The sequence below is a fragment of the Coregonus clupeaformis genome, chromosome 9 (genome assembly GCF_020615455.1).
Source record: "Coregonus clupeaformis isolate EN_2021a chromosome 9, ASM2061545v1, whole genome shotgun sequence".
In the NCBI taxonomy this organism is placed as follows: Eukaryota; Metazoa; Chordata; class Actinopteri; order Salmoniformes; family Salmonidae; genus Coregonus; species Coregonus clupeaformis.
In genome coordinates, this window is record NC_059200.1 from 52,357,304 (window position 1) to 52,501,482 (window position 144,179).

A 144,179-nucleotide genomic window follows, 5' to 3' on the forward strand; every position below is an offset into this window, starting at 1 on the left:
ACAGCCGGTTGTGATACAGCCTGGAATCGAACCAGGGGGTCTGTAGTGACGCCTCGAGCACTGAGATGCAGTGCCTTAGACCGCTGCGCCACTCTTACACCACTCTTACACTTACGATGTGTGTTAAGGTGACCTGTGTTACAAATAGGCTACTACTGTACATCCATAAGGTAGAATTGAACATGCTTTTCATCCAATCTGAGGCTATTCTGACATGTTGTCTGACATATTAGACCTAGTGTGTAGATGATGTCAAATTTCATGCAAATTGGTTCAGTGGTTGATTCCATAGCCATTGATACAGGTGCTTCTTCACACAGGCAAGTAGATGTGAATCTACAGTACTGATGCTGGAGTGCCTTATCAGTGTACAGCTGCTGGAACATCCAGGAGGGTCAATATCTCCTATGGTTTTACTTGAAACTATATTTCGCTCTCAGACATTGTGATCAAGCTTTGTTGGAAACCATTTCATCCATTTCATCCTGTAGCGCTGCAATGCAGTGCAGATGATGTGTATGTTTTCTGTGTACAGAGATACAGTAGGCTCACTGAATTAAATGTTAATCTGAATTAATTTTTTTACAGTGTGGGGTAGATCTACTAAACCATTCTAGTACCGTAGGCATGTGCAGATACTGTACGAATTGTACTGCCACTGTATGTAGGCCTATGGATCATTGACATGCAGGAAACTGCAATATATATAAAGTAACAGTAGATGCTGCATTTGATCAGGTTAGATACTGGTTAAATGGTGATGATTCACTAATGAAACAACTAAGCTCAGCTGGTAGAGCACGGCGCTTGTAACGCCAGGGTAGTGGGTTCGATCCCCGGGACCACCCATACACAAAAAAAAATGTATGCACGCATGACTGTAAGTCGCTTTGGATAAAAGCGTCTGCTAAATGGCATATTATTATTATTTAATGAAGCAACATCATCAGACCGTCTCTAAATAGAGAACAAGCTAATGATAATAATACAATCTAAATCAGCAGAAAATTGAATTCAAATATTTAACGAGCACCAAGATCAGATTGAACTAGTGATTTAGCCCTGTGACACTACAAGACTTCCCCAGAAAGTTTTAATGAGGGAACAATATAATGTAATGAGCCATTAACTCACAATTATGGGCTTCTCAACTAACTGCCAGCTCTTTTTTTAGCATGTTTCTCCCCTCCTGATTCCAGTGCAGTGATTAATGGTGTGTTATACCGTGTGATGCCCCCAGTTCACAACACAAAGAACAAAAGGTCCTGGACCAGGGATCATCAACAAGATTCAGCTTGAGCGGATAATTTGTAGACTGCAAATTCACCGCAAGAAGCCCAAACAAGCCCCCTTTTGCCCTCAGAACATGGACTCTTCAAGGTGTCGAAAGTGTTCCACAGGGATGCTAGCCCATGTTGACTCCAACGCTTCCCACTGTTGTTTCAAGTTGGCTGGGTGTCCTTTGGGTGGTGGACCATTCTTGATACACACAGGAAACTGTTGAGCGTGAAAAACCCAGCAGCGTTGCAGTTCGTGACACAAACCAGTGTGCCTGGCACCTACTACCACCATACCCCGTTCAAAGGCACTTAAATATTTTGCCTTGCCAATTCACCCTCTGAATGGCACACATACACAATCCATATCTCAATTGTCTCAAGGCTTAAAAATCCTTCTTTAACCTGTCTCCCCCCCTTCATCTACACTGATTGAAAGAGATTTAACAAGTGACATCAATAAGGGATAATAGCTTTCACCTGGATTCACCTGGTCATTGTCAGGGAAAATGTTTTGTATACTCTCTATTATAGTCCCGTGTAGCTCAGTTGGTAGAGCATGGCGTTTGCAACGCCAGGGTTGTGGGTTTCCCCCGGGGGACCAGTATGAAAAAAAAAATATGTATGCACTCACTAACTCTGTAAGTCGCTCTGGATAAGAGCGTCTGCTAAATGACTAAAAATGTTTTTTTTTAAATAATAATGTGTGGGAATACTCTCTCTATTATGTGTGGGAATACTTTGGAACAGATTTTCTAAATTAAAATCACTTGAATTTGCTGGTGTTTTTACAGTCCATTATGTCCAACAATAAAAATTAATAATCAGTAGCCAGTTGGGGAACCCTGTCCTAGACATTTGATGCATATGGAAATGTTGTTTCTTTAGTTGGAAGAGTAAAAACTCTTTCACACACAGAGAAGATCCGAAAAAAAGGAAAAGAGGGAAACAGAGAGATAAAATCTAAAACACCGCCATTTCAGGCCCAGTTGGTTTCAGACCTAAAATTGCATCATGTCTCAGAACCTTTTGTCTTTCTTTTAAAAACCATAAAAATGCCTCAGGATGTTTCCTGTGTTTGGTATCGAGTGAAAATGGGCTGGGGTTTCTCCGACAGCGCCTTGCCTGGAAAGGTCAGCTCTGTGGGGGAAATGAAAGTGAGAACAAATGTGGCATTTATTATGATCAATACCCCACTCTGGGCCAACAGGAAGAGTCTCACAGCACAGCAGGCCATGTGAAAAGAAGACCATTGAGACACTGTGTATATGTACTCACCACCAAACACACATTCATGTACTGGTACTCACCTGTGGGGAAATCAGAGGAGGGTAAATAGTAGAAAAGGTGAAGAAAAAGTTTTACTCCAATGTAGTAATGAGGTAGGATCCACTTGATACCTCCAATTTCAGATACTTCATCAGGCCTTTTGTGAAGATTCTAAAAGGCAATCTTAAAACAATTACCCTTCTTCAGTTCACTAATTTAATGACGCTATAAACTATAGAGATACACACAAGGGGAGAGTCTCTTTCTCTCTCTCCATCTCCCCAGACTATTTTCACTCTTAGGCTCATCATCCTATTCTCCCCAGACCAAGCAAAGCGCTGAGTAAAGGGAAAGAGAATCCAAACAATCCCTGGCATGTGGTTACAAAAGTTTTTAATTTATTGAGAGCACTGTTACTAAACAAAGTTTTATTTCCCCTCCTATTGAAATCCAAGTCACATCTTGGATTAGTATTTTTCTAAAAGCTATCTCTTGAGACAGATGTGAACACAAAGACATAAGGTAGCTTTTCTCTTGCATTTTTTGAAGGAAATTAAACAAAGTAGTGGCAGACCCAAAATAGTATTTTAAAAGACAATATAAATTGAATCTCACTATAAATGCACAACATGAATTGGAGTGAAAATAGATCAAACAAAACTGGCTGAACCAATAGTCAACTGAATGGAACACCATTTCAACATCATCAGGGTGTCTGAACATATAGTTCATATCATACAAATGTGGATATTATTTGTTTTTTAAAACAAATTGATTAAGGTACAAAAACCTTTTAAGTTGTGTGACACTCCCTTTTATTGTGCTATGCCAAAGATGATGACAAATAGGGAGAAAATGTATAGAATACAATTACTCTCTTGAGTCATACAGCAACATATTGGGTGATGGATAGTAACAGATACAATGGATGGCTGCTCAATGGACTATGAGATGCTTTCCCTTACAGTAGAATACCATGTTACAGTACATACAGTATAAGATACAGTGTGTATTTTGAGTCCATTTTAAGTGTTCTTGTGCTTAGGAATAAGGGAATCTTTAGAACAAATCCATTCAAACTCACCTTGGATGTACTGTGGATCCAAAAAGTTGCAGCTGTGTAAAATTGTTTTTTATCATATGCCTTATTTCAAAATCACCATCCACAAATCCATTTAGTAGGTTTAAAAGACTGAAATATCAGTGGATTTGTAGAGTTAAATCAAATGGCTCACCCTAATTTGTGGGCTAATTCTGCCATCCTCTCATTTCCAACTCTAAAGCCACTATATTAATCATCTCATTAATGTCAAAGATGTTAAACCACTAGATGTTGTACTGCCATCTACTTACCAGCTAATTGGTAGTGGAACATTTCCATCTCTTTATCAATGGCTTATACTTCAACCCTGACGTATTAATGGCAACATGCATCATGAAATAGAACAGATTATAATTGCTACCTGCTATCTGTACTCTATTTAATCCTTTCACCTTAGTTTGAAATCTAGTTGGAGTCTTGTCATACGTCACTGTACTTAAAGGACATCACTGTGGTATCAAATGACAGGTCAATAGATTGCCTACAAACAGGTGGTTTAAGACACGTATGAACAACATAGAGAAAATGGTTGGGAAATATGTCATGGCTGCACAAAAACTTCTCTCTAAATAGTCATTTCAAAATGTTACATATTTTTTTTCTCCATGTCAGATGATGAGCAAATTAGAGAGGAAATCTGTAAGTAGGAGGCATTCTATTTCAATGGAGTGACATTAACAGAATGACAAAATAAATCATCCAGTCCTGTAATGTGTCCTTCCAGTGCAAACATACAAAACTTTTATTCAGCATACTGTATGCATCTATAGATAGTGTACTAAGTGGGTGTGAGTCTAATGTTTGGAATTGGAAATGCTTGTGTCTCAAGGAACAAAACCACTGTTCATTATAAGGCAGACGACATAGCTGTTCATGACTGTTATTGACATATCAAAGCAGACAGGACAAACTGAATTGGCATAGTGCAATAAGTGTCACTATTCTTGGGTTGGGGAAGAGCTTCTCTTTTTAGATACACCAAAAATTATGCCTCCGATCAACGTCCAAGACAGCCTCTTTATTGCAGCAGAAGAGATCCAAATAAATCTCTTTCGACAAGTGATTCTGTTTGTTCTTTCTACGTTCAGGAGTCCAGCATGAGCAGTCAGTGAATCCTTTTGGCAGTAGTTCAGTGGCGGGTGAGCGAAATGCCGCAGTGCAACACTTTTCCCCCCTTCTCTTCCTCTCTTTTCCTTTCCTCATTTTTGTGGGGTCTGGGGAAGGGCTGCCCGATCACATGCCTGTGGTGCTCAGGCCCATGCCTGCGGCCTGGCTCATGCAGGGGAGAGTCTGTGCAGCTTTGGGGAAGTCATGGGCGACCACCCGTCCGTTCTCTCCCCCACTCCCTGTCCTGGTCATCCTGCTCAGGGTGGAGCTCAGCATGGCCGCATCAATGATTTGCTGCATGGGAGAGTTTCATTACACTACTGTGTTACATAACAACAACACAGAGAAACACATGATAGTTACGCATGAACTCTGCTGATCTCTACTAAGGTAATCTATTGAAATATTGAACTCTACTGAGTTAATCTACTGAAGCCAACTGGGTTAATTTTACTTGACTGAGTTCAATTTAGGATGGACATATCCCTCGGTAATGCGTTAAAAAAAACGAATTACTTGAAACAGCCACTAAGTCATCATTATTGGTTCAGTGACTTTGTATAAAGCAGGGATTTGCAAACAGACAATCCTGACTTCTGTACTATGAGTCACTCAGTTGCTTTATTCCATCATAAACTCTTGTGAAAGATCAGAGAATGAACTCATTCTCTCTGCTTATTTCTCTCTGTTTATTTCACACAGTGGAGAGCCATGTCCAATAATTGTACCATACAAAATATGAGGCCGAACCCATAACAATAACGCAAGCAGAACCGTGCGGCACTAGCTCCCAGCCTACTCTCTTCTGCATTAGTTTAACATAATGAAACCCTGTAGGCTTGAAACTGGAGCTAATGATCTGGATGTGGGCTTGTACATCCTCGGTGTATAAATGATTTAAATCCAGCACACTTCAATGGATTCCGAGGATTATGCTCTTCGGCTGATGCAGACTAATTGGTATATTCGCAGCAGCGATTTGTGGCTGTGATACTTTAAACACAGCAGTTATGTGATTCTGCTGTCTACTCAACATGACAAGTAAACATTTTCAACAGAATGGCTGTTTATGCTGGAGAGTTGAACATGTACTGTAAAGCAGGCATGTATCATATACACATTAAAATATAATAATGTCATTAAATCACTTTTGTTGCTCATATGCAAAGAAAGTCCCTGGTTTCATGTCTTCTTAACTGATGTAATAAACAACACATCTGTTGTAATTACTTAATCTTACTGTCTGCTGCATTTGGATGTTCGTTTTTTTATTTTATAAATACATTCAAAACCAAAACGTGCACCCCTTGGAGTCCAGAGGACCGCGTTTGGGAAACGCTGCACTAATTGTAAGTAGCTCTGGATAAGAGGCTCTGCTAAATGACTACAATGTAAAAATTTGAATAAATACAAATATTAATCATTAAGTCCATGAGGTTAATGAGAAGTTGCTCATCAAAGTTATATACAAGTCTGAACTAATTCTCTGATAAGATGAAAAGACAGCCACATCTTAGATCTAAATAGGAGCTTCTACTGTAGCATGATCAAATGCATCTGCCAGTTAATATGTGATTATTTTCAAGGGTCATCAGAGATGGCGATTACAAACATAACACAAACGTCTCTATTTCCAGAAGATACAGTACAACACAGGAGAGAATAAGTATTGTACAACTAAGAAGTGGTGTGACATATTCTCCACCTACACACAAACTCTTCAGCACAATTACTCAAATCATAGTCATCTAGTAGCTGTAGCACTGCATGGAACCCTTCATTAAAACAGCTCTATGCCTGACAAAGTGCTTTATTCTTCATTCCTGTAGTTCAGGGAGATGTACAGTATCTCTGTATGAGTCATAGTGGCGGCATGAGTAGATAATAATCGGTGCCAAGTTAGAGTCATGGATATTGGCTCTTATTACATTACAGAGCCTTCGTCATTGCATAAAGGTTATGGCAAGCGCTGCCTGTAGTCCTGCACTTAGCTTACCTTCATCCTCCTGGACTCAATCCTGGACTTGTAACAGAACTCGACCAAGGCCACGAGCATAGCCAGCCCCAGCCCTCCAATTAAGATGTAGAACACCCCAGCCACATTGCTGAGGCTCAGAGCACTGGTCTTGTCCTACAGGCACAGAGACACAGGGTGAGATGCACCAAATCATGCCCAAGAAAAACACCACAGCACACCATAGTACACTAATATAAAGGTAGGATAACCATATAACTGTTCTCTAAGGCTACTACACTGTAATGGTGACCTTATAAGGCATATACCCTTAAGTGTGCCTTCATTAATCAACAGGTTATTGTTTATCACCTATAAAGGTGCTGGCATGTCTTTCTAATTTAACTGACTACTATCAACAACAAACTTGATACAGTATATTTCTAAGACTGACAGAAACATGCAGAGTCATGCACATCTAACAAGCTTGGGGTGAACATGTCCTCAGAAAGTAGAGGATTAATGTGCATTTATGGTATACTGTATCTTTTATATGACATAATGTCCAGTCAATCAAAATCACATTTGCATTAAAAACCATGAATTCCATTCTATATCTCCTCGCTTATTTATTTATCCTTTACTTAACCAGGAAGTTCCAGAATGATATGTAGCTGGTGTTGTGTATTCTAAATAATTCCAAGACTTGTTCTAATAGAGTGGAACCATGCAAGAGGAAAAAAGGTCAACTTTGTTTTAGGTTTACTTCATAGGTAGGGGTATCTCTATAAAATATCATTACATTTTCAAATAAATGCACTAAATAAGGGAGGGCAATTGGTTCGACAAGCCATGGTAGTCATGACATCACAAGAGGGTTTGTGCACATCCGTGACATGCATTGTCTGGATTTGGTGGCCGACAGGCCGTGTCTTGGATCTCATCCAATAGCATGCACACTGTCTAAATAAAAGACAGAGACGAGGAAAACAGCACTAGAGGGGCCGATTCTGGGAGAGAAGATCCAGATATGGAGGAGGTCTTGTATCAAGGGCTTTCTCTCCGCACCGTCATTTACACTTGTGTCTCTTTATTTTATTTTGAAAGTTAAGATCACAAATCAATCAAAATTCTATTCATTCAGCAAACTGTGAATACTTTGTCTGTTGATGACTCAAGAATATCCCAGACATTGGAAAATATGGTATTGGCGCTGACAGCAATTTTATGGTTTTTAGCTTTGTTTTACTATACTATTCAACATATACTATTCAACGTCAGAGAATCCAACCCTAGGTATACATTTTGGTTTGATGAAACAAGCATTTACCAAGATCTAATTACAGGCCGTTGACTTATCCATAGGATGCGAGGACACAGCAATTAACACTAATCACTAAGGTGTCTGAGTTCCAGAGCTGACATGAATCGCTGTTATAAGGACACCAGTTTGGGTAAATGGCAGATTGGAGACAAAGAGAAAAGGTGCTGAGTGCTAGGGAACGACCTTACAGAAGTGCTAATGCTCAATCTTGGTGTTAAGTATAGGACCAACACATGGACTGACCTTTCTTCCGGAGTCCTTGCTTCCACACTCTCCCTTATCGTACCACCATTTGTTCTTTAGTTTGTCTAAGACGGCTTGCTCATTGAGTTTCAACACCGCTAGGTTTACGGGGATTCTTCAACCAGGGAAATAACATAAATAACATTACCCATGTTATCTTATGTTATTCAGCACATAGTAAACATACACCCATGATTATGTATAGATATCTAGATAGATAAACAAAAAAACACAATCACAACTTGAAACTGTCACTGCCAAAGTGATATGCATTAATACTCCATCTAGCTTTGTGTCCTTTCTCCCTACTGCAAGATGTGTATTACTATATCACTTTGGGTAACCGGCAAAATGTAAACACTCAGATATGCAAACCTGTCAATTATTGTTGCTCTATAAAGGCAGTACTTGAGAAAACATACATAAAACTGTGTAATTTCGGGGAATTGCTAATACAACTACTTTGAAAGTAAACTGCAAGTTTTTTAAGAATTTATAATACAATATAGTTCTACGGTTACACAAACTAACGTCACCAAGGACGAAGGGGGATTTGTGGTATTGCAGCCAGTGTGTTTTTGAAGGTACGTTGCCGGTTACCCCCATCGTCGTGGTTACCCGCTAGGTTTCTCATACTGGGGCTGACCTTGGAATCACCTCCCCCGCTGCCGCATTCGCCCTTGTCGTACCACCATTTGTTTTTCAATTTGTCCAACAGGCCCTGCTCGTTCAGTTTTAACACTGCCAAGTTTACTGGGTTTCTTGAAATGATAATAGAATAATACTGGTCAGCATTTATGGAGATGTGATACGTGGTGTGTGGCAGAGGTAGTTCAGAAATAAAGTCTAAAGAGTAAAAAGTAGGTATTGTCATCAGAACAATGAAAAATGTATTTAAAAAAATAAGTAACTAATAATGTGGCTGACACTGTACAATTAAGACAAACATTTGTTTCTAGTATGTAAAAATAATGTAATATGGCTAAACCATGACAGATTTTACCAAGCAAGACAAGGGTTATAGGTAGGAGAACTATAAATGTCAGTAATGTCTTAGATTTTGGTGTGTGATCATATCGTTCTATGAACATTTCCTGAAATAAGTAGTTCCCTGGATAAGGAAAAGGCATAAATAGCCAACTTGTTGATTCACTTTGTAATATTCAGTTTTCGTCAGTCATCATCATTCATTGTGTTATTGTTGTGATCAAGGAACACCATCCAAAGCATTACCGATATTGTCCATTGTGGTCCATTCCCTTGCCTTCACCCTTTGCTATTGCTGGTCCACTGTGGACAACCCTCTCATTACTAACATGGCAGAAGGTGCTGCTGAAAAGAAGACTAATGGACATATAGCAGCATGAACCTCAACAAGCTAGAGTCTTTCTCAGTAAAACCCCTGAATTCTTTCTTATCCAGAGAGAATTGGAAAGAAAGAGTCTGCCTTATGGATGAGTAAAAGAAATCCACATCCTGTATTAGGATTAGTAGCATTTATCTTTGAGAGCGTCAGTTTTCTTGTGATGCAACTGACAAAATAAAGTGATGTGAGTGATGATGATGTGGGGAAAAACAGGAAGGAAGAACATTACATTTTCAACAGGTAAGGCAAGATAAGGCAAGGGTGGGATGGAATGGTGGGCCACATCAGAAGCATAGCAATGAATGACTCTTGGTCCATTTGTGTTTCATGGATATTATGGAGAACTGATTACAGTTTACAACTTTATGATGGTGGATAATGGTGTTGTCTGAATCTGACAGAGCAACATTGATCGTATTTAGAACTGATGGTTAAGAGATTTTCCAAATGATCAAAACCAAAGCTCATATAGAATAGTATGCATCTGATGTGGCAAAGTTCTTACAGTTCATACAGTAGTTATTTCAACAGCATTTTCTACTTCCAACATACACAAACTATCATTAAAGTGCAAATATAGTACACTGCGGCATGGTGATTATTGATTGGTTAAAGCTAGTTTTAGATGGTTCGTTTTCAAGAGCAACATTTTTACAACTTTAAGAATGTAGAATAGGAAAATATAAATCCTATATACGTAAATCCAAATAAAGATCAATTGACATAATTGGCTCGGAACTTGATAGCGAATTTGAATTCACAGCCACAGTGTGATACAAAACAGTTAATCTCAGAGCATGTATGAGGCAATCCCGCCCAGCCTGTACCAGCCATCACATCAGTGAGTGTAAGTATGAAAGCCTTTGTGAAACACCACTCTCTTCGGTCACCTTGATAAAGATATTACATGTGTATCAAACATATGTGATGCAGGTAATGTGGAATTGGTAGACTATAAACTAGGTAAACGACATGAGTGATCGATCAAAAAGGCTGCTAGGTGTGGATGCCAAAGCCTATGTGCTTTGTGAATGGGCCTGTTAATATGAGGAAAATAAAATCTGATTGAACACAGATGCATGAAAAGTGGTGAAACTCATGAGTTCCTAAATTTGAACAGCAAAATCTTGCAAAACATAAATAAAACTGGGTTACAGTGCCTTTGCCCTGAAATAACTAGGCAAATACTGGGTCATAATTGGTTTTTGGTACTAAAATAAAATGGTAATTCAATCATGAGAGATGGTACAAGGAAAGGTAACAACTAAAATGTAGGATTCTATTTCTAGGGCTCTTTCTTGCGAAAATGCCGATTTGATATTTACTACCAAAGTGCACATCTCTTGTAGTGTCTCCATTGTCTACTGTTTTTCCAAATGAAGCAGTGAAACAGCACCACAGAGCGCAAAGATAAAAAGCTGCAGGTAATAACATCAGGGCTTAATTTAAAGTTCATTTTAATTAGCTTTCATGTACTATCTGTCAAGACTGAATTTATATTTTCATAACCGTTATCGTCCCCCGTTTGCTTAGTTATTTAATGGAGAAAGACATTGCAAAATGATATTGTATGAATAAGTAAGGGACTGAACAGTCATGCTTCCAACATACAGTTGAAGTCGGAAGTTTACATACACTTAGGTCGGAATCATTAAAACTCGTTTTTTCAACCACTCCACAAATTTCTTGTTAACAAACTATAGTTTTGGCAAGTCGGTTAGGACATCTACTTTGTGCATGACACAAGTAATTTTTCCAACAATTGTTTAGAGACAGATTATTTCACTTATAATTCACTGTATCACAATTCCAGTGGGTCAGAAGTTTACATACACTAAGTTGACTGTGCCTTTAAACAGCTTGGAAAATTCAAGAAAATGAAGTCATGGCTTTAGAAGCTTCTGATAGGCTAATTGACAACATTTGAGTCAATTTGAGGTGTACATGTGGATGTATTTCAAGGCCTACCTTCACACTCAGTGCCTCTTTGCTTGACATCATGGAAAAATCAAAATAAATCAGCCAAGACCTCAGAAAAAAATTGTAGGTCTCCACAAGTCTGGTTCATCCTTGGGAGCAATTTCCAAATGCCTGAAGATACCACATTCATCTGTACAAACAATAGTACGCAAGTATAAACACCATGGGACCCCGCAGCTGTCATACCTCTCAGGAAAGAGACGCGTTCTGTCTCCTAGAGATGAACGTACTTTGGTGCGAAAAGTGCAAATCAATCCCAGAACAACAGCAAAGGACCTTGTGAAGATGCTGAAGGAAACAGGTACAAAACTATCTATATCCACAGTAAAACGAGTCCTATATCGACATAACCTGAAAGGCCGCTCAGCAAGGAAGAAGTCACTGCTCCAAAACCGCCATAAAAAAGCCAGACTACGGTTTGCAACTGCACATGGGGACAAAGATCGTACTTTTTGGAGAAATGTCTTCTGGTCTGATGAAACTAAAATAGAACTGTTTGGCCATAATGACCATCGTTATGTTTGGAGGAAAAAGGAGGAAACTTGCAAGCCGAAGAACACCATCCCAAACGTGAAGCACAGGGGTGGCAGCATCATGCTGTGGGGGTGCTTTGCTGCAGGAGGGACTGGTGCACTTCACAAAATAGATGGCATCATGAGGAAGGAAAATGATGTGGATATATTGAAGCAACATCTCAAGACATCAGTCAGGAAGTTAAAGCTTGGTAGCAAATGGGTCTTCCAAATGGACAATGACCCCAAGCATACTTCCAAAGTTGTGGCAAAATGGCTTAAGGACAACAAAGTCAAGGTATTGGAGTGGCCATCACAAAGCCATGACCTCAATCCTATAGAACATTTGTGGGCAGAACTGAAAAAGCGTGTGCGAGCAAGGAGGCCTGCAAACCTGACTCAGTTACACCAGCTCTGTCAGGAGGAATGGGCCAAAATTCACCCAACTTATTATGGGAAGCTTGTGGAAGACTACCTGAAACGTTTGACACAAGTTAACCAATTTAAAGGCAATGCTACCAAATACTAATTGAGTGTATGTAAACGTATGACCCACTGGGAATGTGATGAAATAAATAAAAGCTGAAATAAATCATTCTCTCTACTATTATTCTGACATTTCACATTCTTAAAATAAAGTGGTGATCCTAACTGACCTAAGACAGGGAATTTTTACTAGGAATAAATGTCAGTAATTGTGAAAAACTGAGTTTAAATGTATTTGGCTAAGGTGTATGTAAAGTTCTGACTTCAACTGTAAGTACGTGTTGATGATACTTTATTAACTGAGTTGAGACAGAAGGGACACAAGCATTCTAGACTTCTGGTGAGAGTGGTTACAAACCATAAGTACAGTATAGTTATGTATGGCTGAATGAGATCTCACTATAACATTACAATATGTAACTATTACGCATTATTACTGAAACAGACAAAATGTGCATAATTTGCCCATAGATTGAGACATTAATATAACATTTAACTAAATGTATTAAAGCAAATATCTCTTCAGTCATTATTATCTACTTTATAATTACATCTGAAAAATAATTGATCATTTATGTAAGCTCACTCACCTCATTGTGTCTTTGGCATTCACATGTAAAACACAACATGTGGTAGATCGTCATGGTGATGTGACCAGCCTGTAATTACCTTAGTGCTGATCCCTTGGGAGTGGCGATGCCGTATCCTTTAGAGTCCAGGTTTCCGCCCACCTTCATAGTGTCACATGGTTTCCTCTGCTCGATGTACTCGTTCATGGTGGACTCCAGCAGGTAGGCATACCTCCCTTTGGACTTCCTGACCCGTACCACGCCCTCGTCTGTGGTCTTCACAAACACTGACGGGTCGGCAGACTTCATGTAGGACCACATCTTCTCAAACACGGCAATCTTCGATCTCTGAGGTGCAAAAACAATAATGACTTGAGTGAACTATATAGGCTACAGATGTGCTCTTTGAGAATGTAGCCATCTCATCAGAAACTATAGAGCCACTTCATGACTGTATGCTTTTTCAGAGTGATAACATCTAGAGCAGCAGCTCACCCTGAAGAACTCTTTGGTGGAGCCTCCGTCTAAGGTACCATAGGCGATCTCCGTCTGCTTGGCCAGGTCCTCAGCACTCTCTATAGGCGACACCATCCTCTCTACTGTGAGGAAGGCAGCCAGGTTAGCCGTGTAGGAGGAGATGATGATGAGGGTGAAGAACCACCACACGCCCCCCACAATGCGACCAGAGAGGGACCTAGAGAGAAGAGAGAGAGGAGTCTCCAATTATCCAAACATTGCCAGTCTACGATAGACTCAAACGAAAGGGAAAGTGTTGCATGAGGGGAGTGACAAATCCATGTTTCAAGAGTAACACTAATCGTTTCTTGGCACACAATGACACTGCATTGCATTCTGTTGACACTACAGATAACCACTCAATCACTTGGATTATCACAGTTTCTCACAATGCCACGGGTACAGTGAGATGTGTAACATACACAATATGAGAAAAAGATAAGCAATTAAAATATTCATTATCAATCATAGCGATAATTGTACCTTCAAAAGACCTGGCGACTCATTTATCAACTGTGCGTACATTTCTCACTAAATTCTAGGCTTTGCGTGCACAACAAATTATTGGGGTTTATCAAACTGTCACATGCAAAATATATGGATGTTTTCATTGATAAATCAGAGCCATACTACATTTGTGCACTCTTGAACGAGCGCTACAACCCCATCTGGAAAATGCCCTCCATTCACCTTTTATGGTAACAAAAACCCTCATTTGCTGTATGTTTTGGAAATGTTGGAACTGGGCCATGTCAGTTTCTAAAAGAAAGTGCAATGGCTAATCTTTTGCAATGACTTTTCAGACTGAAAAGTGCCAAACACTGGCCGCGCATTCTGCAAGATCGATTGTAAAGCTAACTGCCTTTTATGCTCGCTTCGAGGTAAGCAACACTGAAGCATGCATGAGAGCACCAGCTGTTCCGGACGACTCTCTAATCACGCTCACAGTAGCCGATGTGACCAAGACCTTTAAACAGGTCAACATTCAGGCTGCGGGGCCAGACGGATTACTTGGATGTGTACTCAGAGCATGCGCAGACACAACTGGCAAGTGTCTTCACTGACATTTTCAACCTCTCCCTGACCGAGTCTGTAATACCTACATGTTTCAAGCAGACCACCATAGACCCTGTGCCCTAGAAAGCGAAGGTAACCTGCCTAAATGACTACCGCCCTGTAGCACTCACGTCGGTAGCCATGAAGTGCTTTGAAAGATTGGTCATGGCTCACATCAACACCATCATCACGGAAACCCTAGACCCACTCCAATTTGCATACCGCCCCAACAGATCCACAGATGACGCAATCTCAATCGCACTCCACACTGCCCTTTCCCACCTGGACAACAGGAACACCTATGTGATAATGCTGTTCATTGACTACAGGTCAGCGTTCAACACCATAGTGCCCACAAAGCTCATCACTAAGCTAAGGACCCTGGGACTAAACACCTCCCTTTACAACTGGATCCTGGACTTCCTGACGGGTCCCCAGATCCTCAAAAAGTTATACAGCTGCACCATCGTGACCGGTTGCATCACCGCCTGGTATGGCAACTGCTCGGCATCCGACCGTAAGGCGCTACAGAGGGTAGTGCATATAGCCCAGTATATCACTGGGGCCAAGCTTCCTGCCATCTAGGACCTATATACTAGCCGGTGTCAGAGGAAGGCCCAAAGACTGTCACAAACTCCAGTCACCCAAGTCATAGACTGTTAGCTCACCTACCGCACGGCAAGCGGTACCGGAGCGCCAAGTCTAGGTCCAAAAGGCTCCTTAACAGCTTCTACCCCCAAGCCATAAGACTGATGAACAATTAATCAAATGGCCACCCGGACTATTGACCCCCCCCACTGCTGCTACTCACTGTTTATTATCTATGCATAGTCACTTTACCCCTACCTACATGTACAAATTACCTCGACTAACCTGTACCCCCGCACATTGACTCAGTACCGGTACCCCCGGTATATATCCTCGTTATTGTTATTTTATTGTGTTACTTTTATTTTATTTTTTACTTTACTTTATTTAGTAAATATTTTCTTAACTCTATTTCTTGAACTGCATTGTTGGTTAAGGGCTTGTAAGTAAGCATTTCACGGTAAGTGCCTCTTGTATTCGGCGCATGTGACAAATACAATTTGATTTGATTTGATATTCAAACAATTTCAAAGTAAATGCTGCCTACAGCCCACACTTCTATGCAAAGGACGAACTGTTGCTCAATATTTTGTTTATCAACACATGATTGTGTTTCTATCTCCTGCCTTGGTATAGGCTCTGAGATTAAATAGGCTATGATGTTGCGCTCCTATCGCACAGCAATACTGTAGCCTACCCATACTGTCAAATATTTTAAATAGGCTACTGATCTATTTACCTTTGAGCATGGTTGGCTATCAAATGAGCAATGGATAAATGGTAGCCTAATAGTTGTTGTGTAGCGGGAATAAACCAGCCCTGTCAGAAAAGGAGAGACATGCCCTGTAATATGATTATGATTTAGGCCTGAATAATAAAAGTAAAATAAATATATTAGGTGACATGCTGCTATTTGATCTCCTTACCAATGGCAAATGCATCTGTTTTATCATTAGGCCTACATTTTAATGTTTTTATTAGCCTACCGTTATTATAATTACTGTGCATCAAACAATGCTATTTCCCTTAAAATAACTATATTTGCTTGCAATACAGTTGATCAACCACTAGAAGTTGTGCATACTTTCCCATCAAGTTCAAAAGGGATCAATACCAACCTTTGCGGGAAAACTGGCACACGCAAGGTTTAGTCTTTTTTGTGCGCACAAACCTTTGATAAATGATTCTAGGCCTGAATCTGTGAGCGTTCTACGTTCTGCTACAAAAGTCTTCTAAACCACAGCAGGGACAGAGATAGCTGCTGCAGCATGTCTGCTCCAATGATCACAGCGTCGCTGTGAAACAGTGATCACATTTATGAAAACAGAAACACGTATTGTTGGATTGTCCTTTGTAGGCTGCACCCATCCAATTAGTATGCATTCTATGAAACAATCTTCTCAATTTCAGGCAGATCAGGTGTAAATAAACATGAAAGTTGTGTGGGCTGAGGGGAAGATGGGGAAAGCTGATAGATCTGTAGCAAATAGCGTTCAGCATTAAAGGAGCACTGAGTGTAAATGCAGGTTTCTCGAAGATGACACTCCTCTCTTGGAAGCAGCAAAGCAGCTAACTAAAGCAGAGTAATTGTGTGAAAATAAAAATAACAAGGTGTTGTTCTCTGTTGTTTTATGCAAAGCAGAGGATTAGCTGGCTCCAGTATTTGGATTCACCCTGCATATTTGGGGAGAAGAACATCATCACCCACAGACCTGTTTCCAAATCCAGAAATCATGGCAACCGTTACTCTGGAAGATTCGCTGAACAAAAGCTCATTTTATTGCCCTGAATCCCTGCTGCACAATGCAGCTCACACACTAAAAGAGAATTTAAAGACAGCGACAACAGAGGGAGCCGAGGAATAGGGGTGTGTGTGGGGTGGGGGGGGGGCATGTGAGAATGCCACTGATAATACCAGCAAAGGAAAGCAAAAACAACTACATTTCCAGAAGAAAATGTGTGTGTTTGCTAGCTTGTCTTAAAGTATTAGTGGTTGTGAAATAAGTTATAGTAGTGGAAGTGACTGCAGTAGTAATGGTAGTGACTGGTTATAGTTGAAAAAGTAGGTAGATGTGAGAATTGATAGATTGATTAATTGATTGAATGATTCATAGGATATGATAGCCTGAACATGTGAAAGTTGGTTTGATGTCTCTCGCTTAAACTGTTCAAGAGATGGTGGGTTATTTTATGCTAATGTTTGCAAATAGAAATAGTTAACGTTGTTTAAATGTTTGTAGATGAAATGGTTAAAGAGCAGTAGCATTTAACATGTCTACCACTGTGTTTTTATGGTTGGCATTGAACCCATTAAGTTATATGCTAATTTATGCTAATTAAAACAGTTTATAGTTTATAAAGATTTTAAGTTAGGATTGTTCTTAACGTTTTAAAGTTGGTCTTGTAATTGGCCAAGGAGCAGGACCATTTTGAATAGCTACCACTGTATTCCTATGGTTTTCATTCTAACCCATGTTATTTTATGCAAATCAAATGTGTTATTGTTATAGTTGAAAAAGTGTTAATAGTATAAAAATCTGAATGCAAGCAATATACGTAAGTTGGGTCAGTCTGAATATCTCAACGTTGGTTTGGTGTTGATAGCTTAAACGGTGAAAGAGGAGATAGGTCTAGAATTTTTATTTATTTTTACCATTCAAGTCTGTCGCCCTTTTTTGCCATTGCAATCCATTGGGAGCTAATTTAAATATTGTTGTAGTATATAGCGTATACGGTTACAGAGTTATGAGTTTTGCTCTAATATGAAAATGTATGCAAATGTTAATTTATTAATGGATGGAGAAATTAAATAATCTATTAATCTATTCAGTGTTTCCTTCATCCTGAAGTTGGTTTAGAGTTTCTATCTTTAATGGTTAGAAAGCAGTGGCACTGTGAAAATCTACCTCTTATTGTCACCATTGACTCTAATGTAAATATTGCAAGTTTTAAATACTTATAGTAAAAAGTATCAAAAGTATCAAAAAGCCTTTGATATGAAATCTAAGTAGAGTCGTTCTGAACATCTTAAAGTTGGTTTGGTGTTGATAGCTTAAATGGTGAAAGAGGAGATGCGTATCCATTTTTAAATGTTTTACAATTCAAGTCTATGGCTATTGACTTGCATTGAGTTTTATGCAAATATGGTTGTAGTACAAAAAGCATAAATAGTTTCAAAAATATTTTCTTAAGCAACCTGAAGACGGCCTGTCAGCACATTCTAACGTTGATTTGGTGTTAATAGCTTAAGCGGTTTAAGCTCTAGATAGAGCGGAATAAAAATAATAATAATAATAATAATAATAATAATGTATGTAAGTAGGTAGGTAAGAAATCAAGAGTGTTCTTGCCTTCAGCAGGCACACTATGAAGCCATTTCTTCTGTTTCAACTTAAATTCATGACAGCTAACAGGCACAAGAACTGGACACAGGGGAACGCTCCAGGTCCAGCCACTACAACAAGGTGGGAAAAACAGCTTGGTCGTCCAGTTACACTTCCAGCATGTTAGCAGCAGGGAACACTTCTAAAATTGACATTAGTTTATTACAATTTTCATGAAAATGCAACTAACTGGTCAGGAGGGTTGATATTAATGTGGATAGCTACTGTATAACACTACCATCAATTCAATATAAGAGGTAATGAGGTACAATAACGATACACAAATCGCCAATGGCAACAGTAAAATGAAAATGAGATATCATTTCCCAAGTGTATGCTACAGCAAACACATGCACACAGGCACCGACACACACACAGGCACCGACATCTGAGGGAGGGAGGCAGTGTTATGTCAGTAGGTCTTTCAGCCAAGTCTGGGCGGGTAACAAGTCTCCAGAGACAATGCTTAACTTCACAACTTGCATTCTGTCGGTCTGTATTGTCTGAACATGACAGTGCAATGATTGCAGCACACAGCTCAGATGTGACGGTCATCTCTGTTTTTGACAGAACCGTTGTTCTGTTAAACTGTTGAGCATGTCATAACACTCAGGGTGACTGGGCCACCTCACCTCTGCACTGGGAAAGGGCTGTGAGGCACGCAGGGTTGAGTTTGTGAGTGTATGTGTGTGTGTGTGTGTGTCTGGACGTGCATACCTATGTGCGTGTTTGTGTGGGTACTCTGTAGCTCAGCTGGTAGAGCACGGCGCTTGTAACGCCAAGGTAGTGGGTTCGATCCCCGGGACCACCCATACACAAAAAAATGTATGCACGCATGACTGTAAGTCACTTTGGATAAAAGCGTCTGCTAAATGGCATATTATTATAAACAGAGTGTACTGTATGTACTGTAAAAGGAGGAGTATGTGTGAGTGTGTAAACCTTTGTAGCTATGGGATGGCAGGGTGTTGGAGTGTGTGTAACAGCAGAGCTGAAAAGACAGGCTGTGCCTGGGGGAGGAAGAGGAGCGTCGGGGCATCTGGTCACACTGATCACATCTGCCTTGGGCCTGGAGGTCTGACCCATTCAAGATCATGTCTCACTGCAGACACACAGACAGGAGGACAGGGGGACTAGCCAAGGATTACACAGTGATCCTTCCCCACTAATGGAGGAAGGGAGGGACCATTCTCCTCTGTGAATGTCATACAAAAATTTTTTGTAAAACGTTAAAAAAGTTATCCTTTTTAGATAAAGCTTTACTAAATATATTCACGTCACCAAATAATTGATTAAAACACACTGTTTTGCAATGAAGGTATACAGTAGCCTCAACAGCACTCTGTAGGGTAGCAACATGGTGTAGCTGGAGGACACCTACAGTGAGGGAAAAAGGTATTTGATCCCCTGCTGATTTTGTACGTTTGCCCACTGACAAAGACATGATCAGTCTATAATTTTAATGGTAGGTTTATTTGAACAGTAAGAGACAGAATAACAACAAAATAATCCAGAAAAACGCATGTCAAAAATTTTATAAATTGATTTGCATTTTAATGAGGGAAATAAGTATTTGACCCCTCTGCAAAACATGACTTAGTAACGTAACGTAACGTTACTGCATGATTGTAGCAGGTTTACTAACGCTTTAGTTCTATTAGCTATGTTATCTATGGCGTTACTTTAGCTAATATGGTGACAACGATGTAGCGGTCATGATATGGTTTGGCTTGGAAAGGTTTTGTCCCCTGGTCACATACAGCATTGAAGTCCACAAGCGAAGGGAAAAGGTGAGAGGAGGAGAGCACGTAGATGCGAAAAGGAATACAACGTGGCTGCTATGAAAGTGAACTGTGTTTACATGTGATCAGGGGTGTATAGATTCTGCCGATTCTGTTGAAAAATGTTTCTTAAACGGAAGCAAACGAAACGGGGATAAACATACCTGAATTTGTCTAATAGAAACTATTGTTTGCAACTGTTAGACTAATAATTACACTCTAGATCAGCTAGATGCAGGCAAGAGTGTGCAAGGCGGTATTGAATGTGTTACTGTCTGTCCATGTGTCACTGTCTTGTCACCTCAAATGTTTCTCTCGACCTGTGTGCACCTACGTTGTAAACTTTCATTCATAGGCTAGGTTGTAGCAACCTCATGATGTGTATAGGAACAATTTTAGTATCATGTAGTAGCCTAAACCTATCAATGTTACATTGAACTGGGTGAATGGAATATGAATGACAGTCATCCAATATGCTGTAATAGAAATAAAGTCATGCTTGTGAAATAAAAAAAGTATCCTCTCTCATCTTAAATGGCACCAACCGCCACTGGTGTGCACACACGTACATACTCTATGTATGCGCACACATTTTCTTTAATTAACTTGATATCACCCTGGCTACTGGCAAAATATGTGCTGTCAGAAGAAGCCAGATTACATTTAATTATATTAAAACCCATCTTAACCCTTTCACAACTCACCTATCTACAGAAGCCTCTGTATGACATAGGTAAGTATGCAATATTTGTCCAGTAAATGACTTTAACATGCTGTGAAACGTTACAGTAATGTTAGAGGTGCATCACACATTCTTCCAGCAATAGAAGTGGAGCGTATGAGGCTGAGAGTGAGAGGGGCGAGGCCTGGCGAAGGTGTTCCTAATCAACACTGCCACTTCTTCACTGCCTCACGCAATCCCTCAGTAAAACTCTCTTAAATATTAGATTGCCTCTGTGAATGGGAGAGAATCCCATCGGCTTTACACAGGGGAGAACAAAAAGGTTAGTGTTCTCTCTAAATCTATCTGTCATGTATACGCTGAGTATACTAAACATAAGGAACACCTTTCTAATATTGAGTTGCACCTCCCCCTTTTGCCATCAGAATAGCCTCAATTCATCGGTGTATGGACTCTACAAGGTGTTGAAAGCGTTCCACAGGGATGCTGGCCCATATTGACTCGAATGCTTCCCACAATTGTGTCAAGTTGGCTGGATGTCCTTTGGGTGGTGGACCATTCTTGATACCAAAGGGAAACTGTTGAGCATTAAAATCCCAGCAGCGTTGTAGTTCTTGATACAAACCGGTGCGCCTGGCACCTACTACCATACCCTGTTCAAAGGCACTTAAATATGTTGTCTTGCCAATTCACCCTCTGAATGGCACACATACACAATCCATGTATCAATTGTCTCAAGGCGTGAAAATCCTTCTTTAACCTGTCTCCTCCCCTTCATCTACACTGATTGAAGTGGATTTAACAAGTGACATCAACAAGGAATCATAGTTTTCACCTGAATTCACCTGTTCAGTCTGTCATGGAAAAAGCAGGTGTTGTTAATGTTTTATATACTCAGTGTACATGCTGAATGAATGAATTAATTAATGATGAATAGATGGATGGATTAATGCAGCTGTATGTCTGTGAAGCTAATCAGTAATCATGTAATCTGTAATCAACATGTATTAAGACGACACACACAGACATTAACCTCAGAAGTTAAACTAGGCGTTGAGCGGCTCCTGTGAGTTGCAATGTGACGAGCCCTTTCTGAGTGGCAGTGGTGACATTTACAGAGAACAAATACATTTTACCATGAATAAATAGCTGGGGTCTGCCCACAAAGCTGCTACTTCCGTCTCCCATTGCTCATGTAAAGATGTTGTTCTTCAAAGTCATGTTTCGATCTGGCTGTTTGGAGATTATCATCATTATACACAACATGGCAGGTCTGCTAGTTACCGCATTCTCTGCCAAATAACATCCTGCCAAACGCAGCTGGCCAACCAGTCTTTAAACTGCTCCCTCAGAGCTGTTGTCTATATATAACATTTGAGTTGTTGCACTGCAGGTCTTCTCACTGAACTCCCCAGTATGGGTAGCTAGTTGACCTTTCTATTTATACTGACCTTCAGGTGACCTTTCATAATCCCCCACATCTCTGCTCCAAATTAGACCCATCCAGAGATACAGAACCATCACTGTAGTGTACATACTCGCTCAGCCTCACATTGCACACCGTGAAATGTATGCAATAATGAAGAACCTACATGTGTATACAAAACATTAAGAACACCTGCTTTTTCCATGACAGACTGACCAGGTGAATCCAGGTGAAAGCTATGATCCCTTATTGATGTCACTTGTTAAATCCACTTCAATCAGTGTAAATGAAGGGGAGGAGACAGGTTAAAGAAGGATTTTGAAGCCTTGAGACAATTGATACATGGATTGTGTATGTGTGCCATTCAGAGGGTGAATGTGCAAGACAAAATATTTAAGTGCCTTTGAACAGGGTATGGTAGTAGGTGTCAGGCACACAGGTTTGTATCAAGAACTGCAACGCTGCTGGAATTTTCACGCTCAAAAGTTTCCCATGTGTATCAACAACGGTCCACCACCCAAATGACATCCAGCCAACTTGACACAACTGTGTAGTCAACATGGGCCAACATCCCTTTGGAATGCTTTCGACACCTTGTAGAGTCCATGCCCTGACGAATTGAGGCTGTTCTGAGGGCAAAAGGGGGAGGGGGGGTGCAACTCAATATTAGGGAAGTGTTCCTTATGTTTGGTATCCTCAGTGTAGATTCTTGTCATAAACAATCTCAGTATGACAAAGAGCGGAGCACAAGAGTCTTCAAACTAATTGGAGAGGTGTTCTTATATAAGTAGTACCTCCAGTGTGCTACGTTACTGATTAAGATACCCCCTACGTGTGAGAGACATGAACGTAGCTCATCTGTGTTCTGGCCCCATGAGTAAAGAACTCCTCATCCCACTGAGTTCTTTCATCACTGTCTGACCCACTGAGGTAGCAAGGAGGTGAATCCCCACTGGGTCAGGCAGGCCTCCTCTCCTCTGACAGCCTAGGAGATGAAGGCAAATCACCCAAGCAAGTCAACTGAGGAGAGGGGACACTTAAATGTTGGGCAAAATAGCAGATAAGAGAAGATCAACACATTTGTAAAGATTTGATTTAGACCAATCACCCATCTGCAGTACACCACCTGGTTGGAGAGTATAAAAGGACAGAGGAAAATAAACATGTACAGTACAAACTAAGACGGACTGCTTGGGATGTTCTTCTCCTGAAGCTTAACCATTCTGGCAGGGCTAAACGGCCGCATCTATGACAGGGAAAACAACATCTGTCACAGGCAGCTTTCTGCAAATGTAATCTAATTTGAGCCCATTAGTTCCCCCAAAGTAAAAGGATACACATGTCCTACCTAAATGTCAGACAGTGGCTGAGGAGCCAGCAGTTAGCGCAAGCCAAGCGCCCAGAGGAGGAGGCAGTGAGCCATCAGCAGGAATGTCACCAGACTGACCTGCACTATTGTTCTGGTAAAGAATCCCCATATGACTTTATGAAGGAATAAATGTATAATATACAAGTGTTAACTGAGCCTAGGTGACAATGGAATATAAAAGAACAAAGGATGCCATGCGAGGGTCAGGGTATCTTTAGCTGCAGGCAGGCAGGGACGCAGGTCACAGTACAGTATGGTTAGTTGGAAACAAAGGCGCAGGGCAGAGAATTGTGATAATGAGAATGGAACTCCTGTCCTATGCCAAGGGAGCAGCGCACAAGGAACCACATAGATACGGCCAAAAGCAATTGCAATCCAATATGTATCTGTCATTTTCTTTCTATGAGATACACAGGTGGCACAATGTCAAGTGGTCCACCCGAAAGGGTTATTTTATTGTTAACTCACTTGAAGGAATGCATCCTGTAAGAACCATAACCGAATCTATCTAATTTCTCAAATTCTTCTTTTGAAATTGACATGTCTATTCACAGAGAATCAGCATGAAAAATAAACCCTCTTTTGTGTCACAAAAATACCCCTATCTCCTCTCTGAGGAGCGTCTGCTGATGTCCCGGTCTGCCCTTATAAGAGCACAACAACAAGCCCCTCCAACAGCAGCCTCCTGGCCCAGACTGGACTCTGTGTCCTGGGGCTTGACCTGGGCTAGGTACCCCTGGCCTGGGTCTGGCCTGGACCCCATGACTGCTGCCTTGGGTTGTGAATAGAACAAAGCCTCCTCAAGGCCCAGTCCAGCCATACTGTCTGTCGGTCAGTCTGTCACTCTGCTCTGCTTCTGTTCTGTTCTGCAGGATGCCTCTGTATCCTGTCTGCTGATGACTCATCTCCGCTGTCTTCACTGTGGGGTAACTATTCTAACTACCTTTGTTCTTGACCTTTTTCATCACCATGTGGAAGGGGGTTTGGGGGGACAATGCATTTCATCACACTGGAGGATCTATCTTTAGCAGAGTGCAGTTGCAGTAGATTGATAATGGTCACCTGCCTTTATCAGTTCAAATGTTTTTACGCATTACCTGGGTTACAGGTATTTTCATTTCCTTGGTATTTATCTTGTTGTAATACATTGCATGGAGGATCTCACCGTTAACAAATACTGTATTTGTCACACCCTGGCTCTGGGACTCATTATGTTGAGCCAGGGTGTGTTCATTCTATGTGTGTATTTCTATGTTGGTAATTCTGTTGTGTTTAATTCTATGTTTGCCTGAGTGACTCCCAATCAGAGGCAACGAGTGTCAGCTGTTGGCTGGTTGTCTCTGATTGGGAGCCATATTTAAACGGTCTGTTTTCCCTTTGTGTTTGTGGGTTTTTGTTCCGTGTTGGTCATTGTTACCGTGGACTTCACGAGTCGTTTCTTGTTTTGTTGTCTATTATCACTAAAGATAATAAAGTTTAAACATGTTCGTTCATCACGCTGCGCCTTGGTCTATTCCCTACGACGATCGTGACAGAAAAACCCACCAAAACTGGATCAAGCAGCGTGATGAGGAGAGAGGATGGACTTGGGAGGAGATGAGTGCGAGTCTGGCAAGAGGGATGGAGGCCTTGGCCACGGGTAGGAATGAAGCCCATCAATTCTTTAGGGGGGGGCTAACGCCGTGGACGACGGGGCAGCAGGAGGCCGCCAGGTTACGGGAGTCACTGGTCACCAGGGGGAAGGAGGTTGTAGAGGCACGGCGAGAGGTACTGGCGTGTGTTGCCAGTCCGGTCCGGCCTGTTCCTGATCCCCACGTAGGGCCAGTGGTGTGTGTTCCCAGTACGGTCCGGCCTGTTCCTGCCACTCGCACCAAGCCTACGGTGTGCGTCGCCAGCCCAGCCCGGCCTGTCCCTGCTCCACGCACCAAGCCTACGGTGCGAGTCGTCAGCCTGGTCCAGCCCGTTCCTGCCACTCGCACCAAGTCTACGGTGCGCGTCGCCAGCCCGGCCCGGCCTGTTCCTGCCACTCGCACCAAGTCTACGGTGCGAGTCGTCAGGCCCGTTCCGGCTCCACGCACCAAGCCAGGGGTGCGCATCGTCAGCCCGGTCCGGCCCGTTGCTGATCCACGCACCAAGCCAGGGGTGCGAGTCGTCAGTCCGGTGAGGCCCGTTCCGGCTCCACGCACCAAGCCAGGGGTGCGAGTTGTCTGCCTGGTCCGGCCCGTCGCTGCTCCACGCACCAAGCCAGGGGTGCGCATCGTCATTCCGGTCCGGCCCGTTGCTGCTCCACGCACCAAGCCAGGGGTGCGAGTCATCAGTCCGGTGAGGCCCGTTCCGGCTCAACGCACCAAGCCAGGGGTGCGTATCGTCAGCCCGGTCCGGCCCGTTGCTGCTCCACGCACCAAGACAGGGGTGCGCATCGACAGCCAGGTCCGGTCCTTTCCTGCCTCACGCACCAAGCCTGGGTGCGCGTCGTCAGTCCGGCACAACCCGTGCCTGGGTCATCGGTGCCAAATCAGGTACCGCTTAATTGCTCCCCAACGGAGCTGAAGATAGCCGCTCCTGCTACGTCCAGGTCAGCTCCAGCCAGCGGGGCCAGACCGGACCAGGGGCGCTATGGGGGGTTTATTGGAGGGTGGTGGGCAAGCCCGGAGCCAGAACCGCCGCCGAGGAGGAATGCCCACCCAGCCCTCCCCTGTTTTGCTCGTATTGAGGCGCGGTCGCAGTCCGCGCCTTTAGGGGGGGGTACTGTCACACCCTGGCTCTGGGACTCATTATGTTGAGCCAGGGTGTGTTCATTCTATGTGTGTATTTCTATGTTGGTAATTCTGTTGTGTTTAATTCTATGTTTGCCTGAGTGACTCCCAATCAGAGGCAACGAGTGTCAGCTGTTGACTGGTTGTCTCTGATTGGGAGCCATATTTAAACGGTCTGTTTTCCCTTTGTGTTTGTGGGTTTTTGTTCCGTGTTGGTCATTGTTACCGTGGACTTCACGAGTCGTTTCTTGTTTTGTTGTCTATTATCACTAAAGATAATAAAGTTTAAACATGTTCGTTCATCACGCTGCGCCTTGGTCTATTCCCTACGACGATCGTGACAGAATTACTGCTAAATCAAGTACAACAATGAAATAACACAATTCAAGATTATGTCTGCTGATGATGACGCACTGTAATACTGATGAATGAGGAAGGATGCTAACGTTGTTAATAGAAACACTACAGGTAACAGTGGGGGTAGAAAACAGACCACCTACCTTGGTGAGATGTCACAGCCCTGCTGCATGAAGGCGCCCAGCGAGAACCACAAGCTGTTGAATATCCCAAACTCATTGGTGTGCCCTTCGCCCTGCCCCTGTCCCTGTCCCTGTCCTTGGCCCTGGTTTTGGCCCTGTTGGGACTGGGACTGACCTGGCTCTCTCCTGGGACTGGAGGACGATGGCTGGTTGTGCTGCGGTCTCTGCTGCTGCTCTTGACCCTCCTCCCCATCTGAGTCGTCCCCCTGCCACTCGTACGGGCTGAAGCGGCTGACCAGGAAGAGAACCACGCTCACGCCGATGTAGGCAAACACAATGCACATCCAGATCTCGTAGGCCAGAGGATCCAGGAAGGAAAATACTCCAGGTTTGGACTTGGTAGGCTTCTTGATCATGATGGAGATGCCTAGGGACATGAAGGGCTTGGAGAAGTCGATCACCTCCTCTCTCACCAGGGTGATGGTCAATGGGGCTACTGCCACGTCTGCTTTCTAGGAGGCAAGGAGATAATGATGTGTTTATCTATGTATCCCTCAATGTATAATTCACCAACAGTATCCCTACACTCAGAAATCCCATCTCTGTACTCGTCCTTCCACCCATAAAGTCTTCAAGTGGAGATGACAAAAGTATTTCCTTAAGGTGAGGTGAAGGAATGTAACTAACTATTCCCATGGGCAGGGATTAGCATACACATCAGTAATAGTAAACTCTCTTTCCATAAGAGAGGACTTTCTGAGATAACTCTCTCCAGAGAGCTCCGGCTTACATAAACACTGAGTCTTTTCAAGCTGAATAATAATGAATCGCTTTCAAGAAATATTAGGCTTACTACTCTGACAGAAAAAACAAAAACCCTCAAGCGAGACATGATTTGGTTGAGTCCACCCAGCACCTCTGTCATTGTATGGACAGAACATATTCTACAGTACCCTAGACCAAACTGTTAGAGCGTATATTTCATATCAAGTTCCTGAGGGCAGAGAAATAGGGTTTGACATGATTCCCATGAAAAATTGAAGATATGTGAAGTGACAGTTCTGTAAGGAACATTTCAACAACAAACTTCCTGGAATAAACATCCAGCTGCCGTGTTGTGCTCATGCTGTTGCCTGTTACCCAACTTTTGGGGGGTAACGGGCAGCAGCTTTTGACTATTTGGTACCTTACCACTTCAACATTGGCAGCCTATCTGGGCCCATCTGCATTGTGTAGTTATGTTTTGACATTGAGGGAGCTGCTAAACGTTTAAAGTGAGGGGTACAGACCTTTGTCAGAATATATCTTAGAGCTCGTAGGGACACATTGTGTCCTGGCTGAAGCCAAGCTGTGACACACTTCTCCAACACATTGTTATTCTTATCACAAATCATTTATGTCAACCCTACATAGTATTGGAAAGAAATGAACTACACTACAGTATGTCCTTTGGCTACGGCAGCAACATAATGTACAATGTAGATCTGTGTGTGTTCCAGATTTCAAATAACACAACAGAACAGTAGTTATACTAAAGGCCACATTGAATTTGTTGTATGTATTTAGTATGTGACAAACACCCACTAATGAAATCATTGCACATGTCTTTTGCAGACATTTGTTTGGTTAAAAATAGGTTTAAAGTAGTGTCTGGTTGAATATTGAAGCATATCACTGGGGAAGAGCTATAGTGAAGGTTGTGATAAAGGATGGTACAATGGTGTGTACTGTTGCAAATATTGTACCACATTTGTACCATTTTATTTTAGTTACTGCAACTTTATAAACTGAACGAGCGGTTACATAAAAAAATGAGTCAGGCTGTGTCAAATTAAAAAGCAATTATTGTCCTTGCCATTGGATGAATTCCATGGACTGCTGTGTTGTCTGAGAGTGTATGATAAACACATTTATCCTCTCAGAGCCTAGTGAGGTGCCCAGTATGTTCATGAGATGGTTACTAACCCCATAAACCAGCTCGCCCACCATCCCGTTCCACATCTTGGACTCAGCATCTCTGGCTCCGTACTTGCCATCGCTTACGACCTCTAGCTTATAGGTGTAGCCCACATGCTTGGCGATCTCGGCGGCCAGCTCCACACAATAGCCCTCATACTTATCGTTCCCCACCAGCTGCTCATGGTTCTTCTTTAGCATCACATATGGAGATTCCTTGGAAACATGAAGGACAACATTGATGTCTGGTTCTTTTTGAAATTTTCGTCACACTTTGCATGCATTCACCATGACTCTTTCATTCATTTTTAAAAGGGCCACTTATTATGAAGCTTTCAACCTTTCTTTGGGATAACGAACACACGGTACGTTATAATTTATCACCTTTTATACAAACATTGGGCAGTGGTATAGTGCTATTTTTTTGGGATGTCATCATTTCTCAATCAAAGTTTGTACCGACAGGTGTAGCATATTGAATATCATTGTAGAATAGGCCTATGCATAAAATGCATCCTCCAATTGCAACATTTGCCCATGACCACACAAAGTATTAAGAAAATCTTCTATTTTTAATATCCTTAAAGAACAAGTTAGGCATAGGCCTACCTAATTTCAAAATAGGCCATCATCACTGTCAATCGTGAATGATAATTCTTCACGTTTTACCGGTGAAATGTCCAAACTGCATGCCAATCATTTGATCTCAGTCAGTTTCATGGGAATATAACAGAAAACACTTGCTACTCCTACTGCTCTTTCCTCATCTGATCATGTGTTCTCCCATACCCCGAGAGCATCTGGTCAGCACAGCGGTGGCACAGGAATCCACATCTCTCCCAAGTGAACATTCTCTCTTTTCCCCCTGACCCATCTGTCTATCTCCTCATTTGAATTCCATGCTGTCACAGTCACTAGCCCATTCAAGCTTAACATCCTTGTCATTTATCGCCCTCCAGGTTCCCTTGGAGAGTTCATCAATGAGCTTGACGCCTTGGTAAGTTCCTTTCCTGAGGATGGCTCACCCCTCACAGTTCTGGGTGACTTTATCCTCCCTACGTCTGCCTTTGACTCATTTCTCTCTGTCTCCTTCTTTCCACTCCTTTCCTCTTTTGACCTCACCCTCACACCGTCCCCCCCTACTCACAAGGCAGGCAATACGCTTGACCTCATCTTTACTAGATGCTGTTCTTCTATTAATCTCACTGCAACTCTCCTCCAAGTCTCCGACCACTACTTCGTATCCTTTTCTCTCTCGCTCTCCTCCAACACTACTCACTCTGCCCCTACTCAGATGGTAATGTGCCGTCGCAACCTTCGCTCTCTCTCTCCTGCTACTCTCTCCTCTTCCATCCTATCATCTCTTCCCTCTGCTAAATCCTTCTCCCTCCAATCTCCTGATTCTGCCTCCTCAACCCTCCTCTCCTCCCTCTCTGAATCTTTTGACTCTCTATGTCCCCTATCCTCCCAGCCGGCTCGGTCCTCCCCTGCTGCTCCGTGGCTTGACGATTCATTGCGAGCTCACAGAACAGGGCTCTGGGCAGCCGAGCGGAAATGGAGGAAAACTAGACTCCCTGCGGAGCTGTCATCTTTCCACTCCCTCCTCTCTACATTCTCTTCCTCCGTTTCTGCTGCTTAAAGCCACTTTCTACCACTCTATATTTCAATCCTCTGCCTCTAACCCTAGGAAGCTCTTTGCCACCTTCTCCTCCCTGCTGAATCCTCCTCCTCCCTCTCTGTGGATGACTTCGTCAACCATTTTGAAAAGAAGGTTGACGACATCCATCTCATTCAACTGAGACTGCTCTTCTCTGTGTCACGGAGGCTCTCCACACTGCTAAAGCTAACTCTCTCTCCTCTGCTCTCATCCTTCTAGACCTATCTGCTGCCTTTGATACTGTGAACCATCAGATCCTCCTCTCCACCCTCTCCGAGTTGGGCATCTCCAGGGCGGCTCACTCTTGGATTGCGTCCTACCTGACAGGTCGCTCCTACCAGGTGGTGTGGCGAGAATCTGTCTCCGCACCACGTGCTCTCACCACTGGTGTCCCCCAGGGCTCAGTTCTAGGCCCTCTCCTATTCTCTCTATACACCAAGTCACTTGGCTCTGTCATATCCTCACATGGTCTCTCCGATCATTGCTACGCAGATGACACACAATTAATCTTCTCCTTTCCCCCTTCTGATAACCAGGTAGTGAATCAGATCTCTGCATGTCTGGCAGACATATCAGTGTGGATGTCGGATCACCACCTCAAGCTGAACCTCGGCAAGACGGAGCTGCTCTTCCTCCCGGGGCAGGACTGCCCGCTCCATGATCTCGCCATCACGGTTGACAACTCCGTTGTGTCCTCCTCCCAGAGTGCAAAGAACCTTGGCGTGACCCTGGACAACACCCTGTCTTTCTCCGCTAACACCAAAGCGGTGACCCGATCCTGTAGGTTCATGCTCTACAACATTCGCAGAGTACGACCCTACCTTACACAGGAAGCGGCACAGGTCCTAATCCAGGCACTTGTCATCTCCCGTCTGGATTACTGCAACTTGCTGATGGCTGGGCTCCCTGCCTGTGCAATTAAACCCCTACAACTCATCCAGAACGCTGCAGCCTGTCTGGTGCTCAACCTTCCCAAGTTCTCTCACGTCACCCCGCTCCTCCCCACACTCCACTGGCTTCCAGTTGAAGCTTGCATCTGCTACAAGACCATGGTGCTTGCCTACGGAGCTGTGAAGGGAACAGCACCTCCTTACCTTCAGTCTCTGATCAGTCCCTACACCCAAACGAGGGCATTGCGTTCTTCCACCTCTGGCCTGCTGGTCCCCCTGCCTCTGCGGAAGCACAGTTCCCACTCGGCCCAGTCAAAACTGTTCGCTGCTCTGGCACCCCAATGGTGGAACAAGCTCCCTCACGACGCCAGGACAGCGGAGTCACTGACCACCTTCCGGAGACACTTAAAACCCTACCTCTTTAAGGAATACCTGGGATAGTATAAAAGTAATCATTCTACCCCCACCCCCCACCCCACCCCCACAAATAAATAAATAATAATAATAATAATAATAATAATGATACAAAAAATACATAAAAAAATATATAAAAATTTGAAGAAAAAAAAAATATATACACACAGTGGGGGAAAAAAGTATTTAGTCAGCCACCAATTGTGCAAGTTCTCCAACTTAAAAAGATGAGAGAGGCCTGTAATTTTCATCATAGGTACACGTCAACTATGACAGACAAATTGAGAAAAAAATTTATCCAGAAAATCACATTGTAGGATTTTTAATGAATTTATTTGCAAATTATGGTGGAAAATAATTATTTGGTCAATAACAAAAGTTTCTCAATACTTTGTTATATACCCTTTGTTGGCAATGACACAGGTCAAACGTTTTCTGTAAGTTCACAAGGTTTTCACACACTGTTGCTGGTATTTTGGCCCATTCCTCCATGCAGATCTCCTCTAGAGCAGTGATGTTTTGGGGCTGTCGCTGGGCAACACGGACTTTCAACTCCCTCCAAAGATTTTCTATGGGGTTGAGATCTGGAGACAGGCTAGGCCACTCCAGGACCTTGAAATGCTTCTTACGAAGCCACACCTTCGTTGCCCGGGCAGTGTGTTTGGGATCATTGTCATGCTGAAAGACCCAGCCACGTTTCATCTTCAATGCCCTTGCTGATGGAAGGAGGTTTTCACTCAAAATCTCACGATACATGGCCCCATTCATTCTTTCCTTTACACGGATCAGTCATCCTGGTCCCTTTGCAGAAAAACAGCCCCAAAGCATGATGTTTCCACCCTCATGCTTCACAGTAGGTATGGTGTTCTTTGGATGCAACTCAGCATTCTTTGTCCTCCAAACACGACGAGTTGAGTTTTTACCAAAAAGTTATATTTTGGTTTCATCTGACCATATGACATTCTCCCAATCCTCTTCTGGATCATCCAAATGCACTCTAGCAAACTTCAGACGGGCCTGGACATGTACTGGCTTAAGCAGGGGACACGTCTGGCACTGCAGGATTTGAGTCCCTGGCGGAGTAGTGTGTTACTGATGGTAGGCTTTGTTACTTTGGTCCCAGCTCTCTGCAGGTCATTCACTAGGTCCCCCCGTGTGGTTCTGGGATTTTTGCTCACCGTTCTTGTGATAATTTTGACCCCACGGGGTGAGATCTTGCATGGAGCCCCAGATCGAGGGAGATTATCAGTGGTCTTGTATGTCTTCCATTTCCTAATAATTGCTCCCACAGTTGATTTCTTCAAACCAAGCTGCTTACCTTTTGCAGATTCAGTCTTCCCAGCCTGGTGCAGGTCTACAATTTTGTTTCTGGTGTCCTTTGACAGCGCTTTGGTCTTGGCCATAGTGGAGTTTGGAGTGTGACTGTTTGAGGTTGTGGACAGGTGTCTTTTATACTGATAACAAGTTCAAACAGGTGCCATTAATACAGGTAACGAGTGGAGGACAGAGGAGCCTCTTAAAGAAGAAGTTACAGGTCTGTGAGAGCCAGAAATCTTGCTTGTTTGTAGGTGACCAAATACTTATTTTCCACCATAATTTGCAAATAAATAAATTAAAAATCCTACAATGTGATTTTCTGGAGAAAAAAAATCTCAATTTGTCTGTCATAGTTGAAAATTACAGGCCTCTCTCATCTTTTTAAGAGGGAGAACTTGCACAATTGGTGGCTGACTAAATACTTTCTCCCCCCCCCCACTGTATATACACACACACATACACATATCCTTTAAAAAATATATTTCCCTTTATTACTTTCCAACCCCAAGTTGCTGGATATTGGCGGGAACTGGAACACGCTGTTGTAAACGTCGATCCAGAGCATCCCAAACATGCTAAATGGGTGACATGTCTGGTGAGTATGCAGGCCATGGAAGAACTGGGATATTTTCAGCTTCCAGGAATTGTCTACAGATCCTTTTGACATGGGACCATGCATTATCATGCTGAAAGATGAGGTGATGGCTGTGGATGAATGGCATGACATCAGGATCTCGTTATGGTATCTCTGTGCATTTAAATTGGCCTCGATAAAATGCAATTGTGTTTGTTGTCCGTAGCTTATGCCTGCCCATACCGTAACCCCACAGCCGCCATGGGGCACTCTGTTCACAACATTGACATAAGCAAACCACTTGACCACACGACGCTATACATGTGGTCTGCGGTTGTGAGGCCTGTTGGACGTACTGCCAAATTCTCTAAAACAACGTTGGAGGCGGCTTATGGTAGAGAAATGAACAATAAATTATCTGGCAACAGCTCTGGTGGACATTCCTACAGTCAGCATGCCAATTCCACGCTCCCTCAAAACTAGAGACATCTGTGGCATGGTGTTGTGACAGAACTGCATATTTGAGATTGGCCTTTTACTGTGCACAGCACAAGGTGCACCTGTTTAATGATCATGCTGTTTAATCAGCTTCTTGATATGCTACACCTGTCAGGTGGATGGATTATCTTGGCAAAGGAGAAATGCTCACTAACAGGGATGTAAACAAATTTGTGCACAATTCTTGAGAAAATAAACTTTTTTGAGTATGGACAATGTCAGTGATTTTATAGTTTAGCTCGTGAATCACGGGACCAACACTTTATATGTTGCATTTATATTTTTGTGCAGTGTATATTTGGTTCTGTTATGTAAAATACTAATGCATCACTATGTGATCTTGCGCGACATTGATTCAGCTTTGATCTAACTTTACTAACCGAGCATCATTGTGAGAAGTGAGAAGCTTCTATTTGTAATAATAATAATAATAATAATAATAATAATAATAATAATAATAATAATAATAATAATAAGTAATGACTAATAGGCAACATACAGTGCCTTGCAAAAGTATTCATCCCTCTTGGCGTTTGTCCTATTTTGTTGCATTACAACCTGTAATTTAAATGGATTTTTTTGGGGATTTCATGTAATGGACATATACAAAATAGACGAAATTGGTGTAGTGAAATGAAAAAAATTACTTGTTTCAAACAATTCTAAAACATAAATAACGGAATAGTGGTTTGTGCATATGTATTAACCCCCTTTGCTATGAAGCCCCTAAATAAGATCTGGTGCAACCAATTACCTTCAGAAGTCACATAATTAGTTAAATAAAGTCCACCTGTGTGCAATCTAAGTGTCACATGATCTGTCACATGATCTCAGTATATATATACCTGAGTCTGCAACACCACTAAGCAAGGGGCACCACCAAGCAAGCACCATGAAGACCAAGGAGCTCTCCAAACAGGTCAGGGACAAAGTTGTGGAGAAGTACAGATCAGTGTTGGGTTATAAAAAAATATCCAAAACTTTGAACGCCCACGGAGCACCATTAAATCCATTATTCAAAAATGGAAAGAATATGGCACCACAACAAACCTGCCAAGAGAGGGCCGCCCACCAAAACTCATGGACCAGGCAAGGAGGTCATTAATCAGAGAGGCAACAAAGAGACCAAAGATAACCCTGAAGGAGCTGCAAAGCTCCACAGCGGAGATTGGAGTATCTGTCCATAGGACCACTTTAAGCAGTAGACTCCACAGAGCTGGGCTTTACGGAAGAGTGGCCAGAAAAAAGCCATTGCTTAAAGAAAAAAATAGGCAAACACGTTTGGTGTTCGCCAAAAGCCATGTGGGAGACTCCCCAAACATATGGAAGAAGGTACTCTGGTCAGATGAGCCAAAAATTGAGCTTTTTGGCCATCAAGAAAAACGCTGTCTGGCGCAAACCCAACACCTCTCATCACCCCGAGAACACCATCCCCACAGTGAAGCATGGTGGTGGCAGCATCATGCTGTGGGGATGTTTTTCATAGGCAGGGACTGGGAAACTGGTCAGCATTAAAGGAATGATGGATGCTGCTAAATACAGGGAAATTCTTGAAGGAAACCTGTTTCAGTCTTCCAGAGATTTGAGACTGGGACGGAGGTTCACCTTCCAGCAGGACAATGACCCTAATCATACTGCTAAAGCAACACTCGAGTGGTTTAAGGGGAAACATTTAAATGTCTTGGAATGGCCTAGTCAAAGCCCAGACCTCAATCCAATTGAGAATCTGTGGTATGACTTAAAGATTGCTGTACACCAGCAGAACCCATCCAACTTGAAGGAGCTGGAGCAGGTTTGCCTTGAAGAATGGGCAAAAATCCCAGTGGCTAGATGTGCCAAGCTTATAGAGACATAACCCAAGAGACTTGCAGCTGTAATTGCTGCAAAAGGTGGCTCTACAAAGTATTGACTTGGGGGGGGTGAATAGTTATGCACACTCAAGTTCTGTTTTTTTGTCTTATTTCTTGTTTGTTTCACAATAAAAAATATTTTACATCTTCAAAGTGGTAGACATGTTGTGTAAATCAAATGATTTAACCCCCCCCCAAAAAAATCAAATTTAATTCCAGGTTGTAAGGCAACAAAATAGGAAAAATGCCAAGGGGGGTGAATACTTTTGCAAGCCACTGTATCTTGATGAGGGTTATTTTAAGCGATTTGAAAGCCCTTTGAATCACGGTGGTGAAAGGACAGCACCGTAACCAAGTGGTCACATATCATTCTGGGTTCCACTGCGCAAGAGGGGGTCCGTGGAGTTTTATGAACATCAAGGCAGACACGCTGTGAATTTGGATCCTAGATCTAGTTGGTGTGATGAAAAAGTTCATGTGGTGGATCAGTTTGTCTGCATACGCAATAGAGGTGGTACGTTTCTATAAGCTAAGCACTCGGACAGTAGGGCGAGTTCAAGTGCGTCGTACATTAGCCCCAAGTCCATAATAAACTGTTTTGAGGACAGCCGTTTTAGCAACCCCTGGTACAGTTTTCTGTCTGTCTTGCTATGTTGGATTTAGCCCGCTCAAAGTGGTAAAGTGTCCGACCGACGGGCCTCTGCACACACGCCTACAGTTACTCATCATTAGCGCCCCCGCCAGAGAGAGAAGACAAAGAAGAAACCACATTTAATCATTTAATCTTAGTGGTAATAATATCAGAATAAAATGTACTGAAATATTTTTAACAGCTCAGTGTATTCTCAAATTGAAAAAAGTGAGGGAGTGCCGCTCCCCCGTGCTATGGCAGCACTACATCCCTGACCATGGGGCTTCACACCAATTTATGTAAATGTATTTGTGTAGCCTACACGAAGGGGCCTTCAAATGGCATTATTCATGGCCACCCTCTCGCACCTTCTCCTTAGTGTGGGTTGATTCAGATCTGATGGGCGAGCAGCGCTCCTGCTATTTCTGGCTGGCCAGGCCTGGGTGACTGTAAAGGGGCTGTGTGGAGCTCTGCCCTCCAGATAAAGCAGAATAGAGCTGCTGTGAAAACAGCCCTTATGGCAAGGCCATAGGTGGACACAGCATAGCGTACAATCTGGAAATAGACCATAGTGTGGCCGAGATGGTGGTTTCAAAAGGATAGTATTAAGAGTTCAGATTAGCCCAGAAGCATTTTGAGACACGTAAGGGCTCTCCCTCCCTGATCCCTTGACTTGACCCACTGATATTGATAGACCATTTCAACAGAGATTGCTTAGATGGATGAATGTGCTGTACGAAATGAAAAGTTTAAATACATTCACTCTCCAATTTATCTGGGATAGTTGCCACTCATTTCTATCCCTTTGTGTATCTAACCTAAAAATCCCTATTTTTCAGCATAACCTCTCCACCTGGCCGTCTTTCTTATGCCAGATCTACTGGCAGTGTTATTCAGTGCTGCAGCCGGGACTGATCTCACCAACCCTGATCAGAGGTGACCTGAACCTTTCTGATGTGTTGATATGGCAGAGCTACAATGGAGGAGCTGAATGCAGTCACCATGCAGAAAGGGAAAGAGCATAATCAGCTGGCTTGCCAACTCTGACCGCTTAGACTTCATAGCCAGGCAGGAGAGCCGCTTCTGGGACATCCCTCAAAGACACGCTAATACCACGGCTTCTGTTGCCAGGGCATTGTCATATGACAACATGAGAGAATTTGTGTATCTGTTATTTTGCTGCAGCTACCTTCTGTTTACAAAGCTGTGCGGATATCACTGTGCCAAAAAATACAGACAGTTCTCAGGACTTTGTAACATTATACTGCACTCCCATACTGCTACAGATTAATATTATGGGTTGATAAAAGCGACTCTCTACTGTTCTATGTTTCCATACCAAACACAGCTTTAAACAACTGTCCTATTTTGGTCCATGGAACATTATCATCATACAAACATTGAGCCTTTCAGTTAAGCTAGTGAGACTCACAAGGATAGTGGTCACTATGTAGGTCCTGTTTTGCAGTCCGAAGAATTCTTCAACCACTGGCGTGTATACCGCTGTGTTCACATAGTTCTCATACTCATTCCAGTAGCCCACCTGCAGTCAGAAGGGGTACAGTATATCAACACACATAGCGGAGGAAATCCTACACTTCTATTTATAGTGTAATAAATATGAATATACTGTAGTGTAGTGTGGGGATAAGCACATCCCTTAACTCATATGGTTAAGCCCCTAGCTAGTCGTTAAGCCATACTCCGTGATAACCAACACCTCCTACTGTGCATCAGGGCCAGCCTGTCCTACTCTCAGGTTGTAAGACTGTCTTGGTGATAACATTAAAGAGAAATATACAGTCATCTTTATGCACAAACACCCTGCATACCAAATTATATGAGGAATTTGCTCCACAGATCACTAAGTACTATAGCTAACGTGCCACTGGTTGCATTAATGTATTTACTCTGATATAGTGTACATTTTGTAATGTGAAATATAAATGGGTATATTATAAACTCGAAAAGCTAGGGTAACTCATTTTCTGATTCAGTGTAAATAAATTATTTGCATATGAATAAAATAATATGAAAATCCTACAACTACGCTATGAAAGCAAATACAGTATGTCACATTCTGACATGACATGAACATTGGAGACACTCATTATAAATAATGCCAATTTGTTCATTTTACTGTTCTGTTTTGCTTGGCTCCAGCTGTTCTTGATGCTGGGCATATTCCTAGTGAATGACCAGTCCATTTTTCTTTAAAACATTTTTTGTTGTTAACATTAAATCCAACATTTAAATCAAATCTAATGGATTTCTCCTACTGTGTCTACTGTGTTTAGGTCAAATATCATACAGTATACTATCTAACTGTACACAACAGATTTCCCCTGAGGATGATAAAGTGGATGATTGATAATTAGAGGTTATAGACGAGTCCCAATTCACCTTCAGTGGTCCACTCGGGCTCAGCTCCATTACGTTGACCGTGAAGTTGGTCCGATGGCCTTTCTCGTTAAACTGGACATGTCCAGTCAATCCCTCAATCCGAACCTGTGGGGCAAACCAGATATTGACCAGGTATGAAGAACGGCTAACTAGGAGATACGTGCAACCTGGAATCTCAATAACGAATAACGCTCAAGGCTTTTCAAGTACAGTACACAAAGAAATCAACATCTGATATATTTTCACACAATACTGTATATATCATCATAGCTACAAGCAAAAATAGCATAACATCATTTTTCTTATCTCAAGAATACAAGATTGCTATCTAAGGATTCTAATATTACCAGCTGGTTGTGTTGACATTGCATGCTGTCTAACATAATATTTTAAATATAAGTCTCCAGGTCACAAGATAACTTTCTAAGGAATACATATCGCTCATAGGTTTGCAATTGCTGTTTCTTAAAATGTTGGTGGGCCTGAAACTGAGGGTTTTAACGCAATAGTACTTAATTAAGCTGGTATTGTATTGTAATATATTGCATTGTATTTTATTGTATTGTACAGTATTTCTCATAGTCATACATGATTAATTGCCTGTGCGGCTAGTATTGAGTTTGAATCCTAGTCATTGTCGTCCAGCTGTGGCTGTGGAGTGAGTGATGCTAACTGCCTACCTGCTGAAGGGCTCTCTGGATGTCGATACCCTGGCCCCAGGGAGCTGGTGGGTTGGCCAGACACTCGCCAGCATTACCTCGCCGGGAAATGTCAATACGCTGCTTCCGAAGGTTCTGAAAGGCAGTGGCCATGACGCTCACTCCGTCGTATGTGAGGGCTCCTGTGTACTGAGAGGGCAAATCCAAGGAGGTAACATTAGAGGCTTACATATAAATTATGTTTGTTGTAACCTTGAAAACTTTAATGGAAAGATCTCTGAACAATGAGACAGTTCGATCATACCTTCAGTCTTCTCTTGGGTTGTTTGAGGTCTTTGCTGTCAAAGTCCACCCACTCCTCTATGGCCTTGCTGACGTTTTCGTCTGAGTAGTTCATTATTTGGAACCCGGTGATATTGGCACCACTCTTCTGGAACTCAGTGAAGTTCATGTCCAAAAAGCCCTAGGAAAGAAGGAATCGAAAGAAGCAAGCTTTGAAAGAAGCAAACCTGAGCTAATTAAACAAAACAGAGCCAAAAATGGCCCAGCCGTAATGATGGTGCAGATAATTGTATGACAGTCTCTTTTCAGAGTGCTGGTATTGAAAGTTTTGATTTCTCAGAGCTGCTACTCAGCTGTTCAACCCCCCTTGAGAAGCCAGAGATTAAAAGTCCAGGCAATCATTACAAATCTATGAAGCACAAGATGAAAACCACTTTTCTACAGTTTGACAAGCAATCTCCACAGCTGTCTTTTCAACTTAATCTGCCTTCTTTTGCTATATTGATTTTCAAATATGACTACTTATATTATTGCAAAGATAGAATAAAAAATTTGTTTCAAGTCAAACACAGGACAGCACGCCCACAGTATTTGAGCATGTGGGGAAGTGTGCATACTAAACCATACAGCAGACACACATCAAATTGCCTGAGGACTTGAAATTGGAACTTTAAATTGAATTGTTCCTAGTGGTTTCTTTGATTGACTTAGAGATATGGTGGGCAACCAAGTGGGAGAGACTCCCCTGACCGTATTTGCATTTAATTACCTGCGTCTCTAGAGTCTAAGAGCATCAAACTACATTACACCTCCCATCTGGAGTCACACTGCAGCTTGCCTCGGAAACAGGCTTCAGCAAACATTATTTTAATGCTTTCTTTGAATGATAAAAAGTCACATATTACATATTTCATTCTTACCCTGAGGCTATAATTAATAAGAACAGTTCTGGAAGTTTAGGGAATCTTCATAGGTTGATAACTAAGATCAAGTCTTGTTACATAGGCCATGCTTAATCAATAAAGAGAGGGAGTGTGAGTGTGTTTGTGAGTTTATGTGTGTGTGTGTGTGTGTGTGTGTGTGCATGAGCATGTGTGTGTGTGCCCCCCTCCAGCAAATAGCTCCCATGGTAATGAACCACAGGGATCCTACTCACACAGAGTGTTGCATCTTGCAGCCTTTATGATCATCATTATTTTAGAGTTGACAGCCCCCCCCACCCCCCTTTACCGGATCCAATTAAAAACCAAGAAATCCTACATGTACAATTGCAGTTTTGGGGTTTATTTTTCCTATGGCACAATCCAATTATGAATTTAACAATCCTGCCTGTGAAGTCACTGTTTTTTTTCTGTGTTTCACAGCCCAATTATGAGGTCTACCACAAATGTTTCCAGATCTCTGAGTTGAGCCCTCTGGAGTGCACTTTTAAACCATGCTCTTGACATGCAACCTCAAGCCAAACATACAGCATCCTCTCCTAAAGAAGTACTGTGTATAACACACCCAAAAGTATACCGAACATACCACTAGAGCAAGATTCTCGCTTGTTGCCTCATGGGCGACAGTTGACTTCAGATCTCTGTATGAAGCTATGCTAACGTGAGAGGCAACCATAGAAATACAATAACTTACTAGACACTACACTTCTATTTCTATGGAAGCAACTATGCTACAGTACACCTAGATACAGTAAGTGTAAATGCAGAAGTGTAGTCCCTTCTGCCTACTATTGCTTGTATGTACTATGAGCTCATAAGGTCCTTGCTGAATTTGATTTACATCACAGTGCTTATCATTTCAATTAAGGATAGCCTACTAACAATAATAAAGTGATGGTGGCCAATGAATATAAACATGAAGCAATGAATTGATTCCATGAATAATGGAGGACTAACTTCTGTTTAGTTATGCAAAGAAAAAAAGCACACAGACATTCAAATACCAAATATATAAGCACAAGTATAGTGTATACATGCACACCCTTACACACGCACGCATGCACACACATTTTCCCACACATAAAAAGTTCAGAGCCTTGCAATGCCTTGCAGGAGTAGAAATGATCATTCACTTGCTCAGCGGGTAATCAGCCATCTGTCTACATTGTGTACTGCATAGACAAGCAGAAGAGCTACAGTCAATCAGATACAGAGGCATCAACACATGGAACAACGCCACCATTGATTAGTTCTAAACAATCGGTTTCTATCAATTCTGCATAAAATTAAACTACAGTTGTGTTTAAAAGTTTTTGATCCTTCAGTGGGGATGGAGTTTTAATTCTCACTGTGGCATCTGTAGTGTCGTGAACAAAACACAAATTCATACCACTTTCACAGTAGTGTTCTCATTACTGGGAATTTCAGTAATATCTACATTTGAAATATATTGAAAATAAATAACAATGAAATGTTATTATGCAATGGAGCTTGCATATTGCATTAAAGCTTCCATCGTTTCAGAGAGGGCCAGACTTACCAGGTTTGCCAATATGTAGTGGTAATTTTTGAGGTTTTTCTTCTGAGCAGCGATCTGGAAAGCATAATAGAAGGGGAAATTATTTGAATCAAGCATTTTGCATCCCGTCTAATGAAGATGAAGCTATTTCAATACAGATGTGGATTGAAGCGTCCCATTAATTGTGGTCCTCCCAAAATAGGAGCTAATTGGTCCCATCTTTGAGGAATTAATTGCTCATCTCCCATCTCTGCCTGCATGTCTGAGTAAAATATCAGGGCACAGCAGAAAGGGGGCAGCTGGAACAACTCACCGTGGAGGGCTGGGAAGGATTTGTCATATGTCACTGTGGGAAGCCCAATTAGAGCTTTAATGACTACATGTGCAAATCACTAGTACACCTGTGATGGACAGGCCCGGGACAGCCTCTGGCTGGGGGACACAAAATGAAGCAGCCGTCAGGGTTAATTGAGCCTGACCACTGATTTCCAAATGCTCATCTGAAACCTACGTGTTTGTGAACACACTCATTAAACTAGCTCTCTGCTATTCAGACACCATGGCTGTGTTTACACAGTCAGCCAATCTCAGATTTTCCAATAATTGGCAAAAGATCAGAATTGGGTGACCTGTTGGCACAGTGGACACAGAGGAGCATGTATGAGTACAGGGCCTGTTCTGCTCAATATCTTCATGTTGATGTCAGAATATTCTAACATCCGCATACAGCTTCTGTCCAATGAAAAAGACAGTACTAAAGAGATCTTACATATTCAAAATAGCTCAAAGGAACTGTTCTCTCCCCCAAACAAGATACACTACATTTATAAAAAGGTTTTCTTTGATGGCTTTGAAAGATGAAATAAAAATTAGATACATGTTTTTAAATAGTTTTAGTCCAGCTCTACTCTCTGTGGTGATGACATTTCCAGTGCAGTAAATAACTGGTACCAGGGAACAATGTTGTTCCTAGAGAACTGACTGATGGTATGATCTTTCAGCAGCAGCATAGAATCTAAGAATGTATCTTTCTCTTCATTACAGACCTCTCTCCACTGTTCCCTGTCCCCTGTCCACAGAGACTGGCAAAGTATTGCACAGAGACACTAACAACACTACACAATGTGTTCAAACTGAACCCTTTTAACCCCTTACACTCAGCGGAATTGGCCTATATGGATAGGGCTAAATTGAAATGTTTCTTACAGAAGAAATATGGAAAGCATATGCATAACCATGGTAACAATTTTAAAATGGAACAGTTTGGAGATTATGGGAAAATTATTAGACTAAAGGTGAGGACACAACAGTTCACCTGACACAAGATGGAATACGAACATTATGCTTTTGATTTTATGTGAATTGTATATTTATTGTAGTTTTTGCTGCATTTGTTGATAACTAAATCTGAAAATACTCGGGATACATTCAGTAACATGATAAGAATATTCTTTGAAAATTTGGGGTAGGAACTGTCCAAAGTGTGCACAGTTCCTAAGTAATTTCAATGCACTTCTATGACTCAAAGAAGAGTCTTCAACTATAAGGTGCTTTTTGAGGTCTCCTAGCTGTGTCGTTTAGGAACTAGAGCAAGCACACCTGTAGTTTAGTTTGGAACACAACCCTGCATCCCCGCCTTTACACAATTACTGTTGTTTACGCAATCTAAAAACGGTCCATTATAAATCGCAGTCTGGGTCAGGGGGGGCATAATTTGAAGCGTGTTCTATTGCCAACATGACTAGTTAAATTATAAAATATTATCTTACAGTGTTGGGCTTTCACAAGGCAATTCAGAGAAGCAGATTGTCATTATGGTACATATAGAATGGAGTCAATAATGCATTAAGATGCGTGGTCCACAGCACATTTTCTTCACAATACAACAAACATAGGCTCATTCTGTTCAGGACAACCCAGGGTATAACATCATGGCATCTTGTAACTGTAACTGTACATTGACATTGTATATTACATGAGTTTTATGATATGGAAATGTGAAGTGCACATTTGGACATTTGACATTAAAGCAGAATTTATTATAATACTCAACGTCTCATCTTTCAAAATACATCGAGTCCTCGTACTTTACAGCATTTCCCTTACTCAGACAACAACATTTTTGCCCAAAAGTGTAAAGGGCTACCTGAACCCTTGTCAATAGTTTGAGTTGGAAAACTTAAGTAAGAGGAGAAAATGTTATTTTGTCACTAGCTGAGTGGTCCTCTTGTTGGAATGAACCCATCCCATCCAATCATTGAAGTAATGCGTCTAGTTTACAGACGATCGCTTCATTCATTAACCTCTTGATAGTCATCTATCTCCCTTTTCATTACTGGACAGTCTGTCAATCCAATGTTATTTACCAGGTTGAGGATCATGTTGAGTCTCTCCAGCTCACAGTCCAGGATGATGTTGTATTCCTTCTTCTTCTCTAGGTCCTGAACCACCTTCAGGAAGGCCGCCTGATCCATACCGCTGTCCAGGTTCACTGATGTCACCTGCCATGTCTTTTCTGCTGCCGTGTCCAGAATCTTCTGCAGCACTGTCAGGCCTAAATGACAAGACAAACACCAAAAGGTAAAGACTAATTAGTCTGGGCATATTTGATTAAGTAAACCACACTTAGGTCTATATCTGTACTTGTCTTTTCATCCTTTGTAGTCACTTAAATGCCATTTACGCCTGCTTACTTGACTTCACCTAATGTATGGTCGAGAGGTGCATTGAAAAGGTTTGGCATGGGCCCTCAAATCCTAAAAAATATATACAGTTGTACCATTGAGAGCATCTTAGCTGGCTGTATCACTGCTTGGTAAGGCAATAGAACCGCCCTCAATTGCATGGCCCTACAGAAGGTGGTGCGGACAGCCTAGTACGTCACTGGCGCCGAGCTCCCTGCACACCAGAACCTCTACAGTGGTTTGCGAAAGTATTCAGCCCCCTTAGCATTTTTCCTATTTTGTTGCCTTACAACCTGGAATTAAAATTGATTTTTTGGGGGGGTTTGTATCATTTGATTTACACAACATGCCTACCACTTTGAAGATGGAACATATTTTTTCTTGTGAAACAAACAAGAAATAAGACAAAAAAACAGAACTTGAGTGTGCATAACTATTCACCCCCCACCAAGTCAATACTTTGTAGAGCCAAATTTTGCAGCAATTACAGATGCAAGTCTCTTGGGGTATGTCTCTATAAGCTTGGCACATCTAGCCACTGGGATTTTTGCCCATTCTTCAAGGCAAAACTGCTCCAGCTCCTTCAAGTTGGATGGGTTCCACTTGTGTACAGCAATCTTTAAGTCATACCCCAGATTCTCAATTGGATTGAGGTCTGGGCTTTGACTAGGCCATTCCAAGACATTTAAATGTTTCCCCTTAAACCACTCAAGTGTTGCTTTAGCAGTATGCTTAGGGTCATTGTCCTGCTGGAAGGTGAACCTCCGTCCCAGTCTCAAATCTCTGGAAGACTGAAACAGGTTTCCCTCAAGAATTTCCCTGTATTTAGCGCCATCCATTATTCCTTTAATGCTGACCAGTTTCCCAGTCCCTGCCGATGAAAAACATCCCCACAGCATGATGCTGCCACCACCATGCTTCACAGTGGGGATGGTGTTCTAGGGGTGATGAGAGGTGTTGTGTTTGCGCCAGACATAGCATTTTCCTTGATGGCAAAAATGCTCAATTTTAGTCTCATCTGACCAGAGTACCTTCTTCCATATGTTTGGGGAGTCTCCCATATGTCTTTTGGCGAACACCAAACGTGTTTGCTTATTTTTTTCTTTAAGCAATGGCTTTTTCTGGCCACTCTTCCGTAAATCCCAGCTCTGTGGAGTGGTCCTATGGACAGATACTCCAATCTCCACTATGGAGCTTTGCAGCTCCTTCAAGGTTACCTTTGGTCTCTTTGTTGCCTCTCTGATTAATGCCCTCCTTGCCTGGTCCGTGAGTTTTGGTGGGTGGCCCTCTCATGGCAGGTTGTGGTGCCATATTATTTCCATTTTTGAATAAATGATTTAATGGTGTTCCGTGGGATGTTCAAAGTTTCGGAGTTTTTTTAATAAACCAACCCTGATCTGTACTTCTCCAGAACATTGTCCCTGACCTGTTTGGAGAGCTAATTTTTTCTTCATGGTGCCGCTTGCTTGGTGGTTCCCCTTGCTTAGTGGTGTTGCAGACTCTGGGGCATTTCAGAACAGTTGTATATATACTGAGATCATGTGACACTTAGATTGCACACAGGTGGACTTTATTATTACTTTATTATTATGTGACTTCTGAAGGTAATTGGTGTCACCAGATGTTATTTAGGGGCTTCATAGCAAAGGTGGTGAATACATATGCACGAAGCACTTTTCCGTTATTTATTTTATAGAATTTTTTGAAGCAAGTAATTTTTTTCATTTCATGAAATAAAAATAAAAATCAATTTAAATTACAGGTTGTAATGCAACAAAATAGGAAAAATGGCAAGGGCGATGAATACTTTTGCAAGGCACTGTATATCAGACTGTGTGAAAGGAAGGCCCGGAAAATTATTAAAGACTTCAACCACCCAAGCCATAGACTTTTCTCTCTGCTTCTGCACGGCAAGAGGTACCAGTGCATCAAGTCTGACACCAACAGGCTCCTGAACAGCTTCTATCCCCATACCATATTCTGCTAAATAGCTAACAAAATGGCTACATGGACTATCTGAGTTGACCTTTGTATTTTATTATAATTTTTATACACTCACAGGGCCCTACACACTACTCACACAGATACTCCAACACACATTCAAACACTCACTCCATCATTTGCTCACACATAATATGCACATACATTTATACTGACTCTACACACACCCACTCACATACAATCATCATATACACTGCTGCTCTGTTGATCATATATCCTGATGTCTAGTCAGTTTACCCATATCTATATATATATATATATATATAAGAGCCTGAATAATTTTTTTAATAACAATGTGCAAATATTGTACAATCCAGGTGTGCAAAGCTCTTAAAGACTTACCCAGAAAGACTCACGGCTGTAATCACTACCAAAGGTGATTCTAATATTGTCACGATCGTCATAATGATTGGACCAAGGCGCAGCGTGATATGCGTACATCTTTTTAATAGTGTACTGGCAACACGATACAAAATACAAAACAACCAAATGAAACGTGAAGTCCTCGGTTAACAACACAAACCAACACGGAACAAGATCCCACAAAACACAAGTGCACAACAGGCTGCCTAAGTATGGTTCCCAATCAGAGACAACAAGCAACAGCTGATTCTCGTTGCCTCTGATTGAGAACCACCCCGGCCAACCTAGAAAACACATGAATTAGAAACTGAACATAGAACACAAAACATAGACCCTACACACCCTGGCTCAACATATAAGAGTCCCCAGAGCCAGGGCGTGACAAATATGTATTGACTCAGGGGTGTGATGTAAATTATATATTTAATTTTCAAGACATTTACAAATAAATCTAAAAACATGTTTTCACTTTATGGGGTATTGTGTGTAGATGGGCGAGAAAAACAACAACAATTTAATCTATTTTGAATTCAGGCTGTAACACAACAAAATGTGGAATAAGTCAAGGGGTGTAAATACTTTCTGAAGGCACTGTACATATGTGTGCTCTTTTCTTTAAAGCCACCTTGGTAAATAAACGGGTATTATAAATTCATCATGCGTTTTGATCAGGAGTGGTTTGTTTAGCACAGTACCACTGCATAGAGAGAACAGAGGATATCACCGAGCTACACAGCAGACTGTGCGAGCAGAGCTGCCCTGGTTGTTTTCACACCAGTCACCTGAAATCACTTTCACCACACCTAAAACTGTGACAGCCAAGCTGAGGCGCCTATGCTGCTGTCTGCATGCCTGTGTATTCTCCTCAGCCAAATTAAATGTGCTGCTTCATATCTGCTTTCCCAATGGCCCGAAGTTTGAAAACTGCCAAATGCAGCATTTCAAATGGCTCCCCCCTTTCAATACTGGAAATGGAAAGGCTGAGTATTTTGCAATGAGGAAGACAAGGAAGAAGTATGTTTGAAGCCAGTTAATCTGAAGACATTATGCAGTCGGGGGTGATCATAGTGAAAAGGGCCTATGAAGTGGAGAGAACTACTTCAGTTGCCCCCCTCTCCCCTTCCTTTCCCCATTCACGTCTCTTCTTCTCTCTTTGAGGTACATGACTTAGAACTTAAACGGGTGACGTGTGACTGCAGCTGAATCATCTGAATGAATGCCATTCCTTCCCTGTATCCATAACACCGGCTCATCAATATTCCCCCATATAAATTCCCTCCGATTTAAGTTCACCCGTATGTTTAATGATATCGATGTAGTGGAGGAAGTGAGGCTTGGGTTTTCTTTCTAGTGTGCCTTTCTGTTTATATAATTCAATTTTGAAGCAGAAGTATTACCATGAAAATAAGGATCTTCTGTTCTGAGACATTGTTTCTGACATATTGTACACTCCCCTACACATTTACTGTATTTGGACAGTGAAGCTAAAATGTTTAATTTAGCTCTATACTGCAGCATTTTGGATTTGAGATCAAATGTTTCATATGAGGCGACAGTGCAGAATGTCACATTTTATTTGAGGTTATTTTCATACATATCTGTTTTACCACTTAGAAATGAAAGCACTTTATGTATCTAGTCCCCCCATTTGAAAGTGTCATAAGTATTTGGACAAATTCACTTACCGAAGGCGATTGGGGGGACACCCGCCTTGCGCGGGTTATGGGGGTGTGTGCTACGCCACTGCTTATAACTACAAGTTAACTATCTAAGATGTGTCAAATGAATTATATCCAGCTCAGGGCCCCAGCTATGCATTTGGTTTGCTAAGTGGCTAGATGGCAAGATCAAGCTTCGTTGATACAGCAGAGACAATCAATCCCTTCCTAGATCAAGACCCATGTTGCCTAAATTGTTTTGTGCCCCCCGTGTGCACTTCCGTTAATACCGTATACCCCGGTATGGTACAGAAACGGTACGAAAATCTGGATACCGCCCAACCCTATTTCAGTGTATTAAAGTAGTCAAAAGTTTAGTATTTGGTCCCATATTCCTAGCACGCAATGACTACATCAAGTTTGTGACTCTACAAACTTGTTGGATGCATCTGCAGTTTGTTTTTGGTTGTTTTTTGTATTATGTTGTGCCCAATAGAAATTAATTGGGCACATCAGATAATCATGAATGAATCGTGAATAATGATGAGTGAGAACGTTACAGAGGCATAAATATCATACTCCCCAAAACATGCTAACCTCTCACCATTACCAATAACAGGGGAGGTTAGCATTTTGGGGGAATATGCTATTTATTTATGCCTCTAACTTTCTCACTCATCATTATTCACAATTCAGTCATGATTATCTGTAATCATATTAGCATCCACATTAATGTAGAAGTGTTCAGAAATATTCTTATGTACTGTAGTATCTGAACATTTATAACTTTGGCTGAGGTTTTCATATTGTTGGTTAAATGAACTTTACTTTACTTTGCTGAAACATCTGGAAAGTGTTACTATAGGGGCCCCCTAAGACAGAGGACATTTGGCTATGTGGAGGCCAGGGATTGGTCTATTCAAAACACGCCATCTTATGTTACATAGGGCATAGGATATATATATATACCATGTTTGAACAAAGGAAGGGGAGAGTGATCATATTTGAGATTGGGTTTGTTGCTCTCCAGATTCTGCAGAAGTCTGTAAATTGATGCTGAAATCTTTGATATAATAAACCTTTATAATCAAAGTACAGTGTCAGCGGATTTCTTATCAACACATCATCGCAGCATCGTTGTTCGGCCACCACAGTACAATAAAAATGACTACAAAATTACATAATACATTATTTAACATTAATTTCTATTGAGCACAATATCATAATCCGAAACATAACCAAAACAAACTGCAAATGCATCAAACAAGTTTGTAGAGACTACAATGTAGTCATTGCAATTGCATGCTAGGAATATGGGACCAAATACTAAACTTTTGACTACTTCAATACACTGAAAAGTGAATTTGTCCAAATACTTATGACACCTTCAAATGAGGGGACTGCATACATAAACTGCTTTCATTTCAAAATGGTAAACAGATATGTATGAAAATACCGTCTAATAAAAGGTGACATTCTGTACTGTCACCTTATATGAAACATTTGATCTCATATCCAAGATGCTGGAGTATAGAGCCAAATTTAAACGTTTTAGCTTCACTGTCCAAATAAAATCGTCTGGGAGTGTACATAGTGATGTATTAAAGCACCTGACAACAAAGCACTGATAAAAGCAGAGCAACATAATAGAAATACAGAGGCTCAGATGCAATTAATGATACAGAGTAGCAACAGATTCATCATTAATGAGAGTTCACAGTAATATGTCTGAGGTGCTGCATTGATAAATGACAGTGCTTCTTCTGAGCGTTCTATAACAGTGATCCTAACTGTAGTGAGAAACATCAGTAGTGAGAAATACACATTTATTATGGCCATCGAAATGTTAGCTATTAAAATCAGATCCAACAATAATATCAAGGGGTTAGACATCTAGGTGTCATTGTACGCTGATAGTTCATGCTTTCTTTTAAATCCACAATTTGCATCCCTCCACAGCCTCATAGAGGATCTAGATACTTTTTCTAACCTCTCTGGATTACAACCAAATTATGATAAGTGTACTATATTACTAGGCAAGTCAGTTAAGAACAACTTCTTATTTACAATAACGGCCTACCCCGGCCAACGTTGGGCCAATTGCGTATTGGATCACAAAAAAATACAACATTTAAATTACTGTGTAGTTTACCAAGAAAATGGTCTGACAGTGATGTGGACATACTCGGTATACATATCCCGAAAGCAAGAAATTATTTTACTACAAAACATTTTTATAGAAAGTTAGCAAAAATAGATACGATTTTGCTACCATGGAAAGGAAAATACCTTTCTATTTGTGGAAAAATCAACCTGATTAACTCTTTAATCATATCCCAGTTTACCTATTTGCTTATGGTCTTGCCTACACCTAGCGACCTGTTTTTTAAATTATATGAGCAAAACATATTACATTTTATTTGGAACGGCAAGCCAGACAAAATTAAACGTGCCTACTTATATAATGAATATGAATTCGGAGGGCAGAAATGATTAAATATTAAAGCATTAGACCTCTCACTAAAGGCGTCACCCATACAAAAGTTATATTTATATCCAAATTGGTTCTCTAGCAGATTAGTAAGAATGTCTAACCACATGTTCAAGAATGGCCTGTTTTCCTTTATTCAGATTACAACCTCTCACTTTCGGTTATTTGAAAATGAAATCATCTCCAAAATATTGCTACTTTTAAAACAAGCCATAGAAAGTTGGTTGCAATTTCAGTTTAATCCACCAGAAAAGACAGAACAAATAATACAACAAATATTGTGGTTAAACGCAAATATACTAATTGATAAAAAAAAACATTATTTTTATATACACTACCGGTCAAAGGTTTTAGAACACCTACTCATTCAAGGGTTTTTCTTAATTTTTACTATTTTCTACATTGTAGAATAAGAGTGAAGACATCAAAACTATGAAATAACACATATAGAATCATGTAGTAACCAAAAAAGTGTTAAACAAATCAAAATATATTTTATATTTCAGATTCTTCAAATAGCCACCCTTTGCCTTGATCACAGCTTTGCACACTCTTGGCATCCTCTCAACCAGCTTCATGAGGTAGTCACCTGGAATTAATTTCAATTAACAGGTGTGCCGTCTTAAAAGTTAATTTGTGGAATTTATTTCGTTCTTATTGCGTTTGAGCCAATCAGTTGTGTTGTGACAAGGTGGGGGGGGTATACAGAAGATAGCCCTATTTGGTAAAAGACCAAGTCCATATTATGGCAAGAACAGCTCAAATGAGCAAAGAGAAATGACAGTCCATCATTACTTTAAGACGTAAAGGTCAGTCAATATGGAACATTTTAAGAACTTTGAAAGTTTCTTCAAGTGCAGTCGCAAAAACCATCAAGCTCTATGATGAAACTGGATCTCATGAGGACCGCCACAGGAATGGAAGACCCAGAGTTACGTCTTCTGCAGAGGATAAGTTCGTTAGAGTTACCAGCCTCTGAAATTATAGCCCAAATAAATGCTTCATAGAGTTCAAGTAACAGACACATCTCAACATCAACTGTTCAGAGGAGACTATGTGAATCAGGCCTTCATGGTCGAATTGCTGCAAAGAAACCACTACTAAAGGACACCAATAAGAAGAAGAGACTTGCTTGTGCCACGAAACACGAGCAATGGACATTAGACCGGTGGAAATGTGTCCTTTAGTCTAGAGTCCAAATTGGAGATTTTTGGTTCCAACTGCCGTGTCTTTGTGAGACGCGGTGTTGGTGAACAGATGATATAAATAAATAAAAATAAAATAAAATAAATGATATCTGCATGTGTATTTCCCACCGTAAACAATGGAGGAAGAGGTTTTATGTTGTGGGGGTGCTTTGCTGGTTACAATGTCTGTGATTTATTTAGAATTCAAGGCACACTTAACCAGCATGGCTACCACAGCATTCTGCAGTGATATGCCATCCCATCTGGTTTGGGCTTAGTGGGACTATCATTTGTTTTTCAACAAGACAATGACCCAACACACCTCCAGGCTGTGTAAGGGCTACTTTACCAAGAAGGAGATTGATGGAGTGCTGCATCAGATGACCTGGCCTCCACAATCCCCCGACCTCAACCCAATTGAGATGGTTTTGGATGAGTCGGACCGCAGAGTGAGGGAAAAGCAGCCAACAAGTGCTCAGCATATGTGGGAACTCATTCAAGACTGTTGGAAAAGCATTCCAGGTGAAGTTGGATGAGAGAATGCCAAGAGTGTGCAAAGCTGTCATCAAGCCAAAGGGTGGCTATTTGAAGAATCTCAAATATAACATAGATTTTGATTTGTTTAACACTTTTTTGGTTACTACATGATTCCATATGTGTTATTTCATAATTTTGATGTCTTCACTATTATTATACAATGTAGAAAATAGTAAAAAATAAAGAAAAACCCTTGAATGAGTAGGTGTAAGGGTTGGGGTGAGGTGTGACCCAGGTGTGGTGAAGGATATACAGTAGGCAGTAGGCAGAGATGGTGAAACAAGGATCTTTACTGGTGGTGCCGAAGCCAAAATACAAAATAACGGACTTATCACGATAAAAGAAAGGCGGAGCAAATAAGTCTCCAAAAACCGGCTGACAGCCAAAATACGATATACTACCTAAGACTGAAACAAATAATGAAACAGGGAGAACACTTCTCAAGTATCTCCGATCAGACACTGAGTAGTACTGCTGGACATAGAGAAACTAGCAGAGAAAACTGAGCAAGGGAACACAGGGAAGTGAGGGCATAAACACACAGGTGAACCGATAGACACAGGTGACACCAATAGGATGATGATTAGTCCTGACTGTGAGTGAGGGGGGGCCTAAGGTTGTCGGAGAATGACATCTAGTGGGTTGCTCCGGAACTGCGACCCCCTCCTGTAACAGTGCTCCCTCCAGACGAACGGCCTCCGGGTGGAAGCGACGGAATGTTGTTATCAGCCCTGGGTCCAGAATGTTCCTCCTGGGAACCCAGGACTGCTCCTCCGGCCCATAACCCTCCCAGTCCACCAGAAATTGGAGACCCCTCCCCACCCGCCGGCAGTCCAGGATCCGGTATACAGTAAAAGCTGGCTGCCCTCCGACGAGGCGCTGCGGGGGAACAGGACGAGGAGGGGGAGCCAGGGGACAGGTGTCGACGGGCTTGAGGAGGGACACATGGAATGTGGGATGCACCCGCATGGTGGGGGGAAGTTGCAGACGGTTGGCCACTGGGTTGAATTGCTTGACCACTCTGAATGACCCGACGAACCCTGGGGGGACAGCTTTCTGGACTCCACGCGGAGGGAAAGATCCCACGTGGTGAGCCACACCCTCTGTCCCGGGCGAAAGACCAGGGCCGGGCGATGCCTGTGGTTGGCCTGATGTTGTGACCTGACCGAGGCCCGCTTAAGCGCCGCCCGTACCTGCCTCCAGGTGCAGCAACAGCGACTGATATGGGCCTGGACCGACGGGACCGCAGCCTCCTCCTCTTGCTCGGGGAATAGGGGGGGTTGGTACCCGTATTGGCACTGGAAGGGGGACAGGCCAGTGGACGAGCAGAGAAGGGTGTTGTGGGCGTACTCCGCCCACGCCAGTCGCAGACTCCACGTAGCTGGGTTGCTGGAGGTGTAGCACCTCAGCACCCCCTCCAGATCCTGGTTGACGCGCTCCATCTGCCCGTTCGACTGGGGATGGAAGACAAGCTGACGGAGGCGCCGAGGCAGGTGGAGAAAGCATTCCAGAACCTGTAGGCGAACTGAGGGCCCCGATCCGACACCACATCTTGGGGAAAGCCATGGACCCTGAAAACGTGATGCATCAACAATTTAGCCGTCTCGAGGGCCGACGGGAGTTTGGGAAGGGGAATGAAGTGGGCAGCCTTCGAGAACCGGTCCACAATGACCAGGATGACTGTGTATCCATCAGAGGGGGGTAGGACAGAAATCAAATCCAGCAAGATATGGGACCAGGGGCACTTGGGGATAGCCAGGGTCGGAGCAGCCCTGCCGCGAGCTGACGTGAGCTCTTCGTGTGCGCGCACACCTGGTAAGCAGCCACGAAGGTGCGCGTATCCCCCTCAGCAGATGGCCACCAGAACCTCCTACGCAGGAACCCCAACGTCCTGGTGCCCCCCGAATGTCTGGTGAGGACGGATGCATGCGCCCACTGAAGCAGTCGCCAGCGCGCAGCCTTGGGTATGTACATCCTCCCCGATGGACCTCCGCCCGGATCGGGCTCCAGCCGTAGCGCTGCTCTGACCAGCCTATCAATTCCCCACGAAACTAGGGCAGCAATCAGGGCGTAGGGGACAATGGTGTCGTCCCTCTCCACCAGGTCCATGGGGTCGAACTGCCGGGAGAGCGCGTCAGGCTTGGTGTTCTTCGACCCCGGATGGTATGAGATGGTGAACAGGAACCTGGTGAAGATCAACGCCCACCTGGCCTGGCGCGAGTTGAGCCTCTTGGCCCCCTGAATGTAGGCTAAGTTCTTGTGGTCAGTCCATACAACGAATGGATGGGCGGCCCCCTCTAGCCAATGCCGCCACTCCCCCAGGGCGAGCTTGACCGCTAAAAGCTCACGGTTCCCCACGTCGTAATTCCGCTCCGCCGGGGACAGCCGACGGGAGAAAAACGCGAAGGGGTGAGTCTTACCATCCGTGAGGAACCGCTGGGACAAGATTGCTCTCACCGCAACGTCTGAAGCATCCATCTCCACAATGAACGGCAGGGACGGATCAGGATGCCCGAGGACCGGGGCCGATGTAAAGCGCCGCTTAAGCGCATCAAATGCGTTCCCCGCTTCCGGGGTCCAGGCGAAGGAGCGTACGCTCATCTGGGTGAGGGCTGTCAGGGGAGTGGCTAGGGAGCTAAAATTGTGAATACATCGCATATAAAAATTTGCGAACCCTAAAAACCGTTGTAGTTGCTTGAGGGATGAGGGATGAGGGCTGGGGCCAATCCAATACCGCGCTGACCTTGGCTGGGTCCATCCGTAGGTCCCCCAGGGTGACCATGAACCCCAGGAAGGAGACTGTCTCTGTGTGGAACACACACTTCTCCGCCTTGACGTAGAGCTGGTGACGGAGAAGGTGTTGGAGGACCTGCCGAACGTGCTGCTGGTGGTCACTCATGTCGGCTGGCTGCCGGGGCTGATCGTGTCGCCGGCTGCCGGGGCTGATCGGGTGTCCACCCAGCTCTGCACGCCGATCATCAGCTGGCAGAGATTCTCGGTGTTCTGCTGCAGGCTGCAGTCCTGTTGGTTCAGCATATCTCCCTGTGTTGCCAATCTGCTCCGATACTGTGCTGCCTCCGCTGGGTCCATATTGGCTCAGTTTTCTGTAAGGGTTGGGGTGAGGTGTGACCCAGGTGTGGTGCAGAATATACAGTAGGCAGTAGGCAGTAGGCAGAGATGGTGAAACAAGAATCTTTACTGGTGGTCCCGAAGCCAAAATACAAAATAACGGACTTATCACGATAAAAGAAAGGCGGAGCAAATAAGTCTCCAAAAACTGGCTGACAGCCAAAATACGATATACTACCTAAGACTGAAACAAATAATGAAACAGGGAGAACACTTCTCAAGTACCTGTACATAGATCTCCGATCAGACACTGAGTAGTACTGCTGGACATAGAGAAACTAGCAGAGAAAACTGAGCAAGGGAACACAGGGAAGTGAGGGCATAAACACACAGGTGAACCGATAGACACAGGTGACACCAATAGGATGATGATTAGTCCTGACTGTGAGTGAGGAGGTGCCTAAGGTTGTCGGAGGATGACACCTAGTGGGTTGCTCCGGAACTGCGACCCCATCCTGTAACAAGTGTTCTAAAACTTTTGACCGGTAGTGTATATATATATAAAAAAAGGTATAATCTTTGTTAATGATATCATAAATAGGACTGGTGGAGTTATGTCACACATGCTGCTAACAGAAATATATGGAAATGTCTGCTCTACCCAAAATTACAACCAACTAATTGCAGCATTACCGCAGAAATGGAAGAGGCAAGTGGAAGGTGGAAGAAGTAAGGAACTTGTCTGTTGGCCCTGCATTAAAGACCAAAATTGGTTAAAGAAAATTGTGATTAATAGAAAAGTACAGCAGTTTCATTTAAGGACCAAAAAATTGACAGCATTGCCATATAGATTGCAAAATAGTTGGGAAGAGATTTTGGATGTACTGATTCCATGGCACATGGTTTATGAACTGATACGCAAAACGGATTCAAAATGTAGAATTTTTCAATTAAAATTATTATAACAATTCTTGCAACTAATAGGATGTTATATATATATATATATATATATATATATATATATATATATATGGGGGATACAACCATCTCAGCTCTGCAGATTTTGCTGCGAAGAGACAGAATCACTAGATCATTTGTTTTAGTACTGTCCATATGTAGCTTGTTTTTGGTCGCAGGTCCAGGAATTGTTGAAGAAGTGCAATATTTACCTGGAGCTAACTCTGCAGATAGCACTACTGGGTGATTTGAAAAGTCATAGTCAAATCGATGAATAATATTATAATATTTAATTTACAATCTGTAGAAACTATGAGAATAGAAAGGTTGAAAACTTTTGTGAAACATCACAGCACAGTTGAAAAATATATGGCAAATAGAAATAACACATGGATGGTGTTGAGAGATAGATGGGAGGGGTTGAGTGAAGCTGAAGGGTGGGATTTAAAACAACAAGATAACTAATGTAAAATATACTGTGTCCGTAAAATGTATATAGGTTCAGAACTTTGTGAAACAGCACAGTTAAAAATATATGGCAAAATAGAAATCAAACCCATTGGGCTTCAGATATAGATGGGAGGGGTTTTGGTAGCTGAAGGATTGGATTAAAAACAAACAAAAGATAACTGTTGTAAAATACATTGTGTCCGTAAAATATATGTAGTGTGTGTAAGCTGGAAGTAGAATCCTAAGTGCTGTTGTCCATTAGTTTACTCCAATTACGAGAGGGGTGATAGGGTTAGGGGAAAATAATAAAGGAAAATATATATATATATTTTTAAATTAAATATACAGTATATATATATTGTGATGTCACGAGAGGCTACACAGCTTTCAGCGGGATTGCTCAAGTAGTGCAAGGAGACCAGGTTCCGCCAAAACAAGGATTTTATTAAAGGTCTTGGGAAACTAACGAAAGTATAACACAATTCTGTTCTCTGGTGGCTCTTTAAGGGTTAACAGTTCAGGGATGTCTCTTCCACATCCAAAATCATAACTCTCCCTCGCTCAAATAACTTTTCCCCAGTCTTACTGTATTCCACGTTGCAGCTAGTGGCCAACCCAGCAAAACGTCCTTCCAAATGTCCCACACGTATTTCCACAGGTGCATATATCCAAAGGTGAGTATTTTCCAAAGGTAAGTATCTCCAAATCCTTATATTCCTCATGGAAGTGGACGTGCAGCACTCTTGTCCTCCAGAGAGCCCAGGTTGGAGACTGTGTCTCTTCACTTCCCAAACCTTCAGCTCATCAGCTCCTGATTGGTTTCAGCTGCGTGGGAAGATTGGCCATAGAGGGTTGGAGTTCCCGACCATACCAGCAGATGGAGCCATAGCTGTCTGGGTTTGCAGCCATCTCAGGGGGATGTAACGTCCCTCCAGGACACAGCCTCTCGTGACATCACACATCCCCCTCCTCGGGACCGACGTCCTCGTCGGGTAAAGGCAGCGAAGAAGGCATCACGCCGGGAGAGGGCGTCCGCATTGCCGTGGTGCTTGCCAGCCCTGTGGACAACAGAAAAGTTAAACGGTTGCAAGCTCAAAAACCATCTGGTTACTCTACTGTTTGATTCCTTGTTCTTGGCCATCCACTGCAGAGGGGCGTGATCAGATACCACCATGAACCGTCGGCCCAGGAGATAGAACCGAAGGGACTCCAGGGCCCAGACTACAGCCAGACATTCTTTCTCCACCGTTGAATAGTTCTTCTCTCTTGGAAGTAACTTTCTGCTTAGGTAGAGAATGGGATGTTCTTCACCGTCATGTGCCTGGGTGAGGACAGCACCCAGACCCACCTCCGAAGCATCCGCTTGGACAATGAATTCCTTCTTGAAGTCTGGTGCCACCAGGATCGGACTGGAGCAGAGTGCTCGCTTCAGGTTGAGGAAAGCCGCCTCCGCCGCAGGGTTCCACTTCACCATTCGTGAGTGGCGTTTGGTCGTCAGCTCCGTCAACGGTGCAGCTATGGTAGCAAAATCTGCAATAAAGCGTCTATAGTAGCCAGCGAGGCCCAAAAATGACCTTACTTGCTTCTTGTTGATGGGCTGCGGCCAGTCCTGTATGGCCCGCAGTTTGGCTTCCTGTGGTTTGACCAACCCCCGCCCAATGGTGTACCCCAGGTAGTTTGTCTCACTGAAGGCCACCTTGCACTTCTTCGGGTTTGCCGTGAGCCCTGCTTCCCTGAGCGAATCCAGCACCGCTTGTACCCGGGGTAGGTGGCTGGCCCAATCCTGACTTTGTATAACAACATCATCCAAATAAGCCGCTGCGTGCCTCTTGTGGGGCGCAAGGACTCGATCCATCAGGCGTTGGAACGTGGCAGGTGCCCCGTGGAGACCAAACGGAAGTCGGGTATACTGGTAGAGCCCCTCCGGGGGTGGCAAAGGCTGTCTTCTCCTTAGACGCCGGGGTCAAGGGCACCTGCCAGTAGCCTTTTGTGAGATCAAGAGTGGTTAGGAAACGAGCATGCCCCAAGGAGTCTATTAAATCATCGACACGAGGCATTGGGTATGCATCAAATTCAGACACTTCATTCAACTTCCGATAGTCATTACAAAATCGTACTGAACCGTCTGGCTTGGGAACTAGTACGATGGGACTTGCCCAGGCACTGTGGGACTCTTCGATTACTCCCAACTCCCGCATCTTCCTTACCTCCTTCTGTATAACCACTTTACGAGCCTCTGGCACGCGGTGCGGGCGCTGGTTTACCGTTTGGCCAGGCATGGTGCGGATCTCATGTTGGACCACCTCTGTGTGACCGGGAAGGGAGGAGAAGACATCCTGGTTCTGCTCCACGAGTTCCAGGGCCATCTGTCGTTGATGTGGGGACAGATTTGGACCCAGCTGAACCTCTTCTCGCGCCGGTTCCTGGGTCTCTGTGGGGGTAGAGAGCTGAACAGCGCCTCTCTGGCGTGCCACTTCTTTAAAAGGTTAACATGATAAATCTGCTCAGTTTTCCTTTTATCTGGTTGCCTCACCTTGTAGTTTACTTCTCCCATGCGTTCAATGACCTCATATGGTCCTTGCCAGGTTGCCAGGAATTTGCACTCAACGGTTGGCACCAGGACCAGCACTCTGTCCCCCGGCTTAAACTCCCTGGGTTGAGCAGATCTGTTGTAGGAGGCTTGCTGTTGCCGCTGACTGGCCTCCAGGTGTTCCCGCATCATGGGATAGATGGCCTTCATTCTCTCCCTCATAGCCCCTACATGGTCGATCAGTGTCCGCTGTTGGCATGGCTGCTCCTCCCAGGCCTCCTTGGCGATGTCGAGCAGTCCTCTGGGTCTGTAGGAAAGCAAGAGCTCAAAGGGTGAAAAACCAGTAGAAGACTGAGGTACCTCTCTCACCGCAAATAATATGTATGGTAACAGCTGATCCCAGTTGCGCCCATCTTCCCCTACCGCTTTCCGCAGCATGGATTTTAGTGTTTTGTTAAAACGTTCGACTAGGCCATCTGTCTGGGGGTGGTAGACCGAGGTTCTCAGCTGTTTGATTTTCAGTAAAGCACAGAGTTCTTTCATCACCCTGGACATGAACGGAGTCCCTTGGTCCGTCAATATCTCTTTTGGGATTCCCAGACTAGTTGAGAGACGGAACAGCTCCTTGGCGATTTGTCTGGATGTAGCCTTCCTCAGCGGAATGGCCTCCGGGTACCGGGACGCATAGTCCAGAATGACCAGAATGTATTGATGTCCCCTGGCACTTTTCGGTAAGGGCCCGACTATGTCTAATCCAATCCTCTCAAAAGGAGTTTCGATAATGGGCAAGGGAATGAGCGGGTTTCTATATGTGGGCTTTGGCGCAACCTGCTGACACTCAGGGCAACTACGGCAGTAGTTCTCTATCTCTTTGTGTACTCCTGGCCAAAAGAAACGTTGCATGATTCTTTCCTTAGTCTTCTCTACCCCCAAGTGGGCCCCTAGCGGGTGTGTGTGGGCTAGGTTCGAGACCTTGGGGTCCTTTGGACGGGTTCTTTTCATTTGTGGTGGGGCCGCACTCCTGGGGTCTTTTCGGGAAGCATTCAGCATCTCCGCTGTGGCCTGGTACTTTTCCACAGCTTCCACGGTCAGATCAGCCGTGGTCAAGGCCTGTTGACTGATGAACCGTTTTGCCTCATAAGGCAGGGCGCGTAGGTAACGATCCACCACCACGGCCTCCACCACCGCCGCTGCTGTACTCCTCTGCGGATCCAGCCATTTCCTTGCGATTCGGACAAGTTCATGCATCTGCGCCCGAGGAGGTTGGTCTGGTTGGAAGGTCCAACTGTGAAAGCGCTGGGCCATACCAAACTTTGTGAGTCCATATCTGCTGAGGATCTCAGACTTCAGGGCATCATAGTCAGTAACCTGGTCAGGGCCCAGGTCCCGGACAGCATTCAGCGCTTCCCGGTTAGAAAGGGGGCTAACAGACCAACCCACTGTTGCTTGGGCCAGGCTTCCCTAGTGGCCGTGGCCTCAAATGCATGCAGGTATGCCTCAATGTCATCGGTAGCTCCCATCTTAGATATAAAGTCACTTGCCTTTATTGGGCGGGTATTTTGGACCACCCTCTGTCTCTGCAACTGCACTTCCTCTGCCTTCAGAAGGTTGGCTTTCTTTTGCTCCTCCAAGAGAGCCACGTTTGCTTGCATCTGGGCTTGCTGGCCAGCAACAAGGGCTTTCAATATGTCCTCCATTTCAGTCGGCGGGGAGCCTACGGCCAACTTGGAAAACTGGGTGATCAAACCTTCGGTATCCTCCTCTGACCTGCACTATTAACGCTTGAGCGTGCCCGTATTCTCCACCATCTGTGATGTCACGAGAGGCTACACAGCTTTCAGCGGGATTGCTCAAGTAGTGCAAGGAGACCAGGTTCCGCCAAAACAAGGATTTTATTAAAGGTCTTGGGAAACTAACGAAAGTATAACACAATTCTGTTCTCTGGTGGCTCTTTAAGGGTTAACAGTTCAGGGATGTCTCTTCCACATCCAAAATCATAACTCTCCCTCGCTCAAATAACTTTTCCCCAGTCTTACTGTATTCCACGTTGCAGCTAGTGGCCAACCCAGCAAAACGTCCTTCCAAATGTCCCACACGTATTTCCACAGGTGCATATATCCAAAGGTGAGTATTTTCCAAAGGTAAGTATCTCCAAATCCTTATATTCCTCATGGAAGTGGACGTGCAGCACTCTTGTCCTCCAGAGAGCCCAGGTTGGAGACTGTGTCTCTTCACTTCCCAAACCTTCAGCTCATCAGCTCCTGATTGGTTTCAGCTGCGTGGGAAGATTGGCCATAGAGGGTTGGAGTTCCCGACCATACCAGCAGATGGAGCCATAGCTGTCTGGGTTTGCAGCCATCTCAGGGGGATGTAACGTCCCTCCAGGACACAGCCTCTCGTGACATCACAATATATATATATAAATATATATATATATATATATATATATATATATATATATATATATATATATATATATATATATAACAGTACCAGTCAAAAGTTTGGACGCACCTACTCATTCAAGGGTTTTTTCACTATTTTCTACATTGTAAAATAATAGTGAAGACATCAAAACGATGAAATAACACATATGGAATCATGTAGTAACCATAAAAGTGTTAAAAAAAAGTCAAGATATATTTGAGATTCTTCAAAGTAGCCACCCTTTGCCTTGATGACAGCTTTGCACACTCTTGGCATCCTCTCAACCAGCTTCATGAGGTAGTCACCTGGAATGCATTTCAATTAACAGGTGTGCCTTCTTAAAAGTTAATTTGTGGAATTTCTTTCCTTCTTAATGTGTTTGAGCCAATCAGTTGTGTTGTGACAAGGTAGGGTTGGTATACAGAGGATAGCCCTATTTGGTAAAAGACCAAGTCCATATTATGGTAAGAACAGCTCAAATAAGCAAAAAGAAACGACAGTCCACTCCGCTAACTCAGAGAAACAGACAAATGTTGCACACTTCTTACTTTGTTACTGTGCCATTTATAAACAGCACACCGAACGTTTATAAATAGTGACAAGGCGTGGATATTTAGGCACCATTTGGAGAGAGAGACAAAATGAAGGATAAAGGAGAGAAATAGACAAAGCTGTGAGTGTGTGTGTGAAGTGCTACCTGACCGGGCTGAAAATACATGGTATACCAACAATAGCCTACGCTGGTATCATGCCAAACAAAAAAGAGGACAGCGTCACGCATACGCAGGTTAAATATATTTTTAAACTAACAGAAATTATTCTACAAGGAGCTGTTAAAACTGCAGGAAAATAGCTTCACAAGCTTTATCCAAATACTGGCAGATTCAACAAACAAAAGAATGGCCGATCTGACCAGAGAGGTTCAGGACCTGAAAAACAGTCTGCATTTCTCCTAGGGAGAGCTTGATGAGTTGAAAAAGGACTGTAGCAACATGAGAAGTAACTGTGAGTCCACAAGAAAAGACATCAACACTGTCTGTGAATCGATGTTAATAATGACAGGGAAACAGGAGTACCTAGAAGGTGTCATGAGCACTCTCTCTCCCTGGTAGCAACATTAATTGCATTCAATTATCTTCCACTCTGCTCACCTCCCTCTCTCTACTCAGCCTAACTAGCTCCACCTGCCCTGCTCTGCTCTTGTTACCTGGCCAGCTGCACTGCATTTCCCACTCACCATCCTCACCTTGCCTCACTCTGTTCTAATTACTCTGCCAGCTGAACTGCATTTCCCCACTACCTCTCCCAGTATATCAAGCCCTGGTTTTCAGCCAAGCCCTGTCAGATCGTCTTCAAACCCGGACCAGTAACCTGCCTGTCTGCGCTCTGACTCCTGTTTGTGATACCGATCCTTTCTTGACTGCCTCCTTGTTCTACTGCCCCGTCTATCCCAACCTGCCTTCTGGACCTCGACTACTCTCCGATCTTCAGCCCCTCCGGTAACTCGTTTCTGCCTTCTGTCTCTCACCACGATATTTGCCCAGCCCTGATCTGTACTTCTGCCTGCCATTCATATTGCTGTTGTGTGTGTGTTTCCCCCAGGTCTCCGACCACCAGATGAGCGTGCCCAGACGTTTCACCACCCTCAGCCCGATACGCCGCTCCATCACTGGGGAACACACACACTAAGCACTTGGACTGGACACCCCCGGACATTTGGTGACCCCGGAGCACAGGTACCCACAGGAGGACCCTGAAAGACCCCTGACACCCCTGGGACTCCTCTTCCCGCCTGTAACCTTGAATAAAGAACTCTGAATTTGAACTTGCGCTCTTGGGTCCTCTTCTGTTCGTGACAGAACGATCTGACCATCATGGACCCAGCGCACTCCCTGACCACGATGGAGGAAGAGCCAGAGAGGACTGCCCTACAGCGACTGGAACGCTCTGAGGGAGACATAAATCGGATGGCTGGCGACATCGCTTCCCTTCTCCAGCTATTCAACCAGCAGCAACAACAGTTCCAACTGCAGCAACAACAGCTTGCCCAAGCCCTGCAACTACTCTCAAGCCCGGCTACTCCACCTGCACCCCCCTGGTCCTTTTGTTCCTGTACCACCGATACTCCTTCATCCCTCCGCTGGAGGTCCCAATGCTGCAGGCCCGGCAGTGCTGCCACCAGATCCTCACGCTCCTGAACCAAGGATTGGGAACCCGAACGTTTTGATGGCAACCAGAAGCAAGTAAGACCATTCTTGAGCAGCTGCCGAATCCAGTTTGCACTACAGCCCAGGACTTTCTCAACAGAGGGAGCCAAGGTGGGGTATGTCATCACACATCTCACCGGTCGAGCTCGGTTGTGGGGAACGGCGGAATTCGACCGGCAAACCCCAGCCTGTGCCTCCTTCAGTGCCTTTGAGGAGGAGATGTTAAAGGTCTTTGACCTAGGCTCGCCAACAGCCGAAGCGTCACAAGCTCTGCTCACCATCCGTCAGGGCAATCGGACAGTGGCAGACTTCTCCATTGACTTTCGTACCCTGGCCAGTCAAAGCTCGTTTAACCCAGAGGCACTGGTGCAAGCCTTCCTCCATAGCCTGGCGGACTATATCAAGGACGAGCTTGTTTCCCATGACCCGCCCTCAACGCTTGATGCCGCCATTGACCTTGCCGTTCGCATTGACCGCCGTATACAGACCCGGAGGAGGGAGAAGGGCCGTCTCAGTCAACCTGCCATCCGTACTCGGGTCGATACCGCTTCTGTCCAGCCCCTGCCTGTCAAGTCCCATAGCCAACTCAATCAGCCTGAGCCCATGGAGATTGGCCGTGCCTCTCTGACTCCCGAGGAGCGTCGGCGCCGTCTAAGCTCCAACCTTTGCCTCTACTGTGGTGGCGAGAATCACCGTGTCGCTACTTGTCCGGCAAAAGCCGCAGCTCACCAGGTGTAGGGGAGATCCGGGTGAGCTCAACAAGCCTTCAGTCTCCCTCCATCCGAAAGACCCTGCTTCATCTCCGCCTTCAGCTTTCTGACAAGACTCATACATTGGCCGCCCTTGTGGATTCCGGAGCCGAAGCAAACATCATGGACCCTGAGCTTGCACAGCAACTGGGCGTGAACCATCATCAACTGACACAACCCATTCCTGCACGAGCCCTGGATGGGCATCATCTTGGCACTGTCACTCATATCTCCGCCCCTGTGACAATCCTGCTGTCAGGAAACCACCAGGAGTCCATCCAGTTTCACCTCCTACACTCACCTGGCCAACCACTCATTCTTGGATACCCGTGGCTCCGTCAGCACAACCCCCCACATCGACTGGGAGACAGGAACAGTCCGTGAGTGGGGAAGGAGTTGTCACCAGACCTGTTTAAGGGGGGCCACCCTGCCCGTTCACCGGGAAGGATCTAGCGCTACCTCCGACATATCCAATGTTCCGGCCTGTTACCACAGCCTGAAAGAGGTGTTCAACAAATCCAAGGCGACATCTCTACCCCCACACAGACCCTATGACTGCGCGATTGATCTCCTGCCTGGCACAGCACCTCCCAAGGGTCGTCTGTATTCACTGTCAGCCCCGGAAAGAAAGGCCATGGAGGACTACATTAATGACTCTCTTGCCTCCGGGATAATTAGACCGTCGTCTTCCCCGCAGGAGCGGGATTCTTCTTTGTCGGCAAGAAGGACGGTTCTCTTCGTCCATGCATAGATTACCGGGGTCTGAACGACATCACGGTTAAGAATCGCTACCCACTGCCCTTACTTTCGTCTGCCTTCGAACTGCTGCAGGGAGCCACTGTATTCACTAAGCTGGACCTTCGCAATGCCTACCATCTGGTGCGGATGAGGGAGGGAGACGAATGGAAGACAGCGTTCAACACACCAACCGGCCACTATGAATATCTCGTCATGCCCTTCGGCCTCACCAATGCCCCAGCAGTTTTTCAAGCCCTAGTGAATGATATCCTCAGGGACATGCTAAATACGTTCGTATTTGTGTACCTTGACGATATTTTAATATTCTCAAAGACTCTGTCAGAACACACGCACCACGTCCGGTTGGTCCTGCGCCGCCTGCTGGAGAACTCTCTTTTCGTGAAGGCAGAGAAGTGCGAGTTCCATGCCAAGACCGTTTCATTCCTGGGGTATGTGGTGACCGAGGGCAGCATTCAGATGGATCTCACGAAGGTGTCGGCTGTCACTTCCTGGCCAGTTCCTGAGTCTCGGAAGAAGTTGCAACAGTTCCTGGGCTTTGCCAACTTTTATAGGAGATTCATCAGAAACTATAGCACAGTGGCTGCACCCCTCACGGCGCTAACCAGCACTAAACAACCGTACCAATGGACATCAGCTGCTGATAAGGCCTTCAATATCCTCAAGACATGTTTCACTTCTGCTCCCATCCTCCAGATGCCAGATGCAGCAAGGCAGTTTGTGGTGGAGGTAGATGCTTCGGACGTGGGAGTGGGTGCAGTGCTTTCTCAAAGAGCAGCTGAGGATGGCAAGATGCACCCCTGTGCCTTCTACTCCCGTCGGCTAACCCCTGCCGAATGCAACTACGACATTGGGAACCGCGAGCTGTTGGCTGTCAAGCTCGCCCTTGAAGAATGGCGGCACTGGTTAGAGGGGTCAAAGGAACCATTCGTAGTGTGGACAGACCACAAGAACCTGGAGTATATCCAAACAGCCAGGAGGCTGAACTCCCGTCAACAGCGGTGGTCTCTGTTCTTTACGCGCTTCAATTTCACGCTCTCCTACCGCCCGGGATCTCGCAACATCAAACCTGATGCTCTTTCCCGGATGTTTCAGAAGGACGAGACCACCGCCATGACAGCTCCCATTCTTCCCAGCCACTTGGTCGTAGCGGCCCTCACCTGGGAGATCGAGAAGCAGGTCATGGAGGCTCTTCGGGACCAGCCAGGTCCAAGCACCAGCGCCCCCAACCGTCTGTTTGTTCCAGCAAATCTCAGGTCACCTGTGATTCAGTGGGGGCACGAATCCCGTCTGGCCTGTCATCCCGGCATCACTCGCACCCTTCATCTGGTCCGCCAGCGGTTCTGGTGGCGGGGATGAGACGGGATGTCCGAGAATTCATCCGAGCTTGTCCCACTTGTAACCGAAACAAGACTCCCAACCAGCCTCCTGCTGGGTTGCTGCAACCCCTACTCATACCCAAGAGGCCCTGGTCCCACGTTTCACTGGACTTTGTTACGGGCCTTCCGCCCTCTGACGGACACACAGTCATCCTTACCATTGTTGACCGCTTTAGTAAGATGACCCACTTCGTGCCCCCTTCCCAAACTACCCTCTGCTAAAGAGACCTCCCAGGTGGTCCTGGAACATGTGTTTCGTATCCATGGCCTACCCCAGGATATAGTGTCAGACCGGGGCCCGCAATTCTCAGCAACCTTTTGGAAGGAGTTCTGTCATCTCCTTGGGGCCACCGCCAGCCTATCGTCTGGATTCCACCCGCAGTCAAACGGCCAGACTGAACGCATGAACCAGGAGCTGGAGAAGGCACTGAGGTGTGTGGCTTCCCAAAATCCCCGGGCCTGGGCTCAACACCTGCTCTGGGTGGAATATGCCCATAATTCACTCACCAGTTCCTCCACCGGGCTCTCCCCTTTCAGTGTGTCTACGGGTATCAACCTCCACTGTTTGCCAGCCAGGAGGCGGATGCCACCTGTCCGTCTGCTCTTGCGTATGCCCGCCGCTGCCGCCGCACTTGGGCCCAGGCTCGCACTGTGCTCCTGAAGTCTGGAACCAGCTACGCCGTCGGTGCCAACCGACGGAGGACCCCAGCACCTACTTACCGGGTTGGTCAGAAGGTCTGGCTGTCTGCCCGGGATCTGCCGCTGCGGGTTGTATCACGAAAGCTGGCCCCTCGCTTCATTGGTCCTTTTCCTGTGCAGAAAGTCATCAGTCCAACGGCGGTCCGACTTCAGTTGCCCGCTTCCATGCGGGTCCACCCCACCTTCCACGTCTCCAAGGTCAAGCCGGTCCATGAAAGTCCCTGGTCCCTGCAGCTCCGGCGCCACCTCCTCCGCGCCTCGTAGATGGCGGTCCTGTCTTCACCGTCCGGCGGCTGCTCCGCTCTAGGCGAAGGGGTAGGGGTCTCCAGTACCTCGTTGATTGGGAGGGATATGGTCCAGAGGAGAGGACCTGGATCCCGGCCAGGAGGATAGTGGACCGGACCCTTATCACTGACTTCCACCGACTACATCCTGATCAGCCTGCAATCCGTAGGGGCCGTCCAAGAGGGGGTTCCTAGCCGTCCGGCCCGCCCTGCTCCTGTCTCAGTGCCTGTCCTGTCTCCCGACCGTGACCCTCCAGCTCCTTCTGAGGATGAGGAGATTCACTCGGACCGCTCGGAGGAGTTCTGACCCGCCGCCTGCTCCCCTCCACCCTCCCGGCATGATGTTGTTCTTGGGACTTCTGGGGCCGTCCCTTGGAGGGGGGGTCCTGTCATGAGCACTCTCTCTCCCTGGTAGCAACATTAATTGCATTCAATTATCTTCCACTCTGCTCACCTCCCTCTCTCTACTCAGCCTAACTAGCTCCACCTGCCCTGCTCTGCTCTTGTTACCTGGCCAGCTGCACTGCATTTCCCACTCACCATCCTCACCTTGCCTCACTCTGTTCTAATTACTCTGCCAGCTGAACTGCATTTCCCCACTACCTCTCCCAGTATATCAAGCCCTGGTTTTCAGCCAAGCCCTGTCAGATCGTCTTCAAACCCGGACCAGTAACCTGCCTGTCTGCGCTCTGACTCCTGTTTGTGATACCGATCCTTTCTTGACTGCCTCCTTGTTCTACTGCCCCGTCTATCCCAACCTGCCTTCTGGACCTCGACTACTCTCCGATCTTCAGCCCCTCCGGTAACTCGTTTCTGCCTTCTGTCTCTCACCACGATATTTGCCCAGCCCTGATCTGTACTTCTGCCTGCCATTCATATTGCTGTTGTGTGTGTGTGTTCCCCCAGGTCTCCGACCACCAGATGAGCGTGCCCAGACGTTTCACCACCCTCAGCCCGATACGCCGCTCCATCACTGGGGAACACACACACTAAGCACTTGGACTGGACACCCCCGGACATTTGGTGACCCCCGGAGCACAGGTACCCACAGGAGGACCCTGAAAGACCCCTGACACCCCTGGGACTCCTCTTCCCGCCTGTAACCTTGAATAAAGAACTCTGAATTTGAACTTGCGCTCTTGGGTCCTCTTCTGTTCGTGACAGAAGGACAATCAAGGCAAAATAACGTTGTAGTGGATGGAATCCCAGAGTCTCCAAATGAGACCTGGATGGAATCTGAGGAAAATCATTGATGAAAAGCTGCATATGGATCATAGGAAGATTGAGGTCAAGCTCGAAAACCTACAGTGAGGGAAAAAATTATTTGATCCCCTGCTGATTTTGTACATTTGCCCACTGACAAAGAAATGATCAGTCTATAATTTTAATGGTATGTTTATTTGAACAGTGAGAGACAGAATAACAACAACAAAATCCAGAAACACGCATGTCAAAAATGTTATAAATAGATTTGCATTTTAATGAGGGAAATAAGTATTTGACCCCCTCTCAATCAGAAAGATTTCTGGCTCCCAGGTGTCTTTTATGCAGGTAACGAGCTGAGATTAGGAGCACACTCTTAAAGGGAGTGCTCCTAATCTCAGTTTGTTACCTGTATAAAAGACACCTGTCCACAGAAGCAATCAATCAATCAGATTCCAAACTCTCCACCATGGCCTAGACCAAAGAGCTCTCCAAGGATGTCAGGGACAAGATTGTAGACCTACACAAGGCTGGAATGGGCTACAAGACCATCGCCAAGCAGCTTGGTGAGAAGGTGACAACAGTTGGTGTGATTATTCGCAAATGGAAGAAACACAAAAGAACTGTCAATCTCCCTCGGCCTGGGGCTCCATGCAAGATCTCACCTCATGGAGTTGCAATGATCATGAGAACGGTGAGGAATCAGCCCAGAACTACACGGGAGGATCTTGTCAATGGTCTCAAGGCAGCTGGGACCATAGTCACCAAGAAAACAATTGGTAACACACTACGCCGTGAAGGACTGAAATCCTGCAGCGCCCGCAAGGTCCCCCTGCTCAAGAAAGCACATATACAGGGCCATCTGAAGTTTGCCAATGAACATCTGAATGATTCAGAGGAGAACTGGGTGAAAGTATTGTGGTCAGAGCTCTTTGGCATCAACTTAACTCGCCGTGTTTGGAGGAGGAGGAATGCTGCCTATGACCCCAAGAACACCATCCCCACCTTCAAAGATGAAGGTGGAAACATTATGATTTGGGGGTGTTTTTCTGCTAAGGGGACAGGACAACTTCACTGCATTAAAGGGACGATGGACGGGGCCATGTACCGTCATTAGGTGAGAACCTCCTTCCCTCAGCCAGGGCATTGAAAATGGGTCGTGGATGGGTATTCCAGCATGACAATGACCCAAAACACACGGCCAAGGCAACAAAGGAGAGGCTCAAGAAGAAGCACATTAACCCTCCCGTTGTCCTAGGGTCAAAATGACCCGCCACTGTGTTGAACCAACTTTATTACATTTTTATATTTTTGGGATCATTTGTGAGAAGGAGGCAGTGAGACTTTAAAGAAAGTATCACTGCCTCCTTCTCACAAATGATCCAAAAAATATACAAATTAAATAAAGTTGGTTCAACACAGTGGCGGGTCATTTTGACCCTAGGACAACGGGAGGGTTAAGGTCCTGGAGTGGCCTAGCCAGTCTCCAGACCTTAATCCCATAGAAAATCTGTGGAGGGAGCTGAAGGTTCGAGTTGCCAAACGTCAGGCTCGAAACCTTAATGACTTGGAGAAGATCTGCAAAGAGGAGTGGGACAAAATCCCTCCTGAGATGTGTGCAAACCTGGTGGCCAACTACAAGAAACGTCTGACCTCTGTGATTGCCAACAAGGGTTTTGCCACCAAGTACTAAGTCATGTTTTCCAGTGGGGTCAAATACTTATTTCCCTCATTAAAATGGAAATCAATTTATAACATTTTTGACTTGCGTTGTTCTGGATTTTTTTGTTGTTATTCTGTCTCTCACTGTTCAAATAAACCTACCATTAAAATTATAGACTGATCATGTCTTTGTCAGTGGGCAAACTTACAAAATCAGCAGGTGATCAAATACTTTTTTCCCTCACTGTATAAGCTGCGTGATCCACCAACCTTTACTGAGCTGCTGCAGGAAGTAAGGGAGGAGGAGGACATGATTCAAGACAGAAACACAACGAAGAGTGTTGTGAAGTCATCAGCTGTTGCTCCTGTTGCTACAGTTTGTGAAGAAGCTAATACTGAGATAGAAGTGCTGAGAAAAGAGCTAAAAGGTTTGAAAATTGAAATGACACGTCTCATGTCTGCTAACGTCACAGCAGCTCACTCTGACACACAAAGGTCAGATGTTGCATTTAAAAGCAAAAAGAAAAGGGTAAATCCATCACAAGAACAGACACAGGCCGACAGAAACCCTGGAGTGTTCTGTTATAGATGTGGAGAAGATGGCCATTTCAAAAGAAACTGTGAAGGTGAAGAGAACTTGAGGAAAGTCACCACATGCCTGATTAAACAAAAACGGTCTATGGGAAACTACAGAGGGACCCAGTAAAGGAGCGGCCTGATGTCCCGGTGAAGATACGTTCCACAACGTGCCACAAGTATGAAGACATGAAAGACATGCTACCTACAGGTTTAGTTGGCCCAAGTTCTGTCGTTTCTGTACAGATTGAAGGTGTCTATGCTAAAGCTTTACTAGATAGTGGTTCTCAGATTACTCTACTTTACAGATCCTTTTATGACAAGTAACTGACGCATTTGCCATTGATTCCTATAGGAAACTTAGAGATATGGGGCCTTAGCTCTGAGCAGTACCCATATGATGGCTATTTGTCGCTTAAGCTTGAGTTCTCGGGATCGGTTGTGGGCGTAGCAGAGACCATTGAAGCACTTGTGTGGGTATGTCCAGATCCGGCCATGAAAGGTGGCGTGTCTATTCTGGTCGGCACAAATACGTCTGTAGTGAAGAGACTTATGACTGCTTGCAGAGAAAAGGAAGGTGAAGGTTTCCTTAGCACACTACAAGTTCATCCTGCTATCAAGGAGGCATATGAGAGGATGAGAGAAAGCTCAACTGATGATGACGAGAAGAGAGGAACGGTCTGGTTCGCACAGACAAAACCTGTCACCCTGGCACCTGGTGGGCAGGCGAGAGTTACTGGAATTCCAAAGTTTCCTGGGATACCTTCTACTCAAACCCTTCTGGTAGAGAGGCCTGAAGAACCCCGGTTCCCTGAAGAACTACTAGTGAGGCCTGAAATCCAGACGGTTGCAATTGTGTCGTCTAGAAGAATCACCCTTACTGTCAGGAATGTCTCGACAAAGGAGATCACCCTGAAACGAGGTATGCCTATTGCTCATCTGTTTCCTGTAGATGTTGCTCCTGGTGTTCCATTGAAAGTTGACGTCTTCTTCATTCAACTTTGGAGATTCTCCAGTGCCTGAGGGATGGAAGAAGAGGTTATGTGAAAATGATGGAAAGGAAAGAAGTGTTCTCAACACATTAGTTTGATGTGGGTTGTTCAAAGAGTACTCACCACAACATCAGATTTACTGAAGACAAACCGTTTAGGGAGAGATATCGCCGCTTGGCTCCAGCTGATGTTGAAGATGTAAGGAAGCATCTAAATAACTTGAAAAGTTCTGGCATCATATCTGAGTCGAGAAGCCCCTATGCATCTCCTATTGTGGTGGTGAGGAAAAAGAATGGCACCATACGCATGTGTGTTGATTACAGGACCCTCAACAAGCGCACTGTTCCCGACCAGTATACAGTCCCACGTGTGGAGGATGCTCTGACATGTTTGAGTGGGGGCAAATGGTTCAGTGTGTTAGATCTCAGAAGTGAATACTATCAAATCTCAATGGGTGACACAGATAAAGAGAAGACTGCATTTATCTGTCCAGTTGGATTTTACCAATTTGAGAGGATGCCTTAGGTTGTGTCCGGAGCACCGGCAACATTTCAACGTGTCATGGAACAGACAGTTGGAGACATGAATCTACTCAAAGTTCTTGTTTACCTCGACGACTTAATCGTGTTTGGAAGGACGCTGGAAGAACACAAGCAGAGGTTGCTCAAGGTGTTGGACCGCTTGAAAAGTGAAGGCCTAAAACTGTCCCTTGACAAGTGTCAGTTTTGCCGCACATCTGTCAACTATGTTGGACATTTCATATCCCAGAATGGAGTGGCCACAGACCCATCAAAGATTGAAGCTGTCACCACGTGGCCACGGCCAGAAACTGTGACTGCTCTGCGTTCTTTCCTAAGATTCTGTGGATATTACAGGAGATTTGTGAAAGACTACTCTAAAGTGAGTTACCCCCTGAATCAGCTCTTATGTGGATATCTTCCCGCAGGCAAGAAAGGGAGAAAGTCCAAGGAAGAGGTGAAAGCCTACCTCAACCCCTCAGAACCATTTGGATCAAGGTGTAATGAGAAGTGTGAATTGGCATTCGAGACATTGAAGGAAAGCCTCACAAAAGCTCCTGTGTTGGCTTTTGCTGATCCTCAGTTGCCATACGTTCTACATGTAGATGCTAGCTGCGAAGGGTTAGGTGGAGTACTGCACCAAGATCAAGGTGAGGGTCTGCGTCCTGTGGCATTTGTAAGTCGAAGCCTGACCGCTTCTGAACGCAACTACCCAGCTCACAAGTTAGAGTTTCTTGCGTTGAAGTGGGCTGTGGTTGATAAGCTACATGATTACCTGTATGGGGTCAAGTTCGAGGTTAGAACAGACAACAACCCATTGACATATGTCCTCACGTCCGCAAAACTGGATGCCACTGGTCATCGTTGGCTACCTATGACTTTAGTCTCAAGTACAGGCCCGGTAGGAAGAACATAGATGCCGATGCTTTATCTCGCCGCCCTCATCAGCAATGTGCAGTGGAGCAAGATTGGAGAGACATTTCTGCATCCAGTGTTAGAGCCATGTGCCAGATGTCTAATGTTGTTAGAATAACTCCTGGATCATCTCATAGTAGAGTGATTGATCAGTGATTCCGGCAGCCCAAACTTTATCGCCATTACCAGTTGTTGTCTTAGCTCTCTCTAATAACACCTGTGATTGCTTTATGCCTCTCTCCCATGTCAATTTGCCTTGCCTATTGCTGTTCCAGTTAGTTCTTATTATACAATTTCACTGTAGAACCCCAAGTCCCTCTCAAACTGCCTCAAATAGTTCCTTTGTTCCACCCCCCATACACGCCGAGACCGGCTCAATCGGTGCCTCCAGTGATGCTATCTCTTTCATTGTTACCCAATGCTTAGGTTTTCCTCCACTGTACTCATATCCTTCCAAATCCTTGTCTGTACATAATGCCCTGAATCTTTTCTACAACGCCCGGAAATCTGCCCCCTTTATTCTCTGTACCCAACGCACTAGAAGACCAGTTCTTAAAGCCTTTAGCCATATCCTTATTCTAGTCCTCCTCTGTTCCTCTGGTGATGTAGAGGCTAACCCAGGCCCTGCAGCCCCCAGTATCACTTCTACTCCACAGGAGCTATCATTTGTTGGCTTCTGTAACCGTAAAAGCCTTGGTTTTCGGCACGTTAACATCAGAAGCCTCCTTCCTAAGTTTGAGTTATTCACTGCGTTAGCACACTCCGCCAACCCTGATGTTCTAGCAGTGTCTGAATCATGACTTAGGAAGGCCACCAAAAATTCTGAAATGTCCATTCCCAACTACAACATTTTCCGTCTACATAGAACTGCCAAAGGGGGTGGAGTTGCAATCTACTGTAGAGATAGCCTGCAGCGCTCTATCATACTATACAGGTCTGTGCCCAAACAGTTTGAGCTTCTACTTCTAAAAATCCACCTTTCCAGAAATAAGTCTCTCACTGTTGCCGCTTGCTACAGACCCCCCTCAGCCCCCAGCTGTGCCCTGGACACCATATGTGAATTGATTGCCCCCCATTTATCCTCAGAGTTCGTACTGCTTGGTGACTTAAATTGGGATATGCTTAACACCCCGGCCATCCTACAATCCAAACTAGATGCCCTCAATCTCACACAAATTATCAACGAATCTACCAGGTACAACCCTAAATCCGTAAACATGGGTACCCTCATAGATATCTTCCTGACTAACTTACCCTCTAAATACACCTCTGCTGTCTTCAACCAGGATCTCAGAGATCACTGCCTTATTGCCTGCGTCCGTAACGGGTCCGCGGTCAAACGACCACCCCTCATCCCTGTCAAACGCTCCCTAAAACACTCTAGTGATTGACCTGGCCCAGGTATCCTGGATGGATATAGATCTCATTCCGTCAGTAGAGGGTGCCTGGTTGTTCTTTAAAAGTAATTTCCTCTCAATCTTAACTAAACATGCCCCATTCAAAAAATACAGAACTAAGAACAGATATAGCCCTGGTTCTCCTCAGACTCGACTGCCCTTGACCAGCACAAAAACATCCTGTGGCGTACTGCATTAGCATCAAATAGCCCCCGCAATATGCAACTTTTCAGGGAAGTTAGGAACCAATATACACAAGCAGTTAGGAAAGCAAAGGCTAACTTTTTCAAACAGAAATGTGCATCCTGTAGCACTAACTCCAAAAAGTTTTGGGACACTGTAAAGTCCATGGAGAATAAGAGCACCTCCTCCCAGCTGCCCACTGCACTGAGGCTAGGAAACACTATCACCACCGATAAATCTACAATAATCGAGAATTTCAACAAGCATTTAGCTACGGCTGGCCATGCTTTCCACCTGGCTACCACTACCCCGGCCACCAGCTCTGCACCCTCCGCTGCAACTTGCCCATGCCCCCCCTTCTCCTTCACACAAATTCAGACAGCTGATGTTCTGAAAGAGCTGCAAAATCTGGACCCCTAGACAATCTGGACCCTTTATTCTAAAACTAGCTACCAAAATTGTCGCAACCCCTATTAGTAGCCTGTTCAACCTCTTTCGTAACGTCTGAGATCCCCAGAGAATGGAAAGCTGCCGCGGTCATCCCACTCTTCAAAGGGGGTGACACTCTAGATCCACTGTTACAGACCTATATCCATCCTGCCCTGCCTTTCGAAAGTTTTTGAAAGCCAAGTTAACAAACAGATCACCGACCATTTCGAATCCCACCGTACCTTCTCTGCTATGCAATCCGGTTTCCGAGCTGGTCATGGGTGCACCTCAGCCACGCTCAAGGTCCTAAACGATATTATAACCGCGATCGATAATAGACAGTACTGTACAGCCGTCTTCATCGACCTGGCCAAGGCTTTCGACTCTGTCAACCACCGCATTCTTATTGGCTGACTAAATAGCCTTGGTTTCTCAAATGACTGCCTCGCCTGGTTCACCAACTACTTCTCAGATAGAGTTCAATGTGTCAAATCGGAGGGCCTGTTGTCTGGACCTATGGCAGTCTCTATGGGGGTGCCACAGGGTTCAATTCTTGGGCCGACTCTTTTCTCTGTGTATATCAATGATGTCGCTCTTGCTGCTGGTGACTCTCAGATCCACCTCTACGCAGACGACACCATTTTGTATACATCTGGCCCTTCATTGGACACTGTGTTAACAAACCTCCAAACGAGCTTCAATGCCATACAACACTCCTTCAATAGCCTCCAACTGCTCTTAAACACTAGTAAAACTAAATGCATGCTCTTCAATCGAACGCTGATGGCACCCGCCCACCCGACTAGAATCACTACTCTCGACGGGTCTGACCTAGAGTATGTGGCCAACTACAAATACCTAGGTGTCTGGTTAGACTGTAAACTCTCCTTCCCGACTCACATTAAGAATCTCCAATCCAAAGTTTAATCTAGAATCGGCTTCCTATTTCGCAACAAAGCCTCCTTCACTCATGCTGCCAAACATGCCCTCGTAAAACAGACTATCCTACCGATCCTTGACTTCGGCGATGTCATTTACAAAGTAGCCTCCAACACTCTACTCAGCAAATTGGATGTATTCTATCACAGTGCCATCCGTTTTGTCACCAAAGCCCCATATACTACCCACCACTGTGACCTGTACGCTCTTGTTGGCTGGTCCTCACTACATATTCGTCACCAAACCCACTGGCTCCAGGCCATCTACAAATCACTGCTAGGCAAATCCCTGCCTTGTCTTAGCTCATTGGTCACCATAGCAACACCCACCCGTAGTATGCGCTCCAGCAGGTATATCTCACTGGTCATCCCCAAAGCCAACACCTCCTTTGGCCGCCATTCCTTCCAGTTCTCTGCTGCCAATGACTGGAACGAATTGCAAAAATCTCTGAAGCTGGAGACTCTTATCTCCCTCACTAACTTTAAGCATCAGTTGTCAGAGCACCTTACCGATCACTGCACCTGTACATAGCCCATCTGAAATTAGCCCACCCAACTACCTCATCCCCATATTGTTATTTATTTTGCTCATTTGCACCCCAGTATCTCTATTTGCACATCATCTCTTGCACATCTATCATTCCAGTGTTAATACTAATTGTAATTATTTTGCACTATAGCCTATTTATTGCCTTACCTCCATAACTTGCTACATTTGCACACACTGTATATATATTTTCTGTTGTATTTTTGACTTTATGTTTTGTTTTACCCCATATGTAACTCTGTGTTGTTGTTTTTATCGCACTGCTTTGCTTTATCTTGGCCAGGTCGCAGTTGTAAATGAGAACTTGTTCTCAACTGGCTTACCTGGTTAAATAAAGGTGAAAAAAAAAATGAAAAAAAAAACCTATTTGTCATTCACCCTAGCAAGTTTACAATAGGGATTCTTATTGGAGATGTCCTTCTCGCCTAATATCCCATGCTGTTCAGATATTCTAAGTAAGGTAATATCGTGAGAGTCAAATTCGAGCCTGGTGAGAGGGTTACATATATACATTTACATTACATTTTACATTTACATTTTAGTCATTTAGCAGACGCTCTTATCCAGAGCGACTTACAGGAGCAATTAGGGTTAAGTGCCTTGCTCAAGGGCACATCGACAGATTTTTCACCTAGTCGGCTCGGGGATTAGAACCAGCGACCTTTCGGTTACTGGCACAACGCTCTTACCCACTAAGCTACCTGCCGCCCATATATTGAAAACATATATATATGGGGGTGTAGAAGTGATGCAGACAATTACATTGATAGAAACCACAATCTAACTGCAATATTAAAGCTGATCTACTAAGTCAGCTAAATTCTCACTTCAAAGAGGCTCCCATTCTGCCTTTACCTCAGGGCCAGAGTGACTATCTTCAAAGCACATTTTTGACCAACACAGACAGCCTCCAACAAAGCACCACTGCTAGGTAATCTTGTTAAGGCAACTATTAACAAAACAGCTAAAACAAAAGTATCAGATGCAATTTAAACACACCACCTTCAGCTCTGACCTGAAAATGACCCATCTGATAAATAACTTTATATTTCATCAGGTAAGTAGGCTACTTAGCATTTTCATACGTTATTGCAATTCCATGCACTGTTAAAAAGGCAAGCCTTTTTCGTTCTTCTTCTTCATTAGGATTTGATTGGCGGATCGCATCCAACTTTTAGGTGCATTCACCGCCACCTACTGTACTGGTGTGTGAGGCCATACACAACCTACCTACATTAAATTCTTCATATGGTAATACAACATTTGAAAAAGGAAAAATAAAATTGCCCTGCCAACTATTAGCCCTCTCAACAACATCAACAAACACCACCCATTCCACTATTTAACCCTATCTAATCCTACTCCAGGCCAACGGTCTGAGAGGACAGAACACTGCTGGATCGAATCCCCGAGCTGACAAGGTAAAAATCAGTTGTTCTGCCCCTGAACAAGGCAGTTAACCCACTGTTCCCCGGGCGCCGATGACGTGGATGTCGATTAAGGCAGCCCCCCGCACCTCTGATTCAGAGGGGTTGGGTTAAATGCGGAAGAAGCATTTCAGTTGAATGCAGTCAGTTGTACAACTGACTAGGTATGCCCTTTCCTTTTACCACTCAAAACCCCTGCAACTATTCTGCAGTAAATCCTCACAATCCCATGTACTTCTCAGCTGGTCCCACCACAACCTCTATTTTCTGTGACTTCTGATCCATTTATGCAGTACAATTGCCAACCATGGCTATGAATGCTAAAAAGCCCACCTTACTGAAGCACATATTCTTCCCATCACTCTCTCTTGGTCTCTGTCTACTCACAGGAATCCTTTCAGTATCCCTCACCCTGTAACCATCTTCCTCTACCACTCTCTTCACTGCTTTGGCATACAACACTTTCTGAACTATTCTAACCCTGGCAACCTCAACCTGCCTTTCTCTCACCGGACACCTCCGATCTCCAGCCCCATGGGCACCCCCACAACTTTCTTCACCGATAAATCAAATCAAATTAACATAAAAATGGTCACATGCGCTGAATACAACAGGTGTAGACCTTACAGTGAAATGCTTACTTACAAGCTCTTAACCCACAACCCAGTTTTAAGAAAGAATACCCCCTAAAATAATACGAAATAAAAGTAACAAATAATTAAAGAGCAGCAGTAAAAATAACAATAGCGAGGCTATATACAGGAGGTACCGGTACCGAGTCAATGTGCAGGGGCACCGGTTAGTCGAGGTAATTGAGGTAATATGTACATGTAGGTAGAGTTATTAAAGTGACTATGCATAGATAATAAACTGAGAGTAGCAGCAGCGTAAAGGGGGGGGTGCAAATAGTCTGGGTAGCCATATTATTAGATGTTCAGGAGTCTGATGGCTTGGGGGTAGAAGCTGTTTAGAAGCCTCTTCGACCTACACTTGGCACTCCGGTACCGCTTGCCGTGCGGTAGCAGAGAGAACAGTCTATGACTAGGGTGGCTGGAGTCTTTGACAATTTTTAGGGCCTTCCTCTGACACCACCTGGTATAGAGGTCCTGGATGTCAGGAAGCTTGGCCCCAGTGATGTACTGGGCCGTACGCACTACCCTCTGTAGTGCCTTGCAGTCTCCTTAGGGGGAATAGATTTTGGTGTCTTGGTGGATCATGTTAGTTTGTTGGTGATATGAACACCAAGGAACTTGAAGCTCTCAACCTACTCCACTACAGCCCCGTCGATGAGAATGGGGGCGTGCTCGGTCCTCTACTTTTTCCTGTAGTCCACAATCATCTCCTTTGTCTTGATCACATTGAGGCAGAGGTTCTTGTCCTGGCACCACACGGCCAGATCTCTGACCTCCTCCCTATAGGCTGTCTCGTCGTTGTCGGTGATCAGGCCTACCACTGTTGTGTCATCGGCAAACTTAATGATGGTGTTGGAGTCATGCCTGGCCATGCAGTCATGTGTGAACGGGGAGTACAGGAGGGGACTGAGCATGCACCCCTGAGGGGCCCCCGTGTTGAGGATCAGTGAGGCGGATGTGTTGTTACCCACCCTTACCACCTCGGGGCAGCCCATCAGGAGGTCCAGGATTCAGTTGCAGAGGTAGGTGTTTAGTCCCAGGGTCCTTATCTTAGTGATGAGCTTTGAGGGCACTATGGTGTTGAACGCTGAGCTGTAGTCAATGAATAGCATTCTCACATAGGTGTTCCTTTTGTCCAGATGTGAAAGGGCAGTGTGGAGCGCAATAGAGATTGCATCATCTGTGGATCTGTTGTGGCGATATGCAAATTGGAGTGGGTCTAGGGTTTCTGGGATAATGGTGTTGATGTGAGCCAGGACCAGCATTTCAAAGCACTTCATGGCTACTGACGTGAGTGCTATGGTTCGGTAGTCATTTAGGCAGGTTACCTTAGTGTTCTTGGGCACAGGGACTATGGTGGTCTGCTTGAAACATGTTGGTATTACAGACTCAGACAGGGAGAGGTTGAAAATGTCAGTGAAGACACTTGCCAGTTGTGTCAGCGCATGCTCGGAGTCCACGTCCTGGTAATCCGTCTGGCCTTGCGGCCTTGTAAATGTTGACCTGTTTAAAGGTCTTACTCACATCGGCTACGGAGAGTCGTCCAGAACAGCTGATGCTCTCATGCATGTGTTATTTGCCTCGAAGCGAGCATAGAAGTAATTTAGCTCGTCTGGTAGGCTTGTGTCACTGGGCAGCTCGCGGCTGTGCTTCCCTTTGTAGTCTGTAATAGTTTGCAAGCCCTGCCACATCCGACGAGCGTCGGAGCCGGTGTAGTACGATTAGATCTTAGTCCTGTATTGATGCTTTGCCAGTTTGATGGTTCGTCGGAGGGCATAGCGGGATTTCTTATAAGCTTCTGGGTTAGAGTCCCGCTCCTTGAAAGCGGCAGCTCTACCCTTTAGCTCAGTGCGGATGTTGCCTGTAATCCATGGCTTCTGGTTGGGGTATGTACGTACAGTCACTGTGGGGACGACGTCATCGATGCACTTATTAATGAAGCCAGTGACAGATGTGGTGTACTCCTCAATGTCATCGGAAGAATCCCAGAACATATTCCAGTCTCTGCTAGCAAAACAGTCCTGTAGCTTTGCATCTGCGTCATCTGACCACTTTTTTATTGACCGAGTCACTGGTGCTTCCTGCTTTAGTTTTTGCTTGTAAGCAGGAATCAGGAGGATAGAGTTATGGTCAGATTTGCCAAATGGAGGGTCGAGGGAGAGCTTTGTACGCGTCTCTGTGTGTGGAGTAAAGGTGGTCTAGAGTTTTTTTCCCTCTGGTTGCACATTTAACATGCTGGTAGAAATGAGGTAAAACGGATGTACGTTTCCCTGCATTAAAGTCCCCGGCCACTAGGAGCGCCGCCTCTGGATGAGCGTTTTCCTGTTCGCTTATGGTCGTATACAGTTCATTGAGTGCGGTCTTAGTGCCAGCATCGGTTTGTGGTGGTAAATAGACAGCTACGAAGAATATAGATGAAAACTCTCTTGGTAGATAGTGTGGTCTTCAGCTTATCATGAGATGCTCTACCTCAGGCGAGCAAAACCTTGAGACTTAGATATTGTGCACCAGCTGTTGTTTACAAATATACATAGACCGCCACCCCTTGTCTTACCAGAGGCTGCTGTTCTATCCTGCCGATACAGTGTATAACCCGCCAGCTGTTTGTTATTCATGTCTTCATTCAGCCATGACTCGGTGAAACATAAGATATTACAGTTTTTAATGTCCCGTTGGTAGGATATTCGTGCCTGTAGTTCGTCCACTTTATTATCAAGCGATTATAAGTTGGCCAATAGTATCGATGGCAAAGGCAGATTAGCCACTCGTCGCCGGCTCCTTACCAAGCACCCCGATCTCCTTCCCCGATATCTCCTTTTCTTTCTACTGCGAATGACGGGGATGAGGGCCCTGTCGGGTGTCTGGAGCAAATCCCTCTCGTCCGACTCATAAAATAAACATTCTTCGTCCAGTTCAAGGTGAGTAATCGTTGTTCTGATGTCCAGAAGCTATGTTCGGTCATAAGAGACGGTAGCAGCAACATTATGTACAAAATAAATTACAAACAATGCGAAAAACACACAAAATAGCACGGTTGGTTAAGAGTCCATAAAACGGCAGCCATCCACTCCGGCGCCATTATTCCTTTGTCTCATGCCCTCCTGCACACTTCTCACATCTAGGAATCTCCCTCCTACACACTGCTGCAACATGCCCATAAACTTGACACCTAAAACACTGTAGTATTTCAGAACAAAAGCTCTCACGGGATAACTTACACTTCCTAACTTGTCCTTCTCAGGCAAAGACTCTACATCAAAACTCAGCAGGACAGACAATCACTTCTCCGTTTCCCCACACTCTCCACCGTGGGTCTGCGTCGCACCAAACGGCGGGCGTCACAGACACCGGCAATCTTACATTTCTGGTCCTCCTCAACACTTAATGCCACCCCTGTTATCACGCCTTTCAAAGGCGCCCTCCTCCGGAGAGCAAAGCAAGTCACATTTATTATCCCTAATCGCTTGATCGGTGGCGCCTACTCCCTCTGGACTGAAGAAACACAATAAATCATCGCTATTCCACTCAGAGTCACCAACTCAACAGTCCCCAACCTCTTCTCCACCCAACCTGACACCACATATGGATCAGCCAAAATGCAAGGATCGATTCTCTCCACAAATCTCACTCCCACTGGGCCAGAATCATCCTTTTCATCCTCGGGACGAGGCCCGGTTTCTCGGCGGTCCTCACCGCAGGTACTACATCCTTTCATTAGGTTCCATGTCTGAGATACTAGAGCATGTATCCCTCTTTTTGCACTTGGCGCCAATCTTCTTTACCACACCGCTTCCCTCTACACTCAGCTCTTTCTCTGCGGTCATCACTGTACCTGCCCACAATTAATTGCCCTCACTCTCTTCACGTTCACTTTCCTTCTCTAACTCTTCCAAAAGTTCTGTGCGATCCTCCATTCCATATTCCCCTTTTCTCATTTTTTCCTTATTCGCTATCCTCTCCTTCACCAGATCTTCCAGAAGGCTTGTGTAATCCCCCACTCCATATTTATTCATAATATGTTCCACTTTCTTCCTTTTATCTTTGTCCGCCATCATCTTTCCTCTTGTCCAAGGCCGCTTAAGGCAAGCCTTCTCAACCAAACTACAGTATGTTCTCAACCTTACAGTAAAATACCCATAGACTTAGATAGACAACTCTAGTGCCCAAAAGCCTGTTTTAGCATGGGCAGCGCCATTGAGGACTTTCACCAACTGGGTCGGACTCACAGACGCCATAACGGGACAGATAAAAAGAAGAGTCCTTTAACTATCTCTATGAAAATACCTGAGAAAGGTGCACTAACTGAAGTGTAAGGAGGCGGGGGTCTGCCATGCAACCAAGCGTCCTGATTGTTTGGGAAAATGGCAGTAGTGTGCTAGGAGATTGACAGGTGATGTGAAGGTGATGGTGAGAACATAGTTCGCTTGAGATGGCTGGCCTTTTTTTTACAATAATGAAGTTGAAATTATCCTTATTGTTAATCAAGTAAAACAGTAACTATGGGTTAGTGGTTAAGAGCATTGGGCCAGTAACCGAAAGATTGCTGGTTTGAATCCCAGAGCTGGCAAGGTGGAAAAATCTGCCATTCTGCCCTTGAGCAAGGCAGATAACCTGCAACAACTGCTCCCTGTGTGGAGATGATGTTGATTAAGGTAGCCCCCCACACCTCTCTGATTCAGAGGGGTTGGGTTAAATGTGGAAGACACATTTCGGTTGAATGCATTCAGTTGTGCAACTGACTAGGTATCCTGTTTCATCCTGCAAATTAATGAGGTATGTTCATAGTCTATTATTGCAATAAGATGTCATTTGAGGCTCCTTGGCATGAACAAAGTGGGGGATGATTTCTTTAGTTGTGATGTGAGATATAATGTTGTTGTTTTCTCTGGCCCTCTGTTGTTTATAGTAGTAAATGTTGTCTGAATCAACCAGTGGGTGAACTCAGTACCAAAGCCCTCAGAATTCTCTCTAAAACAAGAGCTTTGTTCAGAAGGAAGAGAATAAGATGACATTCAGGTCTGGGTAGAGAGGAAATTATAAATATAGACATTAATCTTTCTACACTGCATGTGATTTGCATAAACATTGACAATGCATATCATTTACTAAAAATACCCAAGTACACCCAAATGGAGAAAATTTGGAGCCACCACAAGCTGCTGCCTCTTTCTATATGAAGCTATCACTGGAGCCATGCAGTCTATGTATTAATACACTTATAAAATTACAGTCACAGCTTTTAGTTTGTATGCAAATTGCTCATCAATTACATTATGCATTCCTAATGTACAGGCTAAGAGTTTTTCCTGACCATGTGACCTGACAAGGAAAATCTCCTAGTGATGTGTGCTATGTATAATAATTTTGCCTTGGCATTCATTAGCAGTAAAAACAAAATATTTCATGCTGTGAGAGAGATTGAATGGTTGACTAAGTCTATGCTATTTTCTGTTGTATATAGAAACAGATAAAGTTACGTTTTTTCTAATTTTAATTGCGACATGGATTACGCCACAGATGACAAAAGTAGGTTGTCAGAAGTAACAGTGAGGTTGAAATGCATTTAAAACACTATGTCGCATCCAATTTTTAAACTGCCTCTGCTGGCATTGCGATACACTTCCTGCCGTCTCTTGTACAGGCACATAGAGCTTGTCTCAGCAGCTGTGAAATCGTCTCACACCGGAGAGCAAACCAGCTTTATAGTCCACTGAGCAGCACTAACCTGCAGATAAACTAGGGAGAGAGACAAACGCTGTGCTCTATCTGTCTAGCGCTAGCAACACGTCACACCACTGCAGCAGCGCAGATAAGCAAGTGAAACGGAAGAGATGAGTTTTTGGATTGGCAAAGAAAGCAGCCTGGGCTCCTATCGGCCCCTTTCTCTGCTGCTTTCACTGACCTGCCCATCACAGCTCCTCTCAAATGTCGCACAAACCCAAATTCAATTTCCGCCCGGTCTCTATTTGTGTACAGTGTAAATTGTTTAACCCCTATATAAAGTGTTTATTTAAGCGGATCTTGGTCTTTATAATATAGACCCTGTCTAGGTTAAGATGCTGAGCCTTTGTTGCGAAACAATAGAGTTATCTTCCTTTTTACTATAACAAACATATGTGTGAGCTAGCAAGGCAGGAAAACAAGGGTTAATCTAATCAAACTTCATCCACCTCTACCACCACCCACTCTTCCCCTCTGGGACTGCACTGTGGGATGGAGTCAGTCAAAAGAGGAGCCAGAAAACTGGATTGCAGTTCTAAAGAGTCACGGAGAACAACATATACCACACAACACAAAAAGTTAAAACAAGTAAAACCTTTTACAGTGCTCTTGTAGTCTGTAAGAGCAATCATTAGGGCCGGGACGATACCAGTATCATGATACTCGTTAGTAACGTGGCAAGGAATTTAACTTATTTAGGAAAACAGCACTAATGTTGGAAACAAACATCATTATGTTGTCATCCAGAGTCACATTTATTTATTTTCCAAGCTATAGCACACAATATTTTACATTCGGCAGGTTTTCAAAGGACCAAAGAGTTAGGTCTGCTTCATGTTTGAATTTTTGCCATGGATATAAATATTGCAATACTGGTATCGTTCCAGCCCTAGCAATCATACTGTAATGTAGCACTTAAGGGAAAGGGGGATACCTAGTCAGTTGTACAACTGAATGCATCTTCCCCATTTAACCCCTCTGAATCAGAGAGGTGCGGGGGGCTACCTTACATTGACATCATCTGCACCCAGAAAGCAGTTGTTGGGGGTTGACTGCCTTGCTCAGGGGCTGAACTACAGATTTTTACCTTGTCAGCTTGGGGATTTGATCCAGCAACCTTTCAGTTACTGGCCCAATGGTCCTACTCACCAGGCTACGGGGAATCACGTCTTGTCGTATTGTTACAAAACTCTGCTCTGGAGTATAGCCTTGAGGCGTCACACTACTGAGAAGGGCAGTGTGGCTTCTCTAGCCCTGAGCTCTGGCTTTAGCGTTAAAGAGTAAAGCAGCAGTGATTCATCTCTGGTCACATCCTGAAGAGTACAAGCCTCAGCGCATGCACTCACACACGCACGCACACACAAACACATTACACAGACACAGAGTCACAGACATAAACATTGGTGTGAAGTTTCCTAAAAGGCTTAAATATCTACCGACTGTGCAGTGCAGTATCCAGGCAACAGGGCTTGAATCAATGGCGGTGAGGTTGGGGGGGGTGTCACTCGGATGTGTCATGAAGAAGTCAACGACCTTGAGTTCCTTGTCCAAGACTAAAGCGCCACGGCTAGATAAACATATCGATGGAGCATTTGTCCCGCTGCATGGACATCTCACCGGAAATATACACCAAAAAAAACGATCCATTGTCAAAGAACCACTTATGTGCAGATCAAAGACTGTACATGGTCAAAATAAGCAAGCAAGTACACATTATGTAGTTATATTTGTTCATCTTTGGTTCAGACACTTAGGTCTGCGTGTCCTGGGCACATCCACCGCATCAACCAGACTCTGCATCATTAAGCAGTTAACATCTCCTACTTGCTGCATCTGTTTCTGATGGCACTGAAGTTGAGTGAAGGTTACAGTTGAGTGGATGCAAATTGAAGAGGAACATGCACCAGGGGCTCATTTCCCATAGGAGACCATTTCATTTATATATGCCCATCCAAGCACAAAATGTGCATTGAGGACGTACAGTTTACAGAATACAGTTTACACATCTAGAGGAGCTTCTGGCAGAATACCAAACAATGCATTTAACAGCTAAGAATAACAAACACAAATAAATCCACAGATGTTGTACGACAATTTCACATACCATATACAGCATGGCAAGACTCGTAGTCAGAGAGGAAACAGTACAGCAAACTTTAATTGGATGAATCTGACTGTACAACATAATTCCAAACCATTTCAATGAATGCCACTCTGAACTGAGATAGGCTACATCTAACAAATATCAACAATATATCCACAAATACTTCAATAATAAAATGTATCCAGAATAATAGCTAGGCTTAACATCGATCAACTGTGCTTTATCTGTGTATTGTGAAAGTATGTGATGTTTATATTCATATTTTTTTGCCAAGTAGCCTACTGTATAGTTTGACTTGCTAAAGAGGTTCCACTTGTAAATACAAAACAAACATGAGAGGATGATGAACAGTACCTGAATGTGAGCTGTACATGTAAACGAACTTGGTCCATTTGTAGTGCTGGATCAGGGCAATCAGGGGCTCCTGGAGCTCCGGTCTCAGCTGGATTACAAACTGGTTGTTGGTTTCTATGGGGAAACTGGGTGTCACAAAGCAGACGTGGAGAGCCCCACAGAACGACATGAGCATGTTCATGGTCTTCCTGTCATACAGTCCGATGATGGCGTAGACTCCTTTGGAAAACTGTGAACAAACTGTGGAGAGGAAAAAGAAAGGAGAGGTGATCACATCTGATTGTTTATTCATTGAAAAGACTGAACAGACAGCGAATCGGTGAGAGGATGGGTGTAGGTATACATGTTAACTGTTAACTCCCCTAGAACAGAGATGGGACAGCCTTAAGTAGGCCCGCTGATCTTTTTCTTTTTTTTAAGGAACTCAGTCGGGGTCTCAACTTACTGTATGCACAAAGTGCAATTTGGAAATTTGGAAACAGTTTTTCTCTTGTTATGTCAGTCACTTATAGTCACTCAATTAGCCTGTGTCAGCAAATTTAAAAAAAGATTGGTAAGTTAGTCTAGCCAGCTATCTAAACTTGTAGTAATCATGGTTGAATTACCGACCGGGCGGCCCCCATTGACTTTGTTAGTCACTCTCAGATATTATATTAAAAACTGCAAACATTTATCTCCACTCTATGGATCAGTAGAACTGCATGCAATGACATTGCTAAATCTTCTCTCTGCCCCATGGCAAAATGTGTAGAATTACAGAAAACTTGCTTTAAAACTGCAATATTTTCTCTATGACTCATGGCACAATGTGTAGAATTACAGCAAAATTGCTTTAAAACTGCAACATTTTCTCTACGACTCATGGCAAAATGTGTAGAATTGCATTAAACTTGCTTTAAAACTGCAACATTTTCTCTAATACCCATTTGTAGAATTGCAAGAGGAAGCAGTCGTATTTGTATGAGAACATTGAAAAGAGATGGGGTGATTATCACATCAGGAATGCAACATAGTGTCATCCAAGCAAACAGGGAACATTTCCAGAACATTAGCTAAGATTCCCATTAAGTTCTAGTTAGGGTTTTATCTAAAGAATGTTTTTGATAACATTTTTTTATTTTATTATTATTTTAAATGAAATATCCTTGGATATTCTATGGATGTTATTGTTATACTTTCTGATGTAGACTCTAATGTTGGATCATTACAGCAGCATAACACCCTGCATCCCACCGCCTGCTTGACTCTGAAGCTAAGCAGGGTTGGTCCTGGATGGGAGACCAGATGCTGCTGGAAGTGGTGTTGGAGGGCCAGTAGAAGGCACTCTTTCCTCTGGTCTAAAAAAATAAATACATCAATGCCCCAGGGCAGTTTTGGGGACATTACCCTGTGTAGGGTGCCGTCTTTCGTATGGGACGTTAAACGGGTGTCCTGACTCTGTGGTCACTAAAGATGCCATGGCACTTATCATAAGAGTAGGGGTGTTAACCCCGGTGTCCTGGCTAAATTCCAAATCTGGCCCTCATACCATCATTTCCACCTAATCATCCCCAGCTTCCAACTGGCTCATTCCTCTCCCCTGTAACTATTCCCCACGTAGTTGCTGTAAATGTGAACGTGTTCTCAGTCAACTTACCTGGTAAAATAAGGTTTAATTAAAACAAGTATATTATGTACATAGGAGTGAAGTGACTAGGCAACAGGTTAGATAATAGACAGTCGCAGTGTGTGTGAGTATGTGTTGGAGTGTCAGTGTGGGTAGAGTCCAGTGTGTGTGCATAGAGTCAAAAAGAGTTAGTGCATAAAGGGTCAAAGCAGATAGTCCGGGTAGCTATTTGGTTAACTATTTAGCAGTCTTTCGGCTTGGGGGTATTTGTATTTATTATCAATCCCCATTAGCTGCTGCCAAGGCACCAGCTACTCTTCCTGGGGTCCAGCAAAATTTCACAATTTCACAACACATTAAGTGTGTGCCATCAGGCCACTACTCTACTACCACATATCTACAACACAAAATCCATGTCTAGTGTGTCTATAGTGCATATGTTATCGTGTGTGTGTGTGTCTGTGCCTGTGTGTGTCTCTTCACAGTCCCCGCTTTTCCATAAGGTGTATTTTTATAGTTTTTTAAAATCTGATTTCATGAGTTAGAGTGCTTGATGTGGAATAGAGTTCCATGTAGTCATGGCTCTATGTAGTACTGTGCACCTCCCATAGTCGGTTCTGGACTTGGGGACTGTGAAGAGACCTCTGGTGGCATGTCTTGTGGGGTATGCAGGGGTGTCTGAGCTGTATGCTAGTGGTTTAAACAGACAGCTCGGTGCATTCAACATGTCCATGTCAATACTTCTCACAAATACAAGTAGTGATGAAGTTAATCTCTCCTCTACTTTGAGCCAGGAGAGATTGACATGCATATTATTAATGTTAGCTCTCTGTGTACCAGTGTTGTAGTACTTGTCTCATATTGAGTGTCTCGGTCTTGTCTCAGTGTCGGATACATTTGTACTCGGTCTTGACTTGGTCTCGGACAGTGAGGACCGATACCAGAATTGTCAGCTTCCATTCAATCAGCCCATAAAACCGCCTTGCCAGGCCAAATATATACACTCCTTTCTTAAAACATGAATATCTTAACAGCCTTTATATCTATTATAGACATGTTTGCGCAGTGGCGAACCTATAGGCCTTCAGTGTGTGACAGGTTTGTGATTCTGAAATGACAGCAACTGTAATACCAGCGCATGTAGGAGAGTGCACTGTAGGAGAGTGCACTGTTTGTAAAACACAAAGGGCCAGTGGTGTAGTGGAGGCTATACGCAGGTAGAAGCCATATACCCACTTTTTTCCGGTGGACATTGCTTATATTACTTCTTAATCCCTATTGATGCATATCAAAGTAGTCTAGTGGAGGTATACGACTTATCAATTATGTAGTACAATAGAGAAATCATGCACAAAATAGCCTACATAATCGCAAAGCATATGAAATACACTGCTCAAAAAAATAAAGGGAACACTAAAATAACACATCCTAGATCTGAATGAATGAAATAATCTTATTAAATACTTTTTTCTTTACATAGTTGAATGTGCTGACAACAAAATCACACAAAAATGATCAATGGAAATCAAATTTATCAACCCATGGAGGTCTGGATTTGGAGTCACCCTCAAAATTAAAGTGGAAAACCACACTACAGGCTGATCCAACTTTGATGTAATGTCCTTAAAACAAGTCAAAATGAGGCTCAGTAGTGTGTGTGACCTCCACGTGCCTGTATGACCTCCCCTACAACGCCTGGGCATGCTCCTGATGAGGTGGCGGATGGTCTCCTGAGGGATCTCCTCCCAGACCTGGACTAAAGCATCCGCCAACTCCTGGACAGTCTGTGGTGCAACGTGGCGTTGGTGGATGGAGCGAGACATGATGTCCCAGATGTGCTCAATTGGATTCAGGTCTGGGGAACGGGCGGGCCAGTCCATAGCATCAATGCCTTCCTCTTGCAGGAACTGCTGACACACTCCAGCCACATGTGGTCTAGCATTGTCTTGCATTAGGAGGAACCCAGGGCCAACCGCACCAGCATATGGTCTCACAAGGGGTCTGAGGATCTCATCTCGGTACCTAATGGCAGTCAGGCTACCTCTGGCGAGCACATGGAGGGCTGTGCGGCCCCCCAAAGCGATGCCATCCCACACCATGACTGACCCACCGCCAAACCGGTCATGCTGGAGGATGTTGCAGGCAGCAGAACGTTCTCCACGGCGTCTCCAGACTCTGTCACGTCTGTCACGTGCTCAGTGTGAACCTGCTTTCATCTGTAAAGAGCACAGGGCGCCAGTGGCGAATTTGCCAATCTTGGTGTTCTCTGGCAAATGCCAAATGTCCTGCACTGTGTTGGGCTGTAAGCACAACCCCCACCTGTGGACGTCGGGCCCTCATACCACCCTCATGGAGTCTGTTTCTGACCGTTTGAGCAGACACATGCACATTTGTGGCCTGCTGGAGGTCATTTTGCAGGGTTCTGGCAGTGCTCCTCCTGCTCCTCCTTGCACAAAGGCGGAGGTAGCAGTCCTGCTGCTGGGTTGTTGCCCTCCTACGGCCTCCTCCATGTCTCCTGATGTACTGGCCTGTCTCCTGATAGCGCCTCCATGCTCTGGACACTACGCTGACAGACACAGCAAACCTTCTTGCCACAGCTCGCATTGATGTGCCATCCTGGATGAGCTGCACTACCTGAGCCACTTGTGTGGGTTGTAGACTCCGTCTCATGCTACCACTAGAGTGAAAGCACCGCCAGCATTCAAAAGTGACCAAAACATCAGCCAGGAAGCATAGGAACTGAGAAGTGGTCTGTGGTCACCACCCGCGAAACCAGTCCTTTATTGGGGGTGTCTTGCTAATTGCCTATAATTTCCACCTGTTGTCTATTCCATTTGCACAACAGCATGTGAAATGTATTGTCAATCAGTGTTGCTTCCTAAGTGGACAGTTTGATTTCACAGAAGTGTGATTGACTTGGAGTTACATTGTGTTGTTTAAATGTCCCCTTAATTTTTTTGAGCAGTGTATATTCACATGCGCGCCGCACACATAGCCTAGTTTCAGTGGAATATCATCTGCAGTCAGCAAGAGTGTGCAGCTCTCAACTGGTTTTGGAATGGAACAGCTCACAGAAGAATGACATCGGTAGCCTGTAAGGTAGCTAACTAAGGCAACAATGGGTATGCAAACCAGGTATTGAAAACGTTTATTTCGAAGTGTTGGTTAGTAGGCTATTTGTGATGCGCAATCTGTCATCATGTGCCATTTTCATCAGGGGCGTAGACATGGATGGGCCTGGGTTGACAGAGGCCCACCCACTGGGGTGCCAGGCCCTGACAGGCCCACCCAATCAGATTGATGTGGTTTAAGCATTGTTGTGGACTTAGACCATCACACTTTTGTCTTTTTTCTAATCCTACGTCTATAGTTTTCTATTTTAAAAAAGGGTGATTTTGAGAGTGAAAATCAGCAAGATCTATAGCAAAACTATAGACGTAGGATTTTTCACACAGGGTGTCTTTCCTTTGCTGGTTGGGCCGTTTGGGAACTTTTTGGCAAAATGTGAGTATACCCACTTCTCCAGTCACCACTACACCACTGCATAGGGCCGATGGGAAAACAGCAGTCACACACAGCATGATATTAAAGGATAAGTAGTCGATGATATCACGATCGTCGTTAGATGAAGCGGACCAAGGCGCAGCGTGATATGCGTACATTCTTTTATTGCAGTACACAACACGAACCAAAACAACAAAACAAACGATACGTGAAGTCCTGGGTTGAACACAAACCTTCCGGAACAAGATCCCACAAAATAACCGTGCCAAACAGGCTGCCTAAGTATGGTCCCCAATCAGAGACAACAAGCTACAGCTGCCTCTGATTGGGAACCACCCTGGCCAACATAGATATACATGAACTAGAACACAAACCTAGAAAACTAAACAATAGAAAATCCACACCCTGGCTCAACATTTAATAGTCCCCAGAGCCAGGGTGTGACAGATGAACTCGGACATAATACGCCAGTAGGTCCCAATCACAAGAATAAAAAAACACAACCATTAAGCATTTCCCAATCGAAATGTACAACTATTACTTCCCATTGCAAAAAACATTTAACGTTTATCACACAAAGTAACCGGTGACCTAAAGTTTAAAGTGGAATTGACAGCGTTTTAACTACTTTGCAGATATGAAACAAACAGACAATAATAATATTCCCAGTTTTTGCCACAAAAACAACTTCATAAGAAGTTGTAAAAATAGGTTATATTTGACTCAACGTTCCATGACGTACACTAATGCATTGTTGGCAGAATAGATGGATGCAGTTCAATGCATGATTAATATAATTCATGCAGGTTGTAAATCACCTCTGGCCTGGTACATTGTTTGCTGCCTCCATTCGGGATGCACTGTTTCAGTTTCAATGACTCAATATTCTGGACAAAAATGGACAAATGTAACTAAGGCTGAGAATGTCAATACAATCAAACTAGCAAGGGCAATGATCACAAGTCAGTCATAACGTGACTAATAGGCTAGCGTATCTATTTATGTTGAATACTAACAACTAATGATCTAAAGTCGCGCTGTTGCAACTGCCTCTAAACACACAGTCCAGTTCAAAGTGAATGATGGCAGGCCTGTGTGACAATGGCTTGTTTGCATAAAGGCCTACTGTAGCTCTAATTGGCTATGGTGCACTGGTCTGCGTAGACTCCGGTCTTGGACGAGACAGATGGTTTTATTTGGTTTTATTTACTGCAGTGTCTATTAATTGTCCAAACGCACGCCCGCTTTCCCACTCTATATTGCTATAAGATTGTCACAAATGCCTTAGTAAAAAAGGGTAATATTCTTCCTGGGGGTGTATATGAACAGATTTTGTATAATATTTCATGTTGCTAAAATGCTGTCAGTTCCACTTTAAACCTTAAACAAATATGTTATGAACGTCATAAAAACAGACTTACTGTATTTGGAAATTGTGGAACATTGTGCAACATTGTGGGCATGTTCTGTGCAAACTATGTGAATATCATTAGAATATTCTTGCAGTACCCTGACAACTCCTATAACTGAATTAAATATTCTGGGAACCTTTAAATAACTTAGACCAGGTGTTCTGTCAACATTCTTACAACACTATAACAATGTCCTGTGCAACCTCACTTAAACATTGTATGAATGTCATCACAACTGAGTATATTTTGTGTTTTGGGAACCTATCTCTTGTAATGTACCCACACTGTTCCCACAACCTAATTAAATGTTCTGGGAACCTTTAAAGAACTCAGAAGGGCTGTTCTGTAAACATTCTAGCAACATCAAAGGAATGTTTTGTTCACCCTGATCCAAACATTATCTGAATGTCAGCGCAACTGGACAGTTTTAGTGTTTTGGAAACCCACAATGTTCTTAGCAGACTGTTCCCACAACATTTACATCTTAGTCATTTAGCAGACACTCTTATCCAGAGCACAGTTAGTGCATACATTATTATTTTTATTTTTTTTCATACTGGCCCCCCGTGGGAAATGAACCCACAACCCTGGCATTGCAAGCGCCATGCTCTACCAACTGAGCTACACGGGGCCACAACCTAATGAAACATTCTGGGAACCTTTAAAGAACAGACGGAATGTGTGTGGAATGGGATGTGTGTGACAGCTGTCTTTGCTGTCCTCCATTGATTCTCTAATATGGTGTTCTTTTTTATCTTATTCATGTCTCTGTTTGTCTGTGTACATATTTATTTATTTCCATAGTGTGGCGCAATCATTTCTTCACTGTCACTCATTGTTGCATCTCTCTGCAGGTTTCAGTTTCAATTGTTTGCTTGTTATTCAATATTAGTCTCATGTAGGGAGTCAGCCTGGAGCCAAAAGCCATCTGAAAAGACAAGAGCTGCTGCCATAAAATGATATAATAAAGGATTGCAGCAACGGTGCTGTATACACATGGCCTATATAGAACACTTTGATGTACGTATATCATCTGCCAGCGACTCAGCTGCCTTCATTCAATATGGCTGTTTAGTTGAGAAAGAAAACAAAAACTGTGACTCAAATCTACAGGAGGGAGACTTGATCTGCAAAGCTGCAGCCCATTATCACTGTTCAAAGTTTCTCTGTTGCACCTTGGTTTCTCAGTGTGGGACTGTGGGCAGGGTGACCCCTGTGATTTCACCAGCTAACCAAACAGTAACTTTAAAGGGGCAATCTGCAGTTGCTACATCAATTCTTGGACTTATAAATTATTAGTACAGTGCATTTGGAAAGTATTCAGACCCCTTGACTTTTTCCACATTTTGTTACGTTACAGCCTTATTCTAAAATTAATTTTAAAAACTACAAATCCCCATAAATCTACACACAATACCCCATAATGACAAAGTGAAAATAGGTTTTTAGATTTAATACCAGAAATACCTTATTTACATAAGTATTCAGACCCTTTGCTATGAGACTCGAAGTTGAGCTCAGGTGCATCCTGTTTCCATTGACCATCCTTGAGGTGTTTCTACAAATTGAGTGGAGTCCACCTGTGGTACATTCAATTGATTGGACATGATTTGGAAAGGCACACACCTGTCTATATACGGTCCCACAGTTTACAGTGCATGTCAGAGCAGAAATCAAGCCATGAGGTCGAAGGAATTGTCCATAGAGCTCCGAGACAGGATTGTGTCGAGGCACAGATCTGGGGAAGGGTACCAAAACATTTCTGCAGCATTGAAGGTCCCCAAGAACACAGTGGCCTCCATCATTCTTAAATGGAATACGTTTTGAACCACCAAGGCTCTTCCTAGAGCTGGCCGCCCGTCCAAACTGAGCAATTGGGGGAGAAGGGCCTTGGTCAGGGAGGTGACCAAGAACCCGATGGTCACTCTGACAAAGCTCTTGAGTTCCTCTGTGGAGATGGGAGAACTTTCCAGAAGGACAACCATCTATGCAGCACTCCACCAATCAGGCCTTTATGGTAGAGTGGCCAGACGGAAGCCACTCCTCAGTAAAAGGCACATGACAGCCCACCTGGAGTTTGCCAAAAGGAAACCAGGCACCATCCCTACGGTGAAGCATGGTGGTGGCAGCTTCATGCTGTGGGGATGTTTTTCAGTGGCAGGGACTGGGAGAATAGTCAGGATCGAGGGAAAGATGAACAGAGCAAAGTACAGAGAGATCCTTGATGAAAACCTGCTCCAGAGCGCTCAGGACCTCAGACTGGGGCGAAGGTTCACCTTCCAACAGGACAACGACCCTAAGCACACAGCCAAGACAACGCAGGAGTGGCTTCGGGACAAGCCTCTGAATGTCCTTGAGTGGCCCAGCCAGAGCCCGGACTTGATTTTAGAATAAGGCTGTAACGTAACAAAATGTGGAAAAAATCAAGGGGTCTGACTACTTTCCGAATGCACTGTATGTACCCATTGATTTTTGAAGAATATAACTTAGAAATGCCTCATGAGCTAAGTTTAACTGTCGTTTAACTGCATCTGAGCTCCTAGAGTGTGAGGCTCTCATTTTCTTTTTCAAGTGTTCTACTCCGCTAGCCAGCACCTCGCCTAAACAGGTGTGCTTTTCATTCACCTCCATATTAACTGTCGTAGCCCATCAGAACACAAAATATATTATTGTTTAACTTCAATGTTTGTGAACCAAGTCAATGTAAACAAACACTGTATACCCCCAAAACATGGTTAAAACTATAATTTTTATATAATGAATGGTCAATGCTTGCATCCAGCCCCATCCCTCAGCTTATTACCGAAATAGTGGCGACGAGAACGCTTTGTTATTGTTTCACATTCCCCTTTAGGGAAGACAGACCTAAAAAATTATCCAAATTGGAATGACTTGTGTAATGCTGATTTGAATTAATATACTTATGCTAGTATGTCTGATTATATTGAGCTGATTTGATTAGCTTTATTGTGTATGTTATGTTGTTCCTATTTAAATCACAACTACTGATTAATTTATCCTTGTAACAGCCAGGGCCATTTTTCCTCCAATGCCAAAGATACCAGAAGCTGACAAAGTCTATTTTATTACTTTCAAGATACACATCTTTCTCTTTAGGAGATAAAAAGGCAATACAAGACTCCACAGTTCTGTTATCTCCTTTTACCACAGTACATTGTCCCATGTACCTTTGATCTCTTCATAATTTTACCCTCCATTGTACTACAGCCAACTATACTACAAATTCCTATTCATGATAATGACCTTGGATTGTTCTCAATTGAGGTAGTTCATGTCACAGCCTGCATTCAGCAGTGAGAAAAACAGATGTTTCTCCTGAGGTGTTTTTGGGAGATGCAGAACGCTCCAGAAGTGAATGATCCTCTCTGATCCTCTGGCTCCCCAGTGAAGATCAGCTGATGGCAGCTGAGGCTCTCTGTTCTGGCAGCCTGCTCTCTTGCTGGTGAGATTTGCTTCGGCTACAGAGAGGATCAAATAAAGACAGGCCGTCCAGTTGGGACTGTCTTACACAACCGTATCATTGCGGAAGCACTTTGTGTTGACAACAGTGATAACGCATATTGACTTTTACGAGCACCATGCAGTAACTGGAGCCAAGCCTCATCATGAATCAGAGCCAGAGCTCAATACAATCCACTTCTCAGGCTCTTAATGTGAATTGTAATGCTGGCAATCTGCCCTCATGCTCTGCTGGCTTTGGCGCAAAAGAAGTTCACTTGTTACAGAGTTCATTGTGGTGAGATTTGGTGCTCTATGATTCCCAAACATATCAGCCAAAGCCACTATCAGTAGAGCCGGACTGCACCAGACTATAGCTACATGAGCTCTGTATATTGTTTGATGGGCCATAGTGACACCCCCAACTGTTGTGACACTACTTCACCCAGTGTAAGAAGGATACAGACATAATGTCACTTAATGTGGACCAAGTCATTTAGGGGTTCTAAGCCATTTCATAAAATAGGTCTGAAATATGGCCTTACCATGTATAACCAAATACTTAAAGCTCATATATGAGTGGACTGAAAAAACAGACAGTATATCTGAACAACCCTGAACTGGGAGACCAGCTGTCCTCTTCATGTCCTCTCTGACCTTGGTCCTGTTCCTGTCGGCAAATTCTATCAAGCTAATGAGATATCTGTCACATACAATCAACATAGAAACCCCCTAAAACCAACCTATTCCACAACAGCGGGCTACAGACAATGTCCAAGTGTGACAACACTTTATTTTTAAAGATCCCAGAACCCTGCTAATAGTTGCTACAGGGCCTGTAGCTCGTCCTTGCTTCAAAAACAATGCCTCACAACCTGTAGGTGTTGGCTGCATGATTCAGAACCTTCAGCGGTAGTGTGTGAAGAAAGACAGCCAGGAAGGACTGCTTGTTGAAAAGACCATAGGAAGGAGAGGAGAGAGGCTTCCTGCTCTCTGTGTGTGTTTAATATAAACACTGCTATCACCATGCAGGCTGATGTGGGACTGAGGTTGAGGGACATGACTGGGGCGTCTGGCCTGGCTGCATGTCACCACCTTGAAGGAGCTGACGTCTCTGACGGACTCAAACAAATACACTGGACAACCTGACACAAGGATGCCGTACTACTAGTGTGGGTGTCCTGACAGGACTGAACAGTGGGGACTGAATTTATTTGTGCCTGTCTCTTACTGCTGAAATGCATAGTCCTACACATCTATTGGAAACACCTTGACTTAGAAAAATACAGGTCCCCAGGTCATGCTCAAACTGAGAAAGACTGATTGTGTAGAGGATTGCACGTGTGAAGTGTTAGTCCAGATGTCCTCCTCATGTGACAAAACACACACATACACACATTCATAATTTGACAAAATGCCAATTGTTTTATCCAGACATATTGTACATGAATTCCCTTAGGCCTCAAGAGTTACCAAAATCAATTGCTTTGCATTTTCTTTTGATAGTATCTGTTATAGGCATACACAATACAGTGCCTTTGTTCAGAATCAATGTAAAATTATGCTGCTGCATCAGACAATAAATGATAGTCACATGTCACTCATTCCTCAATATTCTAGCCACACCTTTCGGCAGGAGGCAAACAATGCCCTCACATTGATGGATGTATGGCACACAATAGAGATACAGTAGTCTGAGACTGACAAGCATAGAATACAAATCACCCAAACAATGGGAGCAGACCAGAGGGTTAAGGCGGCACAATATCTTTGCCTGGAGTGCTGCACCTGTGGTCAATTCCACGAGAATGGAATTACGCTGAGACTCTATGGACAATGACTACTTTGAACAATTTACACAGTAAATACAATTGTTAAACTTTTACTGGAAAAACTGTGCACATGCAAAGTTTGGTAACAGAATTACGGTAAAATCTCCCTCAGTTTGTACCTGCACAGTTCTTACTGTAAATGTGGTTTGGTAAAATCTTCTGTGGAAATAGTAAAAAGTAGTCGTTGTGCGTAGAGTGCATGGTTTGCTAAAGTTTTGAATCAATGTTTTTTGTTTGGTATACATTTTAAAGTGAAAATCTGAGTCTCAGCGTAATTCCGTTACCATGGAATTGCCCATGTACACTGGAGAGGACAACAACACGTAGCCTTCGATTCCCACATTCTCTTGTGTCCAACTGGCCACACTGAGGTCCGTGTCATGCATAGTGTCCACTGCCCTCCCCCGCTGGACAACACAACAGGCTCCTGATCAAGCATGCTGCTCCTGCTCCCCATTTATATCAGATCACATTGTTCTTTTCTACAAACAAGGAAATGTCTTGCCACAGCCTATGGAGGTTGGCTAGTATCCGGATACCTGCTACTCCCCTTGATATCGTAATCTAAGCATTACAGAGCCTAACCCCAGGAGAACATACGTCCTACAGCTACTAAATACTTTCAATCCCCTCCTACTTAAATGGATTTTTAACAACTGCACTTCCCCTTCTGATTTACTGAGTTAATAGCACATATTCACAATTCTTAGCTGCAGAAAATAATCTGTTTAGTTATGATGCAATGAATAATAGATTAACCCTTTGACGTGTACGATCACATATTTGTGATCATTGTTGAGTGGTCCCTGCATCGTACAATCGGAAATATGTGATTGGAACAGTAGCAACAGAACGTATGATGCAACAAACGCCTCTAAACAGCATTCTTGTCTGAAAAGCATCTAAACAATGTTTTGTATTGATGAGAAATAAAAGTCTTCACAACTTTATTCCTCAATTTCAACTTTTATTGTAAAAGATAAATGCGAACTTCATCATCCAAACATCACACGGAACACATCCACAGCCAAACTCATTCCATAAACCAGTCTAAATAGCAGGTTGCGCTAACAAAAAACTAAACATAAGTTAGCGACCTAACAGCTAGACTTGTTTACAATGTACCACATCTCTGGTGAGCACAAGGGAGAAATGTAATATTGTTTAGAAAAGAGATGCATGTCAGCTAAGCTAACAACAGCTAAATTCTTTATGATGGTAGCCATGTTTGTTTATATTTGACAAGCGAAAACTCCCTAATCCCAGAATGCCATTCACTATAAGACGCAAATAAACAAAGTCAAAGATGGCTGCGCCCATTGCCTGAAAAATATTAACTTAGTTTGGCCACTTTTCAGCATATTACAAATCTTCAATGTACTTGTTACAGTGTATAGAAGAACCGGAGCACATGACTTGACAAGTCGTTTACCGTTTTTGACAAATCACAAAACAAATAAAATTGTCTCACCTCACAGATCATCACCCCAAATACAAGCCTACTGCCTAGCCTAATCGTAGCGCGAAAGCTAAACAGGGATGAAAACATTTTAGGGGGGTTTGTGGGGGGGTTCATTTAATTGGGGGGGTTTCAAGTCCAATTGGGGTAGAAATGGGGAGGATATCGTGGGGGGATATGATGCAGGAAATATTACTATGATGGGGGATTTATCAATAAATGGGGTTCAAAAACAGGAGAAGTTTATACACTAAATACAAATAAAACCCCTGGAAAGGGGGGTCTGAGCTGGCAACCTGAGGTACCAGTTACAATCTGATGCCGTGATCAAAATAACAGAGAACTCGGAAATCTCCAACAACCGACTTCAGTGCGTTCAAGACAACTGGGAACTGGGAAAACGGTCAACCAACTCGGAATTCCAACTCGAGAACTCGGGCCTCTTTCTAGAACTCTGACTTTCTGACCTGAAGATCACTGACGTCATGATTTGACCTCGTATTTTTCAGAGTCCCCAGTTGTCTTGAAAGCAACATAAGTCAGTCGAGTGAACTATCCCTTCACCTTTTATAACATCTTTGGTCTGACAGACGCTTACGTGACAACCAGAATGCATTGTATGATGTCGACAAACATGGTGCCACACATAGCTGGACAATAGCTTAGCATAAGCTCATCATAACCAGTACAACCTTCAAAAAAGTATTTTACACACATCATATATGTCTATTACAATCTATGCAAGAATCGGAATGCATTATTTGTCACCAAAGTACTTGAAAATGTGAATAAAACAGTAAATACATTATGCTCCATACGTACATACGGTATGCTACAGTATAAACGACAACACGATATACAGAAAATAAGGCACTTACTTTGATAGGAACACACACATTATCCAAAGTTATTATTTGTAAGGAAAACAACAATGAAGGCAATGCGGGCGCCAGCCAGAAAAAATGCCAGGGGGGAAAAGTTAGTGCAAGGCCTGTTCTGACTAGAGATGCGCAATGTCTTCATACCTGATCTGGGGAAACACTGGGGAAGTGCTTAGGCTCTCGTCAAAGAGAGAAGTTTGTCCGGCTCAGTAAAGCCTCAAACATAAATTGTCCGCAACACTGTAATGGGCTACTTCTTATGTGAATTAATGAGGAGGCGGAACACACCTCAATTCAAACTGTTGTTAGAAAATTCAACTTGTTAGAAAATAATAGCCAATAGATAATTAGCAGGCAGCGTGCTTTGGTTTGAGGGTAGCGTGGGTTAACTGTCCTGTTGTGTAACAATCACATTTTGGAACAGTGAGTGCATTCTGACATCACCCGCATAAAAAAAATCACGCAGTGGCGACCGTTAGAGATATTTGGAACTCACACATGAAAAGGTTAAATGGGTTCATTGAGGCAGGGCCCCGCTAAATGATTAACATAACAGGCACAAGCTCCATGGAAACACCAATGCCACTTAGGCAACCATTTCATGCTATATCAGAGTAATCACACACACACTTACACATGGACCTTTAACATGATAGTCTTTCCAACTATGATTGTTTCACCACTATCATGAGGAGAAACTGTAAATATGCTGTTCACCACTTCCACCACACACACATAGGCTACAGCTCAGTTTTCCATATAGCCGAAAGTCTTGGCTTCAACATAGCACTACACCATGTATATCTAATTAGGGATAATCCAACTGGAATGGTTTCTTACCAATGTGGAGGCACACTCTTAGCCACTCCACTCTCACTCATCAAAGTCAACTTATCTCACAAGAAGCAAATGGAAGACTCCAAGCTCTATCTTTATTTTTTGGATTGCCCAACAATGTTTGACATTATGTATTTTTATGCACACACAAAACAAATGACTAGAAAGTCCCCAGCCAATATATTTCCATTCTTCGCTCATCCAATCTGTAATTTGCTGATAACGGGGATTTTGGTGCAAACATGGAAAGTTCCATTGAATTTCCCATGTTGGAATCTAAGTGAAACATGCATTGCTATGAACAGCACATTGGAAATGTATGAGTTTGTTGCCTTCATTTTAATCATCCTCAATTGCAGATTATGGTAATGTCTGTTTTTACTGGAGGGCATTGTGACTAATACTTGTGCAGGGGAATTGAGAAATGATAGGACACCAACTGATGCACAAATTGAGAGTGCATGCCCAGATTTCCATTAAAATCACACCACACCATGCTCTGTCAGTGCATTGGTCAGAGGGCCAAATTTCACATATTTGTCCACTTTGGGGTGGCAAAGTCGAATGATGATTTTCATGTCTGTGTGGTATATTTTGGTATGATAACCACATATCGGAGGTAGCTAAATGTGATTATCACTGTCATTAAGGTTATGACCCCTATACGGTTAGTTGGGCCAACAGGATTGAGGGTATGAAATGTAATGTTGCATTATCAGGGAACAATCTTCTCAAATTAAGGCAATTGATATGTTATTGACTTCATAACACAACACAAATTAAGGTATGAAACAATTGGAATGGTAATAACATCTCTATGGGCCCACCTTGAGGGGTCAAAGGTCATACATGTATGCATTTTGGGGTATTGGGACAGAATGGGAGGTAAAAAAAATAATATGTATTGGGATGTGCCCTATTATCACATCAAATCAAATCACATTTTATTTGTCACATGCGCCGAATACAACAGGTGTAACTTTATGGTGAAATGCTTCCTTACAAGCCCTTTCCCGACAATGCAGAATTTTAAAGTATGAATAATTTGCCAAAAATGTAAAAGGAAATAGTAACACAATAAAATAACAATAACATGACTATATACAAGAAGTACCGGTACCAAGTTAATGTGCAGGGGTACGAGGTAGTTGAGGTGATTGAGGTACATGGTACATGGTACCCTCGATGTTAACTACACCAAATTTCACACAGAACAAGGTGACATATTGGGAATGTTGTTGTTTTTGCTATACAGAGTCATCATAGATTTGGTCTGTAATCAGTGCCAGCAGCCTATTTTCAAGATGGCTGCCATTCATTTCAATGGGGGGGAACTGCATTGATTTTGCATGGCCATCACTGAATAAATAATTGGTGTTATAAGACCAATATTGGCTTCAAATGTGTGGTACAATGAGGACAACACAAAATGATGGCCCAAGTATGTCAGTTAAACCGACAGCCCGCAACTCCGCAAGTCGTCGTTAAATTCACTTATTTAGGGATAATGTATAGCAGCAGCTGTATCCCTGAAGTGTTCTTCAACCTCCCTGCTCCGCAATAGTTTCAGCCAGGTAGGATGCATAGTGGCAACAAATGGAGATGGGTTGGTTATAGTAATGGTAGGCTACAGTAATTCTCACAATCTTCTATTTTGACTGGAATTGTGTTGGTCATTGTTAAATAGTGCAATATTTATTCCAGTTCAAAATAGTTGTGCAAAATACTTTACTCATCAAAGTTTTATATTATATTTTATTTTTAGTATTGTGTTATGGTTATTTGTAAAGTGAATAAGACTTTTGAGAGGGTTATTTATTTGTGTCATTTAATTTGCCATTAAGATGTGGCCATCTATTGCTTTTATGTAATTAATCAAAGTCTCAACAAGTCTGTGACCGCGGTTGCGTATGTTTTTGTTGTTGGGGGGGGGGGTGCCCTTTTTTTGTTTCAGCACCTTCCCCCCAAAAAGCACCTTCCGTCCCAATACGCTACCAGATGTGGATGTTTTGGACTTGCATTATCTCTCATTATGACCAATTTCCCTGAAACAAATATGTAGTTCTGCTATTTGTAACATTGTTGTTTCAATGATGAGTCAGTCTAGGTAAATCATTTAATCTGATGGCAAAAATGTACCAAATCCCATGGTTTGGCCAGGCACTACACCCTAATAGGGTAATCCTCCCCCATTTTCATATCACAATCAACTTTTACCAGTTGAATGTGGACACAAATATAATACATTTTGGTAACGATTTACTTTGACTACATATCCATTACGCATTTATTACACATCTATAAGCATTTCATGAACGTGTTATAACAGGTCCCAACCGCATTATTAAAGGTTAATGAAATATATCCATAGCATATCAATAGCGCATTCATGTCATGCTATGCAAGAGCTCATATTTAGGTATCTTAATAGATGCATCATTACAATGACAGCGTAGTGTCATCATTATGGCTGTTCTCAAAAGCCAAACCACGTTTTGAAAATGATGCTGATATATAACCTGTACCAGCCTAATTTCCCCCACCGGCCAGTATAGGCTCGTGACCTCCTCTTCTTCTTCTTCTTCTCACTGAGGTCAATGGTGCATGAAGATCCCCACAGGGTTGAATCCTCAGGGTAAAGTTTACGTATCAAATAGTGTAGTTGAGGGTCATTGAATAACTTTTTCATAACTCATTAACAGCCCTCCTCCTCATCACAATTGTTGGACATACTGGTCTATAACACACACGAAGGGTCTATGTATGGATTCTCTGCAGTCAAAGTAAAGTCAAATCTATTTTCCCATTAATAAAGCATTTATAGCTAAGCACTTCATGGTAATTAACTGTGCAGTTTGCCACTCTGATCTATAACACCAACATTAAAGGTCTGTGTGTGAATTCTATGCAGTCAATGTACTGTCATTTATATTTTCCCATTCATAAAGCATTTATAAACATGCCACACTTATCAAAAATAATACGGACACAAAACAGAATGTTAAAGGAAATATTAACTATTTACATTGTACTTTTGGTGCATTCTTCCCCCACCCCCCATAAAAAAATAAAAAATAAAAAGAGTGGTTGTCCCACTGGCTATCCTAAGTTGAATGCACCAATTTGTAAGTCGCTCTGGATAAGAACGTCTGCTAAATGATTTAAATGTAAATGTACTTTTGCACATAACAAACCTTTCGAAACAGACAGAAACCAGTTGCTTTCGTTTTCATCGGAAAGGAAGAGGCGAAGCTAGATGTTTCACGCTCACCAAAATCTTTCCAAAATAAACTTTCAGACATGAAATAGTGAACAAAAAGGTTAACTAAATGTTTAATTTGTTTTTTGGACGATTTTTGTAGAAGCGAGAGGTCACCAGAAAGTGACATTTCAAGGACCTCTCACCTCTCACACGCTCTTTCTGTGGCTGTGCAGCCAAAATGGAAAAAAAGTAATGATGTTTCTGTCGCTTAACTTGTCCTGTTGTTAAAGGTTTCTTAATGTGTACAATGTAAGCTTTAAAACAGTGAGATAGCTACCATTGTTAACTAAATGTTTTATGAGTTTTATGTCGATTTTGAAATGTCTATTGACCGAGTTGGAAAACGTGTTGACATTGCTAGGGGCTTAGCTAGCTGCTAGCTAGCTACATTAGTGAATAAGGGGGAAATGCTAGCTATCTTTACCACCCTGGTTAGTATGTTTTACTCACTAAAATAGTTATTGCTAGCTACGAGTCTGAAATGGGGAATTGAATTTCAATGAATTGAATATGAATCTTTGTTAAATCTATTCAAGAAAAGTCAAACTGAAAAATGTCAATAGTAGGATTCTTCGGCGATGTCCTCAGCAATTGTTTTATGTGCTACATCTGGAAAATTGAAATAAAATGTTTATATTTCCTTTCAAATTCTGTGTTGTGTCCATGTTCTTTTTGATAAGTTAGGCATGTTTATAAATGCTTTATAAATGCTTTATGAATGTGAAAATATAAATGAAATGACATTGACTGCATAGAATTCATACACAGACGTTTAATGTTGGTGTTATAGAGCAGTGGCAAACTGCACTGTTAATTACCATTAAGTGTTTAGCTATAAATGCTTCATAAATGGGAAAATAGATTTTACTTTGCTTTAACTGCATATATACTGAACAAAAATATCAACGCAACATGCAACAATTTCAAAGATTTTACTGAGTTACAGTTCATATATAGGAAATCAGTCAATTGAAATAAATGTATTAGGCCATAATCTATGGATTTCACATGATTGGGAATACAGATACAGTGGGGAGAACAAGTATTTGATACACTGGCGATTTTGCAGGTTTTCCTACTTACAAAGCATGTAGAGGTCTGTCATTTTTATCATAGGTACACTTCAACTGTGAGAGACGGAAACAAAAATCCAGAAAATCACATTGTATGATTTTTAAGTAATTAATTTGCATTTTATTGCATGACATAAGTATTTGATCACCTACCAACCAGTAAGTATTCCGGCTCTCACAGACCTGTTCGTTTTTCTTTAAGAAGCCCTCCTGTTCTCCACTCATTACCTGTATTAACTGCACCTGTTTGAACTCGTTACCTGTATAAAAGACACCTGTCCACACACTCAATCAAACAGACTCCAACCTCTCCACAATGGCCAAGACCAGAGAGCTGTGTAAGGACATCAGGGATAAAATTGTAGACCTGCACAAGGCTGGGATAGGCTACAGGACAATAGGCAAGTGAGAAGGCAACAACTGTTGGCACAATTATTAGAAAATGGAAGAAGTTCAAGATGACGGTCAATTACCCTCAGTCTGGGGCTCCATCCAAGATCTCATCTCATGGGGCATCAATGATCATGAGGAAGGTGAGGGATCAGCCCAGAACTACACGGCAGGACCTGGTCAATGACCTGAAGAGAGCTGGGACCACAGTCTCAAAGAAAACCATTAGTAACACACTACGCCGTCATGGATTAAAATCCTTCAGCGCACGCAAGGTCCCCCTGCTCAAGCCAGCGCATGTCCAGGCCCGTCTGAAGTTTGCCAATGACCATCTGGATGATCCAGAGGAGGAATGGGAGAAGGTCATGTGGTCTGATGAGACAAAAATAGAGCTTTTTGGTCTAAACTCCACTCGCCGGGTTTGGAGGAAGAAGAAGGATGAGTACAACCCCAAGAACACCATCCCAACCGTGAAGCATGGAGGTGGAAACATCATTCTTTGGGGATGCTTTTCTGCAAAGGGGACAGGACGACTGCACCGTATTGAGGGGAGGATGGATGGGGCCATGTATCGTGAGATCTTGACCAACAACCTCCTTCCCTCAGTAAGAGCATTGAAGATGAGTCGTGGCTGGGTCTTCCAGCATGACAACGACCTGAAACACACAGCCAGGGCAACTAAGGAGCGGCTCCGTAAGAAGCATCTCAAGGTCCTGGAGTGGCCTAGCCAGTCTCCAGACTAGAAACCAATAGAAAATCTTTGGAGGGAGCTGAAAATCCGTATTGCCCAGCGACAGCCCCGAAACCTGAAGGATCTGGAGAAGGTCTGTATGGAGGAGTGGGCCAAAATCCCTGCTGCAGTATGTGCAAACCTGGTCAAGACCTACAGGAAACGCGTGATCTCTGTAATTGCAAACAAAGGTTTCTGTACCAAATATTAAGTTCTGCCTTTCTGATGTTACAAATACTTATGTCATGCAATAAAATGCAAATTAATTACTTAAAAATCATACAATGTGATTTTCTGGATTTTTGTTTCCGTCTCTCACAGTTGAAGTGTACCTATGATAAAAATTACAGACCTCTACATGCTTTGTAAGTAGGAAAACCTGCATAATCGGCAGTGTATCAAATACTTGTTCTCCCCACTGTATGTGTTGGTCACAGGTACCTTAAAAAAAGAAAACCTGTCAGTATCTGGTGTGACCACCATTTGCCTCATGCAGCGTGACATATTTCCTTCGCATAGAGTTCATCAGGCTGTTGATTATGGCCTGTGGAATGTTGTCCCACTCCTCTTCAATGGCTGTGCAAAGTTGCTGGATATTGGCGGGAACTGGAACATACTGTCATACACGTCGATCCAGAGCATCCCAAACATGCTCAATGGGTGACATGTCTGGTGAGCATGCAGGCCATGGAAGAACTGGGACATTTTAAGCTTCCAGGAATTGTGTACAGATCCTTGTGACATGGGGCCATGCATTATCATGCTGAAACATGAGGTGATGGCAGCGGATGAATGGCACGACAATGGGCTTTAGGATCTCGTCACAGTATCTCTGTGCATTCAAACTGCCATCGATAAAATGCAATTGTGTTTGTTGTCCGTAGCTTATGCCTGCCTATACCATAACCCCACCGCCACCGTGGGGTACTCTATTCACAACTTTGACATCAGCAAACCGGTCGCCCACATGACGCCATACACGTGGTCTGCGGTTGCGAGGCCGGCTGGATGTACTGCCAAATTCTCTAAAACAACGTTGGAGGTGGCTAATGATAGAGAAATTAAAATTACATTATTTGGCAACAGCTCTGGTGGACATTCCTGCAGTCAGCATGTCAATTGCACACTCCCTCAAAACTTGAGACATCTGTGGTATTGTGTTGTGTGACAAAACTGCACATTTTAGAGTGGCCTTTTATTGTCCCCAGCACAAGGTGCACCTGTGTAATGATCATGTTGTTTAATCAGCTTCTTGATATGCCACACCTGTCAGGTGGATGGATTATCTTGGCAAAGGAGAAATGCTCACTAACAGGGATGTAAACAAATTTGTGCACAAAAGTTGAGAGAAATAAGCCTTTGTGCGTATGAAACATTTCTGGGATCTTTTATTTCAGCTCATGAAACATGGGACCAACACTTTACATGTTGCGTTTATATTTTTGTTCAGTGTAATTCATGCATATACCTTTTATGTGTATATGACCAACTTAATTCTGATGTGGAGGAGGATTGTTAATGAGTTACAAAAGAGTTATGATATGACCCTCAAATACACAATTGTATCTGTAAAATGTACCCTGAGGATTCAACACTGTGGGGATCTTCATGCACCATTGACCTGAAGAAGAAGAAGAAGAAGAAGAAGAAGAAGAAGAAGAAGAAGAAGAAGAAGAAGAAGAAGAAGAAGAAGAAGAAGAAGAAGAAGAAGAAGAAGAAGAAGAAGAAGAAGAAGAAGAAGAAGAAGAAGAAGAATTTTGTAAGTCACGGGCCTATACCGGCCGGTGGGGGAAATGGGGCAAGTACAGGCTATATATCAGCATAATTTTCTAGATGTGTTTTGGCCTTTTGGCATATTCACTAACACTGATATGGCAGAAGCACACTTTTGAGAACAGCCATAATGATGACACCACTATGTCATTGTAATAATGCATCTATTAATAACCCCCTAAGTCTAATGGCCTGGGGCTGGGTTTCTACTAAGCTAACATAGGGAATTGTTTTAAGATGGTCATACCAAGGATCATTTAGCTATTTGATTTTGAATTTGAGCAAGTATATATATATATATATATATATATATATATATATATATATATATATATAATATTTACACTGAGTATAGCAAACATTAAGAACACCTTCCTAATATTGAGTTGCCTAAATATTTTGGTTTCATTTTGTTAAGACACTCCAGGACCGGACTTATACATAGCAGATTGTAGATAAATAATTTTTTCATTTTTCTCTGTAAAATACTACAGAAAGGTACCTAAAATGCATTTTGGGCTATTTGTTTTAAAGAAAATGTTATCTAGAATACAAGTTTGACAACATATCAACAATTTCCTATGTATACGTCTGGAGAATACGTCTAAGGATAACAACACAACATGTGGTGAATACAGATGCTTCTGAGGCTTAGAAAAATTAGTTGGAGCGTGGAAAATGGCAGTTCAAGACGAGTACACTACCAAATGCCAAACACCTATTTAGACCCAATCACCATCTCTTCGAAGTAAGTTACTAATTTACATATATTCCAGTTTGTAACATTCTATATGAAATGGGCTTTTAAAAGTAGTTACAATTCATGACATTTTGATGACGGTAGTATGATAAAAATATACATTTTCATCAACTTTTTGACATTTTTATTTTAACTTTTTGAAAATACTAATTTTAATGGACCAAAATACCCCAAATCTAAAAATGTATAAGTAAATGCAAAAATGTCATTTTAGCCTGTGGTGCCTGGTATTAAGATGAGATCCAATAGATCCAATAGAATGTTCGGGCATTGTTTTGTGATACAGTAATTTTCAATGAGCATGTGAACGTTCCAACTTGTCTCAACATTCCTTTATCAAAAATCAGCCTGTGAACATTCAATTGCATAGACTCCCATACAACAAGACATATAAAGGTATGAAAAACATAGAAACCAAATTTTTTGGAGATGTCATCATCTAGCAATTTGATCAGGGGCTTGCGGGGAACAATTTAATACCATCAAATCTTTGCCACCCCAAAGTGGACAAACTTTTGGTCTGACCCATGGACTACTTAGGAAACTTCTTCACTCAAGGAGGATTAGCTTCTAGTACAATGTAGAATTCAACAAAAAAATACTCCAGCACTGATAAGTCATACAGATAGTGGTTTGGGATGACTGATAAATCATATTCCATTTAACTTTATCCATCTTTATCTGTTTGTGCCTCCAAAATGAATGACAATTCTAGACACCATTGATTAGTGAACTAGTATATCTAGTCATTGAAATAGGTTTTCTCAACCCTTTCACTCAGGCAAAGGAAACCAGTCTTTTGAATAAACAGCACTTGGTTTTACTGGACTAGAACACACTGTAACCATCAACACTTATTTCGTTTATACCCCAACATTGCCCTCTATAGGCCTGATGTCAGGATACAGGGCATGACATTATGGCTTCAACCTATGCACTTGTGGTGGGTAGCTTTAGGTGGTCAGAGAGTCTGCACTGGAGCCATCAAGTATTCATAGAAATGTTTGAATACCTTATAGGTCTTTAAGGCCAGGCACCACAGGCTGAAATGCAATTTTTGCATCGACATATCAATTTTGAGATTTATTGGTATTTTGGTCTGTTCATATTAGTATTTTCAAAAAAGAAACATACACATTTCAAAAACTTGATGAAAATGTATATTTTCTTTAGTTTATCATACTACCTTCAACAACATTTTAATGAATTTTAGCCACTTTAAAATTTACATAGATTAATAATTTCAGAGTGAACATCATTTAAAATCCCATTTCATACAGAATGTTACAAACTGGACTATATTTACTAACTTACTTTGAAGAGACTTTGATTTGGTCTGAATCGGCGTTTGGCATTTGGTAGTCTAATTTCAGTGTACTTGTCTTTAACTCCAATTTCCCGAAAGTTAGACTCTTCCCACATGGCAATGCATTTTTCAGAGCTTCAGAAGCATCTGCATTCACCACATTTTGTGTGGTTATGCTTAGATATATTATCCAGACCTGCCCAGAGGGAATTGTTGATATGTTGTAAATTTTCTTTGGAAAAATGCTCCAAAAATGCATTTGACGTGAATGTTATGTCTAACGTACATTTTATGTCTTTCAATATTTTACAGATACAAAGATGAAAAAACTATTTATCCACAATCTGCTCTGGACAAATCTGGTCCTGGAGTGTCTTAACAAAAAGTAACCAAAATATTAAGGTCTGATTTCATTATTACTGAAACAGGATACAAGTGGAAAATTAAAAGATCCAGTCCATTAAAAAAATTGGAGGCCCCTTACACTTCAGTGTTGTGATGCAAAAATTATAGCAAAACGTATAGCGCATAGAATTAAAAAGGTATTGTCGGACATTATTCATTCTAATCAGAAAGGTTTTTTACATGGACGATACATTGGAGATAATATAAGGCAAGTACTGAAAACAATAGAACACTATGAAAAATTTGGGAAACCAGGCCTGCTATTCATAGCAGACTTTGAAAATGCATTTGATAAAGTATGACTGGTGTTTATATATAAATGCCTGGAGCATTTCAATTTTGGAGAATGTCTTATAAAATGGGTTCAAATCATGTACAGTAACCTTAGGTGTAAAATAGTAAATAATGGCTATTTCTCCGAAAGTTTTAAACTGTCAAGAGGAGTGAAACAAGGTTGTCCACTATCGGCATATCTATTTATTATGGCCATCGAAATGTTAGCTATTAAAATCAGATCCAACAATAATATCAAGGGATTAGAAATCCAGGGCTTAAAAACTTGATTCATGTTTTCTTTTAAATCCACAACTTGAATCCCTCCACAGCCTCATAGAGGATCTAGATACATTTTCTAACCTCTCTGGATTACAACCAAATTATGATAAATGTACTATATTACGTATATAAATATTAAAGCATTAGACCTATCACTAAAAGCTTCAGTCATACAAAAGTTATACTTAAATCCAAACTGGTTCTCTAGCAAATTAGTAAGATTGTCTCACCCAATGTTCAAGATTGGCCTTTTTCCCTTTATTCAGATTACAACCTCTCACTTTCAGTTATTTGAAAAGGAAATCCTCTCCCAAATATCACTATTTCTAAAACAAGCCAAAGAAAGTTGGTTGGAATTTCAATTTAATCCTCCAGAAACTACAGAACAAATAATGCAACAAACATTGTAGTTAAACTCAAATATACTAATTGATAAAAAACCATACTTTTTTTATAAATAAAAAATAAAAAAAGTATAATCTTCGTAAATGATATCCTAGGTAGGACTGGCGGAGTTATGTCGCACATGCAGCTAACAAAAACATATGGAAATGTCTGCTCTACCCAAAATTTCAACCAAATAATTGCAGCATTACTGCAAAAATGGAAGAGGAAAGTGGAAGGGGGAAAAAGTGAGGAACTTGTCTGTCGGCCCTGCATTAAAAAATATAATTGGTTAAAGAAAATTGTGATAAATAAAAAAGTATACCAGTTTCATTTAAGGACCAAATGATTGACAGCTGTCCCACATAGATTGCAAAATAGTTGGGAAGAGATTTTTGACGTACCGATTCCATGGCATAGTGTTTATGAACTGATGCGCAAAACGACGCCGGATTCAAAACTTTGAATATTTCAATTTAAATTATTATATACAATTCTTGCTACCAATATAATGTTATTGATATTGGGAATACAATCTTCCCAGCACTGCAGATTTTGCTGCGAAAGACAGGATCATTTGTTTTGGTACTGTCCATTTGTAGCTTGTTTTCGGACACAGGTCCAGAAATGGCTCAAGGATTGCAATATTTACCTGGAGCTAACCCTGCAGAGAGCACTACTGGGTGATCTGAAAAGTAATAGTTAATCGATCAATAATATAATACAATTATTTTCAATTTACAATCTGTAGAAACAATGAGAGTAGAAGGCTTCAGAACTTTTGTAAAACATCACAGTACAGTTGAAAAATATATGGCAAATAGAAATCCAATATGGATGGTGTTAAGAGATAGATGGGTGGTGTTGAATGGAGTTGAAGGATGGGACTAATAACAACTAACAACAGCTAATAACAACAAGATAACTAATGTAAAGCATACTGTCTCCATAATAAGTATATAGGTTAGAGGTTGAGAGCTTTTTGAAAGAGCACAGTTAGAAAGATATGGCATATAGAAGCAAACCGGATGGACATCATGAAAATGATCGGAGAGGTTGAGGATAGAGGAAGTTCATGAGTAAAAACAAACTAAATATAATTATTGTAAAATTGACTGTGTCCATAAAAAATATATATAGTATGTATAAGCTTGAAGTAGTGTTGTTAACTAGTTTACTCCAATTAGGGAAGGGTTGGTGGGGTTGGAAAGTAATAAAGGGAAATATATTTTTTTAAAGGATATGTATATATATGTACAGTGGGGAGAACAAGTATTTGATACACTGCCGATTTTGCAGGTTTTCCTACTTACAAAGCATGTAGAGGTCGGTAATTTTTATCATAGGTACACTTCAACTGTGAGAGACGGAATCTAAAACAAAAATCCAGTAATTAATTTGCATTTTATTGCATGACATAAGTATTTGATCACCTAACAACCAGTAAGTATTCCGGCTCTCACAGACCTGTTAGTTTTTCTGTAAGAAGCCCTCCTGTTCTCCACTCATTACCTGTATTAACTGCACCTGTTTGAACTCGCTACCTGTATAAAAGACACCTGTCCACACACTCAATCAAACAGACTCCAACCTCTCCACAATGGCCAAGACCAGAGAGCTGTGTAAGGACATCAGGGATACAATTGTAGACCTGCACAAGGCTGGGATGGGCTACAGGACAATAGGCAAGCAGCTTGGTGAGAAGGCAACAACTGTTGGCGCAATTATTAGAAAATGGAAGAAGTTCAAGATGATTATCAATCACCCTCGGTCTGGGGCTCCATGCAAGATCTCACCTCGTGGGGCATCAATGATCATGAGGAAGGTGAGGGATCAGCCCAGAACTACACGGCAGGACCTGGTCAATGACCTGAAGAGAGCTGGGACCACAGTCTCAAAGAAAACCATTAGTAACACACTACGCCGTCATGGATTAAAATCCTGCAGCGCACGCAAGGTCCCCCTGCTCAAGCCAGCGCATGTCCAGGCCCGTCTGAAGTTTGCCAATGACCATCTGGATGATCCAGAGGAGGAATGGGTGATCCAGAGGAGGAGAAGGTCATGTGGTCTGATGAGACAACAATAGAGCTTTTTGGTCTAAACTCCACTCTACGTGTTTGGAGGAAGAAGAAGGATGAGTACAACCCCAAGAACACCATCCCAACCATGAAGCATGGAGGTGGAAACATCATTCTTTGGGGATGCTTTTCTGCAAAGGGGACAGGACGACTGCACCGTATTGAGGGGAGGATGGATGGGGCCATGTATCGCGAGATCTTGGCCAACAACCTCCTTCCCTCAGTAAGAGCATTGAAGATGGGTTGTGGCTGGGTCTTCCAGCATGACAACGACCCAAAACACACAGCCAGGGCAACTAAGGAGTGGCTCCGTAAGAAGCATCTCAAGGTCCTGGAGTGGCCTAGCCAGTCTCCAGACCTGAACCCAATAGAAAATATTTGGAGGGAGCTGAAAGTCCGTATTGCCCAGCGACAGCCCCGAAACCTGAAGGATCTGGAGAAGGTCTGTATGGAGGAGTGGGCCAAAATCCCTGCTGCAGTGTGTGCAAACCTGGTCAAGACCTACAGGAAACGTATGATCTCTGTAATTGCAAACAAAGGTTTATGTACCAAATATTAAGTTCTGCTTTTCTGATGTATCAAATACTTATGTCATACAATAAAATGCAAATTAATTACTTAAAAATCATACAATGTGATTTTCTGGATTTTTGTTTTAGATTCCGTCTCTCACAGTTGAAGTGTACCTATGATAAAAATTACAGACCTCTACATGCTTTGTAAGTAGGAAAACCTGCAAAATCGGCAGTGTATCAAATACTTGTTCTCCCCACTGTATGTATATGTATTTATATGTATGTATGTGTATATATATACAGTGGGGAAAAAAAGTATTTAGTCAGCCACCAATTGTGCATGTTCTCCCACTTAAAAAGATGAGAGAGGCCTGTAATTTTCATCATAGGTACACGTCAACTATGACAGACAAATTGAGAAAAAAAATCCAGAAAATCCCATTGTAGGATTTTTAATGAATTTATTTGCAAATTATGGTGGAAAATAAGTATTTGGTCACCTACAAACAAGCAAGATTTCTGGCTCTCACAGACCTGTAACTTCTTCTTTAAGAGGCTCCTCTGTCCTCCACTCGTTACCTGTATTAATGGCACCTGTTTGAACTTGTTATCAGTATAAAAGACACCTGTCCACAACCTCAAACAGTCACACTCCAAACTTCACAATGGCCAAGACCAAAGAGCTGTCAAAGGACACCAAAAACAAAATTGTAGACCTGCACCAGGCTGGGAAGACTGAATCTGCAATAGGTAAGCAGCTTGGCTTGAAGAAATCAACTGTGGGAGCAATTATTAGGAAATGGAAGACATACAAGACCACTGATAATCTCCCTCGATCTGGGGCTCCACGCAAGATCTCACCCCGTGGGGTCAAAATGATCACAAGAACGGTGAGCAAAAATCCCAGAACCACACAGGAGGACATAGTGAATGACCTGCAGAGAGCTGGGACAAAAGTAACAAAGCCTACCATCAGTAACACACTACGCCGCCAGGGACTCAAATCCTGCAGTGCGAGACGTGTCCCCCTGCTTAAGCCAGTACATGTCCAGGCCCGTCTGAAGTGCATTTGGATGATCCAGAAGAGGATTGGGAGAATGTCATATGGTCAGATGAAACCAAAATATAACTTTTTGGTAAAAACTCAACTCGTCATGTTTGGAGGACAAAGAATGCTGAGTTGCATCCAAAGAACACCATACCTACTGTGAAGCATGGGGTTGGAAACATCATGCTTTGGGGCTGTTTTTCTGCAAAGGGACCAGGACGACTGATCCGTGTAAAGGAAAGAATGAATGGGGCCATGTATCGTGAGATTTTGAGTGAAACCCTCCTTCCATCAGCAAGGGCATTGAAGATGAAACGTGGCTGGGTCTTTCAGCATGACAATGATCCCAATCACACCGCCCGGGCAACGAAGGAGTGGCTTCGTAAGAAGCATTTCAAGGTGTGTGAAAAGCAACAGTGTGTGAAAACCTTGTGAAGACGTACAGAAAATGTTTGACCTGTGTCATTGCCAACAAAGGGTATATAACAAAGTATTGAGAAACTTTTGTTATTGACCAAATACTTATTTTCCACCATCATATGCCAATAAATTCATTAAAAATCCTACAATGTGATTTTCTGGATTTTTTTCTCATTTTGTCTGTCATAGTTGACGTGTACCTATGATGAAAATTACAGGCCTCTCTCATCTTTTTAAGTGGGAGAACTTGCACAATTGGTGGCTGACTAAATACTTTTTTTCCCACTGTATATATATATATGTGTATGTATGTATATGTATATATATATATATATATTTGCGAGAAAAAAAAACATGGGGGATTGGAAGTGATGCAGACAATTACATTGATGGAAGTTACAATCTATCTGCAATATTAAAGCTACCCCCTAAAAAATAAAAAATAAAAATAAGCTATGACATCATGCTAGCGTTAAATCTAGTTAGCAATTGTGCTAATGCTTGTTAGCAACTTCCTTCAACCTGCATGCAGATACATAAAAATGTTATCCACGAGTTCATCTGACTCAGGGGAAGTAGATAAAGGGCTTCATTGCCAAAATCCTGAAGTAGCTATGTGGGACACCTTAGGTCATGTGTGGCACAAGAGACTGTCAAGAGTCCACTAACGCCATTTCCCATGTGTCTCCCAGCTCTCTACCAGGTGAGTGATACTGTGCTGCCTGGGAGAAGCAGGCAGCTGTGTCTGCACACCCTGAGACCCTGGCTGTAGATGAGTGTGACTGTATTTGTGATGCATGCAGACTAACTTCAATGCATTCCGCATTAATCCTTCACCATGGTAGGCATCAAGTGGTTTCTCTGAGTTATTGGTAGCCTAGTTAATGGTTCTAATAGGATAATTGGATGTTATTATTCTTCTACTATACAGTAATTATTGTAACTGTTATTATGGCTCGCCATGTCTTGTCGTTCCTCAAACTCACCCTGGGCAACTCAATTATGTTTTTTATGATGATGGTTGCTAGATTATGGCAACATAGCCATCTGTCTAAAGTAAATCTGACAGTATCATAATGATGACAAAAGAGTTTCCTACTAATCGTTTGCTTTCTTTAAAAATATAATTGTATTCCCAAGACACTATAGTGTACTTAAGACAAAATCATAATTAGCCCCCATTGAGAATGCCTGGGGTAGCACAGTCAGAATGGGAGTCAGTTGGATTAAGAACGTCCATTACAATAGAGTGACGCGACCGTGCAAAATCCATGAATAGGTTGTCCCCTGTCTGATACAGCCAAGTATCAGTATGACGTTGATCATGACTATGATCAATTGTGCTGTCTGGAAAAAAAACACTGAAATGCTAAGGTCATTTACAGTGCATAACCTAGATAGTCTACGTCTATTTAAACGTACAATACATAATCTAGATAGTCCAATCTATTTAAATGTAAAGTACATAATCTAGATAGTCCAGTCTATTTAAATGTACAGTACATAATCTAGATAGTCTATGTCTATTTAAATCAACTGATGAAACACAGATGAAACACAGCTTCTCCTTCCTAAAGCAAATCCTGATGTCCTGAGCAGGTCACACTAATGTCTAGAATCAGGTGGCATTGATAGGAACAATACTGAATCACTGAGCTCTTATAACAAGAGCCCTGAACTCAAAGCCACTGTCTAGTAGTCTACTGCATTGTATGTATATGGCTGAGGTTAACATTCTTGGAAGCTTGAGGAAACAGATAATATAATTATGGTTCCCTGATAGTGCTGTTGCATATCATTTCCCCCAAAATGACACTGATACAGCTCAACTCAACTTGGTTGACACGTTTCATGACTGCTATGATTAAAAACATCTCCAAGTAGTTTCTGGCGCCCTTAATACCCATTATTCTCCAACTGTTGTGCAGCTTCCTTAGACAAAATGAAAGACAAAACGTAGTTGCATGAGGCCAACATATGGTGCATTAAAATGTTTTAATCGATCATAAAACTGCAGATTTATGGAAATATGAGTGCTTAGACAGGACGATTTCCTACCTCCAAAATCAAAATGTCCGAATGTAGAAGGAGTGAATGACACTATCCTTTACATTTATTAAAGCAACAGATGTTAAAGAAATGCAGACAGCATTTGAACACTAACTGTCATCAAAGTGGGAACAGTATTCAGTGCAATTACATGTACTGTTCATTCAGGGGAGATAAAGAATAAACTTACATGCATATGTCATAGCAAAGCTGCTTGCGGTGTCGACCATGTCCACTTGTGGTACCAGTTTGGGGATATCCTGGTGATGAGATAGCGCAAACCGAAAAACCTCATATTCATGGGAGCCCGTTGGGAACAATCCCCCTGTTAGCAAGACAAAGACAATCATTGAAGACAAGGTTGAAAGTAGGTTCACATCAACTGTCATCATACAACGAATATTTGAATGTGTTACAAAATTAGACATATGGAGACTGTCATGCAACTTTCGCAGCAGTTTAGATGTCAAACTGACAAGATGTAGTAGTGATATAATAAGCATTCCGTGTTGATGTAAGAAGCATTCCGTGCTGATAACACTCACCTATATTGATATTACTTGGGAAACTTGAACCAGAGCAAAACCCAACACAAAAACTGACAAAGACCAAGGTAAGGCTTCGCTGCATATTTCCTTTTGCATTGGCGACGAAAAAATAGACAAATTCCAAACAAAGGTCTGCTTCTGTTTCCCACAAGCCTCTGTCAGTTCACTGACACACTCACAATGCATCCATTGTTGAAATAGACAAACTGAATTTGCAGAGCTGTATTGCAGCCTGGTCTCATAGCAGCGTCAGAACCGCTCTCTCCCTACCCTGGCGCTCTCTTTCGCTGTCTCTGCCGTGCGCGCAGAGCTAATAAGAATAATCATGCCAATAAACGAGCCGACTGAGAGCCCTACCTACATTAGATATAGGCTGCGGAGCTTCAATTATTATATCAGTATTAAATGGGAGGGTACGATGGTTTTAACATTCTAGTACAGTATTCACACACTATGAGAATACATCGGTACAGAACTGGGAAGGCCCAAATCCCTTGCCCAGACTGTACCACTTTTGTAGCTGTTAAAGTAGTGGAGTTGCCAATACGTTTATGGCATAATGACCTGATGACCTGTCTATTATTGGTCATACATTTTAACCTACATTGATTAGTTAATAATTATATTTATGTACGCAAGTATAGAGAAAATATTGACACTTTATTTATTAGATTATTGCAGATCATAAAATGTATAGCCCAACCAACTGCTTCTTCACATAATAGCATATAGGACACAGTGTTTAAATTCTGCTGCTCCAGCAGAAATAAGAAAACAAGACGTCGGCTTTGTCTTAACTGGCAACCGAGATCAACTCTTTGCGCGTACTATTCCAGGACATCGGAAATGAATGGGCACTGTAGAATGCGGCGCGATTGCCTGATTGGCCTGATAATAACCTCATAATAGCCTAGTTTGGTCCCACCACTGTTCTCATGTCTGGAGCCTTATGACTTTGGATCATGGGAGAGATACTGACAGAGAATATATTTTAAGAGACTGTTTGCTCTTTTTGGAGAGCAGAATATTTGTTTTTCTGTTTAGATGGGCGGATTTGGCGCCATAGGTTTTTGAAAACGGCAGAAACAATTGATACTGGCTGTGAAAGAGGTGGCCTACTCTAACACTTGAAAGGGTTAAAAACAATATTTTTATATATAATTTCAGAATGTGGGGGGGACATGTCCCCAGTGAAAGTTGTACCCCTGCTTAAAACTGTTGAGCAAGTAAAACCATAGGCAGTAAAACGTCACCTTGGTTGGACAACTCTCCAAACACTTCTGACACAGGTTAGAAATACATGTTCCTTTACTATGTAAAATAATGTGCACCTGTGTCAGTCTGAACAACCAATGAGAACAGAGTAACAATTGACAAGAAAATTATCAGCAGTGGTGTAAAGTACTTATGTAAAAATACTTTAAAGTACTATTTAAGTAGTTTTCTGGGGTATCTGTACTTTACCCTACTATTTATGTTTTTGCCATTTTTAACTTTCACTTCACTACATTCCTAAAGAAAATAATGTACTTTTTACTCCATGCATTTTCCCTGACACCCAAAAGTACTTGTTACATTTTGAATGCTTAGCAGGACAGGAAAATTGTCCAATTATACACTTATCAAGAGACCATCCCTGGTCAACCCTACCGAGTCTGATCTGGTAGACTCACTAAACACACATGCTTCATTTGTAAATTATGTCTACGTGTTGGAGTGTGCCCCTGGCGTACAGTTCCTTCGGAAAGTTTTCAAACCCCTTGACATTTTCCACATTTTGTTACATTACAAAATGTTTTATTCTAAAATTGATTAAATCGTTTTTTCCCTCATCAATCTACACGCAATATCCCATATTGACAAAGCAAAACAGGTTTTTAGAAATGTTTGCTAATTTATGAAAAATAAAAAACAGAAATATCACATTTACATAAGTATTCAGACCCTTTACTCAGTACTTTGTTGAAGCACCTTTTGGCAGCGATTGCAGCATCGAGTCTTCTTGGGTACAAGCTTGGCAAACTTGTATTTGGGGAGTTTCTCCCATTCTTCTCTGCAGATCCTCTCAAGCTCAGGTTGGATGAGGAGTGTTGCTGCACAGCTATTTTCAGGACTCTCCAGAGAGGTTCGATCGTGTTCAAGTCCGGTCTCTGGCTGGGCCACTCAAGGACATTCAGAGACTTGTCCCGAAGCCACTCCTGTGTTGTCTTGGCTGTGTCCTGTTGGAAGGTGAACCTTTGCCCCAGTCTGAGGTCCTGAGTACTCTGGAGCAGGTTTTCATCAAGGATCTATCTGTACTTTGCTCCGTTAATCTTTCCCTCCATCCTGACTAGTCTCCCAGTCCCTGCCACTGAAAAACATCCCCACAGCATGATGCTGCCACCACCATGCTTCACCGTAGGGATGTTGCCAGGTTTCCTCCAGACGTGACGCTTGGCATTCAGGCCAAAGAGTTCAATCTTGGTTTCATCAGACCAGAGAATCTTGTTTCTCATGGTCTGAGAGTCTTTAGGTGCCTTTTGGCAAACTCCAAACGCGAAGTCATGTGCCTTTTACTGAGGAGTGGCTTCCTTCTGGCCACTCTACCATAAAGGCCTGATTGGTGGAGTGCTGCAGAGATGGTTGTCCCTCTGGAAGGTTCTCCCATCTCCACAGAGGAACTCTAGAGCTCTGTCAGTGACCATTGGGTTCTTGGTCACCTCCCTGAACAAGGCCCTTCTCCCCGATTGCTCAGTTTGTCCGGGCGGCCAGCTCTAGGAAGAGTCTAGGTGGTTTCCAACTTCTTCCATTTAAGAATGATGGAGGCCACTGTGTTCTTGGGGACCTTCAATGCTGCAGACATTTTTTGGTACCCTTCCCCAGATCTGTGCCTTGACACAATCCTGTCTCGGAGCACTACGGACAATTCCTTCGACCTCATGGCTTGGTTTTTGCTCTGACATGCACAGTCAACTGTGGGACCTTATATAGACAGGTGTGTGCCTTTCCAAATCATGTCCAATCAATTGAATTTACCACAGGTGGACTCCAATCAAGTTGTAGAAACATCTCAAGGATGATCAATGGAAACAGGATGCACCTGAGTTCAATTTTGAGTCTCATTGCAAAGGATCTGAATACTTATTAGGTATTTCAGTTTTTTATTTTGATGACATTTGCAAAAATGTCTAAAAACCTGTTTTCGATTTGTCATTATGGGATATTGTGTGTACATTGCTGAGAAAAAATATAATTTAATCCATTTTAGAATAAGGCTGTAACGTAACAAAATGTGGAAAAAGTCAAGGGGTCTGAATACTTTCCGAAGGCCCTGTAAATAAATATAAAAAACAAGAAAAGTATGCCGTCCGGTTTGCTTAATATAGGGAATTTGAAATTAATTATACTCTTGCTTTTACTTTTGATACTTAAGTATATTTTAGCAATTACATTTACTTTTGATAATTAAGTATATTTAAAACCAAATACTTTTAGACTTTTACTCAAGTAGTATTTTACTGGGTGACTTTCACTTTTATTCGAGTCATTTTCTATTAAGGTATCTTTTTTCTCAAGAATGACAATAGGGTACCTTTTCCACCACTGATTAGCAGTTGGCGTGTGGGTGGCAATCAGCGCAGGCTATATGGAATGTTTGAATGGAATTGAAAATACAAAGACAAACACATTACTTGCTTCAACAGTCAAATACAATAGTCTCTTGTCCAAGTAAAGTCTCTATCTCATTCACACTGGCCTACTCTGATAATTTAAAAAAAAGACTTTGACTTGTTCATCTCTTAAATGTCTTTATCCATAGCCCTGAGTTTACAGTGTTTCCATGCTAGCAGTAAAACAACATTTAAAAACAATATTGTTGTCATGAGCATCTACTGCACAATTCTATACATTGCAACCTCACAGCAAGAGCTCATGAATGACTAATGTTAACTTCCTTACTTCCCTATTTTCCATAAACTACAGTGGGAAGCCAGGGAATTAATAAATTATGAATGCATTGTGCATACACAACATCTATAAAATGCAGAATGACATAATGCATTACAAACCTGAGAAATTAAACGTTTAAATCAGTTCTGCTATGTGCTGTGGGCACAGTTTACGGTAGAGAGCAGGAGTAAAGCCCATTCATTGCTCTTACATCCATGGCATGTTATTTTGTGGTATTCATAACACATTATGCAAGGTGCAGTGTCATCCAAACACATTTTCTCACATTGAATTCTAGATTAAAATGTAGATATAGTAAATACAGCAATATAGTAGTACATAGTAAAGATGGCATTTTCACCGCCACAATGAATCACAGTATTTCACAAGCAGAGAGTCAGCCATTGTTCAATTCACAATGCATACAATAATTATATAACAAACACTCCTACAAGGCTATACTGTTCAAATTCTGTATTATATACACTACCAGTCAAAAGTTTTAGAACACCTACTCAATCAAGGGTTTTTCTTTATTTTTACTATTTTCTACATTGTAGAATAATAGTGAAGACATCAAAACTATTAAAAAAAACACATATGGAATCATGTAGTAACCAAAAAAAGTGTTAAACAAATCAAAGTATATTTTATATTTGAGATTCTTCAAATAGCCACCCTTTGCCTTGATGACAGCTTTGCACACTCTTGGCAGTCTCTCAACCAGCTTCATGAGGTAGTCACCTAGAATGGATTTCAATTAACAGGTGTGCCTTCTTAAAAGTTAATTTTGGGGAATTTATTTCCTTCTTAATGCGTTTCAGCCAATCAGTTGTGTTGTGACAAAGTAGGGGGATATACAGAAGATAGCCCTATTTGGTAAAAGACCAAGTCCATATTATGGCAATTACAGCTCAAATAAGCAAAGAGAAACAACAGTCCATCATTACTTTAAGACATGAAGGTCCATCAATACCGAACATTTCAAGAACTTTTCAAGTTTCTTCAAGTGCAGTCGCAAAAACCATCAAGCGCTATGATGAAACTGGCTCTCATGAGGACCGCCACAGCCTTGATGACAGCTTTGCACACTCTTGGCATTCTCTCAACCAGCTTCATGAGGAATGCTTTTCCAACAGTCTTGAAGGAGTTCCCACATATGCTGAGCACTTGTTGGCTGCTTTTCCTTCACTCTGCAGTCCTCATCCTAAATCATCTCTAATTTGGTTGAGGTCGGGGGATTGTGGAGGCCAGGTCATCTGATGCAGCACTTCATCGCTCTCCTTCTTAGTAAAATAGCACTTACACAGCCTGGAGTTGTGTTGGGTCATTGTCCTGTTGAAAAACAAATGATAGTCCCACTAAGCCGAAACCAGTTGGGATGGCGTATCGCTGCAGAATGCTGTGGTAGCCATGCTGGTTAAGTGTGCCTTGAATTCTAAATAAATCACAGACAGTGTCACCAGCAAAGCACCCCCACACCAAATCTCAAATTTGGACTCCAGACCAAAGGACACATTTCCACCGTTCTAACGTCCACTGCTCGAGTTTCTTGGCCCAAGCAAGTCTCTTCATAATTATTGGTGTCCTTTAGCAGTGGTGTCTTTGCAGCAATTCGACCATGAAGGCCTGATTCACATAGTCTCCTCTGAACAGTTGATGTTGAGATGTGTCTGTTACTTGAAATCTGTGAAGCATTTATTTGGGCTGCAATTTCTGAGGCTGGTAACTCTAATGAACTTATCCTCTGCAGCAGAGGTAACTCTGGGTCTTCCATTCCTGTGGCGGTCCTCATGAGAGCCAGTTTCATCATAGCGCTTGATGGTTTTTGCGACTGCACTTGAAGAAACTTGAAAAGTTCTTGAAATGTTCGGTATTGATGGACCTTCATGTCTTAAAGTAATGATGGACTGTTGTTTCTCTTTGCTTATTTGAGCTGTAATTGCCATAATATGGACTTGGTCTTTTACCAAATAGGGCTATCTTCTGTATATCCCCCTACTTTGTCACAACACAACTGATTGGCTGAAACGCATTAAGAAGGAAATAAATTCCCCAAAATTAACTTTTAAGAAGGCACACCTGTTAATTGAAATCCATTCTAGGTGACTACCTCATGAAGCTGGTTGAGAGACTGCCAAGAGTGTGCAAAGCTGTCATCAAGGCAAAGGGTTGCTATTTCAAGAATCTCAAATGTAAAATATATTTGGATTTGTTTAACACTTTTTTGGTTACTACATGATTCCATATGTGTTATTTCATAGTTTTGATGTCTTCACTATTATTCTACAATGTAGAAAATAGTAAAAATAAAGAAAAACCCTTGAATGAGTGTGTTCTAAAACTTTTGACCGGTAGTGCATATATATATTTTTAGGGAATTTTAAGGGCTTGTAAGTAAGGTCTACACCTGTTGTATTCGGCGCATGTGACAATACAATTTGATTTGATTTGATTTATTCACTTGGATACGATGTGTTCCGCGAAAGCCGAACACTCTTTCATATCCATGCAACAGATAGAAAGCTGAGCTCTTACAGTGTGTTGTTAAAAGTAATTAAAAGAGAGGTGTGCACAAGCACTATCCATTGGGAGATCATTAGATTACATAAGGAAAGAAAAACTTTGCTTTGGAACGCCATTTTACTAAACAGTGTCTTGTTAGTTTACAGTTATGGCTTTGGCTGTTTAAATATTCACTTTACACATAGCAGTAACACCAGGGTGGCATCAAAAGGCCTCTATGCTGTGGCTGTTTTAAAAGGAATTCACCCGGCTCTACCATGGTAATTGTGCTTCTGAAGCAAGTGCCAGGAATATGCCTTATGGGAGTTAGTTACTGTTGAGAGTCGGTTGAAACACAAATATAAAATATAACTGAGTATTCCTAAATAATACGTTAATGCTCTAAATGTAATAATGAAGTTTGGCCTGAGGGTATGTACAGTGCCTTGCAAAAGTATTCATCCCCCTTGGCGTTTTTCCTATTTTGTTGCATTACAACCTGTAATTGAAATGGATTTTTATTTGGATTTCATGTATTGGACATACACAAAATAGTTCAAATTGGTGAAGTTAAGTGAAATAAATAATTTGTTTAAAAAAAAATCTAAAAAATTAATAACGGAAAAGTGGTGCGTGCAAATGTATTCACCCCCTTTGCTATGAAGCCCCTAAATAAGATCTGGTGCAACCAATTACCTTCAGAAGTCACATTAGTTAAATAAAGTCCACCTGTGTGCAATCTAAGTGTCTCATGATCTCAGTATACAGTTGAAGTCGGAAGTTTACATACACTTAGGTTGGTGTCATTAAAACTTGTTTTTCAACCACTCCACACATTTCTTGTTAACAAACTACAGTTTTGGCAAGTCGGTTAGGACATCTACTTTGTGCATGACACAAGTAATTTTTCCAATAATTGTTTACAGACAGATTATTTCACTTATAATTCACTGTATCACAATTCCAGTTCCAAAACTGCCATAACAAATCCAGCCTACGGTTTGCAACTGTACATGGGGACGAAGATTGTACTTTTTGGAGAAATGTCCTCTGGTCTGATGAAACAAAAATAGAACTGTTTGGCCATAATGGCCATTGTTTGGAGGAAAAAGGGGGCAGCTTGCAAGCTGAAGAACACCATCCCAACCGTGAAGCACGGGGGTGGTTGCATCATGCTGTGGGGGTGCTTTGCTGCAGGAGGGACTGGTGCACTTCACAAAATAGATGGCATCATGAGGAAGGAAAATTATGTGGATATATTCAAGCAACATCTCAAGACATCAGTCAGGAAGTTAAAGCTTGGTCGCAAATGGGTCTTTCAAATGGACAATGACCTTAAGGACAACAAAGTCAAGGTATTGGAGTGGCCATCACAAAGCCCTGACCTCAATAATATAGAAAATGTGTGGGCAGCACTGAAAAAGCATGTGCGAGCAAGGAGGCCTACAAACCTGACTCAGTTACACCAGCTCTGTAAGGAGGAATGGGCCAAAATTCACCCAACTTATTGTGGGAAGCTTGTGGAAGGCTACTCGAAACATTTGACCCAAGTTAAACAATTTAAAGGCAATGCTACCAAATACTAATTGAGTGTATGTAAACTTCTGACCCACTGGGAATGTGATGAAAGAAATAAAAGCTGAAATAAATAATTATCTTACTATTATTCTGACATTTCACATTCTTAAAATAAAGTGGTGATCCTAACTGACCTAAGACAGGGAATTTTTACTAGGATTAAATGTCAGGAATTGTGAAAAACTGAGTTTAAATGTATTTGGCTAAGGTGTATATAAACTTCAGATTTCAACTGTATATACACCTGTTCTGAAAGGCCCCAGAGTCTGCAACACCACTAAGCAAGGGGTACCACCAAGCAAGCGGCACCATGAAGACCATGGAGCTCTCCAAACAGGTCAGGGACAAAGTTGTGGAGAAGTACAGATCAGGGTTGGGTTATAAAAAAATATCTGAAACGTTGAACATCCCACGGAGCACCATTAAATCCATTATTAAAAAATTGAAAGAAAATGGCACCACAACAAACCTGCCAAGAGAGGGCCACCCACCAAAACTCACGGACAAGGCAAGGAGGGCATTAATCAGAGAGGGTGAATAGTTATGCACACTCAAGTTTTCTGTTTTTTTGTGTTATTTCTTGTTTGCTTCACAATAAAAAAATATTTTGCATCTTCAAAGTGGTAGGCATGTTGTGTAAATCAAATTATTCAAACCCCCCAAAAATCCATTTTAATTCCAGGTTAAGGCAACAAAATAGGAAAAATGCCAAGGGGGGTGAATACTTTCGCAAGCCACGGTAATCCTTGTGTGACTATATGTAAGGTGACTACAGAGTGTGTAATGCCCTGTTTGGGGAAAGAGACCCTAGTGACAGAAAAGGGGAAAAGGACAGCTTGTCTCGGGGCCTTATGTGGCTCCAAACATTTTGAACCATTTATTTAGCACTGACATACCTCTTATACTAAGCAAGTAAAATTAACAAAGTAATTGTCCATTTGGTTAATAACATAAGATATAGGACTGGAATGTTTGTGTGAGAGATTTTAACACCAGACCATGTTTGTAGCCCTCAAAACTGGCTATTAAAGTGCAAGGACATAAGCCTCACCATTTCACCCTCTATGTTAAAGATCATGGGAAGGTGATGCATCATATGATAGTGTGTTTGTTGCTGAATGAGCCATCCAGGATTTGAATTGTCTCTAGGTAAGTCCCACTGACCTCTTAGTCTGAGTCAGCAAAAAATCATCAGAGCCACAAAAGCACAAATCTCTTTGGGATTTACATTACCACATGAATCACTGAGGGCTGTAATGTATAAGTTATACAGTGCATGCATTGATCACACCAGTTGACCACTGAAATCTCTCATGGGAAGACTGGTTGAATCTGAGGCAGTGATCGCCAGGACAAATAGTTTCAGACAGGTGGGCCCATTTTGTACATTGTGTGTAGTAATTCCAACATGTTTCAATGTGGCACCCATGTACAGTGGGGAAAAAAAGTATTTAGTCAGCCACCAATTGTGCAAGTTCTCCCACTTAAAAAGATGAGAGAGGCCTGTAATTTTCATCACAGGTACACGTCAACTATAACAGACAAAATGAGGGAAAAAAATCCAGAAAATCACATTGTAGGATCTTTAATGAATTTATTTGCAAATTATGGTGGAAAATAAGTATTTGGCCAATAACAAAAGTTTCTCAATACTTTGTTATATACCCTTTGTTGGCAATGACACAGGTCAAACGTTTTCTGTAAGTCTTCACAAGGTTTTCACACACTGTTGCTGGTATTTTGGCCCATTCCTCCATGCAGATCTCCTCTAGAGCAGTGCTGTTTTGGGGCTGTCACTGGGCAACACAGACTTTCAACTCCCTCCAAAGATTTTCTATGGGGTTGAGATCTGGAGACTGGCTAGGCCACTCCAGGACCTTGAAATGCTTCTTACGAAGCCACTCCTTCGTTGCCCGGGCGGTGTGTTTGGGATCATTGTCATGCTGAAAGACCCAGCCACGTTTCATCTTCAATGCCCTTGCTGATGGAAGGAGGTTTTCACTCAAAATCTCACGATACATGGCCCCATTCATTCTTTCCTTTACACGGATCAGTCGTCCTGGTCCCTTTGCAGAAAAACAGCCCCAAAGCATGATGTTTCCACCCCCATGCTTCACAGTAGGTATGGTGTTCTTTGGATGCAACTCAGCATTCTTTGTCCTCCAAACACGACGAGTTGAGTTTTTACCAAAAAGTTCTATTTTGGTTTCATCTGACCATATGACATTCTCCCAATCCTCTTCTGGATCATCCAAATGCACTCTAGCAAACTTCAGACGGGCCTGGACATGTACTGGCTTAAGCAGGGGGACACGTCTGGCACTGCAGGATTTGAGTCCCTGGCAGCGTAGTGTGTTACTGATGGTAGGCTTTGTTACTTTGGTCCCAGCTCTCTGCAGGTCATTCACTAGGTCCCCCCGTGTGGTTCTGGGATTTTTGCTCACCGTTCTTGTGATCATTTTGACCCCACGGGGTGAGATCTTGCGTGGAGCCCCAGATCGAGGGAGATTATCAGTGGTCTTGTATGTCTTCCATTTCCTAATAATTGCTCCCACAGTTGATTTCTTCAAACCAAGCTGCTTACCTATTGCAGATTCAGTCTTCCCAGCCTGGTGCAGGTCTACAATTTTGTTTCTGGTGTCCTTTGACAGCTCTTTGGTCTTGGCCATAGTGGAGTTTGGAGTGTGACTGTTTGAGGTTGTGGACAGGTGTCTTTTATACTGATAACAAGCTCAAACAGGTGCCATTAATACAGGTAACGAGTGGAGGACAGAGGAGACTCTTAAAGAAGAAGTTACAGGTCTGTGAGAGCCAGAAATCTTGCTTGTTTGTAGGTGACCAAATACTTATTTTCCACCATAATTTGCTAATAAATTCATAAAAAATCCTACAATGTGATTTTCTGGAAAACATTTTCTCCATTTGTCTGTCATAGTTGACGTGTACCTATGATGAAAATTACAGGCCTCTCTCATATTTTTAAGTGGGAGAACTTGCACAATTTGTCACGGTATACTACGCCAGAACCCAGAAGCAGACCAGGACAAGGTACTTAGAGGAAAAGGTGAGTGTTTATTAATTGACTCCCGAGTGAGGCTGAATAATCCAGGGACAGAGCGGGTGGCGTGGATGGGTTGTTGAGGGGGCAGGGGTAGGTCCAGACATGGCTCGGCAGCCGCCGACCATCAGGCAGAGGTTGGGTGAAGGTTCCGGGTGAGAGACTGCAGACAGAACAAAACGGAGGTGAGTACACAGCAATTCAACAAGGTGCAAAACAACAAAAACTAACGCTAGAACTCAAGGCTGAAACGCTGACAAACATACTGTTCATGGCTAACGATCCGGCAGGAACTGGATGTTTGGCCAGAGCCTAAGAAGGGTGATGATCAGGACCAGGTGTGCAGATTGCTGATGGGATGCAGGTGCGGAAAACAAGAGAGCTCCCCGGAGCGTTCCCGAACCCTCGGGAAACTGGAGATCACGAACAGGAAAAACTAGTCACCAGACAGGACCCGACTCAGACTGCCGGGATCGTTACAGTACCCCCCTCCGACCAGACGCCACCGGGCGGACCTCCCGGAGCGCCAGGATGGAGGCGGTGAAATCACTGATGAGGTCAGCATCTAGGACCTGTCGCCGCGGAATCCAACTCCTCTCTTCAGGACCATACCCCTCCCAGTCCACGAGATACTGGAAACCCCGGCCCCGCCGTCTGGAATCCATGATGCGACGCACCGTGTAGGCAGGACCACCTCCGATCATCCGAGGAGGAGGAGGAGGAGGCGGAGGAGGCAACAGAGGACTGAGGAAGACAGGCTTGAGGCAGGAGACATGAAAGGTGGGATGGACTCTGAGCGTCCTCGGTAGTTTGAGTCGAACTGCCACTGGATTGATCACCTTCTCCACCACAAACGGACCAATGAACTTCGGTAACAACTTCCTAGACTCAGTCCGTAAAGGAAGATCCCGTGTGGCCAACCAGACCCTATCTCCGATGGTGTAGGTGGGAGCGGGGATCCGGCGACGATTCGCCTGGAGCTGATACCGGTCCGAAACTCTAAGGAGTGCCTTTCTGGCCCGATGCCAGGTCCGGTGGCAACGACGAATATGGGCCTGAACAGAAGGCACTGAGAGCTCCTTCTCCTGAGAAGGGAACAAGGGAGGTTGGTAGCCATACAGGCACTGGAAGGGAGACATCCCAGTGGCAGATGTAGGGAGAGTATTGTGGGCATACTCAACCCAAGGCAACTGAGAGACCCAGGAGGTGGGGTTGGAAGAGACCAGACAGCGTAGCGTGGATTCCATCTTCTGGTTGGCTCTCTCCGCCTGACCATTGGATTGGGGGTGAAAACCAGATGTGAGACTGACTGTAGCTCCAATGGCCAAACAGAAGGACTTCCAGACAGCAGAGGTAAACTGAGGGCCACGGTCGGAAACGATATCACTGGGCAACCCGTGGACCCTGAAAACCTCCCTAACCAGGATCTCGGACGTCTCCGAGGCAGAGGGAAGCTTGGCAATAGGCACAAAGTGGGCGAACTTGCTGAATCTGTCCACGATCGTCAGAACGACCGTGTTCCCCTCAGAAGCGGGCAACCCAGTGACGAAGTCCAGGGCCAGATGCGACCATGGTCGCGGGGAATAGGAAGGGGGTGAAGTAGTCCAGAGCTGGGCCGATTGGTACTCTTATTCTGCGCACACACTGGACAGGCAGCAACAAAACCCCGAGTATCCTCGGCCATGGCAGGCCACCAAAAACGTCTGCGAAGAAACGCCATTGTCCGAGCCACGCCAGGGTGACAAGCCATCTTGCTGGCGTGGGACCATTTGAGGACAGCAGGACGAACCGACTCAGGCACAAACAACCGACCGGGTGGACCGTTACCGGGACCGGGCTGAGTCCGAAGGGCCGCCAGCACCTCCTCCTCAATCTTCCACATAACTGCTCCCACGACGCAGTTCCGGGGGAGGATTGTCTCGGTCTTGGACCCACTCTCCTCCGTCTTGGAGAACATCCGGGACAAGGCGTCCGCCTTGCCGTTCTTAGATCCAGGTCGGACGTCAGGGGCAAACTTGAATCGTCCGAAAAACAACGCCCACCTGGCCTGACGGGAGTTGAGACGTTTAGCCGATTGCACGTAAGCAAGATTCTTGTGGTCAGTCCAGACAATAAACGGTTGCTCCGCCCCCTCCAACCAGTGGCGCCACTCCTCCAAGGCAAGTTTCACCGCGAGAAGCTCCCGGTTACCCACATCGTAATTCCTCTCCGCAGGCGAAAGGCGACGAGAGTAGTAGGCGCAGGGATGGAGTTTACTGTCCGTGGAGCATCGCTGCGACAGGATGGCGCCAACTCCCACATCAGACGCGTCCACTTCAACGGCGAACTGACGGGCCGTGTCCGGTTGAGAGAGAATCGGTGCGTTGGTGAATCGCCTCTTCAAATCCAGAAACGCTCGATCCGCCTCCGGATTCCACTTGAAGGTCCTGATACTGGAAGTCAAGGCAGTTAACGGAGCGGCCACACGGCTGTAATCCCGGATGAATCTGCGGTAGAAATTCGCAAACCCCAAAAATCTCTGGAGCTGCAATCTCGTACCGGGCTGGACCCATTCCAGAACCGCTCTAACCTTCTCCTGGTCCATCCTAATCTCTCCCCTGGAGATGATGTACCCGAGAAAGGATGTCGTGTGGGCGTGAAACTCGCACTTCTCGGCCTTCACGAACAGGCGATTCTCCAACAATCGCTGCAGAACCTGCCGGACATGCTGGACGTGGTCGGAAGGTTCCTTCGAGAAGATCAGAATGTCATCCAGGTAAACAAACACAAAGAGACCGATCATATCTCTCAGGACGTCGTTCACCATACTCTGGAATACCGCTGGAGCATTGGTCAGTCCAAACGGCATCACCTGATACTCGAAGTGACCCATCGGTGTATTGAAACCCGTCAACCACTCGTCCCCCTCTCTGATCCGGACCAGGTGATACGCATTGCGTAGGTCTAGCTTGGTGAACACCGTAGCACCCTGTAAGGAGTCGAAGGCAGAACTCATCAAGGGCAGGGGATACTTGTTCTTGATCGTGATGTCATTCAACCCCCGATAATCAATACACGGTCGAAGAGAGCCATCCTTCTTACCCACAAAGAAGAATCCTGCCCCCCAGGGGGTGATGACGAGGGGCGAACGAGACCAGCAGCTAGGGACTCCTTGATGTAGGTCTCCAACGCCTCACGTTCAGGTCGGGAGATACTGTATAACCTTCCCTTGGGGTAGACAGCTCCAGGGACCAGGTTGATGGCACAATCATATGGTCGGTGGGGAGGGAGTGACAGAGCCTTCTGCTTACTGAAAACTTCCCCCAAATCGTGATATGTCTCGGGAACCAGGGACAAATCTGGGGGTTTAGCCTCAATCACCTGACTGGGAACCGAATGGGGGCAGGCAGTCTTGAGACAGTTAGCATGACAATCAAGGCTCCAACTCGTTACCTTGCCCGTCACCCAATCGAACGTGGGATTGTGTTCCTTCAGCCAGGGGTATCCAAGGACCAGAGGAACATGGGAAGACGGCAGAATGAAGAATGAAATCATCTCAGAATGATTCCCCGACAACCGCATCTTAACCGGTTCAGTCCTCATCGTGATACGTGCCAGACTACTGCCGTTCAGAGTGGTCGCTTCAATGGCTTCCGGCAATTGCTCCTTGGAAAGCCCCAGCTGTTCCACCAACTCGGCATCAAGAAAGCTTCCATCGGCACCTGAATCGATAAAAGCGTTAAGCGCTAAGCTCTGATTCCTGTTCACAAGGGTAGCCGGGAAACGGGGTCTGACAGAGGTACTGAGAGGTTGAAACTGGCTCGCTAAAAGTCCTCCCAACTTTAGCGAGCCGGGCAGTTTGACGACCGCCGGGAACAGGTGGAGATGTAATGTCCCGAGCTACCACAGTAGAGGCAGCAGTTGGTCTGACGTCTATGTTGACGCTCCTCCTTGGTTAACCCGTGCCGCCCCCACTTGCATGGGTTCAGAATCGGGAGAGAGGACCTCTCCACTAATCCATTGTGGAGGAGAATGATCGACGTGTTCTGGTCCACCACCCGACCCGACTGGGAACTGAGAAGCTGATCGATTGGACGGACCCCATTGCTTCTCCCTCCTTCGCTCTCGGACTCGATTATCCACCCGAATAGACAAGGCTACCAAGCTGTCCAGGTCACTAGGCTCCGGATAGGAGATCAACTCATCCTTGAGCTGCTCCGACAGACCCTGGTAAAAGGCCGCTTGCAGAGACTCCTCGTTCCACCCACTCTCCACAGCCAACGTCTTGAACTCGATCACGAAGTCGGCCACGCTGCGAGTTCCTTGGTGAAGCGAAAACAGGCGCCTAGCTGCGTCCCTCCCTCGGACGGAATGGTCGAAGAGCTTCCTCATCTCGGCCGTGAACCCCTGGTATGAAGCCATGCAGGGGTCTTGTCGTTCCCAAACGGCTGAAGCCCACTCCAGCGCTCGACCACGCAGCAACGCAATCACAAAGGCTATCCTAGCCTTGTCTGTGGCATAAGAGTAGGGCTGTAGATCGAACACTAATCCACACTGCATAAGGAAGGAACGGCATCTTCCCAGCTCCCCTCATATCTATCCGGCGTCGGAACCTCGGGCTCACGGAAGGACACAGCTCCCGAAGCGGCAGGCGAGATGGGGGAAACCGGTAGTGGATCCTCCACCGGAAACTTGCGTTGGTTCTGGACCTCCGTCAGACAGGTAGAAAGGTTCCGAACTGACAACGCGATCTCCTGTAGTACCGTGCTATGATGGCCCAACATCTTCTCCTGATGGGTAATGGCATGGCGAACAGAGTCCAGGTCCGCTGGGTTCATACTGGCCGGATCGTTCTGTCACGGTATACTACGCCAGAACCCAGAAGCAGACCAGGACAAGGTACTTAGAGGAAAAGGTGAGTGTTTATTAATTGACTCCCGAGTGAGGCTGAATAATCCAGGGACAGAGCGGGTGGCGTGGATGGGTTGTTGAGGGGGCAGGGGTAGGTCCAGACATGGCTCGGCAGCCGCCGACCATCAGGCAGAGGTTGGGTGAAGGTTCCGGGTGAGAGACTGCAGACAGAACAAAACGGAGGTGAGTACACAGCAATTCAACAAGGTGCAAAACAACAAAAACTAACGCTAGAACTCAAGGCTGAAACGCTGACAAACATACTGTTCATGGCTAACGATCCGGCAGGAACTGGATGTTTGGCCAGAGCCTAAGAAGGGTGATGATCAGGACCAGGTGTGCAGATTGCTGATGGGATGCAGGTGCGGAAAACAAGAGAGCTCCCCGGAGCGTTCCCGAACCCTCGGGAAACTGGAGATCACGAACAGGAAAAACTAGTCACCAGACAGGACCCGACTCAGACTGCCGGGATCGTTACACAATTGGTGGCTGACTAAATACTTTTTTCCCCCACTGTATGTAAAGAGGCCAATGGATGAAATATTAAACAGATGAATAATGGAACAAACCATCCGAACAGCTGACATCCAATATTCTTCAACCATGTGTCGCATTGATTGTGCATTTTTTGTTCACAGCGCAATCAAAACACTGGCTTTGTTAGCTCCCCTCCATCCTCAGGCCCTGACTGTTTTCCCTGGCCTGCGAGAAAGGTGACAGAGCATGGCTAATTCACTGAGGTAACATTTGCATCTCCATTATACTTTAAAAGCCTTTCACCTTTGAAAAAGCAGACAGTGAGGCAGGAGGTCTCAGTGCATTCACCCCATACAGGAAGCAGATGGGCTATTACCGTCATTATTACACAAAGTAGTCTGTGGTGCAAGAAAAGCCTACCCGCCTTTCATATTAGGTTTGCTTCGGCATCTCAACTGTCATATCTTGTTATTGCTGGAGGCGAGAGGAGAAGCAAGTGTTTGTCTCAAAATGAGGCGCACAGGAGTTTTTCACAAGATGGGATGATGAGGGGTAAGAATTATACTGTCAAATCTGCCTGTGAAGGACTGGCTACATCAGCTTTTCCTGTTCAAAGTCCTTGATGTGAGAAGGAGAGAGAGAGCCTTTGATTGTGCATCATTGATTTTTAAGTTGAAGCGTTTATAAGCCATTTCTATACACTCTATATCGAATAACAGAGGATAGATCTGACTACGGCTTTTGTACTGAATGTACTGCTAGAATGAGAGCAGCCATTTTGAACAGCCCACGGAGCACCATTAAATCCATTATTAAAGAATGGAAAGAATATGGTACCACAACAAACCTGCCAAGGGAGGGCCGCCAACCAAAACTCACGGACCTGGCAAGGAGGGCATTAATCAGAGAGGCAACAAAGAGACCAAAGATAACCCTGAAGGAGCTGCAACGCTCCACAGCGGAGATTGGAGATTGGAGTATCTGTCCATAGGACCACTTTAAGCCGTGAATAGTTATGCACGCTCAAGTTTTCTGTTTTTTTGTCTTATTTCTTGTTTGCTTCACAAAATTATTATTTTTTCATCTTCAAAGTGGTAGGCATGTTGTTTAAATCAAATTATACAAACCCCCAAAAAATATATTTTAATTCCAGGTTGTAAGGCAACAAAATAGGAAAAATGCCAAAGGGGGTGAATACTTTTGATAGCCACTGTACCTTATCCCAGAAAACTCTACATACTTTGGAGACCTGGATACCTGTACACAACATATCGTAAGTGTTACCCAACAATAGAAGTATGGTGAATTAATTTCCAATGCTTCCTCCAAAAATGTAGACATAACTGCAGGAAACAGAGATTATGGAGTGTGTTGCCCTTTTATATTTGGGCTGTGAATTTCACTGTATCATGTCTGGTGCTCCCTAATACTTACTCAAATGTTGCACAAGCAGTGGATTGACAGGTATGTCTGTGAATGTCCACTAAGACCTGGTATATAGAAACATAAGCTACACATGGTTATAGCTCTATTCCCTGTTGCACTTGAACAGGACTAAAGGGTCAACTTCTTTGTGTTGATGTAATTATCTTCCCACATGTGGTTTTATGTTGTCACTGCTTCTGGCAGAATCATAGTAGGTTGGGATCCACTGCTCTATACTCTCAGAACGTACATAGTTCTGAGTGGCAATAGTAACCAGCATTCACAGAGTGCTTGATAACAGCATGCCTCCTCTTTGGGCATTGCTTATCCACATTGTGTCAGATCAGTCAGACTTTAAAGCAGGTCAACGCTAAGGTCAGAGAAACACCATCAAAGACACTGCAAATGCTACCCCTCATCGGAGACCTTTAGGAGCCCAACGTGAGAGAGGATCTGTCGAGAGCTCATTTCTCTCATTTCCCTTGAACTACTAACACTTCTCAGAACATATTGACCTCCGTCCTCTGTGCCTCAAATGTTATTACTGGAGAGCCAGAGGGGAAGACAGTGTCCTTACCGTGGAGTGTGGAGATGTCAAATTACTCCGCTGATTGAAGACGACTGGGATGGCTTTATCACCGTAATGGCAGAGAGGAAGTGGATGAGCACAGCAAGTGACCTCATGAGACAATTTTGACTGAGTCACCCTATGAGTGGCAGATCTCAGGTTCTCAGGTGAAACATGTTTTCTGTTATTTTTTCTTGAATTTCCTATAGGAAATACAAACGTTCAACATGCTATTAAAAGTTATGGCATCATACAATGAAAGTGATTGTGATGGCAGTATGAGTCAGTCATTATATTGCAGTAATGTGAACACTAAGTATTTAAAGTTACTCAATAGATGTCACAGCTGCTGCACTGCCATGCACGACATGCCAGGAAAACCACTGTTGGCCTCTTTGTTAATCTATATTTTGATTATATGTCCATGAGAAGGAAGACTATGATTAATGTCCTCCCCCATAATAAGAGGGAACCTGATTAAGTAAAAGCATGCTGATTTGCGGGTAAAAAAAAAAAAACTGTGTGGAATTCTAAACCAAGATGTGGGTGTGAACACAAGATGACATTAACTCCTGGCATAGATAGGACTCCATGGGCTACTTTGAAATTCCGTCTCATCAGCCTTTTCTCCTTAAATCATATATAATTGCTTTTATTTTGGTTGTCATGGCAACTGTGGAACTCTTTGAAGCCATTTTATCGCTTCTGGGGGTGTTGTAATGACTTTCAGCTTTATAGCACCACAAACAGACTGTGCAGTGCTGGAGCATAAACATAGCGCACCCTGGGCTTTGTGAAACAGAAAAACTGCCACGCGTAGAGATAGAGGAGGTGGAGAAGGATCAAAATGAGATAAAGACGTGACAGACACCTGCTGTGAGGACTTGCTAATGAAGCCCATACAATGAGACCAGAACCTGCAGCTTTGCAAACACAACAGGCAGTAGGTATTGAAACTTTTTTGAGAGGGTTCTTTCAGCTTTGTATTGTCTCTGAGATGTTTGACAACAGGAAACATACGGCACTAAGTGAATCTGGCAGCCAGAACTGAGGCACCCCAGAGTTCATCGCACATCATGGAAGCCTAATTAATACGGTAATGTAGTCAGTAGTTTTATGCTGGAGTCAAAAAACTCAATTACTGTAATTCAATGGAAGCTGCTTTAAGTGGTGGATCACAGAAGAACAGGAGCAGATGGGAAACTTTTTGAGTGTATGTGCATGTGTGTGTGTTTGTGTGTGTTACCAGACACCCAACAGGAATATTTAGGACAGCCTCTGTAATGGTAACTTTTTAACTGCTTCCTCTGTCTATTATAACCCATAGCTGTAGTGCTGACTCTGATGTTCCTCCCCCGTCAGCCATTTTGCAGAGAATAAAGTGAGGCTGAAATATGTAGCTTAGGGAATGGTTAGTAGGGGTTCCAGCTAAGTTGCGGCATGGAAAGAGGGGGAACTTGAAAGTAGAGAGGAGAGTGGTTCAGAACAGAGGGATATTCTCAAACAATCCTCTGCAACACTTGTTTTCTTGTTTTCTTCTGCTCCATCACTCATCTAACTAAAGGGCCTTCTCTTTTTGAGGATGATTCACTTTACCAGCACAGAACTGTAACAGCATTGTTCCTTATACACGCCAGCAAAAATAACAATCTTCCAGATATATTTTACTGATTAATATCAGTTACAAAACTGCATGCTCAATACAAAACTGCATGCTGAGCTCTTTAGCAAACGGAGTGTACAAAAGCAAAACAAAAAGTGGAGCAAAATAGTTTACAAAGTTGCCATGACTAGATACAGTCATTTGAGGATAACAACTCTGTTGTGCTTATTCGCCTGCCGTTTCCCACCCATCTGTCAGATACCTGTTATAGGAAGCGGCGGGAGAGCAGAGACGCAAACACACCTAGAGTCAACCTTACATCACTCATAGTGTTCCATTCCAGGCTTCTGCTGTGGTTGCAAGCTGATGAATAACTCATAAAATCATGTGATGAATAATTTGTAATATGACAATTAATAATGTGTTGGAGGTTTCCCGCTGAAAGTTGGAGATGAAGTCCATGCTTTATCCATGTTTTTTATGCTGTTTTATTCGGAAGCTAGAAAGCAGAGCTTGCAGAAGAAAATTAAAATCAACAAGAAAGTTATGGGGGAAATAGAAATATGACTCATATCAACTTGCAGGCAAATTGCTACAAAGTGCTGAAGAACATGAAACACAGATGTTTATAGCTTGAAACAGCTGTATTTAGAAATTTTAGAACTGAAAACTGCTGAATATAATTTAATAGAGTTGGTAGAGCTTACAAGAAAAAACTGCACTGTGAAGAGTTGGATGACACCATATTCACAACAAAACAAAATGTTTACAGTGTTATGCATGAAACCACATAACATAATACATTTTCATAACAGCCATTCTGGCTTAAACTTACTTACTTTACTAAGTAAGGCTTTCTTACTTACTTTACTTTTACTTACTATACCTGTATATTGGAGGTTCTTGTGGAGAGAGCAGAGCAGGAATTGTAGTCAGTGCACACTGTCAGCAGGGGTGTTCTGTGAAGTGCACACTTTGTCTCACTTAAGCACCATCAAACATTAAAATACATCCTTAAATTAATATTTAAACGATGCCCTTTGCCAGCCATCCAATCTAATTGTTCATGGCACATCATTAATAGTTTGGGAAGGAATTATTAAATAAAGGTGGAGGCTCAGGTGTTATAAACATTCCTTGTGCTCTTTATTGAATACTGATTATGCAATGTGCACTCACTTTTCATGTTGTCACAAAATACTCTCTTTTATGAGCATGATTGGAATACGTATTGTTAGATTTAACTTATTACTGTAATAATTTTTAAATTGTGTCAACATATGGATAATGAACAGAGCGAAAAGTGACTGAAAACTAAAATAGTCTCCCCCACATCTGCTCCCGGAATACTCGATCAAAACACATCATAAAACACGCTCCAAATAAGAGGGGGAAAATGCATATCTGACACTTTGATCTGCTTAGAAAATGTGCCATACGACTCCCAGTCACTTGTTCAATGGAGTGGAACTCAGAAGGTAACTAATTGCAATGTTTACACAAATCTGGAGGCAAACTTCCTTTCGCTGCCAACAATCAGTCTGTTGAGCTAACTTAGCTTTCCTCTACATATGGCAGACAGAGTTCAGTTCTGCTGTGCAGTCTGTGCAGAGGGGCGGTCAGCCAAGGAACACCTCAGAGAGAAGGGGAGGGGAGAGGACAACCAATCTGACAAAGGCACTAGAGCTGGACCTGTTCTCCTGTTCTCCCTGAGCTCCTTCTCTTTCAATCACCCTGCCATGGTTGTCATCAGTATTAGTATTCCTACACACCCATGATCACCCCAGCTCTAACCTAGGGCTCAAATACATTTGGATCATATCCCAACCAAAAGAAAGGGTGATGACCCCCCGTCCTAAACCTGGGGTGGTTTTGATGTTCTTCTTGTTCAGCACTCAAATACAGTATCTGACCAAACATATTTCTGAATACTGGAAGTTGTGAGGTATGTGGTTACTTATTAAGATCTTATTACACTCAAAATTGGGTTGTTCCCCCTGAAACCTGAACAGGTCATTACTATCCTTTGAATCTAGATCCAGATGAATACACAGGGTTAATGATCTGTTTTACTACACCAGTTAATGAGTTTCACTACTGAAGGGATTATGGTACACTGCTTATTAAAACACTGTGTAGGTCATCGCTGCAGAGCTTTCAGGATACCCACATTTTCTTATATTCTCTAACAGGAAAACACTGATTACTCCATTAGGTGACGTAAATAAACATGGAACCCAGGCTGCTCACAGTGGTGCTCCAGCCCATAAGAGGTGACCAAGGTCAGTCAGTGTGCTCACAAAGCATCAGCAGCTTCCCTAACTCTCCTGCCTGTCTGTGACCTGTTTTCATCACATCACATTCATGTGGTTACACAAGATCTACAATGTACCTTCAGGGTTGCTTTTGGCCTAGTTCCCCAAATAAAATAAACAAATTCATAAAATGTTATCAAATTTCAATATTTGACACTAAAATCTCTCCATGCCAGTGTAACAGGGTCGGTTATGTTTCCACTTGACACTGCAGAAATATGTATTTGATGTTTATATATTCTAATTGGTTGGTTCAAGTCAGATGTCAATAAGGTGTTATGCCATTGGTCATGCTTGCAGATAGGGGGAGATCGCGAACGTAAATTCTTCCCAGTCTGATATTTTCCTGCAAGCAATAGGAAACATTCTGAAATACTGCATTATATTTTCATATTTACAATGTGTAGGAATTTATTATGTACATGTCCTGTTGTGTTTATACACTGAACAAAAATATAAATGCAACATGAAACAATTTCAAAGATTTTACTGAGTTACAGTTCATATAAGGAAATCAGTCAATTAATCTCAATTCATTAGGCCCTAATTTATGGATTTCTCATGACTGGGAATACAGATATGCATCTGTTCGTCACAGATGCCTTTATTTTTAAGATAGGGGCGTGGTTCAGAAAACCAGTCAGTATCTGGTGTGACCACCATTTGCCTCATGCAGTGTAACACATCTCCTTCGCATAAAGT

At 43.2% G+C, this 144,179-nt stretch overlaps 1 protein-coding gene across 4 annotated transcripts; it reads right to left on the minus strand.

Moving 5' to 3' along the window:
* Positions 1 to 2,921: 2,921 nt before the first annotated feature.
* LOC121574079 (glutamate receptor 1) lies at positions 2,922 to 121,443 on the minus strand. 4 transcript variants are annotated; one of them, XM_041886660.2, is made up of 16 exons: positions 121,126 to 121,439; positions 120,771 to 120,905; positions 88,843 to 89,082; positions 45,183 to 45,370; positions 42,838 to 42,891; positions 40,379 to 40,537; positions 40,096 to 40,263; positions 39,416 to 39,520; positions 38,445 to 38,555; positions 29,191 to 29,397; positions 27,247 to 27,737; positions 13,685 to 13,883; positions 13,290 to 13,537; positions 8,923 to 9,037; positions 6,752 to 6,886; positions 2,922 to 5,049 (listed from the first exon to the last, which is right to left on the minus strand). In XM_041886660.2, exons 1-16 carry the CDS (start codon positions 121,208 to 121,210, stop codon positions 4,882 to 4,884), a joined length of 2,808 nt encoding a protein of 935 aa, XP_041742594.1. In that variant the 5' UTR covers positions 121,211 to 121,439; the 3' UTR covers positions 2,922 to 4,881. The 4 variants fall into 4 exon arrangements, with proteins under 4 accessions (XP_041742594.1, XP_041742595.1, XP_041742596.1 ...); XM_041886661.2 differs by lacking the exon at positions 8,923 to 9,037 and adding an exon at positions 8,277 to 8,391 and having other exon boundaries at positions 121,126 to 121,438; XM_041886662.1 differs by lacking the exon at positions 2,922 to 5,049 and having other exon boundaries at positions 6,743 to 6,886; positions 121,126 to 121,443.
* Between the last annotated feature and the right edge of the window lie 22,736 nt (positions 121,444 to 144,179).

Coding starts and splice junctions, on each gene's coding strand:
- LOC121574079 (XM_041886660.2), bottom strand. CDS start 121,210: ATGCAGCGAAGCCTTACCTTGGTCTTTGTCAGTTTTTGTGTTGGGTTT. Junction 38,556..39,415: donor GCCCGAGTGGACCACTGAAG/GTGAATTGGGAC, acceptor TTCTGACTGCAG/GTGGGCTACTGGAATGAGTA. Junction 13,538..13,684: donor CCACCAAAGAGTTCTTCAGG/GTGAGCTGCTGC, acceptor TTTGCACCTCAG/AGATCGAAGATTGCCGTGTT.